Below are 123535 nucleotides of genomic sequence, written 5' to 3'. Positions count from 1 at the left end.
ATATATATATATATATATATATATATTAGTTTTTATTTCATTATTATGTATTTATTTATTTATATAGTTTTGAGAGCAGAAATCTGATCTGTTTCATTTAAGTAAAATTAACAAATATGCATCTCATTATGTTTTTTGTTTTTGTTTATTTATATTAAAACAAAATGTTTGTATCCATGTCTGTATTGGCTTTTGGGTTGAATTTGTCAATTCTGAATGCAATGAAATGAAATATAAAAATAAAAAGTATTTACACATATTAAAAAAAAAAAAAAAAATGTATATTAAAAAATAATAATAAAATAAAACTTATAAAATATAAAAAAAAAGAAAAAGAAAATTTAATAAAATAAAATAAAAATAACAAAATACCATAAAATAACAAAATAAAAAATATAAAATAATATTAAAAATATAAAATAAATAAATTGTTTATATTAAAATATATGTGATATATTATATGAGATATTTTGGTTGAATTTGTCAATTCTGAATGCAATGAAATGAAATAAATTATAAAAAAGTGTATGTATGTATGTGTATATATATATATTTATATTTATATTTATAAAATAAAATGTGTATTAAAAAATAATAATACAATTTTAATAAAATAAAAATAACAAAATACCATAGAATAAATATAAATATATAAAAATATAAAAAAGTATAAAAATATAAAATAAATTGTTTATATTAAAACAAAATGTTTTTATCCAGTCTGTATTGGCTTTTTGGTTGAATTTGTCAATTCTGAGTGCAATAAAATGCAATGCAATGAAATTAATAAAATAATAAAATAAAATAAAAAATATAAATACAAATATATAAAATAATAAAAAATAAATAGTCTGGTTTGTTAATGGTGAAACAAAATGAATACGTATAATCCACATTTTTTAAAAGTTTTTTTAAATTATTATTTACTTTTAATTGTTTAACAAATACCTAAATATTAAATAATTTTCCCTGGACGAACTTATTTTCTCACTCAGTGTTTTTGTCTTGTTTTCTAGTACAAATATCTAACATTTTAAATCAAGTTGACAATCTTAAATGTAGGCCTAAATATTTTATTAATTAAAGGTACATCAGAGTCCAGAAGGCAATGCATATACATTTCTATATCCCTGCTTTAATGTCAAAAGTATATGCACTGGTTTAACGCTCTCCAACAGGAACACAGTCGTCCATGTGATAACTGGCCCACATTAAGAGTCTGAATTTAGGACGCTGTCAAATATGGGTCAATCCTTTGGGACCCGAGTCCTCCAAGCGCTCCGGAGATGACGTTAAAGAGGAATGTGAGCGTAGCGTTGGCCGCTAACGGCGGAGGCTCTTCGGTAGGAGCGTGTCGGGTCAAAGCGGCCTTCCTGTTTTACAGCCGGAGAGGTCGGAGCCAGGTGTGAGGAGCTGTTTGAGTCGCTGTGACCGTCAGGGGTCCGGCCGGCCCGAGATTTACGACCCTCTTGAGCTTAGAAAGGATCGCGGGTCAGGGATGTGTGACTTGTCCTGTTTTATATTGCACAGGAATCCTTGTTCAACCCTGAACTGTGAAACAAGAGCTAAAGCGCAATATTAGCGTGACGGATTGGTCTATTCTCAGGGTTGTCCTGAAAAACCAGGAGAGATAGAGTGCTCACGTGAAGGGCTCTTCTCCAGGGTTTCGGGAAACCTTTGGTATTTTTGGATTGGGAGTTTGTAGAAATGACTTCATTCACATCCGGCCGTGTTTGACCTGGGATTTGACAAGCTACAGCTACAGCTCATTTATCAGACACTTTCTTCCTTAATATTGATTTATTTTAGCTTTGTTTTCCTAGGCTACACTACCAGTCAAATGTTTTTGAACAGTAAGATTTTAATTTTCTTTTCTGCTCACCAAGCCTGCATTTATTTGATCCAAAGTGCAGCAAAAACTGTAAAATTGTGAAATAATTTTACTATTTAAAATAACTGCTTTATATTTGAATATATTGTAAAATGTAATTTATTTCTGTGATCAAAGCTGAATTTTCAGCATCATTACTGCAGTCTTCAGTGTCACATGATCCTTAAAAAATCCTGATTTTACTGTACTTTTAATCAAATAAATACAGGCTTGCTGAGCAGAAAAGGCTTTTTAAAAAAATCTTTTGACTGCTAGTGCATTTGTACTAAAAGAAAACAAAAATACTGAGTGACAAAGTAATTTTTTCCAATGAAATTATTCATAAATAGTGTAATTTTTATACATTTGCTCTAAAATGGCATTTTTTTTCACTTAAAATTGTTGTAAATTTAACCAGAAAGCCAATATACACTCCAGATCAAAAGTTTTTAAACAGGTTTTGAAGACCTCTCTTCTGCTCACCAAGCCTGCATTTATTTGATCCAAAGTGCAGCAAAAACACTAAAATTGTGAAATATTTTTACTGTTTAAAATAACTGCTTTCTATTTGAAATATAAATTATTCAAAGCTGAATTTTTAGCCTCATTGCTCCAGTGGTAGTGTAAAATGGTTTTCTGGTTGAATTTACAGCTATTTTAAGTGATTAAAAATGCCATTTTAGTTCATTTAAATGCCATCTATGAACCAAAAGTGACTTTCTCACAAGTATTTTGTCTTTCACTACAAATATGTAAGTCTCTTCTGCTCACCAAGCCTGCATTTATTTGATCCAAAATACAGCAAAAACTGTAAAATTGTGAAATATTTTTACTATTTAAAATAACAGCTTTCTATTTTAATATATTTTAAAATATAATTTATTTCTGTGATCAAAGCTGAATTTTCAGCATCATTACTGCAGTCTTCAGTGTCACATGATCCTTTTAAAACTTTTTTTTTTGTTCAGGATTTTTTGACGAATTGAAAGATCCAAAAATCAGCATTTATCTGAAATAAAAGCTTTTGGGGGAAAAAAATTATAGAAATGAATACTTTTATGTTGCAAGGATGCTTTAAATCAATTGAAAGTGATGATGAAAGGCATTTATAATGTTACAAAATATTTCTAGTTCAGATAAATCAAAGAAACCTGAAAAAACCTACTCAACAGTTTTCAACATAATAATAATAAATGTTTTTTGAGCAGCAAATCAGTATATTAGAATGATTTCTGAAGGATCATGTGACACTGAAGACTGCAGTAATGATGCTGAAAATTCAGCTTTGATCACAGAAATAAATTACATTTTAAAATATATTCAAATAGAAAACAGTTATTTTAAATAGTAAAAATATTTCACAATTTTACTGTTTTTGCTGCACTTTGAATGAAATAAATGCAGGCTTGGTGAGCAGAAGAGACTTCTTTAAAAAACATTAAAAATCTTACTGTTCAAAAACTTTTGACTGCTAGTGTATATTGGCTTTTTAGTTGAATTTACAGCAATTTTAAGTTAGAAAAATGCCATTTTAAAGCAAATGTATGCATATTACACTATTTAAGAGCTATTTCACCAGACAAAATGGCTCTTAAATAATTTTTGACTACAGGTCAAAAGTTTTTGAACAGTAAGATTTTTAACGTTTTTTTAAAGAAGTCTCTTCTGCTCACCAAGCCTGCATTTATTTGATCCAAAGTACAGCAAAAACGATACAAATCTGAGATAATTTTACTATTTAAAATAACTGCTTTGTATTTGAGTAACTTTTAAAATGTAATTTATTTCTGTGATCAAAGCTGAATTTTCAGCATCATTACTGCAGTCTTCAGTGTAGTAATGATGCAGAAAATTCAGCTTTGATCACAGAAATAAATTACATTTTAACAGATACTCCCATAGAAAACAGTTCTTTGAAATTATAAACATATTTGACTTTTTTTTTCTGATTTACTGTATTTTTAATCAAATAAATGCAGGCTTGGTGAGCAGAAGAAATGTCTTTAAAAAACATGAAAAATACTTTTTGACTGCTAGTGTATACTGGCTTTTTAGTTGAATTTACAGCAATTTTTCAGTGAAATAAATAAATATGACACTATTTAAGAGCAATTTCACTGGAAAAAATGGCTCTTAAATCATTTAAAATATTTTTTTGACAACCAGTCAAAAGTTTTTGAACACTACGATTTTTAAAAAGAAGTGTCTTCTGCTCACCAAGCCTGCATTTATTTGATCCAAAGTGCAGCAAAAACTGTGAAATTGTGAAATATTTTTTACTATTTAAAATAACTGCTTTCTATTAGAATATATTTTAAAATGTAATTAATTTCTGTGATCGAAGATGATTTTTCAGCATCGTTACTCCAGTGGTAGTGTACATTGGCTTTCTGGTTGAATTTACAGCTATTTTAAGTGGGGAAAAAAGGCATTTTGGAGCATTTCATGAGCATTTAAATCAAGATGCATTTACTTGAGATGCAACATGTTTTCTGAGCTATTAAGCAAAGTAATCTGAAATATCTGCCAATGAGCTGTGAATGAATGCATTGCCTAGTTTACCAACACCGAACATCGAAACGAACCAAAACTGGGTTGCAATGGCTATTCGAGGCCTGCATGCAAGACAATGTGCTTGAAGTGACTCTTTCCAGTTTCTCAAGCTGTGAATTTGAATAGAGAACTGAAAATGTCGCTGTTAGCTCTTTCAAAGCACCTCTGAAATCCAACAATCATCCATTCCTTGTCCATTTACAGTGTGACGCTGGAATTCAAACGCCGCTTTCCGCAAGGTTTGAGACGCGTGAAAAGCCTCTCAGTAAGTCAGAGGGTTTGTTTATCTTTGGGTGAGCCGCTAATACGAGGGGGTACCAATTCCCTCTTCCTCTTTGTTTCTCTAACACAAAGGGCTGTGCTTTGGGCCGGCTCCTGCTGTGTTTGCACCTCTGTGGCCTTGAACGCAACAATGGCGTTGTCCTCCAAAAAACCCCTCTGTGAGCACCGTCCCTTTACCAGCCCTTTTATTCAAGGCAGCGCTCGTAAAAAGGTTAGCGAGTGTTCGAGTTCTGTTACAGCCGGACTATATTTGGGGAAAAAGAGATGATAAAGATATTTAAGCCACATCGTTGGACAGTTAACCCAGCTGTTGAATCGGACACTTTTGCAAAGACTGCAGTAATGATGCTGAAAATTCAGCTTTGATCAACAGGAATAAATTACATTTTACAATATATTCAAATATAAAGCAGTTATTTCAAATAGTAAAAATATTTCAGAATTTTACTGCTTTTTCTGTTCTTTGAATCAAATAAATGCAGACTTGGTGAGCAGAAGAGACTTCTTTAAAAAACATTAAAAATATCACTGTTCAAAAACTTTTGACCTGTAGTGGATATCGGCTTTCTGGTTGAATTTACAACAATTTTAAGAGCAAATGTATAAATATTACACTATTTATAAACTATTTCACTGGAAGAAGTGATTTTTGTCACTTTTCGTGCAAATGCACTACCAGTCAAACGTTTTTGAACAGTAAGATTTTTATTGTTTTTTTTAAAGTAGTCTCTTCTGCTCACCACGCCTGCATTTATTTGATCTAAAGTGCAGCAAAAACAGTAAAATTCAGAAATATTTTTACTATTTAGAATAACTGCTTTCTATTTGAATATATTTTAAAGTGTAATTTATTCCTGTGATCAAAGCTGAATTTTCAGCATCATTACTCCAGACTTTAGTGTCACATGACATTTTTTTTTTTTCAGAATTTTTCAGAATCGAAAGATCCAAAGATCAGCATTTATCTGAAATTAAAAGCTTTTGTAAAGTTTTCTGAGAAAGAAGTTACAGAAATTAAGACTTCCATTTAGCAAGGATGCTTTAAAATGATCAAAAGTGATGATAAAGACAATAATAATGTAGATAAATGCTGTTCTTCTGAACTTTATATTCATAAAAAAGCTGTTTTCAACATAATAATAATAATAATAATAAATGTTTGTTTTGAGCTGCAAATCATAAAACTTAAATGATTTCTAAAAGATCATGTGACACTGAAGACTGAAGTAATGATGAAAATTCAGCTTTGAAATCACAGAAATAAAATACATTTTAAAATATATTCAAATCGAAAGCAGTTATTTTAAATAGTAAAAATATTTCAGAATTTTACTGTTTTTGCTGCACTTTAGATCAAATAAACGCAGACTTGGTGAGCAGAAGAGAGGTCTTCAAAAAACATTACAAATCTTACTGTTCCAAAACTTTTGACCTGTAGTGTATATCAGCTTTCTGGTTGAATTTACAACAATTTTAAGTTAAAAAAAAAAAATGTATTACACTATTTATGAACTATTTCACCGGAAAAAGTGACTTTGTCACCAGTCAAAAGTTTTTAATGTTTTTTAAAGAACTCTCTTCTGCTCACCAAGCCTGCATTTATTTGATCTAAAGTGCAGCAAAAACAGTAAAATTCAGAAATATTTTTACTATTTAAAAGAACTGCTTTCTATGTGAATATATTTTAAAATGTAATTTATTCCTGTGATCAAAGCTGCATTTTCAGCATCATTACTGCAGTCTTCAGTGTCACATGATCCTTCAGAAATCATTCTAATATTCTGATTTGCTGCTCAAGAACCACTTTGTTGCAAAGCCCAAGGGAAGTTTCTATTTCATGAGCACAAAGTTGTTGGTTTGTACCTCGCCACGTGAGGTAACAACAAAGACCACCCCGAGTAGAAGAATCCAGTTTCATAACTTCCTCAAGCATCCCTCATACAGGAAACCATCAGCGCAAACTCTGGCCTTTGTTTGTTTAAACAACAGGAAGGTCTTCACCTTTAGCACATTCCACAGGAAATTAAGGCACAATGAGGTAAAGCGTCTCTCTAGGCAGGACTCAATACTTGGGCGCTCGAATAAATCTGTTTTCATTCTTTATTCAGTTTGCTTGCAACTAGGGATGCACCCAAATGACAATTCATGGCCGAAGCCCAACACGGTTTTTCGTGTTTTTTTTTTTTCCATGTGTTTTCGCAATTTTTTTCACCATTGCATAAATTCAATAGTCAAAATGTGCTGTTTACAGATTTGTCTTGTCAGTCACAAAACCATTTAAATATATTTAACATTGAACATTTATAACATTCTAGTAGACATTATAGCCTACCAACAAAGCACAGTTTAACTTAAAATTAATAAGTTAGTAAAATAATATTCTTTGGCCATTTTTAAGACCCCCTTCTTGAAGGCATGTGTTTTCAATGTCCAAATAAATGCCGCCTTGCTGAGCAAAGAACAATGTTATAATCAATGTATTAATAGAGCTGTATGAATGATTGTTGTTATTATTTATGTCTTACTTTTTATTTTATTTTACAAAACCACAGTAAAATTACAATACTAACAATTATGAATGTTGACTTTTATTTTGGTGGAAACATGCAAGAAGACTTTAGTACTACTTTTTGCTGAAATAAAAAGCTTTTAGGGAAAGGAAACAATAGACATTAATACTTTTATTCAGCAAGGAAGCTTTAAATTGATCAAAAGTGATGTTGAAAGACATTTATAATGTTACAAAGATTTCTATTTCAAATAAATTGTGTTCTTCTGAACTTTTAGATTTCACCTTAATAATAATAATAAATGTTTTTTGAGCATCAAATCAGCAAATCAGGATCATGTGACACTGAAGACTGGAGTAATGATGCTGAAAATGCAGCTTTGATCACAGAAATATATTATATTTTAACAGGTACTCACATAGAAAACAGCTCTTTGAAATTATAATAATATTTAACATTTTATCTGATTGTACTGTATTTTTAATCAAATAAATGCAGGCTTAGTGAGCAGAAGAGTTGCCTTTATAAAACATTACAAATCGCAATGTTCAAAAACTTTTGACTGCTAGTGTATATCTTTTTTTGCAATTTACAGCAATTGTAAGTACAAAATGCCATTTAAGAGCAAATGTATACATATTACACTATTTAAGAGTCATTTCACTGGAGAAAAAAATGGCTCTTAAATGTTTTTGACTAGCAGTCAAAAGTTTTCGAACAGTAAGATTTTTAATGTCTTCTGCTCACCAAGCCTGCATTTATTTGATTCAAAGTGCAGCAAAAACACTAAAATTGTGAAATATTTTTACTATTTAAAATAACAGCTTTCTATTTGAATATATTTTAAAACGTAATTTATTTCTGTGATCGAAGCTGAATTTTCAGCATCATTACTGCAGTCTTCAGTGTCACATGATCCTTCAGAAATCATTCTAATATGCTGATTTGATGCTCAAAAAACATTTATTATTATCTATATTTAAAATAGTTGAGTACCTTTTTTTCACGATTTTTTGATGAATAGCTAAAGATTTATGATGTTCGATTCTCAAAGACATGTCTCTCGCTGTCGGTTCAAGTGGAAAATCCTCATTCTTTGGGTCTCCCAGTGGTTTGGCAACGCTACTTGCCTTTTTAGTTGGAACTTCAGAAGTAGTCTCCCAAAAAGTGTCACATCTTGACAACAAAACATCCGTACGGAAGTGGATTGGCTCTGATTGATTTGCATTGTAAACGCTCTGTGAGGAACCATGTGGAGTCTTTCAGGGGTTGAGATCTGGAGCCGCTGACGTCTTCGTTGACTTGAGAAGTTCAAAAGTGACGTTCTGAAACTGCATTTAATGTATGAAGGTCACTATTTCCGTTTGTGAGCACTCATTCATGATTTGTGCCAATTGACACAAAATTGAAGAGAGGTTTTTAGCAGACAGTGATAGAAATAGGGTTTTTTGGGGACTATATTGGCTTTTTGGTTGAATTTATGGCGATTCTGATTGAGAAATCCCATTTAATTTCTTCTGATTAAATATCTAAACATTCTTAAATCAGCATACATTTACTGGAGATATAAAAACAGTCTGGTCTTCTAAGAAATTGTGCATTTATGATTAAAATCAAGTCTAGTGGTGTTCAATTTTTCCATTTAATTGGTCGTTTTTTGACCCCACTGGTGGATTTTTTTTTTTTTTTAATAAACTCACCCAGTTTTGACCAATTTCTTATGTTTAAAACAAGACCAAAATCTGTCAGTGGGGTCAGAAAATTGCAAATATTTTACTTTTCATTTGTTTTTGCTTAAAGTGCCAAGAATGACCAAAAATGAAGAGAGATTTTTAGCAGACAATGATAGAAATAGGGTTTTTTGGGGACTATATTGGTTGAATTTATGGCGATTCTGATGGAGAAATCCCATTTAATTTCTTCTGATTAAATATCTAAACATTCGTAACTCAGAATACATTTTCTGGAGATATAAAAACAGTCTGGTCTTCTAAGAAATTGTGCATTTATGATTAAAATCAAGTCTAGTGGTGTTCAATTTTTCCATTTAATTGGTCGTTTTTTGACCCCACTGGTGGATTTTTTTTTTTTTTTAATAAACTCACCCAGTTTTGACCAATTCCTTATGTTTAAAACAAGACCAAAATCTGTCAGTGGGGTCAGAAAATTGCAAATATTTTACCACTCATTTATGACTTTTCACTTGTTTTTGCTTAAAGTGCCAATTGACCAAAAATGAAGAGATATTTTTAGCAGACAATGATAGGTTTTTTGAATTTATGGCGATTCTGATTAAGAGAATGAAAATGAATTTATAATTAAAATGAGATGAAATAGAATCCATTCTTGTCTTTCTATTAAATTAGGTTCATTTATCTGACCCCATTGGCAGAATTATTTATTCACTTCTTTATTTACATAAACTCACCTAATTTTGACCAATTTCTTATGCTTAAAACAAGAAGAAAATCTGTCAGTGGGGTTTTACGAAAAATAAACTTAATTCAAAGGGAAAACTAATTTATTTTTCATATGCAACTGGCAAATATTTTATTCCATTTTGACAATATTTTCTTTTTCTTATCAGATGTACCTTGATTTAAGAATATTTAGACATTTGTACTTGGAAACTTTAGAAAAATACTGAGGACGAAAATGTTAAATCCTACTTTCAGCTCTTTATTTTCCATTTTTAGCTCTTAAAACAAATGCCAAATGCTTTTGTTACTTAAATGTTTTGTCTTGTTTCCAGCCAAAATATCTAAATTTTAAGTCAAGAAGGATTTTCTGGACCACTAAAAATTATTTTCTTGTTTTCAGAAAAAACAAGTCAAAATGAAGTGAGTTTTTGCTTAGAACAAACGCAATAATCTGCCATTAGGATGAGCAAAAAAAAATCTTATTTCAAAAAGAAAACAAGATTATTTTTCTCACCCGGTTGACAGATTATTTAGCTTGTTTTGAGCAAAAATGCACTTAATGCACTTTTTTTATGAAAACAATTTTTACTTTTTGATTTAAGAATTTTTAGACATTTTGGACGGAAACAAGATGAAAAATCTAAGTAAGAAAACCTTTTTTCTTGCAGTCTTTGAATTTTTTTTTTTTTAAACAAACTAACCTAATTTTGACTTTTTTTATTTTTTAAACAAACTAACCTAATTTTGACTTTTTTTTTTTTTTTTTTTAAACAAACTAACCTAATTTTGACTTTTTTTATTTTTTAAACAAACTAACCTAATTTTGACTTTTTTTTTTTTTTTTTTTTAAGAAACTAACCTAATTTTGACTTTTTTTATGTGTAAAACAAGAACAAAATCTGTCAGTGGGATCAGAAAAATAATCTTACAAGTTCAGTTTTTGCACACTATTGGCAAATATTTTATTCTATTTTAATAAATTCACATTATTGTCTCGATTTAAGAATATTTAGAAACTGGCACTGGGAAACAAGACAAAAATACTGAGAACAAAAATGTTAAAGAACAAATAAATATATATATAATATATATATTTGTTTATTTATTTATTTATTTTTATTTATTCATTTATTTATTAATTTTTTAATTATTTAATTAATTAATTTAATTAATTTATTTTTTTATTTTATTTTTTTTTACAGCAAAGTGATTTTTTTTCTCTCATTTCTCTTTTTTTTAGATTAAAAATCTAAAGACTTTTAAATCGGCATACATTTCCTGGAGATGCAAAAAGACTTAGGATAACAAGTCTTGTCTTCTAAGAAGTTGTTTATAGTTAAGCAAATTTATGTTTATAATAAGATTGAATATACACTTAAAAAAAATGTTTTTCTTACTTAGATTTTTTTCTCTTGTTTCCAGCCCAAATATCTCAAAATTCTTGAAATAGGAAGGACAAGTGAAAATTGTCTTGTTTTTAGTAAAAACAAGTCAAAATTAAGTGAGTTTTTGCTTAAAACAAGCTAAATAATCCGCCAATGGGGTAAGAAAAATAATCTTATTTCAAGCAGACAACTAGATTATTTTTCTTACCCCACTGGCGGATTATTTTACTTGTTTTAAGCAAAAATTTTTACTTGGCTAGAAAATCCTTCCTGTTTCAAGAATGTTTAGATATTTTGGCCGGAAACGAGAGAAAAAGTCTAAGTAAGAAAAGCATTTTTTTGCAGTGTATAATCACATCGTGTCCAAGAAAAATAAACTTGTTTTTCTATTTAATTAAGTTAATTTTCTGACCCCTTTGGTGGATTTTTGTTTTCACCTGATTTTGACCAATTTCTTGTTTAAAGCAAGAACACAATCTGTCAGTGGTTTCAGAAAAACAATCTAACAAGTGGGGTTTTTTTTTGCACACCACTGCCAAATATTTTCTATTTTAACAAGAAATATAGATAATTGTTTGATTTAAGAATATTTAGAAATTAGGGCTGGGCGATTAATCGAAAAATAATCGAAATCGACATTCAGAACCTATAATCGTTAAAATTTTTCCAGGAAGATTATTTCAATTACTTTCCCTTTAAAAAACACAAGCGCTCCGTTCCGTTATTCCGCCGACATGTCGATGGAGAGCTTAAACAGTATTTATACAGTAAAAAGTATTTACAGGATATACAAGGGTAATTTTATTTAGAGGAGATACTGCTTATTTTCTACTTTTAATATGAAAAACATTGAAAATTATTTATTTTGTTTCCAATAGTGCAAGTTATTTATTTTCACTAATTTAAGAAAAATGTGACTTTTCGTTTTAAGCAATCCTTGCTTTAATTTCAGTTGTTCAACACTGATGTTCAATTAATAATCGTAGATCGTAGATAGTGTGTTTCCTTCAATTATTTTAAAATCAAGTAATGCACCCTTCATCCAAAAATCTCTCGCTTGTAATATGTGACCCTGGAGCACAAAACCAGTCTTAAGTCGCTGGGGTATATTTGTAGCAATAGCCAAAAATACATTGTATGGGTCAAAATTCTAGATTTTTCTTTTATGCCAAAAATCATTAAGAAATTAAGTAAAGATCATGTTCCATGAAGATTTTTTGTAAAATTCCTACTGTAAACATATCAAAATGTAATTTTTGATTAGTAATATGCATTGTTAAGAACTTAATTTGGACAACTTTAAAGGTGATTTTCTCAGTATTTTTGATTTTTTTGCATCCTCAGATTTCTGATTTCAAAAAGATGCATCTCAGTCAAATATTGTCCGATCCTAACAAACCATACATCAATAGAAAGCTTATTTATTGAGCTTTCATATGATGTATAAATCTCAGTTTTGTCAAATTTAACCTTATGACTGGTTTTGTGGTCCAGGGTCACATATGTGAGCATATTTACTGTACAAAACTTGTCAGTGAACTATGAGGGCAAAAAAATAAATATTATATAAATATAATTAAATATAATTTTATTAATAAATAAAATAATCGTTCATTAATCGTAATCGGGTTAAAATGTTCAATTAATCGAGATTTTGATTCTAAGCCAAATTGCCCAGCCCTATTAGAAATTGGTACTGGGAAACCAGACAAAAATGCTAAGGAAGAAAATGTTATCTTTAGCCATTTACTTTCCATTTTTAGGCGTTAAAACCCTCAAAAGTTCAATTCTAAACTCTGTAAGACCAGATTCTGCTAACATTGACTTTCCATTTGCATGTGTAAGAACATGAGCGATTTGTTGGGTGTTTTCACACTGAAAGAGGAGTTGCTGAAGAAAGCTGAGGAAGGGGTGTGTGAAACTGACCACTGCTCTTCTGCTCTGCTCTGTATGTGTTTGAAGTGAAGGGGGTTTGGTTTGGAGGGTCTGGAGCTGGGGTTTTTGGGGGAGTGGCTCCACAGGACTGCAGTAAATGGAAGAGCCATCTGCTGGAGTTGCTCTCCAAACGCTCTACTGTACACGTCCCGCTCCGTCGGCTCGCACACGTGCCTGAGAATTACGCAAAAGCACGTCTGCTTTGGATTTAGATGGGATGAGGCTCAAACTGAGAACATGTAGTCAAGATACGGGACATTTGGCGAACCTTGTTTAATTTGGAAAGCACCGAATTGGTTGAAGACGTTGCTGAGCGAGAAGGTAAGGGTTTCGCTTCGGAAGTCTTTCCTGCAGGGGATCGGAGTGAATCATTCAGCCTATATTGTGCTGTGTCACGTCCTAGTTTTTCTATATTTGGAAGATCATTCAGATCTAGGTCTAGTAGGTGCAGCTCAGATTGTTAAAAAGGAAAAAGGTGTCAGGGTTGTCTTCTAGTCATCTGGCTCTGGGTCAAAACGCAGGTGGTCTTCGGTCTGTTGGGACAAGCCTTGAAGCCATTTGGTCTTGGAATAACACTCCAGCTCTTCAAAGTTTGGCCAAAAGTTTGGGAGGATCACCCAAATGCTCTGTTTATAACATCTAGTGTTGTCTGATAGCACATTCAGTGTAAGTTTTTGTCCTTTTTTTGTACGATTACAGCATTTTCATGGGAAGTATGTTCATACATATTTGATTCAGATAGCAGTTGTATGTCTTTTAGTTAACTGATATACTTTCTGATTCATTACACTGGAAGAAAATGCTTTTCTTACTTTTTTTTTTGTCTTGTTTCCAGTCAAAATAGCCCCAAAAAAATAAATCAAGAAGGATTTTTATGCTCTTGTTTTCAGGAAAAAATAAGTCAACATTAAGTGAGTTTTTGCTTAAAACAAAAAAGCTAAATCTTATTTGAAGCAGACGATTGGATTGTTTTACTTGTTTCAAGCTAAAACTTTTTTTATTATTATTTATTTATTAATTTTTACTTATCTAGAAAATCCTTCTTAATTTTATTTTATTTTATTTTTTTAGATATTTTAGCTGGAAACAAGAAAGAAAATCATTACTTGCAATGTAATTGCAGTGATCAGTTCTTCCCTTGAATTGAAAGTTTATTTCCTGAACCCACTGACAGATTTATTTTCTTGGTTTAAACACAAGAAATTGGTCAAAATTAGGTGAGTTTGTTAAAAATAAATCCTTTATTTTAATTTATTTTTAACAAACTCACCTAATTTTGACCAATTTCTTGTGTTTAAACCAAGAAAATAAATTATATTTTCCTAAAAAAAAAAAAAATATATATATATATATATATATATAATTTTTTTTTTTTTTTTTTTTTAGTTGGAAACAAGACAAAATAATCTAAGAAAATAATTACTTGCAGTGTAATAGTGATCAATTCTAATGCAGACTACATTTTTAATGTTTTTCCAATAGTTTCTTTGGGTATATAATGCATTTTGAGTAGGTTAGATATTTTAAGTGCTTTATTTTAATATATATTTTAACATGCATCTCATTTGTCATCATTAAATGGCATTGTTTATGATATATAAGTATTATTTTGGCTTCACTATATCTACCTGTGATTTATTGGCCACTAGTAAAAACACAGATCTGATTATTTGCCCATATAAGGGTTTGAGTTTAGCTTAGGCTTGGTTCGATTTAAGTTCATTTTTAGTTTGCTGTAGTTTTGGACAAAAATACTAAGGTCGAAAATATTAAAGAACAAATATATGAATTTACTGGAGATGCAAAGTGATTTAAGATAAAACGTCTTGTCTTTTATCCTTTTATCCACTTTGCCAGTGGTTTGCAAGAAATTGTTTAAAATTAAGTGAATTTAAGATTAAAATAAGATCAAATGTAATCCAGTCATGCCTGAAAACAGAATTTTTTTTTTTTAATGTTATGTGTCTTAAATACTGGGAAACAAGACAAAAATACTGAGGACAAAATTTTTAAAATTGCTTTGTTTTTACAGCAAAGGGATCTTATTTTCTAGTTTAAGTATCTAAACATTTTTAAGTCAGCACAGATTTACTGGAGATGCAAATTGACTTAGAATAAAAAGTCTTGTCTTTTAAAAAAAATGTTTAAAATTAAGTAAATATAGTCTGAAAAATACTGTTTTGTTCATCGAATTAGGTTTGTTTTTCTGAGCCTATAGATGGATTTTTTTTTTTTATGAACTCACTTAAATTTTATTTAATTTATTACATTTTTTATGTTTAGAACAAGAACGAAATCTGTCAGTGAGGTCAGAAAAATAAACTTAATTCAAAGGGAAAACAATTTAATTTTCAGACACCACATTTTATATATATATATATATATATATATATAATATTATTATTATTATTATTATTATTTATTTATTTTTATGTTATGCGTCTTAAATACTGGGAAACAAGACAAAAATACTGAGGACAAAAATATAACCAAGTATAACCATTGCAAGTGACAAACGCCTGTGTTTGTTGGATTGAGGTTTTATTACTGGCACAACAGCCGTGGAGAGAAACTCCTCATTTGCGGAGCGCAGGAATGGCTCTCATCGTCTGCCAGTTGTGCTGTTCTGAAATGAATCGCGAACTGAATCAAATCATTTGCGAACAGATTTGCAAACTGAATCAAATGATTCGCGAATTGCACAGAACGTCCCGAAATGAATCAAATGATTTCCGAACTGAATCAAACGATTCACGAAATGATTCGCGAACTGAATCAAATGATTCGTGAATTACACAGAATTTCCCGAAATGAATCAAATGATTCGCAAATTGCACAGATTGTCCCGAAATGAATCAAACGATTCGCAAACTGAATCAAATGATTCGCGAATTGCAAAAAACGTCCCGAAATGAATCAAATGATTCGTGAAAGGAATCGCGAACTGAATCAGATAGTTTGCGAACTGAATCAAATGATTCCTGAATTGCACAGAACGTCCCGAAATGAATCAAATGATTTGCGAACTGAATCAAATGATTCACAAATTGCACAGAACGTCCCGTAATGAATCAAATGAAATACACTTCATAATTTTTTAGGTTTTTTTTTTCCTTATGTATCTTGATTGAAGAATGTTTAGAAATTCGCACTGGGAAACGACAAAAATACTGAGGACAAAAAATGTTAAAGAACAAATATATGACTTATTTTTACAGCAAAGTGATTTTCTCACTCAGTATTTCTCTTATTTTTCCAGGTTAAAAATCGAAACATTTTTGAATCAGAGATGCAAAGTGACTTAAAAACCAAAGTCTTGGTTTTGGTTTGATTTTTGTTTAAGTTGTAGTCAGCTGTAGTTTTGGACTTGTTCAAGAAGATTCAAAGATGCTTTTGTATTCAAGTGTTTTTTGCAAGTGACAAACGCCTGTGTTTGTTGGATTGAAGTTTTATTACTGGCACAACAGCCGTGGAGAGAAACTCCTCATTTGCGGAGCGCAGGAATGGCTCTCATCGTCTGCCAGTTGTGCTGCTCTTAACATTAAATCCATAAACCCAATTCCAGCACTGACTCAGATCTGGACCGGGCCAAATCAAACAGGTCCTGACGGGCCGCACTAATGGATCGGCATGTGTGCCAGCGGATCTGCCGAACGGGCCGCATTATGAGCGTTTCCACATTTGCTGGGCCTAATGAAGGCTTGCTTTCTCACACATGCCATTCATAATCATCTATGTGTCTATAATGAGTCAAAATGGGATAGTTGTGTGTGTCAGATCTCTCAAAACTGGATTCTTTTGGCCTGACTACCACTATGATTACAGCAGGGTTCGTACAGACTTTTCAAGCACTACTTTTTTGATTTTCGAGGACTTTAATCAATCTTGATCTCACTAACCGAACAATGTCTTCAATCTCAAAGTCTAAAAAAGTGAAATAGATAAAAATATACAAATAGAACTACTAAAGTATTACAAAGTATACTAGACTTTTACTATAATAGTAAAAGTGATTTGAACCATTCAGTTCGCAAATGGTTCACAAATGCGTTCAGATCTAAATCAAATGATTCTCAATCTGTGCTTCGAAGTTCCAATGTAAAGCGAAAGATTTGTGAACCTGCTCCGAAGTCCCGATATGAATCAAATGATTCGCATTCAGTGCTTCGAAGTTTTGATCTAAACCAAAAGATTCACAAACCCGCTCCAAAGTTCTGATCTAAATCAAATGATTTGTAATCCACGCTCTGAAGTCCCGATCTGAATTTTATTTAAATTTTAACTTCAAATCGCTTATTGCTAATCATTTGATTGATTTTAATCATTTAATTTGCAAATGATTCACAAGAGTGTTCCAGTCTAAATCAAATGAGTCACGACATGAAGTCCCGACCTCAATCAAATGATTCGTGATACTCTAAAGTATTGATCTGAATCAAATGATTCATTCTGAATTTTATTTATATCGTGACTTTAAAATCACTTATTGCGAATCATTTGATGATTGAATGATTCACAAACCCGTTCCGATCTAAATCAAACGAGTTGCGATCCCTGCTCTAAAGCCCCAACTTAAAACAAATAATTCGCCATTTGCGATTCGAAATAGTGAATCATTTTGCAACGTAATGGTTTAACTGATTCAGAGTTTCGAAAAGCTCCGTTTCACCCAATAATACATGCTTTTTAAAATCATTACGAGCGATGTCGAAATTCAAAAATTAATGGCATTTTTAATTCGATCTGTTTTTAAATGATCAAAGTCACGAGTTTGAATCAATCGGAGCGGTTCCAGCGTAAATGACTCAGTTGATTCAGTTCATCCTCTTTTCACATCTTGCTTAGCTCGATTGTTTTCTGACATGAACTGAGATGAGCAAAAGGATGTGTGCTTATTGACAAAATTAATCACTTATTTACAGATACATTGTCTTACAATAATTCAAGCACTTTTCAGGAATATTGCTCTTTTTTAAAGGTTTTCCAGGCCTTAGATTTCAAAGAGTCAAATTCGAGTACTTGAAGCACCTTGTAAGAACCGTTACAGTTATCAAACCTGGTCTAACGCGTGCTATCTTTGTGAGAACTGCAAGTTAACGGTTGCTCTAAAGTTGTGGAAATGACCTACTCGAGATGTAATTTATGTCTTGACCTGGTGTCCTCAGGACACACATGCGAATGATTCTGTCTGAGCGTTCAATTCGCATAGTGTTGTATGATTTTCATTAGCCTTGTGAAGTAATGCATAATTTAAAGGAAAAACAAAGTCTTTGCTATGCTGAGGGTCCATTACCATATGAGTCGCTGGCAGTTACCCCAATGCAATCACCCGGGGTCCATCCCCTCCCCAGGCGACCCGCCCTCCACCCATCTACCCCCTATTGAGGGCCATTCAGGCCTCCAGTGGGCGGATCTAACAGATATGCATCTCAAACCTCCAAAGTCATGTTAACAAGCAGCTCTACAAGAGAGCAGGCTGTTAAACACTCGGGGCCTGGAGGGCTTTTTCAGGGCGAGCGGCGCAGACAGGAACTGCCCTGGGATCCCCGAGGTCCCTGCGATTCACTCAGAGCCGCTCAGTCGTAAAATGGCTGTTTATTTTCGATGAATCATTACTGCGGTTTCTCTTCAACTGAGATCTGGAGGCTCAGGAAGTGATGCTGATGGCATCTAAGACAGGAATTAGCATACTTAATGAGACCGTTTAGCAGAATGGGTGTTGCCACTTTGAGCTTTATCAGCGACTTCCTCTGAAGAAAATATCGTATCCTGGTGGATTTTGCAACACTGGAAGGAAGACTTTAAACATTTATAATGTGTAAAGGTTGCTCTGAGAAGAGTTTAGGGTATTTAACGCCTAAAAGAAAAAGTAAAACTTGGGTAACTAACACTTTAGAGTCTGTATGATTTCCACAATTCAACTGAAGTGACTTTAAGGCCATTTTGGGGTGTCTCCATATGTGACCCTGGACCACAAAACCAGTCATAAGGTTAAATTTGACAAAACTGAGATGTATACATCATATGAAAGATCAATAAATAAGCTTTCTATTGATGTATGGTTTGTTAGGATAGGACAATATTTGACTGAGATACATCTATTTGAAAATCTGGAATCTGAGGATGCAAAAAAATCAAAATACTGAGAAAATCACCTTTAAAGTTGTCCAAATTAAGTTCTTAACAATGCATATTGCTAATCAAAAAATACATTTTGATAGGTTTACAGTAGGAATTTTACAAAAAATCTTAATGTAACATGATTAATGATTTTTGACATAAAAGAAAAATCAATAATTTTGACCCATACTATGTATTTTTGGCTATTGCTACAAATATACCCCAGCGACTTAAGACTGGTTTTGTGGTCCAGGGTCACATATCATGAGGGGGGTTTGGCACTATTGCATTTGCTCCAAAATTTCACAGATAAAACATCAAATTGACTGCAGTGCGACTAATTTATAGTTTATAGTTGAGAGTTCAAGTACTTGAATTTGACTTTTTGAAATTTAAGGCCTGGAAAACCCTTGAAAATGTTAATATTCTTAAAGAAGTACTTGAAAAGACAGTGTGTCTATGAAATAAGTTTTTAATTTTTTCAATAAGTGCATAATTATTGTAGCTAATCTCAGAAAACTAGCAAATTAAGCCAGTATTAGTACTGACAATGGCATCTAAACGTGATGAAATGATGGAAAAGAGGAAGAGATGAACCTAGCAGAAACAGATTAAATGAAAATTAACCGTGGTTTTACTATAGTAAAAGTGCAGCATACTTTGTAATACTTTAGTAGTGATACTTTGCATGTGCTTATTTATTTTATTTTTTGTATATTTCTACTTTTCTATTAATCTTTTTCAGAATTTGAAAGATAAGACATGGTTTGATAAGTGAGATCTCTGATTGAAGTCATTCAAAATAAAAAATAGTTCTGGAATTTCATTTTACAGTATCTGTACAAACCCTGGATAATCTATGTTTTAAGGATTTAGGATATTTCTGTTCTGGTTGGATGGTCATAACATGAAGGATTAATTGGTTTAAGTGTGCATTAAGTAATTTTTTGAATAATAAAGCCTGTTTTTAGAACCATTAAGGTATTATCCACATTGAGGCCTTAGTTTCATGAAAAGTAAGCAATATGAGCCGACATGTTTTGGCACTTCTTGCGAGATTTATCTTCTCAATCCAGTCTAAATTGCTCTACATGAGAAACTAACACCTGTTGACGGGCTCAGTCCATCCATCTCACCTGTTTTCATTCCAAAAGCAGCAGCTCCCAGAGATCAAAGCGTCAGATGATACGTCACTCAGCAGGACGTGATGCCGTATGGCAGGTTCTAAAACACCGTCCTCGACAAACAGCACAGGGGCTTGAAGAAAGACATGCTTTCCAAGCATTACCATATGGCTTTGTTATGCTTTGTGTCCTGAAAGGACTTCAAAGGAGTGACAAGGAAGAACGCTTGAGATCTTGTCTTGAAGTTTCAGTCTTCAGTCTGTTTCGCAGAGTCGGGTAAACCCTGTTGTTGGGAAAAAGTCATATATGGCATGCGTTAGCGCTCGACTTAACCAGAAACGAGTCCCAGTCGAAGGAAATGGAAAATACCAGAAAGCTTCCACGGTGATGATGAGTCAGGAAAATGCATTAAAGTAAATAGACTGTAAAAGAGTTAGGACGGTTGGAGTTTGAAGGGAACGTCCGACCACATCACGGCAAAACTCGGCACAATAGCAGTAACAATAAAACTGCCATCGGTTTATGAGCAGAATCTATTTAACAGGCCTCCACCCGGGGCTGGACGTCACCAGAATTGAATGTTTTAGGACGATGTTGCTGTTCTCATCCCAATACAATGTGTCTTACGAGGCGTTTTATCATGTGGTTTGGTGATCCCTGACACAGTGTTCCCTCTTTAGGAGGTCTTTCTGATGAACCTCGACAATTCCGGCGGGTTCCACGGCGCCATCAGGCAGCTGGACATGGAGCCGAAGGTCAACAAGCTCACGTTCGGCTTCCAGCGGAGCTCCACCTCGGATGACGACTCTGGCTGCGCCTTGGAAGAATACGCTTGGGTGCCACCGGGACTTCGCCCAGAGCAGGTAAAACGATCTCTGAGTTCATGAAAGTCTAGAACTTACTGGAATCTTGCTAAAACGGCAACCTCTTTAGAAAAATAAAGTAATTTGACAATGTTCGAGAGGGAAGAACTCCAGTTCGGTTGAACTCAAGAACTCCTGGGTCCGTATTCATAAAAAGTCTTAGTGCAAAGAGTTGCTCCTAGTGACGAAGAAAATTCTTAGAAATGTGGGTGTTTCCTCTTAAAATTAAAGAAAAGATCCTAGTAAAGAAAAAAGTAATTCAGAAAGAATCTTAACCCTTAAAAGAGGTCTTAAGGTCCAAATTGTTAGGAGTAGGGACGAGGACTTTTAAGAGGCTTAAGAGTTTCTTTAGCAGTGACGAAACATGAGGAGGGCAATGCAATATTTTGCACACAATGCATGACAGTGATTTCATAAGATGCTACACATGAGATAATGTTTGTGACTGATTTTATTAGAGACATGCTAACATCTCTGACATAGTGCAGAAATGGAAGAAATCACTAGATTTATTACATGAACTTATTTGGCAACTGGAAACAAAGATAAAAGTTTTTGTCGTCTCTTTACTCAGAGTTGCTCTTAGATTGATCCTGAATCACTCTTAAGCTAAGACTCCTACGTAGGAATTTTTAAGCTAAATTAAAAGCTTTCTGAGAGGATTCTTAGAATCTTTAAGAATACGGGCCCAGGAGTAACATGCCGTTCAAGATGCGATGTGCAAGTTGTTAAACAATAAATGTGCCAGATGTGATCTTTATTAAAATTCCAAACGGCTGGTCAATCATTCTGTCAGCAGAGCTAGTCTTAGTCACTAAGATTTAGAGGACCTGCGAAGGAAGCACCCCACAGGCATTTGGGAACAGGAAATGCTGCTTTTTATTTACAAACTACTTCATGGAAAGTCTGCAAGTCATTATCTCAAGCTGCCAGACAAAAGGGCTCGAAATGATGAGGAAAAGCGGCTCGCTAACAGCCAAGCTCGCAGCCACAACTTTTTTTTCCCCTGGCGCTGGCCGCAAAGGCGGTCCTCTCGTGCCTGGAGGTCACGCTGATGTGGCGCACTTCCCCCGGCTGCCCTCGAGAGCACCCCTGAATAAAATCCGAAGCGACGGGTGAGGGAAACGGTCTAAAGCAATTTGGAGACCTCTAAAATCCCAGTGCAGCTTTTGTGTTGAATGCGAGAGTCAACTGTAATGTCTTTATAGCAGCCGTTTTGTGAATTGCCCTGCGTGTTATGGGTGATCATTATGGGGAAGGACACAAACACTCAGGAATAGTGTCGTTCAAGGGCCTAAGGCCCAGGTCATATCGGCTTGATTTACGGTGCTGCTGATCAACAGTTCTAAATGGCATTCCAGTCACTCTTTACGCAGCTCAATCCACCTATTTATCTGGGGGCTGTTACGACTAGAACTCATAAAGGGATCCCATTTGCGAGGCATAGGTCACGGTGTCAAAGAAGCACAATAGACTACAGTAAAAACCCAAACTGGTGGCTCAAGTTTTATAGAAGGTCAACTTAGTTCTGAGGGTTTTGTTGACTGGTAAACATGTATGATAGAGCTAGTCCATTGGGTTTGGAATTGCACGGAATGACTGACCTGATCTGTCTCCATCTCTCACTTCTAGGTCCAGCTCTACTTCTCCTGCCTACCTGAGGACAAAGTCCCTTATGTGAACAGCCCCGGGGAGAAATACCGCATCAAGCAGCTCCTATACCAGCTACCTCCTCATGACAATGAGGTGAGTTTATGGAAACAAAGGAGAGTCGGAGCTTCATCAGCAGCCGTGAAAGCCCCTATTGTTTCCCCAGCATCGCTGCAGTCCAAAATGCCCACGCATCACATTTCAGCTTTTTAGCTGCAACGTGGTGTGGGTGTTTTTAGCTTCACGGGTTTAGAGCTTCACCACATCCCCTGCCATCGTAGAAAGAGGCTTTGTCGCTTCATATCTCTGTGGGTGCTTGTACAATGAGACTTTTGAGCTGGAGATTGTACAACGCTGAGAATCTTCACATTGCTGCGGTTCCGACAGCCTTGAGACATTGCTCTGGGTCACGTCACATGCGGTTTTATTGTTATCTGTGGCACTGCGGCATGACAGCTTGAACACATTAGTTGTGTGTAAATGAATTTTGCTTTTTAAAGGGTTAGTTCGCCCAAAAATGAAAGTTATCCCATTATTTACTAACCCTCAAGCCATCCTAGGCATATATGTGACCCTGGACCACAAAACCAGTCATAAGGTTAAATTTTACAAAACTGAGATGTATACATCATATGAAAGCTCAATAAATAAGCTTTCTATTGGTGTATGGTTTGTTAGGATAAGACAATATTTGGCCGAGATACATCTATTTGAAAATCTGGAATCTGAGGGAGCAAAAAAATCAAAATACTGAGAAAATCACCTTTAAATGTCTCCAAATTAAGTTCTTAACAATGCATATTACTATTCAAAAATTCCTTTTTTATATATTTACAGTAGGGATTTTACAAAAAATCTCCATGGAACATGATCTTTACTTAATTTCCTAATGATTTTTGGCATAAAAGAAAAATCAATAATTTTGACCCATACTATGTATTTTTGGCTATTGCTACAAATATACCCCAGCGACTTAAGACTGGTTTTGTGCTCCAGGGTCACATATGACTTCCTTCTTACACATGAATCCAATTGGAGCTGTAATAAAAAATGTCCTTGCTCTTTCAGGCTTTATCATGTCAATAGGTGTTTTTTTTTCTCCAACAGGTCAAAACAATTCCAATAAAGTGCATAAATCCAAGTGCCTCACAAGGCTCCGGGTAGTGAATAAAGGCCTCCTATAGCAAATCGATCCATTTTTGTGAGAAAAATATCCATATTTAAATTGTAATAATCACTTTAATCTAGAGTAATCTAATCAGAGCTGCTTCCATGTACAACAATGAGTGCAAGCTAGATTAAAGTGATTATTACGTTTTATATATGGATATTTTTCTTACAAAAACACATCGATTCAGTACAGGAGGCCTTTATTTACCCCCTCGAGCCATGTGAGGCACTTTTTATTATGGATGGATGTGCTTTATTGGACTTGTTTTGACCTGTTGAAGAAAACACCTGCCTGATGTGATAAAGCTTGAAAGAGCTAGGACATTTTTAATATATCTACAATTGGAATTGTCTGAAAGAAGGAAGTTATATACTCATAGCATTTTGGAGTGAACTTACTCTTTGAACCGACGATTGAATGTTTGCCAAACTGGCACGCTCTTAAAAGTTAAGAGAACACACAATCAGAACTAGCTTTCTCCATTGCTCTAAAAACTTGCATGTGGTCCACATGGGCTTCTTTCTGAATGGTTTGACGGCAAACACGTTTTAAATGTCTCCCTCAGGTGCGATACTGCCAGTCTCTCAGTGAAGAAGAGAAGAAGGAGCTCCACATGTTTAGCGTCCAGAGAAAGAAAGAGGCCCTCGGGCGAGGAACTCTGAAACTGCTGCCAAGGACGATGCCTCATGCGTCGTGCGAACACGTAGGTGTTTAAACCAAGTGTTTCGTGCTGAAGGAAGATTGTTTGATTCTAATTGCTTAAATGTTTTCCCTCTTCAGTGTGGGGAGAACATCAGTGGAGGAGAGATGGTGGTGTTTGCTTCACGGGCAGGACCTGGTCAGTGTTGGCACCCGGCGTGCTTCACATGTTCCACCTGCAGTGAGCTCCTGGTGGATCTCATTTACTTCTACCAGGACAGGAAGGTCCATTGTGGACGGCATCATGCTGAATTGTTGAAGCCACGCTGTTCCTCTTGCGATGAGGTGAGTTTTGTTTTTCAAGGCCTGTCGTGTTGAAGACGCCCTCGTTCATTTGTTGCCATCATTGTTGTTTTAGATTATATTTGCGGACGAGTGCACAGAGGCAGAAGGTCGCCATTGGCATATGAAGCACTTTTCCTGCTTCGAGTGCGAAACCATCTTGGGTGGTCAACGGTACATCATGAAGGACGGTCGGCCCTACTGCTGCGGTTGCTTCGAGTCTCTCTACGCGGAATACTGCGAGGCCTGTGGTGAACACATCGGTAATCCCAAATGTCCCAACGTCATTTACCACAAACCACATTCCACCTCTGCCGACCTTTAACTCCTGTTTATTTTCTTATAGGAGTGGACCATGCCCAGATGACGTATGACGGCCTTCACTGGCATGCCACAGATGCTTGTTTTAGCTGTGCTCAGTGCAAGAACTCCTTGCTCGGGTGTCCCTTTCTACCTAGACAAGGCAGGATCTACTGTTCCAAGGCCTGCAGCCTTGGAGAGGACATCCACGCCTCGGATTCTTCCGACTCGGCATTCCAGTCCGCAAGATCCCGGGAATCACGGCGCAGTGTGAAGATGGGCAAAAGCAGCCGTTCCGCAGACCAGTGTCGACAGTCTCTGCTCTTCTCACCTGCAGGTAACTACAAGTTCCCCGGACTCTCAGGGAATGCTGATGACACCTTGTCCAACAAGCTGTCAAAGCTAAGCTTTGCAGACAACCACTTCTGGCGAAACAGGGAGGAGCAGGAAGCACCCGAGGACCATGAGGAATGGGCTGAGCATGAGGACTACATGACCCAGCTCCTCCTCAAGTTTGGTGAACATGGAATGTTCCAGCAGCCGGACGAAACCTGGACGACCGACTCTGAGGTCAAAAAACTGTCTGAGGCAAGGATGCCAGGCAGTGGTGGGAATGGCAATCTTGCTAGTAAAAAGTACAAGGCAGATATGTACTGGGCACAATCCCAGGATGGACTAGGCGACTCTGCGTATGGAAGCCACCCTGGACCTGCAAGCAGCAGAAAGCTCCAGGAGCTCGATTTTAAGCATGGGGATAAACAGTGGTATAATGACTCACTGGAGTGCATCACAGATGAACTAAAGCAGGCAGAGCAGAACATCAGAGACTCAATGGACTCCTTGGCACTCTCCAACATCACAGGTGAGACCTCAAAGTACAATATTCTTGAGTGCAAATTGAGTACGCAAGGCAAATCTGAACTTCTGTGTCCCTTTCAGGTGCTTCAGTCGACGGCGACATTAAAGACAAACCATCGCTCTACTCATTACAAAAGTTCTCCGAGCTCGAACGCTGCGAGAACACCAGCAACATGGGCACGCTGAACTCGTCAATGCTGCACAGGAGCACTAACTCCCTGAAGAGCCTCACCTCTGAGCTTGAGCGAGTGGAGGTCATTGAAGAGGAGGAACAGGAGCAGGTGGTTCCGCTGCCGGAGGAGAGGCCCAAGCCACCTCACTTACCCGTTCTAAGAAGGTCCAAGTCCCAGTCCAAACCACAGCAGGTGAAGTTCTCAGATGATGTCGTGGACAACGGACGGTATGACGACCTCGAGGTGCGGCAGCCTCCCATGAGCGAGCGCACTCGGAGACGAGCGTACCGCTTCGACGAGCAAGACCAGCAGGGCCACCGTCATCACCACAGGCGGAGACGGAGTCGCAAGTCTCGTTCGGACAACGCGCTTCACTTGGTGCCCAAAGAAAAGGCACGTATGTGCTTCAAGGAGGACCGCCGACAGCACGGGCCAGGACAGGCTTCCCATGCCCACGCCGACCCGGAGTACGGTTTGCGCAATCAGGCGGCGGAGAGGTTTTCACGTCTTTACGGGGATGAAGACGATTGGTGCTCTACCTGCTCCTCTTCGTCATCGGAATCAGAGGAGGAAGGCTTTTTCTTGGGCCAGCCTATTCCACAACCAAGACAACCTCGGTACCAATATTACGCTGAGGAGCTTACCTTTGGCGCAAGGACAAAGTCCAAACAGAAGAGAGGACGGAAGGGCAAAAACTGCATCATTTCATAGAACTTTTACTTGCTTTAAGCTGTTACTTTGAATTTAGAATACAACTTGTTCCACAGGACATATGTGACCCTGGACCACAAAACCCGTCTTAAGTAGCTCACAGTAATCGATTTTTCTTTATTTACCACCGTAAATATATCAAAACTTAATTTTTGATTAGTAATATGCATTGCCAAGATCTTCACTTGGACAATTTTAAAGGCGATTTTCAAATTTTTTTGCACCTTCAGATTTCAGATTTTTAAATAGTTGTATCTCGGCCAAATATTGTCCTATCCTAACAAACCATACGTCAAGGAAAAGCTTATTTAATCAGAAAAAAATTTATCCTCATGACTGGTTTTGTGGTCCAGGGTCACACATTGCCATGCAGTGACGTTGATGGCAGTATCGGATGTGCAGCAATAACGCATGTTAGGTGATTATAAGTGACTATAGTCTTTGAAAGAACCAGAAGAATATAATATTTATGAAGCCGCTTTTAGAGACTCGAGGAGACACTAATTTAACGTTTGCAAAGAATGAATGTATATATTGTAAAATGTCGAGTTAAAGCTAATATTTTTATATCCCTGAGTTTCAAAAGTCTTTTTTTTTTTTTTTTTTTTTTTTAAAGAAGTAAAAAGTTTAAAAAAGTACTAAAGAACAAAGGTTTGTTAATCAGGGTTTTAAAAATAACTATGTAACATTGCCGCTCAGTTTGTACTAAAACGTTGACTACAAAACATTATTATCCAAAGCTTGTTCGGGTGTCATTTTATGAATCTGTATAAATGCAAACTGGAACAATAAGGCTAATAATAATAAAACATGAGAGATATATATATATATAAAAATATATATGCACATGCACATTTGTGTCCGCTATGTCTTTACGTCTACCGTCGAGTACTGCGTAATCAAGTCTGGGGTTTAATAAGCCGTTACCACAGAATGCATTCTTGTATTCTGTCTGAAACGTCTGGTTATTGTAGGTTAGTTGGCACTTCAGATTGACTCTTACATTGCTGCATCACATTTTTTGCATCACAGTGTGGAAAAAACAATTGAGACGCCAAACAACGTATTTTAATGAACATGTTGCTTACTCTTAAAACACTCAATCATCTTAAAACAGCAAAAATACAAAATATTGCAGTAACAGATTGCAAGATGAACAATGAACTGGTTCTTGAACGTAATGGGCTCAGGACAGCTGTGCTGAATAACATGACTTTGTTTAACTAAATCGGCAAAAACTCAACAAACGTTACTTCTAGAACAGTTTCGTAGCGTTCGGCAAAATTTACGAAGTGCTTCATTGTCAGCTTCTGGATGGTGGTTTGGTCTGGTTGGGTTTGACCAATGCACTCCCATCAGAGATGAACTCGCTGAGGTTTTTCAAGTATTTGTCCCCGATTTCAACCAGGTTCTTATGCAATGCCGATAGAAGCGTCGGTCCGAGAGTTGGATCTTTGGATATAAGCATCCTCACCACGATTCCGACAGTCTCGCAGTCCTGTTTGTACATCTGAAAGAGACCAAACAGCTGCTGGACTCATTTGAGGTCTGAAAGTGTGGTGCTTTAAAAAAGATAAACTCTCGAGTTACAGTTTATGACTTGTCTGTAGTAGTATTCATGACTGGAAATGATCTGTGGGCTCTTTCTATGATAGACCTGCACAGAATCAACAATGCTGATAGTTGGTGAAATTCTGCGCAGCTCTATGCTCAACAGGACAAACTGTTTTGTTGGCAGGTGATGCACCTCGCTGTGGTTTTTCTAACCCGAACATTGCTTTTTAAGAGCTTGACGAAGCAGTTTCGCCTCGTAGTAAACGACACTTTGACCTCCGGCGAATAAGTCACTTGGCTGTAAACTTAACAGCCGTGCATTTCGAGCCAAGAGGCTATGGGAAAATGTCCAGCAACAGGTGTGGAGACACGGAGACCTAAAAGCAGGAGAAGTGTTGAAGCTTGTTAGGACGGCTCAGTTATTTCACACCAGACTTTAAAGGCCAACACATTCTCCACCAGGTTTAAAGACGTGCAAAAATGGTGCTTAAGAGCTTTACGATGCCTTGCAAATGTCCCAGGTGTGACGTGCAAGACTCCTTCGTTACCTGAAGGCAAGCCGATTGGCTTTTATTTTGGTTTTAGGTTCAATTTAAGTTACTATATGTCCATTATATTCAGAATATATGATGTGGATATTATCTCCACTAAAACTAGTGTGAATAAAACTGCTTAAAAAGTGCAAAAGTTGAGATTTTTATCAAGTATATATTTGATCCAACGTACAGCATAAACTGTAAAATTGTGAAATATTTTTACTATTTAAAATAACTGCTTTCTGTTTGAATATATTTTAAAACGCAATTTATTTCTGTGATCAAAGCTGAATTTTCAGCATCATTACTGCAGTCTTCAGTGTCACATGATCCTTCAGAAATCATTCTAATATACTGATTTAATGTATAAAAAACATATTATTATTATTATATTGAAAACAGCTGAGTACAGTTTTTCAGGTTTCTTTGATGAATAGAAAGTTCAGAAGAACTGAAATAGAAATCTTTTGCAACATTATAAATGTCTTTACCATAATTTTTGACTAATTTAAAGCATTCGTGCTAAATAAAAGAATTTCTATAATTTCTTTACCAAAAAAAAAAGATAAATCAAAAAATCCTGAAAAAAAAAGTACTCAACTGTTTTAGATATTGATGATGATGATAATAATAATAAATGTTTTTTTTGCAAATCAGATTATTAGAATTATTTCTGAAGGATCATGTGACTCTGAAGACTGCAGTAATGATGCTGAAAATTCAGCTTTGATCACAGAAATAAATTATATTTTAAAATATATTCAAATAGAAAGCAGTTGTTTTAAATAGTAATTAAACGTTCTTAAATCAAAATACATTTGCTCAATTAGCAAAATGACTTTATATTTATATGACTTGCATTTTATCAAAATAAAGTAAGTTTTTGCTTAAACCAAGAACAAATTTCTGACAGTGGGGCAAGAAAAAATTATATTTTTTCTTTAAATTATAAATATTTTTCTGACCCCATTGGCAGATATTTGTTCTTGTTTTAGGCATAAAAAAACATCTATACCTTATTGAAACGATATGCATTTACTTGAAGCAAAATAAATTCTAAATTATGATATATATTATTTTTATTTATTTTTTTTTTACACAAAAAAAACTTAAGTTATTTAGTTATTTCACTTCTCAAGTCAATGTGTCTTGATTTAAGATCGTTTAGATATTTGTACTAAAAAACAAGGCAAAAACACTGAGTACAAAAAATATTTTAACAATTTATGCACTGCAAAACAGGTTTAAAAAAGAATTTTTGCCTTGTTTTTCTATTATAAATTAGATTTTTGATACATTTGCTCAATTAGCAAAAACACTTAAGATGTTAAGTTTTGTTTTCTGAAACATTTTATCATAAAGTAAGTTTTTGCTTAAACCAAGAACAAATATCTAAGATATTTTCATTATTAAATAAACTGTTTTAAATTATGAGTATTTTTCTGAACTAATTGACTGATATTTGTTCTTGTTTTAGGCAAAAAAAAAATCTAAACTTTCTTAAAACTATATATATATATATATATATATATATATATATATATATATATATATAACTAAAGTTATTTCGCTTCAAGTCAATGTGTCTTGAGTTAAGCATGTTTAGATATTTGTACTGCATAACAAGTTAAAAATACTAAGAAAAAAAAACATTTTTTGTGGTGCACTGCCATCACTAAAAGAGCAATTTGGACACTTTACAGCTAAAAATATCAGAAGAGAGAAAACGAAGAGCCCTAATTATGTTATAGTATCGAATCTGAAAAAAGTAAGTACAAGTGCCTCATTGTAAAAGATCATGAGAAAAGCATGAAATTACAAGGTCCACTGGGTTCATCCTCCAAAAGTCTCTCATTTTTTCTTTCTTTGACCAACGTCATAAAGCATCTGCAGATTTGGGCAAATCTCAGAAACAGCTTTATAATCATGGAGACCAATTATTGCACACAATCACCCTGAAGCTCTTCTGAGGTCTGAGCTTGAGCGCAGTCAAACAGGTTATATTTGATATTCCTATTCCTAGCTATAGAAGGAATATAAGTGTATTCGGGAGCATTCTGGAGCTGGACAGTGTGTTGGAAGGACAGGGTTTTGTGGGTGGTTTGCGAGAGTTAGGCGTCTGGTCATCAAGAGTCTGGGGTTAATCTGAGCGCGAGAGGAGAAGCAGAAGCGCTGCAGATTACTGAAGTGGGTTCAACTGGGGAACGTGGTCTGTTTCCTCTTATCGACAGCGTTTAGTCGGTCAGGTCCAGTTTAGAAACAGCAGAGAGATTGGAGGGCTTCTGGGTTCAATCAAAAGGTGAGCCGAGAAGAACAAAAACGGCCCGAGAAAACCAATAAAGATAGTCAGGGTTTGAGAGCATCCAGACTGAACTTATATTTTAAATATCAACTAGATAAAAGATACTCAAGACAAACTTTAAGTTGGCTTGAGAAACCCGGACCAGAAAGTTTAAAGAAGTTTAAGAAGTCTAAAAAGTTAAAGTTTAGGAAGTTTAAGAAGTTAAGTATAAAAAGTTGTAAATGCATGTTGCTAGTATGTTTCTAACATGATTAGCCATTTGTTAGCATGTTTGTAGCATGGTTAGCAAGTTGCTAGCATGTTTCTGACACGATTAGCAATTTGCTAACATGTTTCTAGCATGATTAACATGTTGCTAGCATTTTTCAATGTTTGTAGCATGATTAACATGTTGATAACATGTTTCAACATGTGTGTAGCATGATTAGCAAGTTGCTAGCATGTTTCTAGCATTATTACCATGTTGCTAGCATGTTTCTAGCATGATTACCATGTTGTTAGCATGATTAGCAAGTTGCTAGCATGTTTCTAGCATGATTACCATGTTGCTAGCATGTTTCTAGCATGATTACCATGTTGTTAGCATGATTAGCATGATTACCATGTTGTTAGCATGTTTCTAGCATGATTACCATGTTGTTAGCATGTTTCTAGCATGATTACCATGTTGTTAGCATGTTTCTAGCATGATTACCATGTTGTTAGCATGATTAGCAATTTGCTAACATGTTTCTAGCATGATTAACATGTTGCTAGCATTTTTCAATGTTTGTAGCATGATTAACATGTTGATAACATGTTTCAACATGTGTGTAGCATGATTAGCAAGTTGCTAGCATGTTTCTAGCATTATTACCATGTTGCTAGCATGTTTCTAGCATGATTACCATGTTGTTAGCATGATTAGCAAGTTGCTAGCATGTTTCTAGCATGATTACCATGTTGCTAGCATGTTTCTAGCATGATTACCATGTTGTTAGCATGATTAGCAAGTTGCTAGCATGTTTCTAGCATGATTACCATGTTGTTAGCATGTTTCTAGCATGATTACCATGTTGCTAGCATGTTTCTAGCATGATTACCATGTTGTTAGCATGATTAGCAAGTTGCTAGCATGTTTCTAGCATGATTACCATGTTGTTAGCATGTTTCTAGCATGATTACCATGTTGTTAGCATGTTTCTAGCATGATTATCAAGCTGCTAGCATGTTTCTAGCATGATTACCATGTTGCTAGCATGTTTCTAGCATGATTAGCTAAAATTTAATGTTAAATATCTGACAGTGAGGGAAGAAAACATTTAATTGTATTATTAGATTAGGATTATTGAATTAAGATTACTTTTTGACCCCACTGGCATTGATATAGATATATAGATAGTATATTGCATAAGTATTCATACCCTTAACTCAGTCCATAGTTGAAGCACCTTTACAGCCTCAAGTGTTTTTGGGTCTGATGTGAGCATCTTTGCACATCTGCATTTGGCAATTATCTGCCATTCTTTGCCTCACCTTTTCACCTCTCCATCTCTGTCAGCTTGAACATTTTCTAGAGTCCTAGTTGTTCCAGTCGTCTTCCATTATGGAGAATGCTTCTGTCAACCTTCAATGCAGCAGATTTGTTTCTGAACTCTTCTCTAGATCATCGCCTTAACACAAGTCTGTCACTGAGCTCTACAGGAAGTTATCTTGGTTTTTGCTCTGATCTGCATTTTCAGCTGTTAGACCTTTTCTGAGAGGTGTGTGTCTTTCTAAATCAGACTCATTCAAATGAATTTGCCACAGTTTAACTCCACTCCAAGTGTAGGAACATCTAGAAGCAATATGAATGCTCCTGAGATACATTTCCAGTGTGCCAGAAAAGGGTATGAATACTTATGCAACGGGATCTTTAAAAACAATTTTTTGCTTCGCCATTATGGAGTAGGGAGTGTAGATTGATGTGGGAAAAAAAGTAATTTAAAGTAGTTTAACATAAGGCAGCAGCATAACAAAATGTGAAAAAAAAAATGCAGGGGTATAAATAATTTCGCAAGGCACTGTATGTATAAACAGTTTGTGTTTTGTGACAGTAATAAATGTATGAATTGAAGAACTAATTGAATGAAGAAGGTTTCTCAATGAAAGCAAGCAGTGAATGAGGAGTTTATGGATTTAAAAGCCAACGTTTGGAGTATTTTGAGGACTCTAACCTCTAAATAAAGGTGCTTTATTCCAGCGATGCAACAGAAGAACCATTTTTGGTTCCACAAGGAAAGGTTTCTTAAAGAAGCATCTCTTTCTTACCTTTTTATAATCAGACCTTTAGTGAAAAACACAAAGGTTCTTCATGGAACCATTCAGACAAAAAGGGTTCTTCTATAGCATCTTTATTTTTTAAGAGTGTAGAAGGACTTCCAACTAAGTGACCAGTTTTGTTATCTAAGCAAACTCCTCTCCTCTGATCTTATCGTTACTTGTCTCAACTTGGTGAAACGCTGGAGATTCCCACAATCGTCCCAGAAGGTCGTAATGAGCAGGTTTCCACCCATCTGCCAGTAACGACTCCAGACTCAATTAGAGGACATTTGTTTGGGGGAGCCTTTGGCGACGTCTGAAGAGTTATTACGCTTCCCAGATCCCAGCCAGTTTCAGCGTTCTGGCGCGACCGTGATTCTCGCGTCTCAGGAGCTTTAGGAGCGTCGGGCGGACTGACAAACACTCCCTGGTAATCCTGCGTGCCAGCAGGAGCTCAAAGCCTCACGTTTGCGGGAGCGTCCCGGAGCTCGTCCACCGTCACATGTCTTATAATTAGAGGGCGGCTCGTGAACACGACTCTGACATTTCTGCACATCCTCCGGCAGTCGCTGTCTCACCTTAAAAAACTGGGAAATGCGAGCGGTGACTGCGCAAAACTGCTGACATGTTTGGGTTTTCTGGGCGGCTGTAGTTAAACACGGCCACAAACTAAAGGCTGACAAGCCAAACGAGGCCCTCAGGTTTCTTGATCAGGATTTAAAGCGATAGTTTATACAAATATGAACATTTGCTGCTAAGATGTAGAAGATTTTCAGCTGAAACGGTGATCCTTGCTGGTTCATAAAATGCAAGTCAGTGGCTACCAGCTCTTTGAGAGTCAAAACAGCATATCAGACATTACAAAATGAACACCCACTGCTGATATTTTGGCTCATTTCCAGTTGGAATGACTGTCAGGACGTCCAAAAGTGAGTTTTGATTGAGTCACTTGTAGATCTGTGCTGCTCGAGACACCAGTTCAAGTAAACTGGTTCATCCAGTTCACCAAAAAGAACCGATTTACAATATTTAAAATCGGCCTTCGGTTCTAGTCTGTTTCCTCAGTTCAGTGACTGTTGGAGGAACTGAATCAGTTCATTCATCATTGAATCATATTTTCTGATATTTTAGCTCATTTAGATTCGGAGTGACTTTAAGGTGCCCGAAAGTGAGTTTTGATGGAGTAACTTGTAGATCTGTGCTGCTCGAGCCACAAACTGATTCAGACGATTCAGTCAGGTCAGCTGATTGATTCAGTTCACCAAACAGAACTGATTCAAAAGAATGATTCGTTCGTAAACTGGACATCATTTTGAGCTGTTTGCCTAAAACCATGGATTACAGGTAATAATGTTGTAAGTAATGTTCATTTTTGTGCACAGATGATCGTTTCACATCATCAGGAGTCATGGGTATTCATTTTGTGTTGCCTGTTATGTTTTTTTTGACTATAAAAGTGCCGGCAGCCATTGACTTTTTGTTATTGACTTTTTAGATAAACAATGAGAAACCATAAAAAACTTTTATTTTGCCCCTTAATTCAGCAGCTCATTGGTCTTCAGTCTGAATCAAACGGTTTCCTCAGTTCAGTGACTGTTGGAGGAACTGAATCAGTTCATTCATCACTGAATCATATTTTCTGATATTTTAGCTCATTTAGATTCGGAGTGACTTTAAGGTGCCCGAAAGTGAGTTTTGATGGAGTGACTTGTAGATCTTTGCTGCTCGAGACACAAACTGATTCAGACGATTCAGTCAGGTCAGCTGATTGATTCAGTTCACCAAACAGAACTGATTCAAAAGAATGATTCGTTCGTAAACTGGACATCATTTTGAGCTGTTTGCCTAAAACCATGGATTACAGGTAATAATGTTGTAAATAATGTTCATTTTTGTGCACAGATGATCATTTCACATCATCAGGAGTCATGGGTATTCATTTTGTGTTGCCTGTTATGTTTTTTTGACTATAAAAGTGCCGGCAGCCATTGACTTTTTTATTGATTTTTTTAGATAAACAATGAGAAACCATAACGCAGTGTTGTTTTCGTCAACGATGACGATGACGAAATCATTTCGTTGACGCAACTTTTTTCCATGACGATAACGAGACGATGACGAGATAAAAATGGCTCGTTGATGACTAAAACATGACGAGACGTGTGTGAGTTTTCGTTGACGAGACGAGAATAGACGAAAATGTTAGTGGGTGGTCCGTCAGACGTTTAAAATGCATGACATTTCTGCTTATTGTGCATGCCAATTAAAAAGAATCTGCCGCTATGGCAAGCCGTTTTAGCATTGTATCCTTGTTTGTCTTTTATGTTTTAAAACATTCCTTCATTGTTGTAATTATTGGTGAAAATAGTCGATCCAGAAGCTCACATTGTGTTGAACTATAGATCTGCTATTTTCAGAACTGAAGTGACACTGCCCAACAGCAAAATACTTACTGACCTACATTAATTTTTTAAAAGACTACTTTTTCCCCCTTTTTTGACTAAAACTAGACTAAAACCTTTTTGACTTTTCGTCGACTAAAATTGGACTAAAACTATCACCTATAGAAGTGACTAAAATTTGACTAAAACTAATAACCATTTTAGTCCAAAAGACTAAGACTAAGACTAAATCTAAGATGGTTGTCAAAAACAACACTGCCATAACGTTTATGTTGCCCGTTAATTCAGCAGCTCATTGGTCTTCAGTCTGAATCAAACGGTTTCCTCAGTTCAGTGATTGTTGGAGGAACTGAATCAGTTCATTCATCATTGAATCATATTTGCTGATATTTAGGCTCATTTAGATTCGGAGTGACTTTCAGCCAGTGTTGTTTTTGACAACCATCGTAGTCTTAGTCTTAGTCTTTTGGACTAAAATGCTTATTAGTTTTAGTCCAATTTTAGTCACTTCTATAGGTGATAGTTTTAGTCAAAATTTTGTTGACGAAAAGTCAAAAAGGTTTTAGTCTAGTTTTAGTCAAAAAAAAAGGGGAACAAGTAGTCTTTTAACAAATGAATGTAGGTCAGTAAGTATTTTGCTGTTGGGTAGTTTCACTTATAAGTTCTGAAAATAGCAGATCTATAGTTCAACACAATGTGAGCTTCCGGATCGACTATTTTCACCAATAATTACAATAATGAAGGAATGGTTTTAGACATAAAAGACATATATTTGAAATACACCCATAGGTCCTCTCACCGTTTGCGACCACCCTGTGTGCAAACTGCCGCCATCGTGGTTAATCGTCTGTCTGTCTGAGTGACAACAGTGTGACGTGTTGAGCGTAACCGAACAAGGATAGAATGCTAAAACGGCTTGCCATACTAGTATGGCAAAGAGTACTTAATGCTAAAACGGCTTGCCATACTAGTATTGTAAAGAGTACTTAATGCTAAAACGGCTTGCCATACTAGTATGGCAAAGAGTACTTAATGCTAAAACGGCTTGCCATACTAGTATGGCAAAGAGTATTTAATGCTAAAACGGCTTGCCATACTAGTATGGCAATGAGTACTTAATGCTAAAACGGCTTGCCATACTAGTATGGCAAAGAGTACTTAATGCTAAAACGGCTTGCCATACTAGTATGGCAAAGAGTACTTAATGCTAAAACGGCTTGCCATGATAGTATGGCAAAGAGTACTTAATGCTAAAACGGCTTGCCATACTAGTATGGCAAAGAGTACTTAATGCTAAAACGGCTTGCCATACTAGTATGGCAAAGAGTACTTAATGCTAAAACGGCTTGCCATACTAGTATGGCAAAGAGTACTTAATGCTAAAACGGCTTGCCATACTAGTATGGCAAAGAGTACTTAATGCTAACACGGCTTGCCATACTAGTAAGGCAAAGAGTACTTAATGCTAAAACGGCTTGCCATAGTGGCAGATTCTTTTTAATTGGCATGCACAATAAGCAGAAATGTCATGCATTTTAAACGTCTGACGGACCACCCACTAACATTTTTGTCTATTCTCGTCTCGTCAACGAAAACTCATCAACGAGCCATTTTTATATCGTCATCGTCTCGTTATCGTCGTGAAAAAAAGTGGCGTCAACGAAATGATTTCGTCATCGTCATCGTTGACGAAAACAACACTGCTTTCAGGTGCCCGGAAGAGAGTATTGATTGAGTAACTTGTAGATCTGTGTTGCTCGAGCCACAAACTGAGTCAGATGATTCAGTTCACCAAACAGGTGAACAGGTGTTTTTTTTGCACAGTTTGCAAAAAAGTTCACTTTCAGAAACAAAAATGTACAGATAATGTACTCACCCCCTTGTCATCAAAGATGTTCATGTCTTTCTTTCTTCAGTCGTAGAGGAAAACATTTCTGGATTTCTCTCCATATAGTGGACTTCTATGGCGCCCCAGAGTTTGAACTTCCAAAATGCAGTTTAAATGCAGCTTCAAATGACTCTAAATGGAGGAAGAAGAGTCTTATCTAGTAAAACGATCAGTTATTTTCTAAAAAAGTTGACAGTTTATATACTTTTTAACATCAAATGCTCGTCTCTTCTACAGTAGCTCTGCATGTACTCTGTGTTTTCCAGTTCAAGACAGTTAGGGTATGTCAAAAAACTCCCATCTCATTTTCTCCTCCAACTTCAAAATCGTCCTACATCGCTGCAGAAGTACCGACCCAGTGTTTACAAAGCAAACATGCAAAAGAAGATCAAACGCTCTTTACAAAAAAAAGGTAAAACTACGATGTAGGATGATTTTGAAGTTGGAGGAGAAAATGAGATTGGAGATTTTTGACGTACCCTAACTGTCATGAACTGGAATACACAGTTTACTCAGCGCTAGACGAGATGAGTATTTAAGTAAAAAAGTATGTAAATTGGATTTTTTTTTTTTTTTAGTTTCTTAGATAAGACCCTTCTTCATTGGCTGGGATCGTTTAGAGCCCCTTAAAGCTGCATTTAAACTGCATTTAAACTGCATTTTGGGAGTTCAAAATCGGGGCACCACAGAAGTCCACTATATGGAGAGAAATCCTAAAAAAAACTATTTCTTTACGACTGAAGAAAAATCTTGGATGACAAAGGGGTGAGTACATTATCTGTACATTTTTGTTCTGGAAGTGAACTTCTCCTTTAAGAATCATAAAAGTATATCAGGCAACACAAAATTAATAGCCAAGCAAAAGCGACATTATTCTACACTGCAAAAAATGCTTTTCTTACGTAGATTTTTTTTTGTCTCATTTTCAGCCAAAATGACAAAAAATTCTTGAATCAAGAATGAAATTATTGTCTTGTTTTCAGAAAAATGTATTAAAAATTAATTAGTTTTTGCTTAGAACAAGCAAAATAATCTGCCAATGGGGTAAGCAAACAGAAAACAAGATTATTTTTCTTACCCCATTGGCAGATTATTTAGTTTTTTCTGAAAACAAGACAATAATTTTGACTCGTCTAGAAAATCCTTCTTGATTCAAGAATTTTTTGTTATTTTGGCTTGAAACGAGACAAAAAAAATCTAAGTAAGAAAAGCATTTTTTGCAGCGCATTATTACATATTTACATTATTATCTGTAATTCAGAGTCTTGGGCAACAGGGGAATCTGATTTTTTTTTTTTCCATTTTTTAAATGAACTGCTTCAGTTCAGTAGTTTGTTTACGTAATAACACAATGACACAACATATGTGACCCTGGAAAATGGCCTTTAAAGTTGTCCAAATGAAGTCCTTAACGATGCATATTACTAATCAAAAATGAAGTTTTCATATATTTACAGTAGGAAATTTACTAAATATCTTCATGGAACATGATATTAATATCCTAATGATTTTTGGCATAAAAGAAATATTTTCGTTGTCCAGGGTCACATTTACACAATTATATTTTATAGTTGAATTAGATCATCGAAGGTCAGCAGCAAAGACACTCGTTAATAAAACTGTTAACATTTAATTATTGCAGGTTTGCGTAAAATTTCGAGTTTGCATTTCTTTGTTTTTATTCATTTTAACTGATACTGATTTTTTTTGCAAGTGAGGTGAATTAATGTATGTTCACAATTAGTCTAGAACTACAGTAACATCATGTTTGCAGAGCGCCTCAGCACTTACTCTTGATTTCTCTCAACATGGGGACAGGGGACTAGCCAGCCAATAAATGGGAAAGCAAAGTAACTGGCGTTACTTATTTGAAAAAGTATAATAAATAAGCTTTCTATTGATGTATGGTTTGTTAGGATAGGACAATATTTGACTGAGATGCATCTTTTTGAAATCTGAGGATGCAAAAAAAATCAAAAAGACTGAGAAAATCACCTTTAAAGTTGTCCAAATTAGGTTCTTAACAATGCATATTACAAATCAAAAATTACATTTTGATATGTTTACAGTAGGAACTTTACAAAAAAATCTTCATGGAACATGAACTTTACTTAATTTCTCAATGATTTTTGGCATAAAAGAAAAATCAATAATTCTGACCCATGCAATGTATTTTTGGCTATTGCTACAAATATCCCCCAGCGACTTAAGACTGGTTTTGTGCTCCAGGGTCACATATTTTCTTGTAAATTAAAAAGTAAAGCGCTACCCCCAACACTGCTGATATTTAGTCTCATTTCCAGTCGGAGTGACTGTCAGGCGTCTGAAAGTGAGTTTTGATTGAGTCACTTGTAGATCAGTGCTGCTCCAGACACAAACTGAGATGATTCAGTCAGGTCAACTCCAGTTCATCTCTGGACATCTGTCCGGACCATTTCCCTGAGGCTCTGGATTACAGGTAATAATGTTCAGTTTTGTGCACAGACGATCGTTTCACATCGTTTTGTGTTGCCTGATATGCTTTTTTGACTCTCAAAGTGCAGGTAGCCATTGCCTTGCATTTTATGAATCACCAAGGACCATGGTTTCAACTTAAAATTCATTTTGCTCTTCTACTGAAGGGGAAAAAAGGTCTACATCTTGGATGGGTGAGTATATTAACAGCAGATTTTCATTTTTGTGGTGTACAATCCTTTTAAGATCTAAACAATGAACATGAAGTGGCAAAGCACATCTATTTTAAAAACCGAATAGCCTGCTATCTCAAAAACCCAACCTGTTCTCTGTCATTCAACCACATTCATCCCAGATTCTTCAAAGAAGTCCAAAAACGCTGAATCACTCGAGATAATAAACACTCAGGCTTCTCCCGACGTTACAGGATCTCAAGAACCACAAAGCAAAGCCACAATAAAACAATGACATAAAAACGAAAACACAAGCGACGGACAGAGGAAGTTCTCCACCCTGGAGAGGATCTGTATTTATAGTGCTGATATTTACGAGCGAATGTTGAGGAAACGCTGTTCTTTGTTGGCTGTGGCAGCGTTTGCATCGTTTCGACCCCCACTTGGAGGGACAGACAGACGTGATGTGAAAGTCCGATAACCGAGGACCACACAAACAGGGCCGAACTGTACAGTGGGAGGGCAATGGTCTGTAACACATTACAAATAAAACACACGGCTATGGCGTGCTCAAACACACACTCCAACAAACGGCGGTCTGTTGCAACCACAGAACGGGGGCAATTATTTGAGGGCTGGGATGCATTAGAGAATATTAGGGGCATTTTATCACTGAGGGTCTAATAGGTCCGGCTGGATGTATTCGGTTGAGGGTGACTGGAGTGATGGATGAAGTCTGGGTGAAATCATTCCCAGCCATTTTCAATTCATTAAACAGAGCTGAAACGTGCTTTCGTTTTAGTCTAAGGGTTACAAGTGCTGGATTGTAACTGATTACATGTAATCTGGATTATGTAATCGGATTACAAAAACAAAGTACTTGTAATTAGAGTACATTCAGGGTTCATACAGATAAAATAAAACAGTTTTCAAGCACTTCTTTTTTGATTTTCGAGTATCTCACTTGTGTCTTCTAAATTCAAAAAAAAAAAACAGAACAGAACACGCATAAACCAACATAAATGTATTGCTAAGATCACTAATGTTCAATAATTTAATTGATTTAACTTCAATTTTTTAACTTTTAGCCATTTTTTTTGTCAACTCAAATATCTAAGTTGTCACTTAGTACAACTTAACATTTCAAGTTGACTAAACTGATTTGAGTTGACTGAACTTAAAATTTTAAGGCGGTAGGGTAACAAATTATTTTATATTGATTATTATTATTATTTTATTTTTTTACAGTGTGGCACTTTCGGAATGGCAGTACACAGTTTTTACTTTCACTTTCTTTTACCTTTTCCCCTTTTTTAGAACTTAAAAGACATAAACGAGATCTCTGATTAAAGTCCGTGAAAATCAAAAAAGAATTTCTTGAAAAATCCAGGAATAAATAAATAAGAATGGCTGTAAAAGCATAATTTACAGCTCAGAGATAATCATTTATACTCTTATGATCAAGTATTATATTAACAAAATATATATAAATATATAATACTTCCATTTATTGATTATATTTTTATAACAGATTATCTTCTTGTCGATCCACTACACTGTAAAGAACAATTTGTTGAGTCAACTTAAATTAATTTGTTACCCAGCTGCCTTAAAATTTTAAATTCAGTCAATGCAAAAAAGGTTTGGTCAACTTGAAATGTTAAGTTTTACTACATGGCAACTTGGATTTCTGAGTTGATTCAACTTAGAGTTTTAAGGCAGCTAGGTAACAAACACAGCTGTTAAGTTGAACACATTTTTTTAGTTTAGTCAACCCAAATATCTAAGTTATCAACATTTCAAGTTGAATAAACTTATTTGAGTTGACTAAACTATAAATAATTTGTTACCTTGCTGCCTTAAAATTTTAAGTTGACTCAACAAATTGTTTTTTTTTTTACAGTGGTCACATTTACAACTCTGCGTTGTTTGCTGTTTAAAAACATGGATTGAGTTTCACAGTTTCCCAGCTGCCTTAAAAATTTAAGTTTAATCAACTCATATATCTAATGTTAGTATAACTTAACATTTCAAATTGACTAAACTTTTTTTTAAGTTGACTTAACTTAATTTAAAGCAGCCAGGTAACAAATTATTTTAAGTTGACTCAATAAATTGTTTTTTACAGTGCACCTGCTTAAAGAGAATGATCTTGAATTTTCAATCAGCCTGTATGTGTGCTGTTGTCAAAATCCATGTTTTTAAGCGGCAAACAACGCAGAATGGTAAATGTGAATTACACTGTAAAAAAGGGGGGAAAAGTTAACTTAAAATTTTAAGGCAGCAAGGTAACATTATTTTAAGTTCAGTTAACTTAAATAAGTGTATTCAACTTGAAATGTTAAGTTGTACTAAGTGACAACTTAGATATTTGAGTTGACTAAACTACATAATGTGTTTAACTTAACAGCTGTGTTTGTTACCTGGCTGCCTTAAAATTGTAAGTTAAATCAACACAAATATCTAAGTTGTCACGTAGTAAAAAATTTCAATTTGACCAAACATTTTTTGTGTTGACTAAACTTAAAGTTTTAAGTTGACTCAACAAATTGTTCTTTACATTGTAGTGGATCGACAAAAATATTAAAATATATTTATATGATATTTCGTTAATATAATACTTGATAATACGAGTTTAAATTAATATAAGAATTGATATTTTTGACTCTTAAGGGCTGAAATGTGAAGTTTATCATTTAGTAAAACTTTTTTTTGTGTGAAACCTGCATCTGAGCTGTAAATTATGCTTTTTACAGTTGTTAAAATTTTTAGTTTTTATTTATTTATTTATTTTGTGCAGGTCTTAAAGTATTTAAAGTGAATTTATAACAGCTAAGGTTCTTCTTGGGTCTTATTGCTTTAACCAAGATTTCGTTGCTAACTTCATTGTGTAATCCGTAACAGAATACAATTTGTAAATAATCTATGCAGCTCTATGTGTTTTGTTTTCCTGTTAAGAACGTCTGAAAACATGAAGACATCACATGAAATGTGCTGGACGTACCTTCTCGATCTCCTGAGCTTTGTTTTCGATGGATTGAGCACGACGTTCTTCCGGTGTCGGTTCCCCTGGTTCTCCACCCAAACCTGGAATCTCATCCAGATCGGAGAAAAATATCTGCAGAAGAGATTTATTCTGTTTTTGCAACTTGCAATGTTGTTTTTGTTTCTAGGAGTCGATCACGTTTACTTGAGAAGCAAAATGACTTGTGAAAAAATGAAAAAAGTCTGATAAAAATTAAATGACCTCATGCTTAAAACAAGAACAAAATGTATGCAAATGGGGTCAGAAAAATATGACGGTGCTTTAGTGCCACGTATAAAAAAAATAAAAATAAAAATAAAAATTACGAGAAAAATGACGAGAAAGTCAAAAAGTTGAGAATAAAATCCAAAATTCAAGAATAAAGTTGATATGTTTTGAGAAAAAATCTACATGTTTTGAGAATAAAGTCGAAATTTTTCAAAAATAAAGACAAATGTTTCAAAAATAAAGTCAAAATTACAAGAATAAAGTCTAAATGTTTTGAGAATAAAGTCGTAATTCCGAAAATAAAGTTTAAATGTTTAGAGAATAAAGACGAAATTTGAGAATAAAGTCGAAATTACGAGAATAAAGTTGAAATTTGAGAATAAAGTCGAAATTACGAGAATAAAGTTGAAATTCGAGAATAAAGTTGAAATTACGAGAATAAATTCGAACTTCGAGACTATAGTCGAAATTACGAGAATAAAGTCTAAATGTTTTCAGAATAAAGTTGAAATGTTTCAAGAATAAAGTCAAAATTTGAGAATAAAGTCGAAATGTTTTGAGAATAGTAAAGTTAAGAATAAAATCATAATTACAAGACTAAAATTGAAATTATAAAAATAAAATCAAAATGTTTCGAGAATAACGTTGAAATGTTTCGAGAATAAAGTCAAAATTTTTAGAGAATAAAGTTAAAATCATTCAAGAATAAAGTTGAAATTATGAGAATTAATTTGTATATACGAGAATAAAGTCGAAATTTGATAATAAATTAGAAATTAAGAGAATAAAGTCGAAATGAGCGATTGAATTTTAATTTCGAGAATAAAGTCATAATTCCGAGAACAAAGTAGAAATTACGAGAATAAAGTCTAAATATTTCGAGAACAAAGTCGAAATGACACAAATAAAGTTTAAAGTCCAACTTTCAAGTTGAAGATCACTGTGAATGAACGTGTAGATAAATAGTGTAGGAACCAGTTTTTCTTGAAAATATAATTCAAAATACGCTATTTAGGCTTCTGGAGTCGTTTTTGAGAGAGAATTTTACTTCCGCATCTGAAAAACTGGCAAAAGCGGTAGTGACGTCACGGCCGGTAGAGCGGTCAATGTAAACCATAGGAAAACAATGGATCGCAATGACTGTTCGGGCGCAGAGAAGATTTAAAATGTTCATTTACACTCGTATGACGAACCACAGACACAAATATGAGACGGTTATGTGGCCAAGAGAGCAGAGACATGCCAGGATTAAACAGAACAGCGGTCAGAGACAAATCAAGTTGTAATGTGAGGAGAACAGGGCAGGTGTCTGTGAGAGATCAGTGTTAGCAGACGATATCTAATCGGGCAAAATTATAGCATTGGTCATCTAGAAGTATTGATTCTACTTACCTGTAACACAAACGAATACTCCTTGATCAAGCGTGTCATACTCGTTAATATCCAACGTTACGTGATATAGCGGGTTCCTTTTACCGCGCACGCGAGAGGTAAACACCTTTTTGTTTTATTATATGCTTCTATGGGAAATGCCCCCAAACTTGATGTGCTGTCTCTGACTCTGCACTTTGAGGCTTGCTGTCTGAAATCAAAATAGATAGCTTATATGCATTTAAGGCAAAGGCATGAGTAAGTTTATGGTAGAGATAATTTATTACTCTGATCAAAATACTTGTACGTACAAATAAACAGTAAAATGTAATCTCAATTACAGGTTGACTATTTTTAGCACACAAATACCTATAAAGTAAAACTTTTTAATGCCATTGGTATAAGACAATTAATATTGACAGCATAAGTCAAGTTGTCTGCTGGTATTCATCAGGAAGCCCTTACCTGCATGTGTTGTGTCAGCTATTAAACAGGTTACAGAGGAAGGATTACTTTATAAAGGTTTTGAATCGCCCCATTTTGGTGACATTCAAAAAATAATAATAATCACAATAACAAATTGTCTTAATGTATAAATGTTTTTATGAGGTTAACAACACATATATATCAAGCAGATCTGCATTTATGGCTCATTCAATTCAGTTTAATTTATGCAGCAATAAATCGTAAATATTATTTCATACTACTGTTAATACCCAACTTAAAACACACAACATTGCAACTGTTAATATATATACACATGTAGATGTACCAAACATATACAACTGAAAGAAAAATATTTTCAGTGTGGTTATCAGTATCACACTAATGTGTTATTTTAGAGGTTGGTTAATAACAGCTGGCCTCCACTGCTTCAGATCTTCACACAGCCTCATGTCTTGCAATGTCTCCCAAAACCCTAAAAACACACATGACAAAAAAAAATCACAAATTAGCTGTGCGAACAATGTGACTAAGCTGTAGACTTGATAAATATAATATTAACAAACGGAGGATAACTGACCAGTAATGCCTTCTCATATGGTACCATTTTTACATGGTTCTTAAACTTACATTGCTAATGCCTAACGTTACAAGCTAGCTACAGTGCTTTACCTCGACTTATACACATCTCGTTGTGTCTCATTATTTAAATAAATATATTCACGGATTTGGTCGTTTTGCGAAGTTATGAGAAGAAAAAACAAGACTTACGGTGCACATTTCACGTATTCGTCTGCATCTCTGACGGCTTCGGACGAACCAGGCTGACCGCGGAGCCGATGAAGCCGCTGTGTGCACTGAAGAAACTGCAACAGTTTTGACCCTCACTTGGTTCTTGCTTCGGCATCCCATATTGAACTGTATCATATCGCCGGGATGATAATCCTCCGGTGTAAAGTGAACGCGTTTTTCGAAGCAGATGCATTCACCCGCACAAACGCACCCAGATCCGGAAGATAGCGCTGTTCTTTTTATTGTAAGTAAACCCGTGGACATGATGTCCTGACAGGCTGGAGTTTGCACAGCCTCCATAAACACAATAATTTAGCATGACAATGATCAATTGAAATTAAAAATAACGACTGAAAACACACTAACTCACGACTGCTCCTACTGAATAGCAACAGAGCTAGGCGAACGACTACCTGTCGTGACGTCATATGACGCGGTCTAGAAAAAAAGCTGTTTTTGAGAGCGGTCCAGGAAATCGTCACTTTGTCTTCTAAATTTGTGCCCTTATGTCTTGTAAAATATTTTCAAATCCTGCATTAACGATTTGTATTGTATTTTCATACACGAATATATGTTTATCTCGAATTTTTTTTTAACTTGCAACATGGACTTTAAATGCTTTGAGAATAAAATCGGAATTACAAGAATATCCAAGTTGAAATTCTGGTATAAAGATGTAATTACGAGAATAAAGTCGAAATTCGATAATAAATTTGAAATTATGAAAATTTAGTTGAAATTCGACAATATAGTTGTAATTATGAGAATAAAGTTAAAATTCAAGAATAAAGTTGAAATTAGGAGAATTAATTCGTATATATGAGAATAAAGTCGAAATTTGATAATAAATTTGAAATTAAGAGAATAAAGTCGAAATTTGATAATAAATTAGAAATTAAGAGAATAAAGTCGAAATTTGATAATAAATTAGAAATTAAGAGAATAAAGTCGAAATTCGAGAATGAATTTTAATTTCGAGAATAAAGTCATAATTCCGAGAACAAAGTAGAAATTACACGAATAAAGTCTAAATATTTCGAGAACAAAGTAGAAATTACACGAATAAAGTCTAAATATTTCGAGAACAAAGTAGAAATTACACGAATAAAGTCTAAATATTTCGAGAACAAAGTAGAAATTACACGAATAAAGTCTAAATATTTCGAGAACAAAGTAGAAATGACACGAATAAAGTCTAAATGTTTTGAGAATAAAATTGGAATAACAAGAATATCCAAGTTGAAATTCTGGTATAAAGTTGTAATTACGAGAATAAAGTCGAAATTCGATAATAAATTTGAAATTATGACAATTTAGTTGAAATTCGACAATATAGTTGTAATTATGAGAATAAAGTTAAAATCATTCAAGAATAAAGTTGAAATTATGAGAATTAATTCGTATATATGAGAATAAAGTCGAAATTTGATAATAAATTAGAAATTAAGAGAATAAAGTCGAAATTTGATAATAAATTAGAAATTAAGAGAATAAAGTCGAAATTCGAGAATGAATTTTAATTTCGAGAATAAAGTCATAATTCCGAGAACAAAGTAGAAATTACACGAATAAAGTCTAAATATTTCGAGAACAAAGTAGAAATTACGAGAATAAAGTCTAAATATTTCGAGAACAAAGTAGAAATGACACAAATAAAGTTTAAATGTTTTGAGAAAAAAATCGAAATTACAAGAATATCCAAGTTGAAATTCTGGTATAAAGTTGTAATTACGAGAATAAAGTCGAAATTCGATAATAAATTTGAAATTATGAAAATTTAGTTGAAATTCGACAATATAGTTGTAATTATGAGAATAAAGTTAAAATCATTCAAGAATAAAGTTGAAATTATGAGAATTAATTCGTATTATATGAGAATAAAGTCGAAATTTGATAATAAATTAGAAATTAAGAGAATAAAGTCGAAATGAGCGATTGAATTTTAATTTCGAGAATAAAGTCGTAATTCCGAGAACAAAGTAGAAATTACGAGAATAAAGTCTAAATATTTCGAGATCAAAGTCGAAATGACACGAATAAAGTTTAAATCTTTTGAGAATAAAATCGGAATTACAAGAATATCCAAGTTGAAATTCGGGAATAAAGTTGTAATTACGAGAATAAAGTCGAAATTCGATAATAAATTTGAAATTATGAAAATTTAGTCGAAATTCGACAATAAAGTTGTAATTATGAGAATAAAGTCGAAATTCGATAATAAATTTGAAATTATGACAATTTAGTTGAAATTCGACAATAAAGTTGTAATTATGAGAATAAAGTTAAAATCATTCAAGAATAAAGTTGAAATTATTAGAATTAAATCGTATATATGAGAATAAAGTCGAAATTTGATAATAAATTAGAAATTAGTAGAATAAAGTCGAAATGAGCGATTGAATTTTAATTTCGAGAATAAAGTCGTAATTCCGAGAACAAAGTAGAAATTACGAGAATAAAGTCTAAATATTTCGAGATCAAAGTCGAAATGACACGAATAAAGTTTAAATGTTTTGAGAATAAAATCGGAATTACAAGAATATCCAAGTTGAAATTCTGGTATAAAGTTGTAATTACGAGAATAAAGTCGAAATTCGATAATAAATTTGAAATTATGACAATTTAGTTGAAATTCGACAATAAAGTTGTAATTATGAGAATAAAGTTAAAATCATTCAAGAATAAAGTTGAAATTATTAGAATTAAATCGTATATATGAGAATAAAGTCGAAATTTGATAATAAATTAGAAATTAGTAGAATAAAGTCGAAATGAGAGATTGAATTTTAATTTCGAGAATAAAGTCGTAATTCCGAGAACAAAGTAGAAATTACGAGAATAAAGTCTAAATATTTCGAGATCAAAGTTGAAATGACACGAATAAAGTTTAAATGTTTTGAGAATAAAATCGGAATTACAAGAATATCCAAGTTGAAATTCGGGAATAAAGATGTAATTACGAGAATAAAGTCGAAATTCGACAATAAAGTTGTAATTATGAGAATAAAGTTAAAATCATTCAAGAATAAAGTTGAAATTATGAGAATTAATTCTTATATACGAGAATAAAGTCGAAATTTGATAATAAATTAGAAATTAAGAGAATAAAGTCGAAATGAGAGATTGAATTTTAATTTCGAGAATAAAGTCGTAATTCAGAGAACAAAGTAGAAATTACACGAATAAAGTCTAAATATTCCGAGAACAAAGTAGAAATTACACAAATAAAGTCTAAATGTTTTGAGAATAAAATCGGAATTACAAGAATATCCAAGTTGAAATTCGGGAATAAAGATGTAATTACGAGAATAAAGTCAAAATTCGATAATAAATTTGAAACAATGACAATTTAGTTGAAATTCTAAATTTAATAAATTAGAAATTAAGAGAATAAAGTCGAAATGAGCGATTGAATTTTAATTTCGAGAATAAAGTCGTAATTCCGAGAACAAAGTAGAAATTACGAGAATAAAGTCTAAATATTTCGAGAACAAAGTCGAAATGACACAAAGTTTAAATGTTTTGAGAATAAAATCGGAATTACAAGAATATCCAAGTTGAAATTCGGGAATAAAGATGTAATTACAAGAATAAAGTCGAAATTCGATAATAAATTTGTAATTATGAGAATAAAGTTAAAATCATTCAAGAATAAAGTTGAAATTATGAGAATTAATTCTTATATACGAGAATAAAGTCGAAATTTGATAATAAATTAGAAATTAAGAGAATAAAGTCGAAATGAGAGATTGAATTTTAATTTCGAGAATAAAGTCGTAATTCCGAGAACAAAGTAGAAATTACACGAATAAAGTTTAAATGTTTTGAGAATAAAATCGGAATTACAAGAATATCCAAGTTGAAATTCGGGAATAAAGATGTAATTACGAGAATAAAGTCGAAATTCGATAATAAATTTGAAATAATGACAATTTAGTTGAAATTCGACAATATAGTTGTAATTATGAGAATAAAGTTAAAATTACGATAATAAAGTTGAAATTATTCTCAAAATATTTAGACTTTATTCTCATAGTGTATATATATGTGACCCTGGACCACAAAACCAGTCATAAGGTTAAATTTTACAAAACTGAGATGTATATATAATATTAAAGCTAAGTAAATAAGCTTTCTATTGGTGTATGGTTTGTTAGGATAGGACAATATTTGGCCGAGATACAACTATTTGAAATCAGGAATCTGAGGATGCAAAAAAATCTAAATCCTGAGAAAATCACCTTTAAAGTTGTCCAAATTAGGTTCTTAACAATGCATATTACTAATCAAAAATTACATTTTGATACATTTACAGTAGGAATTTTACAAAAAAATCTCCATGGAACATGATCTTTACTTAATTTCCTAATGATTTTTGGCATAAAAGAAAAATCAATAATTTTGACCCATGCAATGTATTTTTGGCTATTGCTACAAACATACCCCAGCGACTTAAGACTGGTTTTGTGCTCCAGGGTCACATATATATATATTTGATCCTTCAGATCGCTATATTGCTCTCTGTCTTGTTAAAAGCACCAGCATACAAAATCTTTTCTAAAGAACTAGAGAATATCAAAGGTTTGTTCAGCATTTTGGCTCTTATTGAACACTGTATTTTTGTTGTGTTGCTCAATGTGTTTGGATCAGAAGTGACGGATACCTTGCTGGCTGATGCAGACGCGTGTGCAGATCCTCCAGAGAGATCACTGGACGGTCTGTGTTTGCCTACAGAGACAGAGAAGAACTTAAAAACTGAGCAGAATGGAAAAGCAGTCTTTCCAAAACCATATCAGATTTATCCGTTTAATTCAATTGTCATGTTGGAAACCTGCTGGTGAAGGAAAAGCGTGTTTATGCTGGTGTTCCCGCAGGAGAAATGAACAACAGCGGCTTGGAGATGTTTCTGTCCACAAACAACAAACACGACGCCACAACCAAAGTTCACTTGGATCGCAGCGGTTTCCAGTCAAAGGTACAATGAACAGCATGATGTTTATTTCTGTTTTGATTCATGCTTTAATTAGATTGAACGGGCAATCAGACGATTCCTGAGAGAGAAGAAAGGATTGAGGTTTGCTTCTGATTAAACCGCGGCTGTTTGTCTGAGCAATGGAAGACAGGGAGCCGTATGAGTTTTGGGGAAACCTGTCTGGAAGCAGTTATTATTATTGATTAATCATCAGGCAAATATCAAATATTAAAGTCATGAATTTATTTGCCCACATGGAAAAGGTTGCAACATGCCAAATTAAATCTAGGAAGTCTACTGACATTCAATTTTTATTCAATATGTTTATAAAATGCTAATAAAGACATGATCAAGATTACATGAAAGTATTATTTCATTGCAAAGGGACATATTTCTAAATATAGATTTGAATTTACATGCATTTAAGGCATATATCTGAAACATTATTATTTGTGAATGTAATGTAAATTTATTTTTAATGCAATTTTAATTTATTAAAATGTGCAATTTGTTAATCACATTAATCAAGTACATTTAATCTATTTATCCATTTTTATTTTAAAATGTTTGTTTGTTTATAAATTGATTAATTAATTTAAAGGAAATTAATTGGCATTAAAGTAGGACTGGATGCATATGCAATAATTTAGGGTGACCTAAACTTTTAGTTTAGGTATAATGTCATTTGCAAGGGTTTACATGCATGTTTTATTGTTAAATGGGCTTATTTTTTTAGTTTTAAATTAATTTTAATTAATCTTAATTAAACAGTTTTAACTTAAACATTGTTTGTGTTGTTTTTCACTGTAATAAATAGTTTATTAATCAAATTAGGTAAATAAAGATAATTGATCTCCCTCTGACGTTTGTTCTATTTATCTATTTAGTTTTTAATATTTAATTTGATTTCTTTATTTAAATTATGTTTGTTTTTATTTCCTTCATTACATTGTATAATCTATTATAAATAATACTATTATATTTTATTATAATTGTAATTACAAAAATATAAATATAATAAAATATAAAAATAAGGCTAATTCAAAACATGAATTCTATAACAGTATATAATAATATTAGATATAATATTATATTTATTTTATATTTATATTTTTACTTTGAAAAAATATAGATGTATAAAATATAAATATAATAAAATACAAAAATAAAGGCTAATTTAAAATATGAATACTATAATAGTATATAATAATATGACATATATATTTTATTATATATGTTTTTAAAATTGTATTTAATTTTCTAATTTTATAAATTATAATATAATAAATATAAATACAATGAAATATAAAAATAAAGGCTAATTCAAAAAAATATATACTATAATAGTATATATATATATATATATATATATATATATATATATATATATATATATATGTATATATATATATATGTGTGTGTGTGTGTGTATATATATATATATATATATATAAAATATAAATATATTAAAATATAAAAATAAAGGCTAATTCAAAATATGAATACTATAGTGTATATGATAATATTACACTTAATATTATATATTTTATTATATTTAAAATTTAAAAAATATAGATATATAAAATATAAATATAATAAAATATAAAAATAAAGGTTAATTTCAAATATGAATGCTATAATAGTATATACTAATATTATATATTACATTATGTTATTTAAAATGTTAAAAAAATATAGATGTATAAAATGAAAATATAATAAAATAAAAAAACGAAGGCTAATTCAAAATATGAATACTATAATAGTATATAATGTGTTATGTAATATGTTACATTTTTAATTTAAAAATTCTAGATGTATAAAATATACAAATAAAGGCTAATTTAAAATTAATACTATAATAGTATTTAATAACATTATATTTAATAAAAAATATAGATGTATAAAATATAAATATAATAAAATATAAAAATAAAGTCTAATTCAAAATATGAACACTAAAATATTATATAGAATATTATATTTTCAATTAAAAAAGATATATATAAATATATAGATGTATAAAATATACATATAATAAAATATAAAAAAGGCTAATTTAAAATATGAATACTATAATAGTATATAATATGATATTTAATATTATTTATTTTATTATATTTTTAATAAATAAATTATAAAATATAATTTTTCATATATATATATATATATATATATATAATTTTTTTTTTTTTTTTTTTTTTTTTAATTATAGATGTATAAAATACAAATATAATAAAATATAAAATAAAGGCTAATTCAGAATAATGATATATATATATATATATACTATAATAGTATATAACAGACAGATATCATGGTAAATCATCAGATTTAATGTTTGTAGCAGTATTTTCACGCTAGCATCATGTATTTGTTTATCCGATCAGGTTTTGTTCATTAGCTCTGACAGAAGAAACGGCTTCTGTTTGCCTCAGTTTTAGTGTGTCTGTAAAAGTGTGTCTGTATGAGTGATGAGGGGAACAAAACACAGGCCTGTTGTGAGCCGACGCTCTTAACACCAAATAAATCATGACTTTAAACTTCACAGGATAAAAAAGGACGACTGGATGTGTCCAATTAAACCCACTCCAACAAACCTCAAACACTAAACATGCCTGAATGACTTTACATATATATATATAATTACATTTTTATTTTATGTATTGATTTTAATTTCAAACTAAACAATAAATAATGTGTCTAATTTTACTTACACTGAAACAATTATATTTTAGTTTTATTAATATACTTTTATAGTTATAAGAAATTAAAATTATTTTTTATTTTATATTTTATGTTGTTACGCCAGGCCAGCAGAGGGAGCCCTTACCCCCACTGACTGTTGCTGCTCCCTCTGCTGCCTCTATGGTTACTTCCTGTTTGTCTACCATAAAAGCCAGCTTCACACACACACTCATTGCGAAGTATTGATTTACATTTGTGGACATTACTGAGCATTTTTCCCTGTTTGTTTTCCCTGTTTTCATAGTCATAGTCTTAGTCAGTTTATTCCTAGTCTTAGTCATAGTTTTCTAGTTTCTGGTCTTCATTTCATTGTTTCCTTTGGACTGCTCACCTGGATTTTGACCCACGCTTGTTCTTTGGATTACGCTATTGGATTATCTTTGCTGTTGATGTTTGCTGGTGATCGACCCTGTCTGTTCTGACCTCGTCTAAATAAAGCCTTGCATTTGGATCCCCACTCTCAGTCATCCCGTTTGTAACAGAATACTTCGCCACACCCGGATCCAGCGGCTTTATTCACCACCAGCAGAACAACCCATCAAGAATGGATTCAGCAGGAAGTTTGTCCAACCCCGTAAGTCTGCTCTGCTCCATCTTTCAAAATGGCCGTCCCATCGAGCATTATGTGAGGGATTTCATTGCTTATTGTTATCTGGCACCTTACGATGAGACCTTAATGAAGGAGTGTTTTTGGAGTGGGTTGGACACAGATATCGGTTACAATTTACCCGATGAGGACCCTAGTTGGACCCTCGCACAGTTTATTGACTTTGTGTTGTCGCATTGTGGATCTCCGTTCACTGTGGGAGTACTAGAAGGGCCTCAGCACAGGATGTCTGCTAGTCTCGAGCCACAGCACAAGATGTCTGCTAGCCCAGAGCCACAGCACAAAATGTCTGCCAGCCTAGAGCCTCTGCACAAGATGTCTGCTAGCTTCGAGCCACAGCACAAGATGTCAGCTAGCTTCGAGCCACAGCACAAAATGTCTGCAAGCTTCGAGCCACAGCACAAGATGTCAGCTAGCTTCGAGCCACAGCACAAGATGTCTGCTAGCTTCGAGCCCAAGCACAAGATATCTGCTAGTTCAAAGCCTGTTCATAAGATGTCTGCCTTTCAGGAGCCCGTTCACAAAATGGCCGCCTTTCCCGAATCAGCTTTCGGAAGGACCATCCTTCCTGAGTCCGCATTCAAGATGGACACCCGATTGGACCCAGCTCACAAGAAATCTACCACGTCTGACTTATCTCACAAGATGGCTGCCACCCCAAGGCCCGATCACAAGATGGCCGCCATCCCCAAACCTGTTCACAAGAGGGCCGCCACCCCCGAACCCGATCACAAGATGACTGTCCTTCCCGAGTCAGCTCATAAGATGGCCTCCTTTCCTGAGTCTGCACCCAAAATGGCCGCTCTTCCAGACCCTGCTCACAAGATGGCCGCCGTTCCAAGGCCCGTTCATAAGATGGCTTCCGTTCCTGAGTTCCCGGTCAGAATGGCCACCACGCCAGAGCCTGCTGCTAAGATGGCCGCCACGCCAGAGCCTGCTGCTAAGATGGTCGCCACGCCAGAGCCTGCTGCAAAGATGGCCGCCACGCCAGAGCCTGCTGCAAAGATGGCCGCCACGCCAGAGCCTGCTGCAAAGATGGCCGCCACGCCAGAGCCTGCACCCAAGATGACCGCCACGCCCGTGCTTGCACACAAAATGGCCGCCACGCTTGAACCTGCACGCAAGATGGCCGCCATACCTGAGTCTGTTATTAACAGGGTGGCTACAGCGTCAGACTCTCACCCTCCCAGGACGTATCAGAGACTAATGTCTAGCTTGGAGGACCCACCACTGCGGTCGGCTCGTTCAGCTGGTCCCTTACTGTCAGCCGAGCCAGCATCTGCTAGCGCCACGTCAACCAAGCCAGCGTCTGCTCACGCCACGTCAACCAAGCCATTGCCTGTGAACGTCATATCTGCTTCTCTCGAACCTGCACCAGCTGCCGTTCCTACCAAGTCAAGTCACGTCACAGTCACTGTCCCTGCCAGGACAAGTCAAGATACAGCTGCTGTTCCTGTCAGGCCAAATCATGTCGCAGCAGTCGTTTCTTCAGAGCCAAGTCAAGCAGCTGTTCCCTCCGAGCCAGGCCAAACCACAGCTGTCCCTGTCACGCCAAATCAAGTTACAGCTGCTGTCCCTGCCGAGTCGAGTCACGTCACAGTCACTGTTCCTGCCAGGACAAGTCAAGATACAGCTGCTGTTCCTGTCAGGCCAAGTCAAGCAGCTGTTCCCTCCGAGCCAAGTCAAGCCACAGCTGTCCCTCTCACGCCAAATCAAGTCACTGCTGCTCCTGTCATGACGAGTCAGGTCATAGCTACTCCTTCACTGCCAAGTCACATCTCCCCTGAGCATCCAGAGCCTTCACTCTCAAGCCATACAGAGCCAACGCTCCCAAGCCATGCAGAGCCAACGCACCCAAGCCATGCAGAGCCAACGCTCCCAAGTCATGCAGAGCCAACGCTGCCAAGCCATGCAGAGCCAACGCTCCCAAGTCACACAGAGCCAACGCTCCCAAGCCCCACGCCCAATGACCCGGAGGGCATTCCTCCGCCAACTGTGTTACCTGTTATGGCTATCGCCATTTTGAGTGTGTGGGCTGCACACTGTGCCCCAGTGGCCTCTTCTGCCCATGAGTCTGCCCACAAGTTTGCTCTGGAGAGCTCTTCTGCACGCATGTCCGCTGCGCCTATACCTCCTTCGGAGGTGGCGTCCATAGCGGAACTTCACGCTCTGCCCGCTCAGCCAAGGCTTCACGCTCTGCCAGCACCGCCAAGGCTTCTCGCTCTGCCCGCTCCGCCAAGGCTTCACGCCCTGCCCGCTCCGCCAAGGCTTCGCGCCCTGCCCGCTCCGCCAAGGCTTCACGCTCTGCCCGCTCCGCCAAGGCTTCACGCTCTGCCCGCTCAGCCAAGGCTTCACGCTCTGCCCGCATCGCCAGTGCTCCCTGCTCTGCCAGCGCCGCCAAAATTCCCTGCCCTGTCTGCTCCGCCAAGGTTCCTTGCTCTGTCTGCCCCGCCAAGACTCCCTGCTCTGCCTGCACCGCCTAGGTTCCCTGTCATCTCTGTCTTGGCGTTTGGGGCCGTTCCAGAAGTCTCTGTCTGCCCAGGAACCGCCCCGAAAGTCGGTCCTGAAGTTCTCGTCTGCCTGGTCACGGCTATGGAGGCCACGTTCTCCCGTGAACTCTCTACTTCTCTCCTTGCTCTGTCTGCCTCCTCTATCCCTGTTCTCCCCAGGTCCCAGTCCATGATGCGGCCACCTGTTCCGCCCTGGAGGGCTTCTACGCCTCCTGTTCCGCCCTGGAGGGCTCCTGCGCCTCCTGTTCCGCCCTGGAGGGCTCCTGCGCCTCCTGATTCGCCCTGGAGGGCTCCTGCGCCTCCTGATTCGCCCTGGAGGGCTCCTGCGCCTCCTGCTCCGCCCTGGAGGGCTCCTGCGCCTCATGCTCCGCCCTGGAGGGCTCCTGCGCCTCCTGCTCCGCCCTGGAGGGCTCCTGCGCCTCCTGCTCCACCCTGGAGGGCTCCTGCGCCTCCTGCTCCGCCCTGGAGGGCTCCTGCGCCTCCTGCTCCGCCCTGGAGGGTTCCTGCGCCTCCTGTTCCGTCCTGGAGGGCTCCTGCGCCTCCTGCTCCGCCCTGGAGGGCTCCTGCGCCTCCTGCTCCGCCCTGGAGGGCTCCTGCGCCTCCTGGTCCGCCCTGGAGGGCTCCTGCGCCTCCTGCTCCGCCCTGGAGGGTTCCTGCGCCTCCTGCTCCGCCCTGGAGGGCTCCTGCGCCTCCTGCTCTGCCCTGGAGGGCCGCTCCGCCTCCTGCTCCGCCCTGGAGGGCTCCTAAACCCCTTGCTCCGCCTTCGGCTTCGCCCCGGAGGGCTTCTACGCTTCCTGCTCTGCCCCAGAGGGTCGCTAAGCCTCCTGCTCCGCCCTGGAGGGCTCCTAAGACTCTTGCTCCACCTCAAAGGACTGCTCTGCCTCCAGCCCTGCCCTGGAGGGCTCCTGAATCTCCTGCCCTGCTCTGGAGGGCCTTTGCCCCACCTGTTCTGCCTCAGTCTCCTGGCCCCCCCACCGCTCCCCTGGACTGTTTCCTCCTGTTGTTTTTTGGAGCGTCTGGAAGCCGCTCCTTGGGGGGGGGCTATGTTACGCCAGGCCAGCAGAGGGAGCCCTTACCCCCACTGACTGTTGCTGCTCCCTCTGCTGCCTCTATGGTTACTTCCTGTTTGTCTACCATAAAAGCCAGCTTCACACACACACTCATTGCGAAGTATTGATTTACATTTGTGGACATTACTGAGCATTTTTCCCTGTTTGTTTTCCCTGTTTTCATAGTCATAGTCTTAGTCAGTTTATTCCTAGTCTTAGTCATAGTTTTCTAGTTTCTGGTCTTCATTTCATTGTTTCCTTTGGACTGCTCACCTGGATTTTGACCCACGCTTGTTCTTTGGATTACGCTATTGGATTATCTTTGCTGTTGATGTTTGCTGGTGATCGACCCTGTCTGTTCTGACCTCGTCTAAATAAAGCCTTGCATTTGGATCCCCACTCTCAGTCATCCCGTTTGTAACATATGTATTGATTTTAATTTCAAACTAAACAATAAATAATGTGTCTAATTTTACTTACACTGAAACAATTTTATTTTAGTTTTATTAATTTACTATTATAGTTAATAATGATTAAGATTAGTTATTATTTTTATTTATGTATTGATTTAAATTTCAAACTGAGCAATAATTAATTTGTTTTTATTTTTATATGTATTGATTTTAATTTTAAACTAAGCAATAATTTATATATTTTTATATTTTATGAATTGATTTTAATTTCAAACTAAACAATAAATAATGTGTCTAATTTTACTTACACTGAAACAATTATATTTTAGTTTTATTAATATACTTTTATAGTTATAAGAAATTAAAATTATTTTTTATTTTATATTTTATGTATTGATTTTAATTTCAAACTATGCAATAATTAATGTGTCTAATTTTACTTACACTGAAACAATTTTATTTTAGTTTTATTAATTTACTATTATAGTTAATAATGATTAAGATTAGTTATTATTTTTATTTATGTATTGATTTTAATTTTAAACTAAGCAATAATTTATATATTTTTATATTTTATGTATTGATTTAATTTCAAACTAAACAATAAATAAATAGTCTAATTTTACTTACACTGAAACAATTATATTTTAGTTTTATTAATATACTAATATAGTTATTATAAATTAAGATTAGTTATTATTTTTATATTTTATGTATTCATTTTAATTTCAAACTAAGCAATAATTTGTTTTAATTTCTATATTTTATATATAATTAATTAGTCTAATTTACTTAAATTGAAACAATGATATTTTAGTTTTATTAATTTACTATTATAGTTAATAATGATTAAGATTAGTTATTATTTTTATTTATGTATTGATTTAAATTTCAAACTAAGCAATAATTTATTAATTTTAATTTTTATATTTGATGTATTAATTTTAATTTCAAACTGAGCAATAATTAATTTGTTTTTAGTTTTATATGTATTGATTTTAATTTTAAACTAAGCAATAATTTATATTTTTTTAATATTTTATGTATTGATTTTAATTTCAAACTAAACAATAAATAATTATTCTAATTTTACTTACACTGAAACAATTATATTTTAGTTTTATTAATATACTTTTATAGGTATTATAAATTAAAATTATTTTTTATTTTATGTATTGATTTTAATTTCAAACTAAGCAATAATTAATTTGTCTAATTTTTATCTACACTGAAACAATGTTATTTTAGTTTTATTAATATACTAATATAGTTATTATAAATTAAGATTAGTTATTATTTTTAAATTTTATCTATTCATTTTAATTTCAAACTGAGCAATAATTAATTTGCTTTTATTTTTATATTATATGTATTGATTTTAATTTTAAACTAAGCAATAATCAATTCGTTTTTATTTTTATTTTATATAGTTATATAGCATTTTAGTTTATTAATATAATAATATAGTTATTATAATTAAGATTAGTTTTTGTTATATTTTATATATTAATTTCAATTTTAAACTGAGCAATAATTAATGTGTCTAATTTTACTTACAGTGAAACAATATTTTACTTTTATTAATATACTATTATAGTTATTATAAATTAAGATTAGTTTTTATTTTTATATTTTATGTATTGATTTTAATTTTAAACTGAACAATAATTAATTAGTTTTTATTTTTATATTTTATGTACTGATTTTAATTTCAAACTAAACAATAAATAAATAGTCTAATTTTACTTACACTGAAACAATTACATTTTAGTGTTATTAATATACTTTTATAGTTATTATAAACTAAAATTATTATTTTTTATGTATTGATTTTAATTTCAAACTAAGCAACAATTAATTAGTCTAATTTTACTCCCACTGAAACAATGCTATTTTAGTTTTATTTATATACTATTATAGTTATTAATGATTAAGATTAGTTTTTATTTTTACATTTTATGTATTATATATACAATTTGTAACAATATATAATTACAAATTATATATATCCCCCCCCTCCCCCAGGTGAATTTATTTATTTATTAAAATGTGTTTTAATTGTATTAATATTTTTTCAAATAAAATATTTTGGAATGTTTTTAATTGTCCATAAATAAATGATTCCTTATTATTTTTTTTTGTTATTTTAAATGAAGTCTTTGAAAAAAATATTACAAATGTTGGCAATTAGCTATATATATATATATATATATAGGTAATATCTTCTACTTTTCTTAATATTTTTTCAAATAAAATCTTTTTGAATGGTTTTAGTTTAAGTTGAACACTAATTTATGGTTACTACTACTTAAGTTTTACAAAACGTTATTACAAATGTTGGCAATTATATATATATATATATATAATTATCATTTGTAATATATATAACACGAATATAAAACATATGTGTTTTTTTTTCAGGTAACATATATTTTAAGAATACAACATTTTTTGATTTTATTAATATTTTTTTAAATAACACATTTTTGAATGGTTTCAGTTGTAGTTAACAATAATAACCCTGAATTGAAGAGTGATTTGGTGAGTTTAGAGGAAGTGTGAAGTGTGTAAAGTGCAATAACGGTGATCATCTGAGGAGTGAAGTGAGTTACAGTAATCAGATATAATAGTGTTTTTTCTGACCTGGTTGTTTAGTGCAGTTTTTCTGAGGAGCAGGCAAGAGGAAACCGCTGCTGTTCTGGTTTTGTTTGCACACGTGGGTCGGTCCGGTGCGGGACGGGGCGTATGTTCTCTCGGGTAAACGCTGCTGGAGGTCAAAGGGCATCGCAGTCTTGCGTCTGAGGCCTTTCCCATCAGCCCTGATCACAGAGAGCTCCTCATTAGTGTCTCAAACCTGCTCAGATTTGTGAATATGTGATGTTCTGCTCACACTCTTTCCAGATCGACGATGGCCTGCAGGAGCGTGTCCTCTCCTCTGCTGGATGCGGGCCGAGGATGGGCTGACCTTTGACCTCTGACCCCATGCTGGGAGGAAACAGCGCCTCCAACCCTGAACAACCAGAAATCACTGGTGAGTGTTACTAGAAAACTCCTAAAGCACTTGTTCATGTTTTAAAGAACTCATTTAAAGGTCAATCAGATTTTTCTCTCCATATTTGGAGTTTAATTTGTAAAACTTATTTGTAAAACTATCGTTAACTACAAATATTTTATAAAATAATAATAATAATAATAAAATAAAAAAAATCTGAAAATAAATGTTAATAAAAAAAAATTTATGTCATTTTATTATGCATTTCTGTAGTTATTTGTTTGTTTATTTAAATGCTTATTTGTTTTTATTTTAATGTGTTTTGTAATTTATACATTTCATAGTTATTTGTTTATTTATTTATTTATTTTAATTTTAGGGTGTTTTGTCATTTTGTTTATTTTAATTTTAGGGTGTTTTGTCTTTTTGTTATGCATTTCTTTCTTTATTTTATTAAATTGTTTATTTACTTTAATTTTAGGGCTTTTTTGTCATTTTGTTATTTATTAATTTATTTTAATTTTGGGGTGTTTTGTCATTTTGTTATGCATTTCTGTAACTATGTATATTTATTTAAGTGTTTATTTATCTCAATTTTTTAATTTTGCTATGCATTTCTTTTTTTATTAATTGTTTATTTATTTTTATTTTAAGGCTTTTTTGTAATTTTGTTATTTATTTGTTTTATTTTTGTTATTCATATCTGTAACTATGTATTTATTTATTTATTTATTTTAATTTTAGGGCTTTTGTCATTTTGTTATACATTTATTTATTTATTTATTTAATTGTTTATTTATTTTAATTTTAGGGCTTTTTTGTCATTTTGCTATGCATTTCTTTTTTTATTTAATTGTTTATTTATTTTATTTTTATTTTCAGACTTTTTGTCATTTTGTTATTTATTTATTTAAGTGTTTATTCATTTTAATTTTAGGACTTTTTTTGTAATTTTGTTATGCATTTCTGTAGTTATTTGTTTGTTTTTTTAAATGCTTTTTTATTTAAAAAAAAACTTTTTGTTATGCATTTCTGTAACTATTTGTTTGTTTAAGTGTTTGTTATTAATTTATATTTTAAGGTGTTTTTGTCATTTTGTTATGCATTTATGTAACTATTTATTTACTTACTTATTTTACTATTTAGGTTTCTTTTTTCCTTTTTTATTTTTCCAGTTTTAGTTTTAGATAATTTTCTGTTTTTATGTATTTCTCATTGGTAATTTTAGTGCTTCAACTTGCCGAAGCAACATTTATCATTTTCAACAGTTTCTGAGTTTTTCCATCTAATATTTATATACATTTTAAATATAGACACTATATACATTTATTTTATAGTTATATCATTTCTATGTTTTTTTTACATTTTCCTAATAGTTTTAGTTTCAGTTAACAATAATAACCTGCAGACGTGTTTTTGCATCTGTGCCATTGATTCCAAGTGTTTGCTCCAGTGTTAATATGGACAAATCAGTGGATAAGACGCGGCTGAGGCGTTCTGTGACGTGTCTGAACTGTAATGAAGCTGTGCGTCTGCCGGCTAATGCGGGTTAAGTAGGGCTAAAGCAGGACCAATCCCTCAGTTTCTCCTCAACCTCTAATTGAGTTGTTTGTTTTAAGCTTTTTAAGTTTTTGGTGGAGTCTGTCGGGCTCCGGGACGCCGACACGGGCAGCTGACCTCTGACCTCTGACCTCTGTGCGGTTTGGAGGGACTGAAGCCAGACGCACTGGATGAGACGCAGATGTGGCGCCTCTGGATCAGGTTCTTGATCTGCATTTGGTCTTGTTCAGAAAACCGTCTAGATAGAGATTCTCAAGTGGTTTTGCTTCTGGATTTTCTGGATTTTCTCCCTTTTCGTATCTTAATCTTAAAATTGTCTCATTTTTTTCCTCCTTTTAAAACGAAAACCATAAAACTTTAACTTAAATAAAATATTTTAAAATTAAACGTACTTTATTTCTCATTTGAATTTAGTTCAACTTAATGCAATTATGTAATTGAGACTAAAATAAAAATAAAATATTAAAAATAATTTTAAAATGCACAACAAAATATCTGAAACTTTAAATAAAATTAGAATGAAAATATAAAACAATTCTAGTTTTTTTAACAACATCAAAATTAAATAAAGAAAAAGCTTTCTATAGTTAAGATAAAGTAACAATTTAATTTTAAATGAATACAAATTACTATTAATAATAAATTATTATTAACAGTAAAAATAATAATTCTAAAATTATTATATATATATATATATATAAGTATACAATTATTGTTAAACTTAAATGAGTATTTTTACATAATGGTAATATTTCTTGTATTTATTAAATAACTGAGACTGAAATAAAACAAAACAAATATTAAAAATAACAAAAAAATCCACAACAAAATAGCTGAACGTTTAACTAAAATGAAAATGAAAATATAAAAAGTCATAAAAATTAATATAGTATAAGTTTTTTAAATAATTAAAATAAAGTAAAATAATGTAATATTAAATTAACACTAATTCATTATTAACAGGTATTATTACTAGTATAAATAATCATTATAAAATTATAATAAATAAATATACATTAAATAAAAAAATTATACAATTATTTTTAAACTTAAATGAGTATTTTTAAATAATGGTAATATTTCTTGTATTTCTTAAATTAAAACTAAACTAAAATTAAAAAGAAACGAAAAAATGTATAAAAACCTATTATAGTATCTTAATGATATCAAAATAAGGAAATTATGAATAAAGCTTCAAATAATTTAAATCAAGTAAAATAATGTCATTTTAAATCAACTAATAATAATAAATTAATACTTACTTTTATATATATATATATATATATATATATATATATATATATATATATATATATATATATATATATATATAACCATAAAGTTTCAAATAATTAAAATCAAGTAAAATAATTTAATTTTAAAAGAACTAATACTAATTAATTATTAATTACTATTAAAAATAATTATTATTCTTTAGTTATTATTACTAGTAAAAAGAATCATTATAAAATTATAATATGAAACTATATATATATATATATATATATATATATATATAAACATTAAATAATAAATTATACACTTATTTTTAAACTTAAATGAGTATTTTTACATAATGTTTTAGACAATGTCAAATAATTTATTAGAATTAAGGGTATATGGGTCATTACATTTATACTTTATATGCATTTTCAAATAATCAAATTCGATGATCTATAGCAGCTCATAAAAGTGCATCTTACATTTTATAATGCAATTAGATAAAATGATCATTTTTACTGTATATACTAATGTTTTTATTTAAAGCATGTGTGATACTAGATTTATTTTAAATACAAAAACAGGACAGGCCTTAATTTGGTCAGTCAGACTCTGAGTGGATAAGCAGTGTGTTAATGGGAAGTGAATGAGTTTATGGTTTGGTGTGATTTGTTGTGGTGGTCTGCGCAGACGCAGCTGTTCAGGCTCTGTTTTCTTGAGTTCAGCTCATTGTTTGCGGTTTACGGCTTCAGTTTCCAGCCGTATATACGAGCGGCCCTAACGCCGGACCCACGACCCGCCGCTGAACTCAGAGCCACAACAGCAGAGCTCTGAAGGTGACGAGGGTTTAATGAGACTCTCCAGACACTAGCTGCCATTTGCTGAAGAGTCACCTTCAGACGATCACTAGACGCTCTGCAGACGCAAACACAACACAACTAGAGAAAACTGTCTGACAAGACACACTTTAAGATGACTTGAGAAAGCAGGACCAGAAAGTTTGAAAAGTTTAATGGTCTTCACTCTGAAATAGTTTGAAGTTTAAAGTAGTTTTAAAAGCTTAAAGTTTGATAGATAGATTATCTGCATGTTGTTAGCATAATAAGCATGTTACTAGCATGATTAACATGTCGCTCACATGTTTACAGCATGATTAACATGTTACTAGCATGTTATTAACACGTTTGTAACATGTTTAGCTTGTTACTAGCATCATTTGCAAGTTACTAGCATGATTCTAGCATTAGTAGCCTGTTGTTAACATGTTTCTAGCATGATTCTATCATTGTCAGTAAATTGTTAGTATGATTCTAGCATGATTAGCATGTTACTAGCATGTTGGTAGCACGATTCTAGCTTGATTAGCAAGTTGTTAACGTGTTTCTGGCCTGTTTCTAGGATGATTAACATGTTGCTAGTATGATTCTAGCTTGATTAGCAAGTTAATAGCATGTTTCTAGTCTGTTTCTAGCATGATAAGCATGTCGCTAGCATGATCAGCAAGTCACTAGCATGCTTCAAGCATGGTTAGCATGTTGCTAGCATGTTTTTAGCATGATTAGCATGTTTCTAGCCTGTTTCTAGCATGATAAGCATATTTCTAGCCTGTTTCTAGCATGATTAGAATGTCGCTAGCATGATCAGCAAGTTACTAGCATGCTTCTAGCATGGTTAGCATGTCGTTAGCATGATTAGCAAGTTGCTAGCATGATAAGCAAGTTACTAACATGTCACTAGCATGTTGCTAGTATGATTAACATGTTACTAGCATGTTATTAACACGTTTGTAACATGTTTAGCTTGTTACTAGCATCATTTGCAAGTTACTAGCATGATTCTAGCATTAGGAGCCTGTTGTTAACATGTTTCTAGCATGATTAGAAGGTTGCTAGCATGTTTCTACTATGATCAGTAAATTGGTAGCATGATTCTAGTATGATTAGCATGTTGCTAGCACGATTCTAGCTTGATTAGCAAGTTGTTAACATGTTTCTAGCCTGTTACCAGGATGATTAACATGTTGCTAGTATGATTCTAGCATGATCAGTAAATTGGTAGCATGATTCTAGCATGATTAGCATGTTACTAGCATGTTGGTAGCACGATTCTAGCTTGATTAGCAAGTTGTTAACGTGTTTCTAGCCTGTTTCTAGGATGATTAACATGTTGCTAGTATGATTCTAGCTTGATTAGCAAGTTAATAGCATGTTTCTAGTCTGTTTCTAGCATGATAAGCATGTCGCTAGCATGATCAGCAAGTCACTAGCATGCTTCAAGCATGGTTAGCATGTTGCTAGCATGTTTTTAGCATGATTAGCATGTTTCTAGCCTGTTTCTAGCATGATAAGCATATTTCTAGCCTGTTTCTAGCATGATTAGAATGTCGCTAGCATGATCAGCAAGTTACTAGCATGCTTCTAGCATGGTTAGCATGTCGTTAGCATGATTAGCAAGTTGCTAGCATGATAAGCAAGTTACTAACATGTCACTAGCATGTTGCTAGTATGATTAACATGTTACTAGAATGTTTCTAACGTGACTAGCATGTTTGCAAGAAACATGCTAGCAACATGCTAACAACTTGTTAATCATGCAAGAAAGATGCTAGCAACTTGCTTATTAGGTAAGAAACATGTTAACAACTTGCTAATGACATGTTAACATGTCATGCTAGCAACTTTTTAATCATGCTAGAAACTTGTTAATGACATGCTAGTAACTTGCTAATCATGCTATAAACGTACTAAACATGCTAGAAAAATGTTAGAATCATTCTAACTACATTCTAATCGTGCTAGCAACATGCTAATCATCTAATCTATCTATATAAAGTTCAAAAGTTTAGGCTTTTATGGCTGCTTTAAACTTTCAAGCTAGGCTTTCTAAAGCCAACCTAAAGTGTGTCTTGACAAACTTTTATTTGGGAAAGCCAACTTACTGAAATCCTATTTAAACTTATTAGTCATGCTAAAATCATGCTAGCGACTTACTAATCATGCTAAAATCATGTTAGCGACTTGCTAAAATCTTACTAGCGACTTGCTAGTCATGCTAAAATCATGCTAGCGACTTGCTAATCATGCTAAAATCATGCTAGCGACTTGCTAATCATGCTAAAGTCGTGCTAATGATTTGCTAATCATGCTAAAATCATGTTAGCGACTTGCTAGTCATGCTAAAATCATGCTAGCGACTTGCTAATAATGCTAAAGTCGTGCTAATGATTTGCTAATCATGCTAAAATCATGTTAGCGACTTGCTAGTCATGCTAAAATCATGCTAGCGACTTGCTAAAATCTTGATAGCGACTTGCTAGTCATGCTAAAATCATGCTAGCGACTTACAAATCATGCTAAAATCATGTTAGTGACTTGCTAGTCAAGCTAAAATCATGCTAGCGACTTGCTAAAATCTTACAAGCGACTTGCTAGTCATGCTAAAATCATGCTAGCGACTTGCTAATCATGCTAAAATCATGCTAGCGACTTGCTAATCATGCTAAAGTCGTGCTAATGATTTGCTAATCATGCTAAAATCATGTTAGCGACTTGCTAGTCATGCTAAAATCATGCTAGCGACTTGCTAAAATCTTGCTAGCGACTTGCTAGTCATGCTAAAATCATGTTAGCGACTTGCTAGTCATGCTAAAATCATGCTAGCGACTTGCAAATAATGCAAAAATCATGTTACCGACTTGCTAGTCATGCTAAAATCATGCTAGTGACTTGTTAAAATCTTGTTAGCGACTTGCTAGTCATGCTAAAATCATGTTAGCGACTTGCTAAAATCTTACTAGCGACTTGCTAGTCATGCTAAAATCATGCTAGCGACTTGCTAATCATGCTAAAATCATGCTAGCGACTTGCTAATCATGCTAAAGTCGTGCTAATGATTTGCTAATCATGCTAAAATCATGTTAGCGACTTGCTAGTCATGCTAAAATCATGCTAGCGACTTGCTAATAATGCTAAAGTCGTGCTAATGATTTGCTAATCATGCTAAAATCATGTTAGCGACTTGCTAGTCATGCTAAAATCATGCTAGCGACTTGCTAAAATCTTGATAGCGACTTGCTAGTCATGCTAAAATCATGCTAGCGACTTACAAATCATGCTAAAATCATGTTAGTGACTTGCTAGTCAAGCTAAAATCATGCTAGCGACTTGCTAAAATCTTACAAGCGACTTGCTAGTCATGCTAAAATCATGCTAGCGACTTGCTAATCATGCTAAAATCATGCTAGCGACTTGCTAATCATGCTAAAGTCGTGCTAATGATTTGCTAATCATGCTAAAATCATGTTAGCGACTTGCTAGTCATGCTAAAATCATGCTAGCGACTTGCTAAAATCTTGCTAGCGACTTGCTAGTCATGCTAAAATCATGTTAGCGACTTGCTAGTCATGCTAAAATCATGCTAGCGACTTGCAAATAATGCAAAAATCATGTTACCGACTTGCTAGTCATGCTAAAATCATGCTAGTGACTTGTTAAAATCTTGTTAGCGACTTGCTAGTCATGCTAAAATCATGTTAGCGACTTGCTAGTCATGCTAAAATCATGCTAGCGACTTGCTAATAATGCTAAAATCATGTTACCGATTTGCTAGTCATGCTAAAATCATGCTAGCGACTTGTTAAAATCTTGCTAACGACTTGCTAATCATGCTAAAGTCGTGCTAATGATTTGCTAGTCATCCTAAAATTATGCTAGCGACTTGCTAGTAATGCTAAAATCATGCTAGTGACTTGCTAGTCATGTTAAAATCATGCTAATGATTTGCTAGTCATCCTAAAATCATGCTAGCGACTTGCTAGTCATGCTAAAATCATGCTAGTGACTTGCTAGTCATGTTAAAATCATGCTAGCGACTTGCTAGTCATGCTAAAATCATGCTAGCGACTTGCTAAAATCATGTTAGCGACTTGCTAGTCATGCTAAAATCTTGCTAGCGACTTGTTAGTCATGCTAAAATAATGCTAGTGTTATGCTAGCAACATGCTAAAATCATGCTAGTGACATGCTAGTCATGCTAACGACATGCTAACAACATGCTAGTCATGCTAGTCATGCTAACATCATGCTAGTCATGCTAACAACATGCTATCCGTACTAGCATCTTGTTAACGTCAGGCTAGTCATGCTAACAACATGCTAGTGACATGTTAATCATGCTTGTAACTTGCTAATCATGCTTAAACAAATAAAAACATACTAGCAACTTGCTTTTAAACTTGTAAAACTTTTTATACTTTAATTTCTTAAACTTTTTAAACTTCTTAAAACGTTAAACTTCTTTAAACTTTCGGGTCCGGCTTTCTCAAGCCAACTTAAAGTTTGTCTCGACGAACTTTTTTATCTAGTTCTAGTTTGCGTTTATTCTTCATGTTTTGTTTGAGTTAACAGCAATATCTGGCAACACTGCATCGCCGGCACTTAAACTGACAGTAATCAAGAAAGGCTATTGCTGAGAGGATGCCACATTTGATAAGAGTTACACAGCGAAAAAATACTGACATTATCTGCCAGAAACGTTAGCATCGCTGTCCAAATCAGTAGCATTTAACTCCAGTAGCTAAAGAATGAAATTAAATATGAAAACACTAGCCATATTAAAATATCTAAAAGAATAAGAGAGCATATTCAATATATATATTTGATGGTGTTTTAAATGAGTAAAACCCTGCTTACTGACAAACGGGCAAAACCTACAATAGTGGCACATTTTTAAAATGTATAATTACAGCTAATTAGTATTTGAGGTGGAAGTAATTAGTCTTTAAATATGTCATAAATTGATTTTTGTTGTAAATATGCCTGACAAGATTGACACTGAATGACATTTTACTGGGTGTCTTCCGTAAAATCTGTAACAAAATATACGATATTTATTTTTTGCTCAGAAAAACGAAACCAAAAATGCAATGAGATGAAACAGAAAACTTTTTAAGATTTTTTGGAAAAACAACAACAATTTAAAGCAGTATTACACTTATGGTTTCAATGCTTAAACCCTTTTTTGTCTTTGACCTATTTGCATTTGTAGGGGTTATTATAGCCCAATTCTTTAACAACCTCCCCAAACCCTAATAAAAGCACATCAATGATACTAAAATGTAACTGAGAAATAATAAGCATTAAATTTAATTAATTTCCGCCGGTCTGTTGTGGTGTTATTTTCTGTACAGCTGCTCACAGGTCGACTCAATTATTTTCACTTCAGTATTTTATGGCATGACTGAGTTTACGTAAGATATTGAGCGAAGCAAACGGATTGGTCGTTTTAACCGTCAATCAGACAGTCTCTGCCTGTTTTGGTCAAAATAAACACATGCTGATGGTCAGAAGTAGGGCTGGGTGATTAATCGAAAAGTACAGAACCTATAGAGACACGTGACCCCGCTCCGTTCCGTTCCGTTATTCCGCCGATAATGTCGATAGAGAGCTTAAACGGTATTTATACAGTAAAAAGTATTTACAAGATATACAAGAGTAATTTCATTTAGAAGAGATCCTGCTTATTTTCTACTTATAATCTGAAAAACATTGAAAATAATTGATTTTGTTTCCAAAAGTGCAAGTTATTTATTTTCACTAATTTAAGAAAAATGTGACTTTTCGTTTGAAGCAATGTGTGCTTTAATTTCACCTTCAATTATTTTAAAATCAAGTAATGCACCCTTCATTCAAAAATTTCTCACTTGTGATATGTGTGCATATTTACTGCACAAAACTTGTCAGTGAACTATGAGGGCAAAAAAATAAATATTATATAAATATAATTAAATATAATTTTATTAATAAATAAAATAACCGTTCATTAATCGTAATCGGGTTAAAATGTTCAGTTATTCGAGATTTTGATTTTAGGCCAAATCGCCCAGCCCCAGTCAGAAGCCAAGAGAGCCGCTGTGTTTCTCACCTGAGATGCGCCTGCGGTCCTGCTGGACGATCCTCTCGCAGTCTATTATAGGAATACAGCGCCTCCTGCTGGAAAACCACAGTCACACTCACACTACAACACCTCAGTCAATCAAAACAGATATTCAATGAGGAAAATAAATGTCAGGACTGATTTTATCCATCAGGAGTTTCTTTATGTAAATATAGTAGATCATACGAGGCAGGGTCATTATCATTAACTAAAACGAAGATGATTAAAAACAGCTTTGTTAATTGATATAAAGCTGAAATTAAATAAAATATAAATATTAGACGAAAATTTTGAAATGTTGCCTCGGCAGATGAATTAATAATAATAATAATAATAATAATAATAATAATAATAATTAAGTTTAAGAAGAAGCACTAAAATGACAAAGTTACTAATTAACTCTAAAAATACTCTAAATCTTAAAAATAGTATTTAAAAAGTGTTAAAAACTAATAGAATTGACAAAAGCACAAATTAAAATGACTACAAATGTAAAATCCAATTAAATAAATATATTTTAAAATAATACAGAAAATGTAAAGATAAAATATATAAAGGCATCTAATATAAAATTATAAAAAATTAAAATATATAAAAACATTAAATAAATGTAAAAATAAAATATATAAAACAAAAATACAAAAAATAAAAACTACAATAAAAACAAAAACAACAAAATTACTAAAACTTAAAAATTAAACTATAGTTTATATATATAATACAAATAATAAATATATTTTAAAATATGTACAAAAAATGTATAAATCTAAACAAAAGCACAAATTAAAATGACTACAAATGTAAAATCCAATTAAATAAATATATTTTAAAATAATATAGAAAATGTAAAGATAAAATATATAAAGGCATATAATATAAAATTATAAAAATAAAATACATAAAACATTAAATAAATTAAAAAATAAAATATATAAAAACAAAAAATAGGGAAAAAATACAAAAAATAAAAACTACAATAAAAACAAAAACAACAATTACTAAAACTTAAAAATTAAACTATAGTTTTTATATATATATATATATATATATAATACAAATAAATAAATATATTTTAAAATAATATAAATATATTATATATATTATAAATACATTATAACATGTAAAAATATAAAGAATATAAAAATAAAATACATATTAAAAAAATTGTTGTTGAACTCTCACCCTCTGCTTGAGCAGCCGCTCTCTGTGTTCCTGCAGTTTCTTCCTGTAATGAATATATCCATGATCTCCTGCGTAACACATGCGTCTGTAGTCGGGTTCCTCTGGCCAGCGGACGCTCGGACGTTTGGGGACGACTCGCACCGTCCGATATGGCACCTGATAATGGAGACTCATTCAGATTAATGAGATATTTTACCATTTCAAATCTTAGAAATGTGCGTATCATATATGACAGAGGAGCTTTCTAGAGTTATAGTGAGCACAGGTGTGGATTAGGATGATCTTACTGGTGTGGTTTGTACATGTCTGTCATAGAGCTGTCTGATCCGGAGCTGCTTGTGCGTCACTGAAACACATTCACAATCACACACTGATCTGATTCTGATTCTCACATTCCATCTCCAGCTGCATTCAGAGTTCAGTACTCACTGATGACCATCCCACTCTTCTGGAGACCGCAGCTTGATCTGGAACAGTGAACAACAGTTTGGATTCTAATTCTTCCAATTTCAAGTTACTAGCATGTTGTTAGCATGATTAGCATGTTTCTAGCATGTTGCTAACATGTTTCTAGCATGATTACCAAGTTGCTAGCATGTGTCTAACATGATAAGCATGTTGCTAGCATGATTGTAACATGATTACCAAGTTGTTAGCATGTTTCTAGCATGATTAGCATGTTTCTAGCATGTTGCTAACATGTTTCTAACATGATTAGCATGTTTCTAACATGTTGCTAACATGTTTCTAGCATGATTACCAAGTTGCTATCATGTGTCTAACATGATAAGCATGTTGCTAGCATGATTGTAACATGATTACCAAGTTGTTAGCATGTTTCTAGCATTATTAGCATGTTTCTAGCATGTTGCTAACATGTTTCTAGCATGATTACCAAGTTGCTAGCATGTGTCTAACATGATAAGCATGTTGCTAGCATGATTGTAACATGATTACCAAGTTGTTAGCATGTTTCTAGCATGATTAGCATGTTTCTAGCATGTTGCTAACATGTTTCTAGCATGATTAGCATGTTTCTAACATGTTGCTAACATGTTTCTAACATGATTACCAAGTTGCTAGCATGTGTCTAACATGATAAGCATGTTGCTAGCATGATTGTAACATGATTACCAAGTTGTTAGCATGTTTCTAGCATGATTAGCATGTTACTAGCATGTTGTTAGCATGATTCTAACATGATTAGTAAGTTGTTAGCATGGTTAGCATGTTACTAGCATGTTGTTAGCATGATTAATACGTTACTAGCATGATTTTAACATTACCAACTTGCTACCATGCTTCTAGCATGATTAGCCAGTTCGTAGCATGTTTCTAACATGATTAGCAAATTGCTAGCATGTTTATAGCACAATTAACATGTTTCTAGCATAATTAGCAAGTTGCTAACATATTTCTAGCATGATTAGCAAGTTGCTAAGAGTTTGGTTTATAAATATAGCACATAGAAGGGAAGTCTGATTGAGTCTCAAGGGATTCTGTGAGTTTTGACAGTTGATAAATACTTTTTGGAAAAGAAATGATAGAAAGCAATACTTTTATTCAGCAAGAATTGATTTAAAGTGATGATAAAGACATTTATAATCTTGTATTTCAGATAAACGCTGTTCTTCAGAATATGAGAATGATTTCTGAAGGATCACGTGACACTGAAGACCGCAGTAATGATGCTGAAAATCAGCTTTACGTCACAGAAATAAATTACATTTTACAACATATTCACAGAGGAAGCAGTTCTTTTAAATAGTAAAAATATTTCACATTTTTTACTGCTTTTGCTGTACTTTGAAACACATAAACGCAGGCTTAAAACGCTAAAACTCCTACTTTGACAAGTAGTGTATAGATTAATATGGGATTTTCAGACGATGCAAGAATTTTTAATATTTTATATTCCATTAAGAATCATTTCTGTTCAGCTAATAGCGAGGGATAATTCACTAATTAATAGAGAGACACCGCTATTTTACTTCATTAACCGTGGTGTGTTTACGGTGAGTTTAATGTGTAAATAATGTGTGTAATACGTATGAAATATAACGTTAATTAGATGATACTGACATGTGCAGACAACATTAGATCAGGTTTAGCGGCTGTATTAATATTATTAGAAACGTGTGTAACCTGTTGATGAAGATGAAGATGATGCTCTTCTTCTGCTGGACGCGATTAATGCGCATCAGAGAATCGCTGTCGCCCTCTGCAGGACTCAAAGCGCTTAGGATAAACTAAATAACTCAAGAAGATGTCAGGAAAAGTCATTAAATGTGACACTAGACCACAAAATAAGGGCCCATTTTTGGAAACTGAGATTTATACATAATCATATTTAAAAATCTGGAATCTAAGGGTGAAATAAAATCAAAATATTGAGAAAAACGCTTTTAAAGTTGTGCAAATTAAGTTCTTAGCAATTTATATTACTAATCAAGGATTAAGTTTTGGTATATTTATGGTGGCAAATGTACAAAATATCTTGATGGAACATGATCTGAATAAAAATGTATAATAATAATAATAATAACAGCATAAATGTGACCCTGGACCACAAAACTAGTCATGATGGTTTTATATATGTGTATATCATTTGAAAGCTAAAGCATTTGAAATAAAGACAATATTTGTCTGAGATACAACTATTTGAAAATCTAGAATCTGGGGGTGAAAAATCAAAATATTGAGAAGATAGCTTTTAAAGTTGTGCAAATTAAGTTCTTAGCAATGCATATTACATATTACTGATCAAAAATTAAGTTTTGATATATTTACGATGGGAAATTTACTAAATAACATGATCTTTACTTAATATAGTGGTTTTGGCATAATTTTTATTTATTTATTTATTTTTAATCATTTTGACCCATTCAATGTATTTTTGGCTATTAAACTTCAAACTTTGGTTCAATAAGTTGTTGTTGTTGTTTTTTATTATTGTTCAGGTAGTTTTGAATTGTAGTTAGTTTGTTTATTTCCTCAAAATAAAATGTAATATTTGTGGAGAAAATAAGATGAGGAAAGTATCAAAGGCACAAAAAAAAAAAAAAAAAAACCGATGCCAAAATTCCTGGATGGTCTGTTTCAGGCAGTTTTTGAAGTGTGGATTTGTGCCCACAATCCATTGCACTTTGGTGAATGATTCGCTTTAGAACTACAAACATGAATACAAATAATTATTCATCGTAATAAATGTGACCCTGGAACACAAAACCAGTCATGAAGGCCATTGCACACTAATTTTCATCTGAAATTTTCGCACGATAAAAAATGGATATGACCTCATGTTCTGTCAATCGAGTTTACACACTGCCTCCGAAACTTTCCTCCATAAAAGAAATTCGGATCAGGTTCAATTTTCTGTGTTTTCGCATCTGTAACAAGCCTTTTAATAGGAAAGAATGACAAATATGAGAAAACTGAAAAACACATATACGAAATTTTCGGACTCGAAGGGTCATTTTTTAAAGGTTTGTTAGGATAGGACAATATTTTTTCTGAGATACAACTATTTGAAAATCTACAATCTGAGGGTGCAAAATCAAAATATTGAGAAAATCGCTTTTAAAGTTGTCCAAATGAAAAATCCTTAGCAATGCATATTACTAATCAAAAATGAAGTTTTAGTATATTTACGGTAGAGATTTCGCAAATTATCTTCATAGAACATGATGTTTATTTCATATCATATTTTTGGTGCAAAAGAAATCTTATGAATAATAATTAATCAATAATTTTGACCCAGACAATTTATTTTTGGCTATGGCTACAAATATACACATGCTACTTAAAACTGGTTTTGTGTTTACACTGTAAAAAAAAAAAAAAAAAACACAATTTGTTGAGAAAACTTAAAATAATCTGTTAGACTGCTGCCTTAAAATTTTAAGTCGAATCTATTCAAATATCTAAGTTGTCACTAAGTACAACTTAACATTTTAAGTTGACTAAACTTAAGCAGCCAGGTAACACCTTTTTTAAGTTGATTCAACAAATAGTTTTTTTTACACTGTAATAACAACTATAAAAAAAACTATAGTGCTAGTCCAAGGGTTTTTAACATGGTAAAGAAATATTTAATGTTATCTGTGTTATCTTTTTGGCCATAAAACTTTAAATGCATAATCATGCAAAAAAAAAAAAAAAAAAAAAAAAAAAAAAAAATCCATGGCTGGCAGATCAACCTGCTGCTTCTTTTCTCTTCTATCCACCTTTTTTTTCCCTGTAAAAGCGGGGCGTGGCCATTTGTCATTTTATGGGTCTAGCTTCTGGTCTCATCCGAGTCCAGATATTTTTAGCTGTACAAAACAGCTTGCTATTTTAATGTATTATATTAATTATGAACACACATTTGTAGCGTAAACAGTTTTGTTTACTGCATTTTCTTCAAAGGAGGACATACTGTAAGGGCATAGTATGAAGTAGGCGGAGCATTATGTCGAACAGTGGGCGGAGTCTATTGGGCAGTGCATTATTGTTCAAGACAGAAGTGAAACTAACCACAGCTTTATGTTTGCTTCAGATCCGTTCACTTTAATTCTATATTAGTTTTGGAAAGCCTTGAGGACACTCAAAATGAGCTTTCAGATCAATTCTGCAGATTTAAAACATGGCACAGAAATGAAAGAATCTGTGGCAACGTTAGAGGAAGAATTCAAGAACAGCACAGCTGAAGAGTCAGAAGGAAAACTCACTCTCGAAGAGGAAGAGGAATTCAAGGATAGGAAAACTGAAAAGTTAAAAAGAACATTCCTCCCTGAGCATGAGGACGAATCCAAGAACAGCCGAGTTGAAAAGTCACTAAATCTAACTGTGGAAGAAATCCAGAACCCCACAGCTGGAGCTTCTGCATTATGTTTCAAAAGTAAGTCGAGCACTTCAGTGTTATGTTCTTCTGTAACTCATTTAAAAGCACCATTATCTTATCACATGGTGGTGTTAAAAAATCTGTATTTGAATGTACATGTAGCTCTAATAAATTGGAAAGACTGAGAAATGTGTGCTTTATAAAGTGTCAATCAGAATAAAAAAACAAATTCCACATGTGCTGAAAGCTATTCAGCAGCGGTTTTATAGAAATGAGGTGTGTCTGTGGAATGCACTCGTTTCCCTCCAGAGCGCTTCGGTCACTTTAGATCGAAAAATTTTCTGTTTTGAGTTTTTAAAAATCACAGCTTAATCGGAATGATATGAAACTCTGTGACTTTTATGCCATTTGAAATGTGAACACACAAAAAAAAATTGAGGGCATGATTCAAGCAGGCTAAGTGGTCGTAAAAAAAATAGTCACACTTGTGCTCTTCGGTCAAAAATGACCGACCATAAGAAATGAATGGGAAATCGACAAAAATACAAATATTCAGAGAATTTTTGTGTGTACAATCTGTAAATCCTCCACAATGCTGAAAAAAAGTACACAGCAGTGAAGGGGTGACACTCTAAAACACACCCATTCACACACACACACACACACACACACACACACACACACACACACACACACACACACACACACACACACACACACATTATATACACACCTCTATTCGGACACTTTTGAATTTTTCAAAAAATCACAGCTTGATCAGAACGCTACCAAATTCAGTGACTTTTATGGCATTTGGAATGTGAACACACATAAAAAATGAGGGGACGATTCCAAAAAAAAACAAAAAAACAACTTGTGCTTATTGGTCAAAAATGACCGACCACAGAAAATGAATGGGAAATCGACAAAAATACAAAAATTTTGAGAATTTTTCTGTCTCTTTCTCACTCATCCACACACACGCACAAATGAACTGGAACACAGCAAATTTTGAGAATCTGTAAAATATATATTAAAAAAAAATAATAATAATTTTAATTATTCTCAATGACAAAAAAATGGAAATTAATTACAGCATAAATATTAATTATTGCCACAAAACCCTCTCAAAATGCAAAATGCAAAATAAAAAATATTATTAAACAAAAATGAATTCGAATGGTTTTACTGAAAGAAATGACAAGATGCGTTACAGGTGTCCGATCACTTCTGACCGCGAAGAGCACCAGAGGGTTAAACAACCACAGTGAAGCTAACACAGTTTCATGTTCATGTGCATCAAATCAATTAATTTTCAATTCTACATTCATTTTGGAAAGGCCCAACCGAGTGCAAAAGGACTTTTGAGCTCTGGCTTGAAGATTACATGAAACCAGACTGGAAAATAAAAGTCTCCGTGGCGAACTCAGAGGAGGAATTCAAGAACACCACCGTTGAAGAGCTGAAAAGAAAAGTCTTGCCCGAAGACGAATGTAAGTCGAACACTTCAGTGTTATGTTTCTGTGCTCTGTGTGCGGCTCTGCATTAATTAACAAAGGAATTCATTAAAACAAAGGCCATCTGTATGGAGTGTAGATTCAACTCTTATCAGTTGAGAGGTTTGAGTTTGCAAAGAAACAAAATCCTTCTGAAGCTGTAATGCTTGCTGTTTCTCATGTTGCTGTGTTTCCCTCATAGATGAAAAAACTATTCTTGTGTACCATTGGGACACACTGAAGAAAAACTGCACACTTGGTTTCTATGGCATTAAACATGAGGATAATATTACCAAAGTACCCAGAGGAAGTATGCATCACAGAACTATTGCAAATTATTATAGTCATATTATAGTCTTAAATTAACTGACCCTTAATTCTTTATTTCAGCCACCTATACAGTGACTTACCAGACGCAGTCTTCTGCAGGGCATAAGACAGAAGGTGTGTATCTCAAGTTATTTTCAAGTCGAAAGTCTAGTATTTTTCTCTAGTAGATTTGAATTTTCAATATTTGCATGCACCTATAACTTTCACTGGCTATTAGGATTGATAAAATACACTGTAAAAACGTTCTCACCAGATTCAACTTAAAAACCTAAGTTCGGCAGCTGCATTAAAATTTTAAGTTAAATCAGCTTAAAACTACAAGTCATTTTAGCTTGTTACAATAAAAATGAGTTGACATAACTTGCCAGTTGAAATGACTTTGGTTGATTTAACTTAAAAATTTAAGGCAGCTGCTTTTTAAGTTGAAAAGTTGAAACTGATGGTACTTTTAATTATTGATTTTCGCATGATTATAGGTGAAGGTACCGATATCAGATTTACAACAAAATGGTATTATTCCTTCCGCTTCTGACGGATGTTCTGTTGTTGTTTTTCTCATCATCTCTCACAGAAACATGTTCATTTGAAGATGATGACGATGAAGAAGTTAAAGACATTTCCAGGACTCAATCTATGGAATATTTGGCGATTTCAATGCAGAAGACAAACCCTGGACGTATGTTGTAGATCAGTGCATTTCACCTCAGCCTCGCTGTATTATTCAGATGGCAGCATCTTAACCTAAAATGCATACTAAAATACATGCATAATTAGTTAGAAAGTTAAAAGAATTTTGTCATGTTATGCATTTTCCGTATGTTTTTTCCGTATGCACAAAGCCCTTTCTTTAGCTTACATTTGTGACCCCAAAAGACGTTGTATGGGTCAAAAATATTGATTATTCTTTTAAAAATCATTAGTATATTAAGTAAAGATCATGTTCCATGAAAATATTTTGTACATTTCACACCGTAAATATATCAAAACTTAACTTTTGATTAGTAATATGCATTGCTAAGAACGTCATTTGGACAACTTTAAAGGCCATTTTCTCAATACTTATATTATATTACAAATATAGTTGTATTTTGGTCAAATATTGTCCAATCCTTTGTGATTTTGATGAAATAGTTTTTGTTTAAGTGATTTCTTCTATTCCAGTTTGCTTCATCGAGAGGACAGAAATAAATAGCAAAGTAAATACAACTGAGCAATGTTTTGTAGAGCCAATTATGCATTTTGTAAATCATTATTAACATGATTAAGTGATGTTTTGTAAACTGTATTGAAATCCCCTATACACTATACATCTCATAACTGATGGGGTAAAATTAAAAACATCTTTTGACAGTCTACAAACAGAAACAGACAAGAAAGAAAACAACAAGGGCTTGAGGCTCTTAAACATTAACTAGTTTCTGTCGTGGACTGAAATGCAAGACAAAGTTCCTGAGCAAGTTTGCACTTGAAAATACATTCTATAGTTTCACAGAATACCCAGGAACTTTGTCCCGCATGTAAATCTTTCACGTCAGAGCTGGTCGGATAGATGAGCGTTATTCAAAACTGGATAGTCTTGGTTTCCTTCTTTTCTTCACCTCTTCTTGAAGAATATGGTTTCCTCTTAGCAGCTGTAATGTTTGGTTAACACTTTTTTTTTTTTGGTACTTAAATTTTTACTTTCAGTACAAAGAGGTCTCATTTCTGAGGTGGTGTTACAACTACTGCTAGTACTACAAAAAAAAAAAAAAAAAACATGGTTAGCCTACTAGGAAGGCTACCTACAGTGCCTTGCAAAAGTATTCATACCCCTTAATTTTTTTCACATTTTGTTGCAGCATTATGTTAAACTGCTTTAAATTATTTTTGTTTCCACATCAATCTACATCTCATACACCATAATGGCAAAGCACAAAACAGGTTTTTAACAACTTTGCAAATTTATTAGAAATAAAAAATTTAAAAAATCCTGTTGCTTAAGTATTCATACCCTTTTCTGGGACACTGGAAATGTATCTCAGGGGCATTCATATTGGTTCTAGATGTTCCTACACTTGGAGTGGAGTTAAACTGTGGCAAATTCATTTGAATGAGTCTGATTTAGAAAGACACACACCTCTCAGAAAAGGTCTAACAGCTGAAAATGCAGATCAGAGCAAAACCCAAGATAACTGCCTGTAGAGCTCAGTGACAGACTTGCGTTAAGGCGATGATCTAGAGAAGAGTTCAGAAACAAATCTGCTGCATTGAAGGTTGACAGAAGCATTCTCCATAATGGAAGACGATTGGAACAACTAGGACTCTAGAAAATGTCCAAGCTGACAGAGATGGAGAGGTGAAAAGGTGAGGCGAAGAATGGCAGATAATTGACAAATGCAGATGTGCAAAGATGCTCACATCAGACCCAAAAACACTTGAGGCTGTAAAGCTGCTTCAACTATGGACTGAGTTAAGGGTATGAATACTTATGCAATCTACTTATTTCAGTGTTTTTTTTTAATACATTTGTAAAATTTGCAAATATGTTTTTTGCTTAATCATTATTATGGTGTATGGAGTGTAAACTGATGTGGGGAAAAACTCATTTAAAGCATTTAACATAATGCTGCAACAAAACAAAATGTGACAAAAATATATATGCAAGGCACTGTATATGCTTAAGTCACAGCGCACTCAGTGGTCATAATAAGAATAAACACATCACCTTAAACATGTTGGCTCCTAAACCTATTGAAAGTATTGACACTTCAAATAAAAACAAAGACTGTATCAATTACATCGTTACATCAGTAGGTGGCAAATGACTATTAAAAATGTATTTATCATTGAGTCATTCATTGATTGATTAGAACACTAGTATTTTCACCAGCTTAAATGGTGTTAAGTCAGTTATTTCATTTGCTGTAGTGTGTCAGTAGGAAATATCAGTTTGCATTTCCAAACATTCATTTTGCATTAAATTGTAATAATCCAGTGAGATTCCAGGTGGTGAAAATACTAGTGTCCTACACTGGAACTAAAATGTTTTTAGTTAAAATCTATACATTTGTAGGTTTATGCAAAATAAAAAAAGCTTACAGACTGAAAAATGCTAAATGTAAATCTATGCTATTTTCTATGTATTTTCACATTTTAAAAATTAATTAAAAAAAATTGTGGCAAAAACAGTGTCTTCCTTTTAGACTATACACACAATTAAATCAGTAATGCTCATTGCAGTAGTATACTAATTACTGTTTGTTAAAAAATAATTTATTCATTAATTCATTCAAACAAAGTATTCTATTACTCTGATTGCAATTGCGGTACTGTGATAAAAATTACAGTAATTACAGTAGTTACTGTGATTAAACTTACAGTCAGCATACTGTGGAATATATTACTTGACAATTTGGCCATGTTTGTGTCCGATATGACAATTTCTTTATTTAAAAACATGCATTTTTTTATTCATTCATAGACTGCAATAACATTTTGGTTTAAACATTTGCCATTGTTTAAAAAAATGCTTTACTGATGTTTCAGATTTGATGTATTTTCACAGTATTTCCACCTCCTAAATTATTACCCCACTTGTGCAGCCAGTCACAATTCACAATGGTACAATTTACTCAGGATGATGTTTGTGTGTAACTTGTGTGCCATTTTTTGTATGACAAATTATTTTTAGAGTAACGTTAATTGTACATAAGTAGTTTTAGCAAAACAAATCTGATTATTTTTGAAAACCTTTTTTACGTGTTTATACTTTACTGCAGACAATGACAAAACCAAATGTAGTCCAATAGTTTAGTGTTTATTATTTAATTTTCATTATCTCACTAAACTTCTGACCACTAAAGAATCTAAAACACCTTACTTTAAAGCCAAATACACACTGAAATTAATAATTTGCCGGTAACTCGATTACTAATATTTACTTGAATCAGCGCTGAAATGCCGGCTGGGTAGCGACATCTTGTGGACAACACAATATACTGCATTACACATATATACTTATTCTTCTTTTAATTAAATAATATTTCTTCAATATTTATTTAATTAGTATTTAACTTTCCCATGTCAGTAACGTTCTTTGCCCGGGTCACGTGACTTCGCAAGCCGCGGAGGCGCGCGTGTTCTATTTATGACGTCACAGTCAGACGCATCAGTTCACTTCAGTCCAGCGGTTAGCAGAGAAGCAGCTTCTGTAAACAGCAGCGATCGTAGCCGATGGAAACTGTTACAAACACAAAGTCTTTAGACACAGCAGTCAAATACAGTTGTTTACAAACTAATAGGAAGATACAGAAAGCGAACATCGTGTCTTCAAATTCAGCAAAGATGGAGAGCCGCAGAGCTCAACCGTCGAGTGGCGCTGTTGGGTCCGTTGAGAAACATCCGAGCAGCGGCCCAACAGCCGCATCTGACCAACAAAACAACACCACAGGTAACCGACGATGGAAAACACATCAAAACTGACATCCACACACAAATAAACAGCAGGACACGATTACTGTGGGACTAATGTGTAGCACAGGAGCAGCTTTTTGGCTGAGCTCTTCCTAAAACAAAACCTGCTAAATACAAGTTTTGGTTTCAAAAACTAAAGCGAAATGTGGTCAAATATCTTGCTCTAAAGAAGTTATGTAGATTATTTGGACAAATCAGACTCAAGTTACTGTTGTTTATTAATACAGCCTGTAAAAAGAGCACTTTATCTACGATAAAACTACACGAGCCGTTTTGTGGTAGTTGGAATTTGATATTGTTAATAAAAAAACAACAATATTGCCTCATTAATGGCTCAAGAAGGTGTAACTGTTTAAATGACATAGAAATTATAACCACAAAGTGTTTTTCAAGTGTAATATTTCTATAAAGGCTAGGGGCAGAAAAATGACCCTAATAAGTTTGACAGACCTGTTTAATTACATTTATGCTGAATAATTCACATCAGCATCGCAACGTGTCATAAAATGATCAAATGATATTCCACAGCTCTAGTGTGTGCTGACTAACTAACTACTGCAAGCTGAATTATGTTAAGATGATAAAGGAGTTTACTGTTAGCAGATGCTTACCTTTGCCATGATCTGCATCTTCTCTTCGGCTTACAACAAAATATGCCTTGAGCTTCAGGAAAATAAATATAACAAATCTGACCGACTTTACACTTTACTTTTGGCATTTTTATCTCTTTTGAGATTCACTTTGATATTTTGGGCCCACACATTAAATGTTAAAAGGATCAGTTGACTCATTATATAAACTACCCGTGTATAAAATACCAACATAAATTAGCTCTACATTAGTACAGTTATCATTCCGCTATAACCTGCGCTAATAAAGATGTTTCTCATTAATAATTTTTCTTTGCAGGAAAACACACAGAAGGGAGGAAAGGCCGTGCTTGTTTCCGGACAGTGCGGAAGTCTGTTAAACGCCGCTTCCTAGCCCTCAAAAGCAAAGTGTGTCCTCGTGTGCCTGACCCAGAGCCATCGCAGGAGAATCCACAAACATCCAGACCAGAACCGACAGCAGTCACAGATCCGCTTGAGTCTCAGACAGTGTTCGATTACGCTCAAGAGACACAGAGTAGTGCTGTAGAGTCAGCTGAGAGCAGCAGCGACACGTTTGAAGACGCATTCGAGTACTTACCAGTAGATGTGCCTGAACAAAACAAACCAACAGATGTGTCTGAACTACAAAACAAACCAACAGATGTGTCTGAACCAACAGGTAACTGACAATGTGAATACACATCAAAAACTTATATATATAAATAGTAGGAAACACACAGCATCAACACTCTGCTTGTAATTTTGCTGAGCCTCTTCCAGAAACATGAACTCTTGAAGCGACTTAAAACAGTTGCACATGTGAATAGTTTTACAAGTTTATCATTCATCTGTAATCTGTGCTAATAATAAAAATGTTTCTCATTGCAGAAAAGCACACAGAAGGGAGGAAAGGCCGTGCTTGTTTCCGGACAGTGCGGAAGGCTGTAAAACGGCGCTTTCAAACCCTTAAATCCAAAGTGTGTCCTCGTGTGCCTGACCCAGAGCCATCGAAGGAGAATCCACAAACATCCAGACCAGAACCGACAGCAGTCACAGATCCGCTTGAGTCTCAGACAGTGTTCGATTACGCTCAAGCGACACAGAGTAGTGCTGTAGAGTCAGCTGAGAGCAGCAGCGACACGTTTGAAGACGCATTTGAGTACTTACCAGTAGATGTGCCTGAACAAAACAAACCAACAGATGTGCCTGAACAACAAAACAAACCAACAGATGTGCCAAAACCAACAGGTAACTGACAATGTGAATACACATCAAAAACTTATATATATAAATAGTAGGAAACACACAGCATCAACACTCTGCTTGTAATAGGCGTTATGCCCAACAGGCTTCCGTTTTCTGCTAAACAGGTCTCGTTGCTTCCGGTTCACGCGTTTTGCATATCCCTCTTTAAATATGAACATGATTTACTCAAGATTCATTCAAAGTAGACACTAAAAATGATCATAACCAATGTCCATCACATATGTGGATTGATATATAAAAGTTTTAAATTTTTATTATTTTCACTAACATGTATATATAAATATCGAATGAAACGTCCACAATAAACAGCTGGCTTGTTTAACTGATTACCTTAAAAGTCCGTCGATATCGCCATTATTTATTACGGCTATTAACACGTTCTCCGACAAGCGGAAGCAATGAGACCTGTTTTCCGGGGTTGGTCAGGTGACGTTCGACATATAGCCTATTTTGCTGAGCCTCTTGCAGAAACATGAACTCTTGAAGTGATTTAAAACAGCTGCTGCTGCACATTAGGATAGTTTTACAAGTTTATCATTCAGCTGTAATCTGTGATAAAAATAAAGATGTTTCTCATCAATACATTTTTGTTTGCAGAAAATCACACAGAAGGGAGGAAAGGCCGTGCTTGTTTCCGGACAGTGCGGAAGGCTGTAAAACGGCGCTTTCAAACTCTTAAATCCAAAGTGTGTCCTCGTGTGCCTGACCCAGAGCCATCGCAGGAGAAACCACAAACTTCCAGACCAGAACCGACAGCAGTCAGAGCTCGGCCTATGCGTGAGACAGACACCTATTTGGGGCGATTGCAAGGTCTGACACCTGGCTTGGAGCCAGCAGGAACATCCAGACAAGAACCGGAACGTCTGTTTGAGTGGTATATGTTTGACAACTTAAGGTACACACGAATCCAGCGGCCTGAGTGGATGCAGGAGAGTCCACAAACATCCAGACAAGAACCAACAACGAGCATGGATCCGCTTGAATACAGAGTTTCTTGTGAGTTTCTAGTTTATTATTGCTGGTTTATGTCAGTTCTAGACAGTTTTTTATGGATTTAGTTTTAATCTCTGCTCCAGTTGGTCCTCTCCTGATCTGCACATCGGTCTCATGCTGAATTGTTGTGTGTTTTTCAGCTTCATTACTGCCTTATTATAGACCAAGACGGGAACTTGTATCTCCATATTTCTACTTTCCGAATGAAGCGAGACTGCAACATGGAGCAGAATACTTTCACTCTCTTTATGAAGTGGGAGAACAACTGAGATTGGGAGACAATGTCCATGAAGGAATAAGACGATCGGATGGCCAACAAGTATGTTGCTCTTTCTGCATAACCAAACTTTTTGCCTTGTGCTTTCTTGGGTGAACTACACTGTAAAAAAACAAAAAAAAACACAATTTGTTGAGTCAACTTAAAATTATTTGTTACCCTGATCAGTCAACTCAAATAAGTTCATTCAACTTGAAATGTTAAGTTGTGCTAAGAGACAACTGAAGCATTCAAGTTAACTAAACTAAAAAATCTGTTTTTTTTTGTTTTTGTTTTTTTTTTTTAACTTAACAGCTATGTTTATTACCCGGCTGCTTTAAGGGGTGCCATAGATTGGAAAACTGTATTTACCTTGGCATAGTTGAATAATAACAGTTCAGTACATGGACATGAAATAAAATATTGCAGCAATGCATTATTTGGCACCTTTAAAATTGTATGTTGAATCAACTCGAATATCTAAGTTGTTACTCAGTAAAATGTAACATTTCAAGTTGGCTAAACTTTCTCTGAGTTGACTGAAATTAAATTTAAGGCAGCTCTTTTTTTACACTGTATGAGTCCTGACATAGACATCAGTGTTTACCGTTACGACACACGTTTTGAAAAGATAAAGATTGTAGATGATCATGAACACAAACAGAAAGGCTACAGTTGCAAATATTTTCTTCAATTTTAGGTGCTCATCAAATTTGCTGAGTGGACATCACCTGAAAGGTCACTGATATCGGTAAGTTTTCTTCATGAAATTGTCTATTTAGAATTGTTTAATTAAATGCTGTAGATAAATGAGCTGTAACTGAACTCAAAGTACATGTGAAGTTGGGAGTCAGCTAACTTTTTTTATTCTCTTTTCTTTAGCCTGATGTTTTCAAACCTACGTCCCGTGAGGCGCTTGTAATGTTGGTGCTTCAAAAGCCTCCGACCTCCGACTATGTCGTGCGATTATATGACTGGTTTATCGTGGAGGAAAAAGACGTCTTCATCATGGAATATCCCCGCTCTTGTGTGACTCTGTGTGAGTTCATCAGACAAAACAGAGGTCATCTGAAGGAAGAAATCGCAAGACGCATCATGCTTCAGCTCACTGTCACACTGTGGCATTGTTTGGATCGTGGAGTTGGTCCTTCAACCGATTCAAGAAATATTGTCATCGACCCAGACACCCTGCAGCTAAAGATATTAGACTTGAAAAAAGCAGTCTACATCCCAACAGAAGGTGAGTTATCTTTCTGAAAACAGTTCATTGATGACTTAATGATGTTTTACTAAACTCTGGAAATATTTTGTTTACAGAATATACCCCAAGGAACAAAGCGTTTTTAGTAGGAGAAGCAATTATTGGCTTACGCGTAGTGCTAAAAGAGCTCATCGAAGGATTTTCGCCTCAGGATAGAGACTGCCTGTCCAAAGGTGAGACCAACAATGAAATGGAAATGATTATTGAAAAGATAAACAAAGTGTAAAACATCGACAAATTACAGTGAATGTTTAGCAGTGATTAAATGTTCATGAGCATCCAGAGAAGGTCACAATAACAGCAACAAACGCAGTGTTTCATGGTCACAGGACAAACATGACTAATCAGCTCTCTTCTGAAAACTGTCACAGATTGCATGGATCTTCGTAAGAAATTACGGCGGGCAGATTTACGTTGGAGCAGAGGGTTTTCGATAGCAGACACCTTTAAGGACATTACAGACCATCCCTGGTTTAAAGAATCTTCCAGAGCTAAAAAGAAGAAAGCGAAAAAGTGAGCATAAGAAAAGAGATGCCCTTTTGATCAATTCTGGCCTTTTTAATCAGAAAGAGCTCTTTTCAAAGTAAAACAGAAGCGTATTGTCATGCTCTCATTGTTTCACAGGTCGATGTTCCTCTATTCAGTAGCAGCTCTCAGCCATGATTCACTCCCTCGACCCGGGACATCCTCGGGTTAGTACCCCAGCACTTCTCCTTTCTCCTCATCCACAGCCTAAAGCTGCTCTCTTCATCAGGTCTGTCTCTATGGGGTTAAAACTGTTCCTTTATTCCAGGGATCCACAAACGAACGTAAAGAGATTCACAAACACAGCTCTGACAGGCATTCATTTGTGAACCGCTTCCTGTGCGTTTGTGCATCGCAGCACGCATTTGGGATTTCGAAACATTTCTGGTGTCAAGATGTGCGCACAAATCCACAGACAGGTGAACTCTAGGGCTGTCACTAACGATTATTTTGGTAATTGAGTAATCCATCGATTTTTCTAACAATTAATAGAGTAATCCGATGTTTTTGTAGTATTAAAAAGCCTTTGCAGCGCTTAAAATACAAATTTCATAGCTATAGGGCAATGATAATTCACTCAAATAAAGCATCAAAAGTAAGTAATCATATGGTTTTATTGAACAAAATTGTTAAAGCACATAATATATTGTAAACAATTGATCTAATGTACAATACGCATTATACAAATGACTGCAGAGTGCGTCGACCATTGTTGTTATAATTAACTGCGTGATCTAATCCGTGTTTAATATTGACTAAACCACATTGAATTCAAATGTCCACTAAATCTTTAACATTTGGTCATTTCTTTATGATAAAAGCTACAGCGCTGTAATTTCTTGAATAAGTGGACATCAGAGTAAGGCTTTAAATATTTATTTTGAAATTGCGATGAACAATTAGCATATTTAGAAAGATAATAACATGGGTTTTTAAATTATTTATCTTAAACATATGATGAAATGACGCACATTGGGTTCGTAAATTAACGTTATAATAAACCCAAAATCACAGCAATAGGCAGCAATATGTAAATGATAAGAGTTTTCTACACGCATGTAAAATAAGTAAAGCGCATATATTTATTTAGTTGAATCGGAGCGTTTTTGAATTAACAATAGTGCTATGCTTTAGTGTAAGTTTTAAATAGATCTAATATATCACGCAGCTTCATAAAACAGTCTAGTAATATATTTCATGGATTCTTGTGATTTTAATCGCTTTTAATTTTGTCAGTTACTCGACTCGAGCAAAATGTCGTCAAGGATTTTTCCAGATCTAGTACTCGAATAGAAACAATTGTGACAGCCCTAGTGGACTCCACCCACCATCTACTGCCGTCCAATCATAGCCCGTTCTCACTACAACCAATCACGTTTGCTGTTACAGTCAGGGTGGACTCGTCTGAAATACCTGCTCATTTATCTACACTGGCTCAGATAGGAATTATAAGGTCCATAAGAAGTGGTACAGTAAAAGATATTAACATTTAGATTTCGTTGGACCGTGAGATTGTGTTTCAAACCAAGACACACTATTATGTTTTAATCACCTCTGAAAATGTTAGAGGAAGAGTAAAATATGGAAACACTAAAGTTAAGCAGATTAAATGATGGATCTGACAATTGAGCATTATAATTATTTGAAACATGAATTAAATGCATTACACATCCACTCACAAAACCACAGAAATCTGTCAGTTCACAGCGTTACTTCACTGATGGTCACTTGGGCTCATATTTACTATTATACACAATATTTGGCCTGAATTTGTGCCTCAGAAGTAGAACAGGTCACCTGTTTAGTCCAGTGTAGACCGTAAGACTGACTATAATGCGCTGTGTTTGATTCTGATGTGTCGCTCGTGTCAGGTGTAGAGCGGCTGTTAATGTTAATGATCTGTGAATGATCATAATTTGTATTTAATACTGAGTTTATCCAGATTAAAAACATAGGCACCAGGTGACACCCGAACTCCAATTACTATTTGAATGCATTTTCCTGTCACAAATGTAGACATTTCTGTTGCAATATTGTCAAAATAACGACCGAAAATGGAATCTTGAAACTGTTCGGACAAAATGTACTTTGTCAAGATTCTAAAAAGTGTTGATTATAAAATATCGAAATGCATTTTGTAAAATGACACCTGACACGACTAAAAGAACTGAAAGAATGAAGCAGTCTGTGATAACGCAATGTCCGATTTCAAAATGGTTTCCACAAGATGAATTTTGAGTTTTGAAGCGTTTGACTGATGTCTAATTTACAGTGATTACTAAAATAAGTGACAGGAAAAAAAGGCACCTGTGGGACGATGACAGTTTAGCAAAACTAAGAGCCCAAAGAATGACGTTCCCTTCAGGAGTGCAAAATGAATCTGGTCCCATCCTGATTCCTGACTGTAAAGCTAACTGTGATTGGTTGTAGTGAGAACGGGACACTGGTCAACACAACGTTTCTGTTATCTGATTGGCTGGAGTAGACAATAGTGGGTGGAGTCCAGCTCAAGGTTATTATAGTTTTGCATTTGTTTTTATTTTTTTTTTACTTTTATACTTGCTATAATTTTTCAGTTTTGTTTTTTACACATGTCTATGAAGTGTTCATTTATTTCTCTATTTGGTGCTCTATTGAGGAACACTCTCAGAGTGCAGACCTTTTGATGTAAGCTTCGTGACACAAACCTAAAGCGTGTTGAGATTGATTAGATGGGGAATAGTAAAACATGTAAACAGATGCCGAAATGAAGCAGTAAATTAGCCGTTTGTACTCCTTCAATCTCCACACGTTCACTTCACTAGATGCACTAAACACTAAATGCGTTTAATCGAAACGAGCCGGACGTCATCAAGCAGACCACAAGAGTTTAGGGTGTAAACAAATCACATACTGTATATATATTCATGTAGATTTATATTGAGGATTTTTGAAAGTTTTAGACTGAATGGTAATTTGATAATAATACAGTAATATTGTGCTGTAATGTAATATTGGTCGTCACTTTTATATCAGCATACAAATCACACCCACGACTCGAACCCTCATCCCACAGCATTTGTTTTAGTCAAACCTGCAGTACTGAAGTGATCTAATATTTTTATTTCAGTTCGTTTTTCAGTCATTGTTTTCTATTTTTGACTTTACGTCAGTTAAAATGATTTTGATCAATTGTTTATGTTTTTCGTTAACCTTGGTCCACCTGTTTGTGGATTCGCGTGCACATCTTAACGCTAGAAATGTTTCGCAATCCACAGATGTGTGCTGCGATTCACAAACGCACAGGAAGCGTCACGTAATTAAATGCCAGGCAGAGTTGTGTAACATTTATTTGTGGATCATAATGTATTTATGTGGAGCAAAGGAGCAATTCTAAGCCCATATTGAGGTCCTGATGATGGTCCTCCATCCAGCCACTTCAACTCTCTTCTTCCATCCATGAGCGGTGAACAGGATGAGGAGAACATCTCGACATCAGGATGAAGTATATCACAGGTTGAAAAGTAGTAGTATTAAATGTATTAAAAATATACTTGAAATTCGAGTGCTATGTTTAGGATACATTTGCATTCCCAACATGCTTATTTAGTGCATTCAACGCATTTTAATATATTTTCTAAAAAGTATACTAGAAGTACGTTTGTATTAGAGCCTGACCGATAAAGGATTTTGAAGGCCGATACAAATATTTGTTGGTTTTAAAAATCCGATATTCCGATATATCGGCCAATATTTTATTTATTTATTTTTTTTTTTCTCAGAAACACGCAACAAAACATTAACAGATTTCCCGAACATTAGTTATTTGTAGTTATTTATGAGTTTTAACTAACATAATATGATAATGCATTTTAAAAAGAAACTTGTTTCTTTTATTGTGACTCGGAACAGAGGAACATCAAAATATAGTAAAGTTCTGATAAATAAAATGTATAAAAATACAAATTTAAGACATGAAACGTAAAGTCCTTTGAACAAAAACACAAAAACAACAACAACCAAATCAAAGTTACCAGTTTTAAAAGACTTGGTAAGCTTCATAAATATAACTTTGAATAGGACTGAATACAAATTCTGTGAAGTTCAGATAAATAACAACAACAGCAAAATATAAATTGCTAACAGTATATGAGGTAGTGTACTGAATCAGTCAATCCTCAATATCTCCCGTCCAGCAGAGGCAGGTTGTAGTACAAGAAGCAAAGTTTCTCTGCATTCTCTCCTTTCAAAGAGCATCGCCTATCCTCATAAATATTCCCTTTCGCTCGCCACAGAGGAGGGTGGACAGGAGAGGTACTGCCTTGCCAAAACTGACAGTCTGGTGAAACGGTTGGTGCTGTGTTTCCACCAATCAAATGGATTCCCACTCTTTCTGTCAATGACAGGCTCTCTGAAGTACCGTTCTAGCTCTTCGATGATCCCCTCTGGTTCCACTGCCTCACTGGTGGATGGAAGGAGCACAGTGTCATACAGCGAGTCTAAGAGACTGGGCACTTGGTCCTCTGTTCTCTGCCTTTTGGGATCTCCTCAGATGGAGATTACGTGGCAGAATCTGGTGGACTAGCCTCTTTTAGCCAGGTTTTCACTTTTACCAGAATTTCTGATACCAAAGGCTGCTCTTTGTAGCGAGGGTCCATGACACAGGCAAGCACCACCTCTTTAGCGTCTTTAACTTTTGCAAATCTTTTTTGCAAACTGTCCAGCATGAATTTTCTTGTGGTGGTTGGTCCCTCTGACTCCAGTAAACGTTGTAACACCGCTAAGCATGGTAGAATGCAGGATGTGGACGAGTCCTCTCTGCTCAATTCCAGTGTCACCTCCTCCAGTGGTCCAAGGGTCTCTGCCAGGTTCGAAGCAATGGACCATTCCTCTGCTGACAGACATGAGAAATGTCCATGGTCGCTAGCATACGCAGCGATGGCTCTCGTCTGTTCAATCATCCTCACCAACATGTGCAGTGTCGACTTCCACCTTGTCTGTACTGCCTGTAGGGCTGGGCGATTCTTTCGATTTTTTCGATTAATTCGAATTTACGTTTTAAGACGATTTAATTTTTTATTAAATCGAGGTATCGCGATTTTTAAAAAAAATATTAGATACATTGTAATTGCACCAATGGCAGAATGATTAAGAGGCAATGTTGTCCGACCACATGATGGTGCGCCTAATTAACCGCTGTATTCAGAACGGAAAACAAATAACGCGTTCTGGTAAAATAACGCGAGTCATGATGAAGTGGACATGATTAGCTGCTTGCTAGCAAGTTAGCCTGTTATATTACATACAATTTCACTCATCACATAAACAGAGTAGAGAGAGATGATTGAAGACAATGGCGAATTATTTGCATATCAAGGCTCGAGTGCGACCAGCATATTTGTATTTGCGCTGAGTGGAGCTTCAAAGGTTTCTATGTGTTTTGCACATTGACTAATGTATCTCAAGTGTAGAGAGAGTGGAAATAAGAGACTGAATGGGCAGTAGCTTCGTTTATTATAATAGAGCTTTGTGAGATTGCGAACTAAGATGAGTGACAGCTTTTAATCATTTTTAAGGGAGTTTGTAAACGAGATATTGGTTTATTATAACAGTTAAATAAACAAGAAGTTATTATTAAGTGACTTACATTGTCTGACTATAACACTATTGCCTGATTTTGCTCTATTTCGTCGTCAAAAGTAATCTGAAACAAGTCACATTTGAGCCGCTGCGCATCTCCACTCAAACACAGCGGTGTTTCGTTTATGAATGAACGTGCGTTTTTAAACGAATCTAGTGAAATGATTCAATTTCCCGTTCATAAAGAGTCACTTGCTTTATTCTTGAATGAACCATCCGTTCGAACGAATCAAATGAATATGATTCAGTAATTAAATCAGTGTCTTACCACCACCTGCTGGCAGATCGTTTCAGTTATTTAAATCATTTAATATTTCTGTGTTCAAAATTGTATATTTTTGTATACGATATAAGTCCAAGAGAAAAGCATGGAAATATATATTTTCCTCCCGTCTCATATTTATTTGTCTTACAAACATTTACTGTGTCTGGTATGATAAGAATGGGGTCTGGTGCACTGATGCAGTTGCAATGTATACTGCAAAATATATGGTGCCCATATATATTGTGGAAAAGCTGGGGTTTCTTTACATGCTAAAAGTAGTAGGGGGGAAATATCGATTTAAATCGTAAATCGGATTTTTTGTGAAAAAAAATCGGGGATTTTATTTTTAGGCCATATCGCCCAGCCCTACTCAAAAGTAAAAGTAAAATGATTCTAAAAGGCAGTTTCAGTGCTCCACATATAAATAGTGGCTCAAGCTCCATAATTAAATAAATTTTTTCCTCTGTGTGTTTCCTTCCAGCCAATTAGAGCAGAGCTCATTATTATAATTCATGAACCTTCCAAGTAAGGCAATAACAGACCATTTTATTCTAGGGACAAATCCTAGAGTTATAAATGGACTTGTAAAACCGTTTCTGGAAAATTTTTGCCCTTTCTAATGACATATACCTTCTTTGTAGATATCAGAGAACAATTTAAAATATTGCAGCAATGCATTCTTTGGCACCTTTAAAATTGTATGTTGAATCAACTCGAATATCTAAGTTGTTACTCAGTAAAATCATTTCAATTTCAAAAACATTTCAATTTGGCTAAACTTTCTCTGAGTTGACTGAAATTAAATTTAAGGCAGCTCTTTTTTTACACTGTATGAGTCCTGACATAGACATCAGTGTTTACCGTTACGACACACGTTTTGAAAAGATAAAGATTGTAGATGATCATGAACACAAACAGAAAGGCTACAGTTGCAAATATTTTCTTCAATTTTAGGTGCTCATCAAATTTGCTGAGTGGACATCACCTGAAAGGTCACTGATATCGGTAAGTTTTCTTCATGAAATTGTCTATTTAGAATTGTTTAATTAAATGCTGTAGATAAATGAGCTGTAACTGAACTCAAAGTACATGTGAAGTTGGGAGTCAGCTAACTTTTTTTATTCTCTTTTCTTTAGCCTGATGTTTTCAAACCTACGTCTCGTGAGGCGCTTGTAATGTTGGTGCTTCAAAAGCCTCCGACCTCCGACTATGTCGTGCGATTATATGACTGGTTTATCGTGGAGGAAAAAGACGTCTTCATCATGGAATATCCCCGCTCTTGTGTGACTCTGTGTGAGTTCATCAGACAAAACAGAGGTCATCTGAAGGAAGAAATCGCAAGACGCATCATGCTTCAGCTCACTGTCACACTGTGGCATTGTTTGGATCGTGGAGTTGGTCCTTCAACCGATTCAAGAAATATTGTCATCGACCCAGACACCCTGCAGCTAAAGATATTAGACTTGAAAAGAGCAGTCTACATCCCAACAGAAGGTGAGTTATCTTTCTGAAAACAGTTCATTGATGACTTAATGATGTTTTACTAAACTCTGGAAATATTTTGTTTACAGAATATACCCCAAGGAACAAAGCGTTTTTAGTAGGAGAAGCAATTATTGGCTTACGCATAGTGCTAAAAGAGCTCATCAAAGGATTTTCGCCTCAGGATAGAGACCGCCTGTCCAAAGGTGAGACCAACAATGAAATGGAAATGATTATTGAAAAAATTAACGAAGTGTAAAACATCAACAAATTACAGTGAATGTTTAGCAGTGATTAAAAGTTCATGAGCATCCAGAGAAGGTCACAATAACAGCAACAAACACAGTGTTTCATGGTCACAGGACAAATATGACTAATCAGCTCTCTTCTGAAAACTGTCACAGATTGCATGGATCTTCGCAAGAAACTATGGTGGATAGATTTACGTTGGAGCAGAGGGTTTTCGATAGCAGACACCTTTAAGGACATTGCAGATCATCCCTGGTTTAAAGAATCTTCCAGAGCTAAAAAGAAGAAACCGAAAAAGTGAGCATAAGAAAAGAGATGCTCTTTTGATCAATTCTGACCTTTTTAATCAGAAAGAGCTCTTTTCAATGTAAAACTGAAGCTTATTTTCATTTAAAATCTAAATATTGAGAAAATCGCCTTAAAAGTTGTCCAAATGAAGTTCTTAGCAATGCATATTACTAATCAAAAATCAAGTTTTTATATATTTGTGGTAGAAAATTGACATGGAACATGATCTTCACTTAATATGCTAATGATTTTTGGCATAAAAGAAAAATCGATCATTTTGGCCCATACAATGAATTGTTGGTTATTGCCACAAATATACCCATGATACTTAAGACTGGCTTTGTGCTCCAGGGTCACATATATACTAAAATGGGTGAAAAATGAAATATTGGGTGAAAAATCTAATATACATTTTGCACAGTATATAAAAGTGGAGTTTTGTCCTACACTTATATAGTGTACAGATGAATGAACTGATTTGACATTACCATATAAAGCACACGTTGTCCCTAATTTGGCTCGGTCAATGCCACTCTCCAAGTCACTCCAGATGCCTCGCTAAGTTTTTTCACCCATTCTTTTACTTCATGAATCTCTATCAATGCAATCCTTAGCGATGCCTCAAAACTTGTGGGGTCCAGGTGTAAATCGTCTTGTGTTGTGCACAAACGATAGGTGCAGAAGTGATATTCATACCCAGGAGGCAACCAGCTCTGTAAAAGTAAAAAGAAGTCACCGGACGGAGAGTTCGCACATTAGCAATTTAACAGAGATGGCCCAAAGTAAAGTTTAGACACATAACTAAACCTGAGAATCAAAATAGACATCCTTCTAACAATGTATCAATTTAACACGTCCTTGCAAAACAAAAGTATTCATTTATTACAAACGAGTAAATGCTGAACCCAAACTATTGAACAGTAGTGTATATTGTTAGAAAAAATATATATAAAATAGAAAATCCTATTGTGTATACATGCTGTTCTTTTCATTTTTATTCATTCAAAAAATCCTGAAAAAAATCTGTTAAAAAAAAAAATAAATAAAAAACAAGCAACATAACTGTATCCGCCATTGATTTCTAAAAGATAATGTGACACTGAAGACTGGAGTAATATGAAAATTCAGCTTTGCATCACAGGAAAACCTCTACCTTCAGATGTATGGCAACAGACACCGTTTTAAACCATCTAGCGTTACAAAGCTAAGCTTAATGTAGTTTTATGACAGCGTACACAGTTTGTAAATAGTCACCTTAATGCATTGTTCATTATAAACGTGCGGTTATGAATTATGTTGAGACAGATGTACATAGAGGAGACGACATAACCATGTTCTTTGAGAGTGTATGTTACTCTTTCATCGTGCAACACACTAACTTTAGCACGTTATTTAATAGGTGATTAGCAAAGATTCATATAAAAAGAAATTACACTCACTTCTTCTGTTGAAGATGAAGCGAGAACACAAATAGTTACAGACCCATTTTTCAGCAGCAGCTTCGCAAAAACCTGCTTTATACTGACCCTCGGTTAAAAAGCAGTATGGTCAGAAATGATTATGATTTAAAGTTCTTAGCAATGCATATTACTAAACAAGAATTAAGTTTCTATATATTTGCGGTAGGAAATTTACAAAATAACTTCATGGAACATGATCTTAATATCCTAATGATTTTTGGCAAAACAACTTAATCATTTTGACCCATACAATGTATTTTTGGCTATTGCTGTAAATATAAGTATTGCGTCTTAAAGGGATGGTTCGGAGTAGAATTGACTTCATTGCTATGCACTCCGAAGCCCATGTAAATACCCCATCCGGAGTTTTTTTTTTTACCTTAGTCGAACATTTATGGAGATATTAGAGTTTTTCGAATTGCTTGTTACAGGAGTGATTGGTACATGTGATATATCTCGTAAATTGCACCACTAAACGTGCAAGTAATCTTACCAAACTTGTACAGTAGTGTAAATAGGGTATGTACTCACAAAACGCTGCATCAGAACATTTGTAAGTCCACCATGAGAGTTTTAAAAACACGTTTTACCCGAGAACTACTAGTCTCAAAAACTACAAGTCGACGTCACTTCCCTGGTTTGAAAAAAGCACGTAAAAGTCCTCCTACTACATCTGTGTGCATGTCAACTTGTAGGAGGACTTTTACGTGCTTTTCCCAAACCAGGGAAGTGACGTCGACGTGTCGCCATTTGTAGTTTTTGAGACTAGTAGGGATCCGCTAAAACGTGTTTTTAAAACACTCATGGTGGACTTACAAATGTTCTGATGCAGCGTTTTGTGAGTACATACCCTATTTACACTACTGTACAAGTTTGGTAAGATTACTTGCACGTTTAGTGGTGCAATTTACGAGGTACATCACATGTACCATTCACTCCTGTAACAAGCAATTCGAAAAACTCTAATATCTCCATAAATGTTCGACTAAGGTAAAAAAAACTTCGGATGGGGTATTTACATGGGCTTCGGAGTGCATAGCAATGAAGTCAATTCTACTCCGAACCAGCCCTTTAAAGCAACACCAAAGAGTTTTTTTTTTTTTTTTTACCTTAAAATAATGTTTCCGAACTTGTGTCAGTGGTTCATCAACTCATAACAGGGTGAAACGGCACTCCCGCATTCGCTTTGCGGCCCTCTATCTGTCATAACAGCACTATGTAAGTTTGGGTCGTCGGGTAGCGGTTTTGTAGTTCAAATGAGACTACAAAAGCGACTTGTTTTACGGCAAAAATAAATAGCAGACAATGGCATTATTATGTTTTATTTTCGTTTTCATACTTTCATAAAGTCATGCAACATACTCTACCTTGTCACTGGACATCGTTATTTCCAAAGCCGGTCCTGGATAGTGGAAGGATCGATTCACTGGCCTGAAAGCGAAGTCCAGCGATCTGGTTGAAGGTTTATTGCATGTACGGTCTTTTCACAGCGCTTCAAGATTTTGTTTCAATTTTAGTCTGGCTCCGTATTAATCTGACTCCAATTTTAAATGATCATTAAATTTAGACTGTATTTCCAATCAAAAGGTGATCACAAATATCGATTATGAATTAATTTAAATATTTGATCATTCTAGACATTCCATATTTTCAATTATTCGTTCATCAGGGACCCGATGTCATTTATGTCTCACGTCAACCGTTACATGGTGTCACAACCAGGCGCGGTTGAGGAGTGGAGAATGATGAGGAGAACCAGAGTAAATGAAATATAAACAGTTTATTAAAAGAAACACTGAAACTAATACAAAACAAACAAAAACCGGGAGCAAGCGATGAACACGTGTAACGATACATCGACGGACACTGGGGAGTGAGCAGACACAGACTTTATACACAGAAACATGGGCGTGGTCACAAACAAGATAACGAGATGACGAGGGGGAAATACAAATATGGGCAAGACTGAACCAAAAGGACTAAACCAAAAGGGGGAGAACAAGGACTAAACCAAAAGAACTAGAAACATGGGGGGAAAAACACTTGGAAAACATGACAGAACAGGACAAAACACAGACATGATCCTGACACATGGATTATACGACACAAATTCACCAGCCTGATAATTACTCAAAGGTTGTAGAGGACTAATGCACTCTTGACCAGCCGCCTACTGCTCGCTTCGTACAAAAGTGTAGTTTACTTAGTCTTTCCCATACACAACTTGTTAACTTCAGTGATAAGCAGAAATCAGGAGGTCTCAGAGGATGTGCCTACTGCTTCATCCATTTCCCGAGCCTTCAGTTTGTCATATCCTGGACATATATTTGTGGTAACATCAGCCTCCACATGATTTACTAGTTATAATGATGGCAGGAGATTTTCAGAATAAATCGAATATAACATTTTATTTTGTCAGGTAAAAATGTATCATGCCAATTACAAAATTAAACGACGAGAATCCAATTAGATTTCAATTTAGATAAATACATAACCTCAATAACTCAAAGAAGTATCTAAGAGTGGGAAACGCACACCTGACTATCAGAGAGACACACTGCAGCATGAGAGAGACCTGGAGGTTTAGCTCCAGAGACCCTCGCACACATACAGTGTGGGGGTTTTGGCTACAAAAAATCCCAAAGTACTGTTTCACCCTTTGCCTTAAATACTCCAGACCAAAACAGACAAATCTTTCAATCAGTTGTAAAAACACAAAAGACCTTTTGGTTTGTCAGAAGTTCTCGCTACCCAGAGTCGCGCCTGGTTGGAGGTTCCCATCTGCCCCTAAGGCTAAAACACACCCCCTAGTGGCAAACCCAATCCTATAGAAGTTTTCAATCTTTCTAACAGTATATGTGACTGCTATGAAACTGAGACCATTTTACCAGTCGCACAGAGACCATTAGAGTGATACCAAACATGACGGGGAAAAAAACAATACATTCACAAGATATAACGTGTGGATCTTCTTAGTGACTTTAAGCAAAAGCTGTGAGGGAGAGATTTGCATTGATTCATACAAATGCAGCTGATGACATTTTTTTTTTTTTTGTACACTGTAATGGATTAAAAGATAACTAACAAACTAGTACTACTTCATTAATTATTTATGTGGTGAAATATTGTGTAAGAAAACTGGTAAGACTGCACTGTATACCTAAAATGTCTAATTTGAACTTGCCGTTTGCTAGCAACTGATTTCTTCATGGAAGCTTTTGCGTTCAAATATTTCAACAGTTTTTCGTGTCTAATAATTTTGACCTAAACATCTAAATAATCTATGAAGCAGTTGTGTAATAAGTGGGATAATGTTGTTGAGAATGTAGCCAGTTATTACCACAAAATAAAGATGTACATTATCCCTTACTTAATTCAAGTGATGAAGGATTTCGAAAGTCTGACAATAATCAAAGTTGAGTGCTACTGTAAGATTAACTCTGCCTGATTTAAATGTTTCAAAATGAATAACAGTTGAAAATATTCGACATTTAGAAAAGTAATCAAAAAGTAATTAAAAGTAATAAGTTACATTACTTTTATAAAGTAATTGAAAAGTTACACTACTTGTTACATTTTAAATCAAGTAACTTGTAATCTGTAACCTGTTACATTTCCAAAGTAACCTTCTCAACACTGTTCTCAGATTAGTTTTATTGTTTTGTTGCATGCCATCTGTTCGTACTTTATTTTAATTCCACGAGGAGATAATTTCACTCCTTACAATAGCCTCCAAACAAATAACGTGCATGTGACGGTAGGCTAAAGTATTCACGACAGCGGTAATGGACAATTCCGCTTCCAACCTGTAGAGGGAGCAAACTTCTACGCTGTTGCTTTAAGATTGGTTTTGTGGACCAGGGTCACATATTTATTTATTCAATATAAATGAATTCATTCCATCAGTCACTCGTTCATCTACTACAATTGTTGACTGAGGAACATGGCACTGACATTCAGGCCTTGTTCATCAACACAACATGACATAAATGTTTCCATGTCATCTTGAGTCTGAAAAATAGACAAGAAGTCACACTTTGCTTCAGGGAATTCACTCCTCGGGGCCTTCCTGAGAGCATTTTGTTGATCTTTTCTGTTCATCTGCAGAAAACCAGGCTGATATACTACGTCCTGATGTAGTGATGTTCTCCTCATCCAGTTCACTGCTCAATCAGGACCTCAATATGGGCTTATAATTGCTCCTTTGCTCCACATAAATACATTATGATCCACAAATAAATGTTACACAACTCTGTCTGCCATTTAATTACGTGACTCTTCCTGTGCGTTTGTGAATCGCAGCACACATCTGTGGATTGCGAAACATTTCTAGCATTAAGATGTGCACGCAAATCCACAAACAGGTGGACCAAGGTTAACGAAAAACAAAAACAATGGACCAAAATCATTTTAACTGACATAAAGTGAAAAAAAAAAAAAAACAATGACTGAAAAATATTTGATCACTACGGTACTGCAGGTTTGAGGGACGAGGGTTCGAGTCGTGGGTGTGATTTGTATGCTGTATAAAAGTGACGACGATTATTGCATTACAGCACAATATTACTGTATTATTATCAAATTACCATTCAGTCCAAAACTTTCAAATATGACCATTTATATTAATAATAAATGTATTTTCGTCAATATAAATCCACATGGATATATTTATGTGATTTGTTTACACCCTAAACTCTTGTCGTCTGCTTGATGACGTCCGGCTCGTTTCGATTGAACGCATTTACTGTTTAGTGTGTTATATTGCCAACGAAATCTAAATGTTAAATATCTTTTACTGTACCACTTCTTATGGACCTTATAATTCCTATCTGAGCCAGTGTAGATAAATGAGCAAAGTTATTTCAGACGAGGCCACCCTGACTGTAACGCCAAACGTGATTGGTTGTAGTGAGAACGGGCTATGATTGGCCGGCGGCGGATGGTGGGTGGAGTCCACTAGGGCTGTCACAATTGCTTGTTTCTTTTCGAGTACTAGATCTGAAAAAAAAAATACAATTTTGCAGATTACATTATGCTCGAGTCAAGTAACTGACAAAATACTGAAAGTGGCGATTAAAAGCACAAGAATCCATGAAATGCATTACTAGACTGTTTTCTAAAAGCTGAATGATGTTGAATCATTCATGCTAATTGTTCATCGCAATTTCAAAATAAACATTTAAGAGGTCTCTAAACCAGGGTTGATCGATAAGCTCCTCTAAGCTGTCAATCATTGATAGCCTTCCACTCCCAAATATCTGCATAAAATGTCTGCAATCTGTGACAGTTTTCAGGAGAGAGCTGATTAGTCATATTTGTCCTCACATTTTGAGACTGCCGTAAGGTAATGTGACCGTGAAACACACTGCATTTATTGCTGTTATTGTGACATTCTCTGGATGCTCATGAACATTTAATCACTGTAATTTGTCAATGTTTTACACTTTAGAGCTGTACATGCTTTCTTTCGTGTCTCTGGTCTCTCCTCTGGACAGGTGTTCTTGTTCCCAAGGCGAACATCCATAGATGAGCACATCTAGTACTACCTTTAAGGATTTAGCTGAGTCTTGAATACAGGCCACTCTAACCATTGGGTCTAGAAACTCTAGTTCTTCTTCTGTAAAAATATACATTTCCAGTGTTTAGTAAGCATCGGTGAATTTTAATAAACAAATCAGGCTAAAAAGCCAGCTTACCTAGGATGAACTGTGCATTTTTAAACGGCATCAGCTTTATCTGCAGGGTTTCTGTGTTGATGAGAACTCTTTGCAAGTTTGTGGCGTGATGAACACCGCGATCCAAACAATGACGCACTCCCGTGATTTCTTCGTTCAGGTAACCAATGCTTTGTCGGATGAAGTCACACAGGGATAGGGATATTCCATGACAAAGATGTCTTGATCCTCCAAGGGAAACCAGTCACATAATCGTATGATATAGTCGCAGGACGGAGGCCTTTGTAGCTCCAACATTATTTCTGCCTCGTAATATGGAGGTTTGTCCTAATTAAACTACAGCAAACAGAGAATCACAAAAGGTTAGCTGATTCCAACTCCAGATTCTGATTCTAGGCTTTGATTGACTCAGGCCCTGTTTACACGCGGTTTGGCCTCTCATTTACAGGAAAACCCCATTTTTATCACAGAAAACGATTATTGCTAAGAACTCCAGCCAAAGTGGAGATTTCTGAAAACGCCCGTTTATGTGTTGCCGTGTAAACTGGGAGAAACAGGGTTTTAGGTTCTCAAACATCACATTATGTGCCAGAAAATGCTTAACATCATTTGAGTGCCCTATTTACAGTTTGTTTGGTCAGACTACTGTTATGCGGTCGCCAGTCAGTGTAGAGAAAAAAGTTGCCCTCGCCCTGTACTGTTTGGCTGATGAGGGTAGACTTCGTAAACTTCGATTCTGAGGATTTTGATTGGCTTGCATGGCTTTTTTCTTTTCCCTAAACTGCTGCCCATAGCCTTGGCGCTCGACGGCGTATTTATGCGGGTTTATATAAATGACTGAATATATAACATGATATAAATGAATATATAACATGATATAAATGAAGTTTTTTGAAAACGATGTTGTGTGCACAATGTTACTATTGAAAACGGAGGGAAGGAAATATTCGTTTCTCTAAATACTCGGCTATGTGTAAATGTGGTCCAGGTTTTTGAGCTTGTAAATCACGACTTCAATCACGACTCACGACTTTGTAGCGTTCCAAGCAAGTCACCCCAAACTGCCTGAGCTGCATTTATTATTATTGCATTATTATTCATTTGTTTGCAATGTTATATTGTCCTAAAGTGTATTTTTTAACACTTGCATAAACACCGCACCAGTAGGGGCTGACATAGTGGTTTCGCGGGCTATGTCACGTCAGACGAGTGGGATGTCACGGTTTTGATTGCCGTTCCAGTGCACTTTCACGGGTAGAAGGTTGAAAAAACACAAGTAACGGGTTGCCTGGAACGTGGCATACTTCAGTTATACCTCATGTTAGAAATCCCTGTGACCTGGTGGCTATCTCCACCCACTGTCAGCAGCTGCACCCCATCACCGCCTTAATTAGTGCTCATTTAAAAAGGCTTGCTTTGAAGCAGCAGTCAGTGTGCTCTCCCTTTGTTGCTGCTCTGGACTCTTTTCAGATGGTGATGTGTGGCTGTGTACAGATGTAAGTTTTGTTTGATATTTGTATGGTTTGGATTCTGTTATGCAATTTTATTGTTCAACTTATACTGTGTTTGCTCCTATTTTGTGCATTTAAGTTTAGAAACCAGCCTTCTACACCTGTGGAAATTCTGTGTTCTGGCATTGGAGTGAATAAACTATGCAAATGGATGTTGTCTCAAGATGTTTTAATTGACATCCCATTGTGATGTTTCCCATGCAAATCAGTCTTTTACACCTCATATGTGACCCTGGACCACAAAACCAGTCATAAGGTTAAATTTTACAAAACTGAGATATATACATCCTATGAAAGCTCAATAAATAATCTTTCTATTGATGTATAGTTTGTTAGGACAGGACAATATTTGGCCGAGATACATCTGTTTGAAAATCTGGAATCTGAGGGTGCAAAAAAATCAAAATACTGAGAAAATCATCTTTAAAGTTGTCCAAATTAAGTTCTTAGCAATGCATATTACTAATCAAAAATTACATTTTGATAGGTTTACAGTAGGAATTTTGCAAAAAAATCTTCATGGAACATGATCTTTACTTAATTTCCAAACGATTTTTGACATAAAAGAAAAATCAATAATTTTGACCCATACAATGTATTTTTGGCTATTGCTACAAATATACCCCAGCGACTTAAGACTGGTTTTGTGGTCCAGGGTCACATATATCTACAGTATATGAGGACATTCCAACTTCCACAAAAACGGCTGGTATTGTTTTATCGTAAATAAAGTACTCTTGTTACAGGCTGTATTAATAAACAAGAGTTACTTGCAGGGCTTAAAAAATGGAAGAAAAAAAAAAGTAGATAGTGTGCCCTTTTAATAACATGTTTGGCATTATGTTTACAAATGATTAAACCAAATTCCGTGTTGGTGTCATTTGAACTTCTTGTCTTTAAAACCGAAAGTAAACAAGTTCACCTGGAAACTCGCTACAAATGCGCTAATAATTTTTTTAAAAACAATTTTCTTGTTTGATTATACTATAGGAAATAAGCCCCTTCAAGACCATCCGCTAAATCTGCGATATAAACCTGTTGACTTATTCCTTACCTAATATGCGTATGCAGCTATTTCTGCCCCGCGTCCTTCAATATTACAGATCGATTTATCAGACGATTTGTCAAATGAAAAAAATTGACGAAAGGGATTTTCTTCATGGCGACCCATCTAAAAACAATAGACAATCATTAATTATTTTTTGTCATTTTAACTACAAGTTTTATTTAGGCTACAATAACTTAAACATAAACATACCTTTGCACATGAAACAGCCAGGTGGAAACCTTAAAGGCTGTATCAGTGATTCTAGGCTGAAACATAAAGTGTCACATTCAGCTGACATTTCTTCACGATCCGCTCGCTGCCTGCCCCATTAATCGGCTGCAAACAAAAACGCGTCTCTGTGGTCAGCCTAGGGTCCAAGATATGCCAAAAAAAAACAATAAGTGCTACCAACCATTCCACAGAACAAACAGTGTTCAACCAATCACTGCCAGGGGGTCGGTGTTGTGGATTTTCGTGCTCATGCACGACAGTGACTGGTTGGAAATGCGCGTTGGTAATTCAGGGGAGGGAGGGGCTAGCTGGCACTGTTTATTTGGGATCTGCTTTATCAGAAATCGCTTATACGCTTATACAATCTTTAAGCTCGTCGCATCAGAAAGGGCTCTGCTTATGACGTATTTCACGTTGTGTGCATCACTGTCGCATTTGCTCACACAATTTGAACTCATGTTTTTGGTCTGCCAAATTGATATAATAAAGAGAACGATAAAAAATACCGCTATTAACCGGTTAATTTGGAATTTCTGTTTCCGTTTCTGTTCAGAACGATTAAAATTGATTTTGTTTTTGTTTTTGTTCCTGTTCAATAGGGGTGTAAATAGGGCTGCTCGATATTGGGAAATATCAATATTGCGATATTTTCAGTCAATATTGATATCACGATATTTTAAACGATATTTTTTTTTTTTTGCCGATTCGTGTAAAGCTTGCGCCAACTCAAAGAGGATGGACTCAAATTCCTCCAATTTATCTCTTGCTTTTCCATTTAGTTTTCAAAATTAAAGTATTTAGGCTTTGATTCTACCGTCCTCTGCTGGCTTGTGTCTACCTCTATACCTTGTTGAGTGCTAAGCACATAGCCTAGTGTATATTGTGGGACCTTTTTGTGAAGACAGTATATTTGTATTATGACTAAATTTTATTATTTTCTAAATGATACCTGCTAAAACACCTAGATATAGCCATACAAAAAGGGTCTATGAGCTCACATTTTGAAACAATCAATTTTGAAAATAAAAAAAACACATGTTTATCTCACTTAAAGGGGTTTATTCAGCATTTCTCACTATAACAAAACAAATAAATATATTAAGAAAAAATGTAAGGTTTCCAATGTATACAAAACATGTCTATATTTATATAAAAAACATTTATATGAAGAAAATAAAAAATAGACTTTGTTCTACTTTTTTCCAAAAATGCTGCATCCAAAAATAAAATGTTCCACTTTTGTATTTGTTGCGATATTAAGCTCGATATGGCGTAGCTTGTCAGAGATTTACGTCTCTGTGTATCAATTGCCGCTCCAGCGGAACCTGAGTGGAACGCACGTGATGGAGATTTACTACTAATCAAAGCACCGGCTTCATTGACTAAACGCGCCTCACAATATCGTTCGATATATTGCACAGCCCTAAAATGCATTCAATGTTAGTCTGTGCATCGTTTCTCAAAAGCATAATTGATAATCAGTTAACAACTTGGTAATCAGCTGTCTGTAGCTCATTCAAAAGAGTGTTTCGTCTTCAAAACAAGCCTTCCTTTACTTCATTATGAACATTTTAGCCAATTCGTCGACTGAATGTTTTATCATAATGTCCGTGTGTTTTGTCTGTTTGCTTGTTTTGAAGAGAACGACAAGTTCAGCCTAGCTAGCTACCTTCAAGTTCAAAAGTTTTTTTGTTTTTTCTTTAATAGGTCATCGTGAATTGCCCTGTGGTTTACCTTGAGGTGTGTGAATAAGTTTGATGTGTTGGCAAAAGGCGCAGACACCACTCGCCGGCAAATCCTGCATATAATTGTTTTCTGGTCTTCATCCTTCTCCTCAAACCCGAAATAGTCCCATACTACCGAACTTCTCCCTATTTTGGCGACCAACTGAGCCTGCACTGATACTTCTCCTGCATCTTCCATTTCTAGCTTGCTAATGTCTTCACTCAACACAGAGACCGAAGAAAGCGCGCGAGACTGCAGAGCAGTTTTGAAGTCAATGACGTACCACACGCCGCGTTTTGATTAACCCATTCGCGGCCACGCCGGTGCCGTGGCAGTACAGTCTATGGGCAGTACAGATAAATGACAAAAATCGTTTATAATCGGTATTATTAATTTTCATATCGTTTGACGCCAATATCGTTATCGCGATTTAAATACGATATATTGCACAGCTCTAGGTGTAAATATTAATCGATTCGTATCGATGCATCGATTATGCAGCCGACGATTCAATGCATCGATTCGTCCGCAAGAGTATCGATTAATGTGTTTATTTTGCCGCCTGTTTGTTCACTTGTCTATTTTTAGAATCCGTTCCGACCTTTCTTTTACTGTCTATGGCTCCGACGTAAGCGTACTACCTACTCCTAAGCTGCGGGTGGCGCTAACCTCATTATTGTATTATTCTACTTCACACGCGTTACTTTCGTTTCACAGTCCATCTATGATGTTGTTCATGTTCACAGACCTCACGTTGTTGTCTGACTTTCAAGAGCGATGATTTTGAACTGATTTTGTGGAGTAGTGTTCTATTTGCAGTTCATCTACTGCAGAGGATGTGTGACCATTACCTCTTAATAAGATGCAAATTGTATTTTCAAAATGTAACCAATTTTGTATAAATGAAACTTTTTAAAACAGTGAATAGGCTAATTGGCCATAGTAGACCTGCACTATAAGCATTAGCCTTTTTTTTTTTTCTTATTACAATTTATCTGATTGCACTTTGTAGATGCAGTAACTTATATTTGCTGTTCTATTTGCAGTGCATTGAGCACAACTGCTTTAGTGGAACATACACATTATGTGAATAGAATACTGTTTCTGTATTCTCAATAAAAGGCAAATTATTTACTATTTTTGTTGATTTATTTGAAACTTAATAGATATCATGTAAAAATATCTAGTATTGAATCGAATCGGATCGAATCGCATCGTATCACAGGGAATTCTGAAGTATCGAAAATAATCGAATCGTTGGCTTAAGAAATCGGTATCGTATCGAATCGTCTTGAAGGCTCCGATTTACACCCCTACTGTTCAATGTCATTCGTTTTCATTTTTCGTTTTCGTTCCTTGAACCGGTTCAGAGCCCTGGTTACTTGCGTCTGATGTTTCCAGATAATTACTATCTGATAAAATCAATAAAAGATTTTTGACCACATTTTGCTTTAGTTTTTGAAACCAAAACTGTGGATAGCAGGTTTTGCACTGAAGTTCATGTTTCAGGAAGAGGCTCAGCCAAATTGCTGCTGCTTTGCTACACATAAGTCCCACAGTAATCGTGTCCTGCTATTTATTTGTGTGTTCATGTCAGTTTGGATGTGTTTGGCATCGTCAGTTACCTGTGGTGTTGTTTTGTTGGTCAGATGCGGCTGTTGGGCCGCTGCTCGGATGTTTCTCAACGGACCCAACAGCGCCACTCGACGGTGGAGCTCTGCTCTCCATCTCCTCTGCTGAATTTCCAGATGTGATGTTCGCTTTTTGCATCTTCCTATTTGTTTGTACTCTGTATTTGACTACTGTGTCTGTAGACTGGGTGTTTGTAACAGTTTCCATCGGCTACGATCGCTGCTGTTTACAGGAGCTGCTTCTCTGGTAATCACTCGACGGAACTGAACGGGCGCGTCTGTCTATGAAGAGAACGCGCGCGCCTCCGCGGCGACGAAGTCACGTGACCCGGCCAAAGAACGTAACTAACTTGGGTAAGTTAATAAATATTAATTAAATAAATATTGAAGTAATATTCTTTAATAAAATAAAATAAGGATGTATAGGTAAGGCAATATATTGTGTATTCCAGAAGATGTCGCTACCCAGCCGGCATTTGAACGTTGATTCAACGTTTAAACAACGTCAGGTGCTATGCTTGAATCAACGGTGAAAGTTAAAATCAATTTTCTATCAACTTCAATTTTATTTTTTAAACTTATACGGTATAAAATACAACAAAATAATTTAAAAGTTTACCTTGCTATGTTTGTGATTGCATATATTTTTAAAAACCTGTAGAAGAATTATCCAAATAAAATACAAATACATTAATGCTGCTCACCTCACGTATTATTGTAGCCCAGTTTCTGATGAATACAGAGACAGACATTACTGCACTACCAGTCAGAAGTTTTCTAACAGTAACATTTTAATGGTTTTAAAGTCTCTTCTGCTCACCTATCGTGCATTTATTTGATCATATATCAGAAAAACAGAATAGATTCTATTAGAATATATTTTAAAATGTAATTTAATCCTGTGATGTCAAAGCTAATTTTTATCATCATTACTCATTATCCAGTCAATCTTCAGAAATCATTTGAATATTCTGATTTGCTGCTCAAAAACATTTATTATTACGTTGAAAACAGCTCAGTAGAATTCTTTCAGTTTTCTCTGGTGAATTGAAAGTAGGACATCATTTATCTAAATTGAGTGTTTCTCTTCCCCCATTGGCACAGATCTCCTTATACAGGTATGTGGCAAAAAATTAGAATATCGAGGTAAAGTCCATTTATTTCAATAATTTGTTTTTAAAAGTGAAACTTGTATGTTATGTTACTTCACTACACACAAAGTGAAATATTTCAAGCCTTTATTTGTTTCAATTTTAATGATTATGGATTAAAGACAAAAAAAAAAAATCCAGTATTTCACAAAATTAGAATATTTCATGTGACCAATAACAAAAAAGGATCTCAAACACATGTTGGCTTCTGAAAAGTGTGTTAATGTAGTGTATTATGTCCTCAGTACTTTGTTGGGCCTCCTTTTGCACTAATTCCAGCATCAAGGCGGCGATCAGTCTTTGACACAGTTGAGGTGTTATGGAGCCCAAGATGCTTTGATATTGGCCTTCAGCTCGTCTGTATTTCGGGGTCTATTCCCCGAGTTTAAGTCAGGTCAGTTTGCCGGCCAATCAAGTATAGTTATTTCATGGCTATTAAACCAGCTACTGGTAGTTTTGGCCAAATCCTCCTGGAAAATAAAATCATCAGAGGCTTCAGAACACTTTGTTTTAAAGCAGCGCGTCTGATGAACTTCTACTTATGTGTTTCAGAGAAGAATCTCATACAGCTTTAGATTGGCATGAATGTGAGTAATTGATAAAGAGTTCTCTTTGAGTGCAGTGTTTGAGTCTCAGCAGCAGATGTCAGTGTTTCTCTTCCACTCAAATATGATTCGGTTCATTCCTCAGGATTCACAACTGACAGCTGAAAAAGAGGTAAAATCACCTCTGCTGTTGTTGTTTTCTCGGGTTTTACTGTGAGTTTGTACTTTCTCGAGAAAAAAAAAAAAACCCTGAATCGCTACAAGAGCTGATTTTAGCTCCACATATGGACTGAATCTCTATCTGCTCTATCTGAAATCGCTAATTAATTAAGGTAATTACAATTTGGTGTGAACGCAGCATTACTTTTAAAAGTAATGCATTACAATATTGAGTTACTCCCACAAAAAGTAACTAATTACGTTACTTAGTTTAGCCTTTTATGGAAAGTAATGCGTTACATTACTTATGCATTACTTTTTAAATCTGGGCAGGGCTTGCTTGTTTGTTTTTAATATAAAAAGTTCTATTTTTGGCAAATGTAAAAGCCTTTTTACACCAAAACCCTCCGGTTTAGAAGTAAATTGACGTCCGTACAGTAGACCGCAGGAAGAAAAGAAAAGGTCAACTCTTTAGCAATAAAAATAAGGAAAACAAATAGATTTATCTGGAGTAATTTTTGGTTATTAGTATGGATGAATTGAATCATTGAATGTCGGCAGCAAAGACATCGGTTAATAAAATGGGATTAAATACATCAAGGATATTTGTGTTATTTAACATATTTAATTATTGCAGGTTTACGTTGAATTTCACTGTTTTTATTCATTTGGAGGAATGCTGTATCTGTGTTTTAGTGAGTGAGACGAATTAATGCATGTTCACATTTATTCTAGAACTAAAGTAACTAAAGTAAAGTAACATCTTATTTATATTTTCTTGTCAATTAAAAAGCAATGCCTTTATGCCTTTACTAGTCATCATCTTACTTGTAATGCATTACCCCCAACACTGGAGGTCAGTGTATGAACTTAAAGCTAGAATTGTCCAAAACAATGTGCTTTTGTGCCATTTTTTTTTTCTATTGGCTTTCTCTCATGCTACTTTTTCACATGATGAAAGTAGTTTCCTCTTGAAACATGAAAATAGTAACATTTGATAAATACATATCGAAATGTATAAATAAATAATAAAGTGAATAAGGAAGATTGATTTCATGTGTGAATAAATGAACCATTTTAATAAATTCAGTAATAATTTACGAAATTAATAGGTGAAATCGATCAACAAATAATAAAGTGCATACATAAGTAAAATATATTTAAAAAGTAAAAAAAATAGTTTCATAGAAAATAAATATAAGATACATAAAATTAGTGAATAATTGCATTCAATAACTTAATTTACATTTTACCTAAATGTATACTTTTTTACTAAAATTCTTTTTATTCTATTTTTTTTTATTCATTTAATATATTCACTTCATTTTTAATTATGCTTAATTTCATTAAATCTAATTTTATTAAATGTATTTACTTCATTTTATAATTTATTTTACTTGGTTATTTTTGATATTTATTTAAATTTTTATTAATATATTTTACTTAATAAAATTAACAAGTAAAAATAAAAAAGTGAGTAGAGTGAATAAAAATGATTGACTAATGTGTGAATAAATGACTGATTTTAATCAATTCATTTGTAAAATCGATCAATAAATAAAAAAGTGCATAAGTAAAATATATTAATAAAAATATTACATTATACAAAAATAATATGTTTATTAAATTGAATAGAAACTACAAAATTAGCGAATAAATGCATTTAATAAAAACTTACTTTTAATTGTTTATTGATATATTTTACTTAAATGCATTTATTTACTTTATGAATTTTTATTACATCTATTTATTAATTTAATATATTAAGTTCATTATTTATTATACTTTTTAAATGTATTTACTTGTATGTACCCTGGACCACAAAATTAGTCTCACTTAGCATGGGTTTAATTGTAGCAATAGCCAAAAATACACTGTATGGGTCAAAATTTGCAATTTTTATTACGGATATTACGATCATGTTCCATGACGATATTTTGTAAATTTCCTACTGTAAATGTATCAAAACTTAATTTTTTTATTAGTAATATGCATTGCTAAGAACTTCATTTGGACAACTTTAAAGGCGATTTTCTCAATATTTAGATTTTTTTTTTTTTTTTTTTTTTTTTTGCAGCCTCAGATTCCAGATTTTCAACTAGTTGTATCTCAGCCAAATATTGTGCTGTTCTAACAAACCATACATCAATGAAAAGCTTATTTATTCAGTGTATTTACAGTGTCTTGCCGTATTCATGCCCCTTTATTTTTTCACATTTTGTTTTGTTGCAGAATTATGTTAAACTACTTTAAATTAGTTTTTCCCCACATCAGTTTACACTCCATACACCATAATAATGACAAAGCAAAAAACAGATGTGCAAATTTTACAAATTTATTAAAAAAAAAAACACTGAAATAAGTACATTGCATAAGTATTCATACCCTTAACTCAGTCCATAGTTGAAGCAGCTTTTCAGTCTCAAGTGTTTTTGGGTCTGATGTGAGCATCTTTGCACATCTGCATTTGTCAATTATCTGCCATTCTTTGCCTCACCTTTTCACCTCTCCATCTCTGTCAGCTTGGACATTTTCTAGAGTCCTAGTTGTTCCTATCGTCTTCCATTATGGATAATGGAGGCTACATGCTTCTGTGAACCTTCAATGCAGCAGATTTGTTTCTGAACTCTTCTCTAGATCATCGCCTTAACGCAAGTCTGTCACTGAGCTCTACAGGCAGTTATCTTGGTTTTTGCTCTGATCTGCATTTTCAGCTGTTAGACCTTTTCTGAGAGGTGTGTGTCTTTCTAAATCAGACTCATTCAAATCAATTTGCCACAGTTTAACTCCACTCCAAGTGTAGGAACATCTAGAACCAATACGAATGCTCCTGAGATTAATTTCAAGTGTCCCAGAAAAGGGTATGAATACTTATGCAACAGGATCTTTTCAGTTTTTTATTTCTAATAAATTTGCACAAATGTTAAAAAACAATTTTTTGCTTTGTCATTATGGTGTATGAGATGTAGACTGATGTGGGGAAAAAAGAAATTTAAAGTAGTTTAACATAAGGCAGCAACATAACAAAATGTGGAAAAAATGAAGGGGTATGAATAATTAAGCAATGCAGTGTATATGCATACATCTCAATTAAAAAAAATGAACCCTTATGACTGGTTTTGTGATCCTGGATTACATATTTTACTTAAAACAATTGATAAATAAATTATAAAATGAAGTAAATAAATGCATTTGATAAAAACGTATTGAAATTAAGTATAATTAATAATGAAGCGAATATATATTATGTGAATAAATGAACACATTTAATAAAAATAAAGTAATGACAAAAAAATAGAATAAATAAATCCATTGAAAACGTAAAAAATTAAGCAATAAACAAATAAATAAAGGTTTGTGTTTCAGAGGCGGGAGAGTGTGTTTGTGGGCTCATGGGCGTCTTGTGTTTCTGTCTGAGACTCAAGAGAGCGTGTGTTTTGACAGTCGTTAAACTGAAGCCGTCATGAATAATTAATCGTACATGTTTCAGGGGGAACCTGGAGGATTGGCGCTCGTCTTGGAGCTCTGCTAATAAAAGTGCAGCTCCTGCTGATGGTTTTATAGGGTCGTAACGTCTCGATTAGCCCCTCGTTTATGACTGTCCAACAGTTTTAGCAGCGCAGCTTACATGCGCTCTGAAAAATCAGCAATATTAGCGCTGCTCGAGCTTTTACAACCTTTCATTGTGCTTTAAACAAACATGATGCACAGAATAAAATGTCCTCTTAAATCTCTCAACAGAAACATCAACACACATCGACAGAGTTTTGGACGAACTACTTGAACTACTTCCAAACCTCTCTGTCTTCTTCTTCCCGCTTTGTCTTGACGGGCCCAAAGTGCACTATTTTCCCATCTAATGGAGGCCCAGCAGTGATATTTTCTGCTGTTATTGTGCTTTTATCTGTAAGCCGGCGTGTCATTAGGCCTCTCTTTACGACCACGGCGCTGGCCGGCCCTCGTCAGATCCATAAACTACAGCCGCGTCAGCAAACTTTGGTCATTAAGAGACATTTAAACGTAATTATTTATTGATAGCTCTTATGATTTACTCTCCGGGTGAATTTTTATGCGCCGTGTCTGCGCTGCGAGATTGGAGACCCGGCTTTACGGCCGTTTAAAGACCGCAGCGCTCGGGAGATATTAGCATGTTAGCATCTGCTCTCAGCGCCGCCAGAGATAAAACTGGAGGGTGTGGAAAGAGCTTTTAGCGCAAATGCTTTATCTTTAGCTCTTTGTCCTCATCAGATCATCAGATCCCAAAATCAATTGGCTTTGTGACGTTTTTAAAGGAAAGTTTAGCCAAAAAAGAAAGTAGTCACTCTCAGGCCGTCCAAGCCAATGAATTAATGTGAACGTACACTGTACAAATGAAGTGAAATGTATCGTACAATTTTTCACAAAACGTACAAATTCATAAAATTTTTCACAAAATATACAAATTGGTTTGATTTTTCCACAAAATGTACAAATGCGTGCAATTTTCCACAAAAGCTTACAAATTCATTAAATTTTCCACAACAATGTACAAATTTTTATGATATTTCACAAAATGTACACATTTGTTAAATTTACCACAAAAACCTACAAACTGATTTGATTTTCCAGAAAAACATAAAAATTCATGATTTTCCACAAAAATTAACAGATTCTTGAAATTTCCACAAAAATACAAATTTGTTAGATTTTCCACAAAATGTACAAATTTATTCAATTTTCAACAAAACTTATAAATTCGTAAAATTTTCCACAAAACGTACACATTTTAACAATATTCCACAAAACGTATAAATACGTAAAATTTTCCACAAACCGTATGCGTAACATTTTCCACAAATTGTACAAATTCATACAATTTTTCTCAAAGTGTACAAATTTGAACAATATTCCACAAAACGTATAAATTCGTAAAATTTTCCACAAAACGTACAAATTCGTAAAATTTTCCACGAAATGTACAAATTCGAACAGTTTTGTACAAGCCAGGTTATACAAATTTGTACGAATTAGCCACCTCCTAAAATATGTAAAAAAAAAATACAAAACGTACAAATTCATACAATTTTCCACAAACCATACAAATTTGTTTGATTTTCCACAAAATGTACAAATCAATTTTCCACAAAACGTACAAATTCATACGTTTTTCCACAAAACCATGCAAATCTGTACGATTTTACACAAAATGTACAAAATTGTTACATTTTCCACAGTCATACAAATTTATTCAATTTTCAACAAAACTTACAAATTCGTAAAATTTTCCACAAAACGTACACATTTTAACAATATTCCACAAAAAGTATAAATACGTAAAATTTTTCACAAACCGTATGCGTAACATTTTCCACAAAGTGTACAAATTCATACAATTTTTCTCAAAGTGTACAAATTTGAACAATATTCCACAAAACTTATAAATTCGTAAAAAAAAATTCCACAAAACGTACAAATTCGAACAATTTTGTACAAGCCAGGTTATACAAATTTGTATGAATTAGCCACCTCCTAAAATATGTTAAAAAAAATTTACAAAACGTACAAATTCATACAATTTTCCACAAACCATACAAATTTGTTTGATTTTCCACAAAATGTACAAATCAATTTTCCACAAAACGTAAAAATTCATACGTTTTTCCACAAAACCATGCAAATCTGTACGATTTTCCACAAAGTCATACAAATTTGTTTGATTTTCAACAAAATTTACAAATTTATACGATTTTCCACAAATTCGTACAATATCCCAAAAAACTTAAAAATTTGTACGGTTTTCCACAAAGCATATAAATGTGACCCTGGTCCACAAAACCAGTCATAAGGTTAAATTTTACAAAACTGAGATGTATACGTCATATGAAAGCTCGATAAATAAGCTTTTTATTGATGTATGGTTTGTTAGGATAGGACAATATTTGGCCGAGATACATCTATTTGAAAATCTGGAATCTAAGGGTGCAAAAAATCAAAATACTGAGAAAATCACCTTTAAAGTTGTCCAAATTAAGTTCTTAGCAATGCATATTAGTAATCAAAAATTACATTTTGATATGTTTACAGTAGGAATTTTACAAAAAATCTTCATGGAACATGATCTTTATTTAATTTCCTAATGATTTTTGACATAAAAGAAAAATCAATAATTTTGACCCATACAATGTATTTTTGGCTATTGCTACAAATATACCCCAGCGACTTAAGACTGGTTTTGTGGTCCAGGGTCACAAATTCATAAGATTTTCCACAAAAAGTACAAATTCGTACAAGCCAGTTCATACAAATTTGTATGAATTAGCCATTTTGTAAAATATGTAAAAAAAAATTACAAAACATACAAATTTGTTAAATTTTCCAAAAAAAACTCCCAAAACTTACAAATTAGTATGGTTTTCCACAAAAAGTACAAATTCTTACAAGCCAGCTCATACAAATTTGATTGATTTTCCACAAAACATACAAAACGATTTTCCACAAAATTAACAAATTTGTCAGAATTTCCACAAACCATACAAATTCATAAATTTTTCCACAAAACCATGCAAATCTGTACGATTTTACACAAATTTGTTACATTTTCAACAAAAATTACAAATTCTTACGATTTTCCAAAAATTCGTACAATATCCCACAAAATGTACAAATTAGTATGGTTTTTCACAAAAAGTACAAATTCGTACAAAAATACCAAAAAGTACAAATTCGTACAAGCCAGGACATACAAATTCGTTCGATTTTCCTCAAAAAAGAAAAAAATTGTATGATTTCCACAAAACAACACAAAACATACAAATCAATTTTCCACAAAACTTACAAATTCATACGTTTTTACACAAAACCATGCAAAGCTGTACGATTTTACACAAATTTGTTAAATTTTCCACAAAGTCATACAAATTCATACGATTTCCCACAAAAAAGTACGTATTAATACAAGCCAGGTCATACAAATTTGTACGAATTAGCCACCTCGTAAAATATGTATAATTTTTCACAAAACATACAAATTCCACTTGTTTATTTTGTTAATTTATTCATTCTCTTTGTTACTTCTTTTTTGTTTAATATTTTTTATATGGATCTATGTATTCATGTATTTTAGAGGCTCTGTTTGTTGGATAGTTTATATGGTTTCTAGCTGGCCAAAACCATAAATGTAGATGCTGTTGAGCTTAAATATCAGTTGTTTGGCAGAATATATTAAGTTGCATTTGCTAAATAAATAAATCTACATTTAATCTTGGTCTATATGAAATTATGACAAAAATTCTCTAGACAAACAGTTAAATGCCTTGTATTTTAGAGGTTTTATTAAACAGAGCATAAAAACATTGTCTTTAAAATATGGCACATTAGCAGCAGCTAGTCGTAAACTAACATCTCTGTGTGTGCGTCGCTCTCATATAAAGCTGTTATTTAAGAGTCAGTAATTAGATTGAAGTTGCGGTGTAAAGCACTCTATATCAAATTAATTGCAGCCATTAAGGCACGATTTCATGCAAAGTGAGGCTTTATTGTGCGTTTCACACGTGTGTGTTTGACTCCAGTCCCTGCGCTAACATTCGGCGGAGCGATGAAGATGAAGCCGCTGAGACGAGGAGCTTTATGAAACACATTTGGCTCATTTATTAGTTCACACAGAGCAAGACAGAGGCTGTATAACGCTTGCTTTAGTGCTTGTCTGACGTTATCGGGCCCTGAGGTGCGTCTGATGCCATGCTTCTGTTTCTGTTTGGTCCGGATGTTTCTGTTTATTCAGGCTTCATACAGTAATCTCTAAAGCAGAAAGTCATTACACAGCTAACAGGGAATGTTCTCTTAACATTATGAACAAATGTTCTTCCAGTAACGTCAACGGAATGTTTGTTCAGAGTTATCCAAGCACAGAAATGCTATTTATACATTGTTCATGAAATGTTTTTCTGAAATGTTTTAGTTGATGTTCATCTAATGTTTTTAAATATTACCACTTGTTTAAGAATACATTCTTAAATTCAAAAGTAACGTTTCCATTATGTTTGTAAAATGATGAAATGGAATTGTTTAGCAGCAGGGTTAAAGGTGGTCTTATGAATTCCTACCAATTTGCCACCTCGTAAAATACATAAAATTTTATGTTTTTGAGCCAGGTCATACAAATTAGTTCGTTTTTTTGCAAAACGTACAAATTCATACAAAAAATAATAATATAGCCTTTACAATTTTCCAAACAAACGTACGGAAATTCCTACAATTTTCCGTGAAACGGAAAAGGTACAAATTTTGTATGATTTTCCATAAAACTTAGAAATTCATATGATTTTCTTCAAAAAATTAAAATTCATACAATTTTCCACAAAATGTATTAATCCGCTCAAGCCAGGCCAAATTTGTTAGATTTTGTGCAAATTGTACAAATTCATTACAAATTTGTTTGATTTTCAACAAAACGTTTAAATTCGAGCCAGGTCATACAAATGCTTGCGATTTTCTACAAAAACAAACTTGTACGATTTTCCACAAAACGTACAAATACGTATGATTTTCTGTATAACGCACAAATTCATATGATTTTCCACAAAAGAATGAAAATTCGTATGATTACAAGTAGATTACAAGTACAAATTCGTAACAAATTTGTTTGATTTTTCACAAAAACATTTAAATTCATAAAATTTTCTGCAAAACGTGCAAATTTGTTCCATTTTCCACAAAATGTACAAATTCATACAATGTTCCACAGAAAAAATTATATGATTTTCCAAAAAAACATACAAATCAAGGTTCCACAAAACATACTAATTTGTCAAATTTTCAACGAAACGTATAAATTCGTACTAGCCAGATCATACAAATAGGTACGATTTTCCACAAAAACAAACAAATGCATACGATTTTCCACAAAACATACAAATTTGTTTGTATGATTTTTCCACAAAACGTAAAAATTTGTCCAGACCATAAAACATTTGTTTAATTTTCTGAAAAAAGTACAAAAAAGTTACAAATTTGTTTAATTTTCCAAACAAACATTTAAATTAGTAAAATTTTCTGCAAAACGTACAAATTTGTTCCATTCATATGATGTTTCACAAAAAATTAACCTGTAACAAACAAATTTGTTTGATTTTCTGCAAAACGTATACAAATTCGTTAAAAGTTTTAATTTCTACAAAATGTACACATTCGTAAGATTTTCCACAAAACGTATAAATTCTTACGATTTTCTGCAAAATGTACAAATTTGTTCGATTTTCCACAAAAGCTAAAAATTTGTATGATTTTCCACAAAAACTAAACATTCGTACGATTTTTACAAAAACAAAACATTCGTACGATTTTCCACAAATCATGCAAATTTGTACGATTTTCCACAAAACGTATAAATTTTAATGATTTTCCACAAAAACTAAAAATTTGTACGATTTTCCACAAAAAATTTGTACGATTTTTCACAAAAACAAAACATTCGTACGATTTTCCACAAATCATACAAGTTTGTACGATTTTCCACAAAACTTATACATTTGAACGATTTTCTGCAAAATGTACAAATTTGTTAGATTTTCCACAAAAACTAAAAATTTGTACGATTTTTCACAAAAACTAAACATTCGTACAATTTTTCACAAAAACAAAACATTCGTACGATTTTCCACAAATCATACAAATTTGTACGATTTTCCACAAAACGTATAAATTTTAATGATTTTCCACAAAAACTAAACATTTGTACGATTTTCCACAAAAAATGAAACATTCGTACGATTTTTCACAAAAACAAAACATTCATACGATTTTCCACAAATCATACAAGTTTGTACGATTTTCCACAAAACGTATACATTTTAACGATTTTCTGCAAAATGTACAAATTTGTTAGATTTTCCACAAAAAACATTCGTACAATTTTTCACAAAAACAAAACATTTGTAGGATTTTCCACAAATCATACAAATTTGTACGATTTTCCACAAAACGTATAAATTTTAACGATTTTCTGCAAAATGTACAAATTTGTTAGATTTTCCACAAAAACTAAAAATTTGTACAATTTTTCACAAAAACTAAACATTCGTACAATTTTTCACAAAAACTAAAAATTTGTACGATTTTTCACAAAAACAAAACATTCGTACGATTTTCCACAAATCATACAAATTTGTATGATTTTCCACAAAAACTCAAAATTTGTACGATTTTCCACAAAACGTATACATTTTAACGATTTTCTGCAAAATGTACAAATTTGTTAGATTTTCCACGAAAACTACAAATTTGTATGATTTTCCACAAAATGTACAAATCGATTTTCCACAAAACATGCACATTTGTTAGATACATCATTCAAGGAGCCTTTAATCCCAAGTAAACAAGCCAAAGTCTAATGTTATTGAATGGAGAACATAAATAAATGTCAAAGTAAATGTCCATGCATTTTAAAAGGTTAGGTTAAAGAGTAAAGCTAACCAGCCAGTTCATTGGAATAATGGTGTGCAATTCGTGAAAAGCCAGCTAAAAAAGATATCCAATTAAAAGAAAATGCTTAAATATTGGGAAAATATTGGTTTATTGGTGCCTGCTGTATATTTATATTGATAAAATAAAGCAATAACACAAAAGAGTGTTTTTATGACAGCTGTGTTATATGAAGTCGAAACACACAATCTCCAGTGCATTATTGATTTTATAAGTTGCCAGCAACAGCAATATGACAAAATATCCAATAAACGGGGCAGAATGAAGCGTACAGAGATCAGCCTGCAGATGCGCCGCTCTGTCCTTATCAAGGTTAACAAAGCAATCAAATCAATCTCACCGCGATCCAGCCGTAAAAGGAAGGATCCCATTTAGCGGCGTGTGATTTGTCTCTTACAGTACAGCAGTGTTTCTGATCAATGACACAGCAGCAGAACGGCTCAGGCTTTATGAAGGAAGCCCTTTAAACACACCTCATCCATCAGCACAGACCTGACGCCACAGTCAATGACACTAAGAAACACCAGAAAGACTTTATATTAGTCTAATCTTAATTCATCTTTCAGTTCCACTTCATTTTTGTATGGTTTACAGTGTATATATGATAAGGTAAGATTTTTAATGCTTTTTAAAGGAGACTTTTCTGCTTATCAAGGCTGTGTTTATTTATTTAAAATTGCATAAAAAAGTAATATTGCAAAATATTAATGCTATTTAAAATAGTGGTTTTCTATTTTAATGTACTTTAAAATATAATTTATTCGTGTGATGCAAAGCCGAATTGTCAGCATCTTTTACTCCAGTATTATTAGTGTTGGAAATGTTAAAAAAGAACAGCATTTATTTAAAAATAGAAAACTTTTGTAACAATAAACACCTTTGTTTGGGGTCGACCCTTTTTTTTTTCTCAAATTGATATAACAGTGATAGACTTGTAAGAAAACATTTCTATTTTAAATAAATGCTGTTCCTTTTAACTTTTTATTTATCAAATAAGTCTAAAAAATATTTTAATGTTACAAAAAATATTAGGCAGCACAACTGTTTCCAAAATTGATAATAAAAGTAATAAATGAGTATATTAGAGTAATTTCTGAAGGATCATGTGACACTGAAGACTGATGAAAATTCAGCTTTGCATCACAGAAATAAATTATATTTTAAAGTACATTAAAATAAAAAACTGTCATTTCCAATTAAATTAAAAAAAAAATTGTTTAGTATTATTCTTATTATATATCCGATTGAAGTAATGAATATATTTTATATTATATATTTATATATTTATATTTTAAAACACAGTTTAAAGACAGCTTTAATATTAGACTGTCATTGAGAAATCAATACTAAAATACATTTGAATGTTTGTATTCATAGTACAATATTTTGTAGGATTTGTTTATTTATATCACACCATTTATTATTATAATATACCATTAATTTAAACCATGTTCTCTGGTCTTTTTATGTTTATTTTTTGAATGTGCTTCAAAATGAATAATTAT

General features: G+C 34.3%; 3 protein-coding genes across 3 annotated transcripts; 2 read left to right on the top strand and 1 right to left on the bottom strand.

Moving 5' to 3' along the window:
* Positions 1–13100: 13100 nt before the first annotated feature.
* On the top strand, positions 13101–27749 carry prickle1a (prickle homolog 1a). Its single transcript, XM_073831769.1, has 8 exons — positions 13101–13276; positions 20880–21062; positions 22695–22808; positions 24449–24586; positions 24664–24867; positions 24941–25127; positions 25211–26026; positions 26104–27749. The coding sequence occupies exons 2-8, from the start codon at positions 20892–20894 to the stop codon at positions 26904–26906; spliced, it is 2433 nt and encodes an 810-aa protein (XP_073687870.1). The 5' UTR covers positions 13101–13276; positions 20880–20891; the 3' UTR covers positions 26907–27749.
* Positions 27750–27964: 215 nt separating this feature from the next.
* Positions 27965–72984, bottom strand: LOC141301073 (uncharacterized). Its single transcript, XM_073831329.1, has 8 exons — positions 72830–72984; positions 72543–72698; positions 71349–71413; positions 61545–61664; positions 61298–61473; positions 51019–51083; positions 43500–43613; positions 27965–28416 (listed from the first exon to the last, which is right to left on the bottom strand). Exons 2-8 carry the CDS (start codon positions 72621–72623, stop codon positions 28210–28212), a joined length of 828 nt encoding a protein of 275 aa, XP_073687430.1. The 5' UTR covers positions 72624–72698; positions 72830–72984; the 3' UTR covers positions 27965–28209.
* A 4040-nt stretch (positions 72985–77024) lies between these two features.
* LOC141301944 (uncharacterized) lies at positions 77025–81781 on the top strand. The gene is made up of 5 exons (XM_073832147.1): positions 77025–77421; positions 78705–78857; positions 79063–79170; positions 79251–79304; positions 79762–81781. Exons 1-5 carry the CDS (start codon positions 77133–77135, stop codon positions 79875–79877), a joined length of 720 nt encoding a protein of 239 aa, XP_073688248.1. The 5' UTR covers positions 77025–77132; the 3' UTR covers positions 79878–81781.
* The last annotated feature ends 41754 nt before the right edge of the window (positions 81782–123535 follow it).

Source organism: Garra rufa, chromosome 25 (genome assembly GCF_049309525.1).
Source record: "Garra rufa chromosome 25, GarRuf1.0, whole genome shotgun sequence".
Lineage (NCBI taxonomy): Eukaryota > Metazoa > Chordata > Actinopteri > Cypriniformes > Cyprinidae > Garra > Garra rufa.
The sequence above is the reverse complement of the archived record's forward strand: the minus strand, read 5'-3'. Positions and strand labels throughout refer to the sequence as shown.

Coding starts and splice junctions, on each gene's coding strand:
- prickle1a (XM_073831769.1), top strand. CDS start 20,892: ATGAACCTCGACAATTCCGGCGGGTTCCACGGCGCCATCAGGCAGCTG. Junction 21,063..22,694: donor CGGGACTTCGCCCAGAGCAG/GTAAAACGATCT, acceptor TCTCACTTCTAG/GTCCAGCTCTACTTCTCCTG. Junction 22,809..24,448: donor TACCTCCTCATGACAATGAG/GTGAGTTTATGG, acceptor TGTCTCCCTCAG/GTGCGATACTGCCAGTCTCT.
- LOC141301073 (XM_073831329.1), bottom strand. CDS start 72,623: ATGTGTTACGCAGGAGATCATGGATATATTCATTACAGGAAGAAACTG. Junction 71,414..72,542: donor AGCGGCTGCTCAAGCAGAGG/GTGAGAGTTCAA, acceptor GTTTTCCAGCAG/GAGGCGCTGTATTCCTATAA. Junction 43,614..51,018: donor CGTCTGCATCAGCCAGCAAG/GTATCCGTCACT, acceptor TCTCTTCTGCAG/ATATTTTTCTCCGATCTGGA.
- LOC141301944 (XM_073832147.1), top strand. CDS start 77,133: ATGAGCTTTCAGATCAATTCTGCAGATTTAAAACATGGCACAGAAATG. Junction 77,422..78,704: donor TTCTGCATTATGTTTCAAAA/GTAAGTCGAGCA, acceptor CATTTTGGAAAG/GCCCAACCGAGTGCAAAAGG. Junction 79,171..79,250: donor TACCAAAGTACCCAGAGGAA/GTATGCATCACA, acceptor TCTTTATTTCAG/CCACCTATACAGTGACTTAC.